Raw genomic sequence first — 142,383 nt, 5'->3', positions numbered from 1 at the left:
CAAGTCATTATTCTTGGTTTTGTTCAAATACCAGACAGCCCAGAGGAGTACATTTTTAATCAACACCTGAGATCAGGTGGGATGGATAGAGTTCTCTGCCCTAATGGTCAAATTACAGTGCAATCCATGCAAATAGGCCTTTAGTTCCTCAAGGGATAAGAAGAGAAAAGAAAGAAAGGTGACAAAAAAAAATCCAATAATAATCCCAGATATAATCCTGTTACTTTAAGGCAATTACCTATGTTAGGCATATCTTTTCTTCCAAACATCACCTTCATTCCTTCTTGTTGATTTTGAGAAATGGGTCACCACTCGTTGGGGCTCATCTGAATGGACATTTAGATGAAATCTCTCTTTCTCTGCTCTTGTAAACATTATGTAATATACTTCCTTGTATTTTTGCATGCATGTATGACGATCTTCTTAGAATAAATGACTGAATTGGAATGGCCATGTCAAAGGGTACACCACACACTTCTAGGGTTTTTACTGCAAGTTGCCAAGTGGCCTTCCATAAAGGTTTTACCAAACTACTTTCCCACTGACCATACGTGAAGTGCCAATTTCCTTACCTTCTCGCTAACATCATTTATTAACATTCTTTTTGGTGATTTATAATCAAAGACAAAATTTGCTATCTTATTGATTTAATTGCATTTGTTTGATGATAATAAGGTAATTTATTTTTCAAGTCTTAGTGTTTTTTGTGAAATGCTTGTCCATGTCCCTTGCCCTTTTTTATATTGTGGTGTTCATCTTTTGATTATTGATTTTTTAAAATTTAATTTAATTTATTTTTTATACAGCAGGTTCTTATTAGTTATCTATTTTATACATATTAGTGTATATATGTCCATCCCAATCTCCTAATTCATCCCACCACCACCACCCTGCCTCCCCGCTCTCCCCCTTGGTGTCCATACATTAGTTCTCTACATCTGTGTCTCTGTTTCTGCCTTGCAAACCAGCTCATCTGTACCATTTTTCTAGATTCCACATATATGCGTTAATATACGATATTTGTTTTTTTCTTTCTGACTTACTTCACTCTGAATGACATTCTCTCGGTCTGTCCACGTCTCTACAAATGACCCAATTTCGTTCCTTTTTATGGCTGAGTAATATTCCTGTATATTGATTTTTAAGAGTTACTTGTATGATAAGGAAATTTATTATATGTTCCAAATATTTCTCCAGTTTCTCATTTGTTACTAATTTTATTTATGGTGTATTTTTATATCCAAAAGTTTCAAGTATTTACGTGCTCAACTCTATGAATTGTTTTCTTTGTCTTTTTTGATTTGGAAGTCAATTTTACGTAAACTCCGTGTGGCAGGTTTCTATCCTGTAAGGGAGCAACTTGCTAACCTCTGTGATAGCCTTGGGGCAGGGCTTGAGTGCTAATCAGGGAAATTTTTCTTACTGTCCTGTGTACTTGGGGAGCCTTAACTCCTGCTGGCCTTTGGCTCCTCTCTGGCCATGATAACCGTTGGTATCTGCCTAGAACACAGGCAGAGGGAGGGGTGCCTGTCTCTTTACACAATGGCTGCTTCCACTCCCAACACCCCAGCAAAAATGCTGGTCTGACCATAGAACACTGGTCAAAATTAGGAAATCAACATTGACACAATACATACTATTACCAAATCTATAGGCTCAATCAGATTTTCCCCAGTTATCCCACTAATGTCCTTTTGCTGGTCCAGAATCCAATGCAGCATCCTGTGTTGCCTTTGGTTGTCGTGTCCCCTGAGTCTCCTCCAACCTGGGACAATTTCTCGGCTTTTCTTTGTCTTCCACGACCTTGACATTTTTGAAGAGTACTGGTCAGTTGTTTCATAGAAAGTCCTTCAATTTGTATCTGAAATTTTCTCATGATTGGATTGAGGTTATTTATGCATTTTCACAGGAATGCCTTTCTCAGTGCCTCATAACAGGGGTTCATGAGGTCAATGTGTCTTAGTCCTGCTGATGTTAACTTTGATTACTTGGTGGTAATCTTCCAGGTTTCTGGTAGTATCTTCCAGGTTTATGGAAGTTATTTTTCCCATTGTAATTAGTAAGTATCTTGTGAGAAGATACTTTGAGAATATACAGATATTTTGTTTCTCATTATACTTTCACCCATTGGTTTTAACATTAATTGATGATTCGTGCCTGCAACAATTATACTGCTGTGCTTATCTAATGGTGACTTGCTGTTTCAGCCATTCTTTCTACATTTATTAATTGGGCTTTGTGGTAAGGAAGAGCTGTTTCTTCTCTGCCATTTATTTGTTTAATTATTTATATCAGTATAAAGTAACAGATATTTATTTTATTCTGTGAATTATAATCTATTATTATTATTTATTTTGTTAATCAAATTGTACCAGATTTGGTCATTGGGAACTTCTTCAAATTAACACATATGTTCTTTTGATATACTCCTACCATTTTTTTTTTTTTTTTTTTTAGCATTTCTTTACTTCCTGGAACCACAAGGTATGCCAGATTCTTCTTGTCTTTTCCCCGCCCAACTCTGGAATCAACCACTTCTCCAATGAGCCCTAGTTCTTCTCATTAAAGAAAGATATTTAGAAACCATGATTTGGTCTCTAGGTAGGATCATTGCTACTGGGGTGTCATTGCTTTTAGAGAACAAAATCTAGAGAACACATAGAGAGAACATACATATCCTCACACACACACACCTACACACACATCTGTATTTATTTATATATCTATCAATCTATGAATATACTACAAATCATGAATTCATTCTGATAGCCTCTGATTCCAACACCACAGGGTTCATTCTAGTCTTGCTCTTTTTTTATTTGTAACTCCTTTCTCCAAAGTGAGAAACCTGTTCTCATTATCCAAATGTATTTACTTAATTGATCAGTCCTAACATATACATAAAATACTTTCGGAATTGCTAACCAATATCCCTTTGAAAAACTTAGTAACTAGTGCATATCATCAGTGTACAGTTCTTTTTGTATTTTGCCTATCCAATCAAAATACTGTGTTCTGAAGCTACTCAGGTTAGGTCCTTTCTTTCTTTCCTTTTTAATATTAATTAATTTATTTGACTGCGCTGGTCTTTGTTGCCGCACACGGGATCTTCGTTGCCGCGTGTGGGATCTTTAGTTGCGGCATGTGGGATCTTAGTTGAAGTATGCCCGTGGGATCTAGTTCCCTGACCAGGGATCAAACCCGGGCCCCCTGCATTGGGAGCATGGAGTCTTAACCACTGGACAACCAAGGAAGTCCCTTCGCCACAGTGTGGTTGTGCTGTTCATTTGTAGTACAGTTAGGTTATTGGTTACTGTTTGTACAACATTTCATTTTGGGTTCCTCCCACATCCTGGTTAGTGTTAACTATTTGTTTCTGGGGTTTGTGAAACCTCACCACAGTTCTCAGAGTCAGAGATATACAAAAAGGTATATTCACAGAGGTACCACTCGCTCCCTCATCCCTCCTACCCGCTTCCTACTCTCCCATTCTTTCTATCTCAGTCCCATCCACCCCTCATAGGTAACCAATACCATTAGTTTCTGATTTATTTGTCCAGTGTTTCCTTTGCGTGACTGATCCCCTGCCAGTCTTGATGGTAAATGGACAAGAGCAGCGGCCAAAGCCTTAAAAGGTCATGGAAATGAAGGTGAAGGTTACCCCAACAGGTAAGTTTCTTAGACTAGGAGACGTGCTGGCCAAGGCTGAGGGGACTCTAGAGGGGGGACTGATAAATTTGATACAATATCAAATAAAGTCCCTACTTTATTTGTATTTCCTTAGTTTTTACCCAATGTCCTTTTTCTGTTCTAGGATCCCACCCAGGATACCACATTACATTTGGTTGTCACGTCCCCTTAGGATTCTCCAGACTTCCTCTGACTTTCCTTGTTTTCGATGACCTTGACAGTTTTGAGGTGTGCTGGTCAGATAATACTTTGTAGAATGCCCTTCTATTGGAATTTGTGTGGTGTTTTTCTCATAGTTAGACTACCGTGAGTTCTTGGGAGGTCAAGTGCCATTTTCATCTCATTATAGCAACATGGCTTATGTCTAATTGATGGTGACCTTGCTCACCTGGCTGAGGTAGTGTTTGTCAGGTTTCTCCACTATAAAGTTTCTCTTTATTTTTCCCTTTCATGCTCTGCTCTTCAGAAGGAAGTCACTATGTGCAGCCTATACATAAGGAGTGAAGAATTATTCTCCCCCATCTGAGGGCAGAGCATCTACATAAATTATTTGGAATTCTTCTGCATGGGAGACTCATCTCTTCTCCAACATTTATTTATTTACCTCAACATGGACTCTTGGGTATTTCTTTTATACTCTGGGTTATAATTCAATACTACATTAGTTGTTTTCCACTCAAATTGGTATTAGGACTCTCTGGGCATTAGGGGCTCTTCCATTTGCTTCCTGTTCCCCTTTGACACACTATTTTGGACTGAATGTTTGTGTCTTACCCTTCTCCTGCCACATTCATATGTTGACCCCCTAATCCCAAATATGTTGGTATTTAGAGATGGGCATTTGGGCAGTAATTAGGGTTAGATGAGCTCATGAGGACCCTCTTATAATGGGATTAGTGCCTTTATAAGAAGAGACACTGGAAAGCATGTCTCTCTCTCTCCCAGCACCCACACAAAGATCACGTGAGCACACAGTGAGATGGTGGCCGCCTACATACCAAGAGAAGCAGCCTTGGAATAAAATCTACCTTGTTGGCACTTTGATCTTGGACTTGCCAGCCTCCAGAACCGTGAGAAAGAAAGCTCTGTTGTTTAAGCCACCCAGTCTATGATGCTTTGTTATGGCAGCCTGAGCTAAGACACATACCCTCATTGTCTTACTTTTTGAGTGTTCGTTACTTTCTGGCGTTGCAGGATGCTCCAGGTTCATCTTGTGTATTTCCTGCGTCAATCCTAGAATCAGTCATTTCTCCAAGAAGCCCGGTTGCTATTACTGGAGAATGTTATTAGAAACCTAGAACAGAGTCCTAGGTAGCAAATTCTTTTTGGATGGACAGATTATTTTGTACCTGCTATGTGCCAGGCACTATGTTAACTTCTTTTCATGTCAGTTTACTTGATCCTCATAACAATTCTATGAGGAATTTACTGTTAACCCTCTCTACAGATGGGGAACAGAGGTTTAGCTAGGTAAATGCTAGCCAGCATCACGTTGTTCTGTCTCCAAAACCCATCACACCACTATGATGGAGACTGGTATCACATACGTCACAAATAGACAAGCCAAAAAACCCTCTGTTTATCTTCAGTTTTGTGCTTCATAGGCACTGCAATAACTTGCATTACAATCAATATGTAACAGGTAATCATTGCTTATTCAGTGGGGTGACGATATAAGAATAAGACCCTCCTAGGCCCACAACATGTTACAGATTACCTCTCCTGATATGTACAGATGTCACGCCACTCTTATGAGCACAGATGCATGCAGCTCTCCTCATGTGTGCAGTCTGTACCTAGCTTCATGTGCTCACAAGGTACACATCACAGTACACACCGATCCTTGTGTGCACAGATGACATGTACTACCCTTAAATGTACAGGTGACATGTCTTAACTCACAAAATAATGAAATCCGACACGTGGAAAAGTGCTTTATAATGGACATTCAGCCTGTTTGCCACCCGTTCAAGTTTAAACTATGTCAGATTTTTCTCTTTCACGCATAGGACCTGCTTATGAAATTTGGGGATGTCCTAAGACAACTGTTTAGCATCTTAGCTGTTATGATTCTAAATAGTGCTTCCAAAGGTAAAATTGGAGGTTTAAATTTTGCCCTCAAGGATGGAGAACCATATGATACAGGAAAGGACAGATCAGACAACCAGAGCGATTAAGGCTCTGTCAGAGTGACCACGGTGTGAGCTGGTGTTTGAAGTGGATATTGGTGGATTCGTCTGCTCAGCACTCCCTTTTCCTCTGGAAAGTGCCTCTGCCATCCCATCCACAGCTGCCATGTTAGTATATCGTGACCTGGTCCTGGCCATTTGATCATTCCAGGGAAGAGCACTTGATCCAGCTGGACCAACCCCAGAGTCCTTCCCTAGGACTTTTGTAACAGGAACTTAAAAGGTGAGTGGGCCTTTCTTTAGTGACCAAAGCTGTGAACACTGAGGCTGTTAGTGGCCGTGTGAAGAAAGAATAATGCCCTAAAATCTTTGACCAAATCCTTCTTTATGCTAAGCCTACTCGGGGATGGTTTTCAGTTACTTCCTATCAAAACAGCCCTAACCAATGCAGAATGATGGCCAATCACTGTCCTGTTATCGCTAATATACCAGAAAACATATCTATTGAGACTCAAACCTGTGACAGACATTATCTCAATTCTCAAAATGCTATATAGCTATAGTCCAGATCTGTCAAAGGTGGTAAATTTGGTATATTAATTTTTCAGAAATTTTCCAAATACACATTTATGATACTTAAGTATTATCCTAAGTACTTAAGACACATTTAAGATAAATACTTAAGTATGCATAGTTAATGTCTATCGATCTGGCTTTCAAACAGTAAGAGATTTCAAATTACTAAACTTTTTCTCCACTCTGCGGAAAGAAGTGAAATGATAAGATGTGGTAACTAAGGGAATTATTCTAAAAACGCCTTTTGAGATACCCTAACGAGTCAACATCACCTTCAATATTGTGAATATTTCAGTGCCTGAATCATCAAAGCAATATTAACCACAGCACGACGTTTTTGAAGTGTATTTTAGTCTATTACAATTCTATGGATATAATTTGTTTATAATTCATGTATGAGCATCATGGTAATAACAGCTAATACTTTTGAGCTCCTACCATGTATCAGTAGGGCAGTGTTCTAGAGCCCTTTTATCAACTCCTTAATCCTCACAACAATTCTATTGGATAGACACTGTTCTCCCCATTTGCAGAAGACAGAGAGGTTAAGTAATTTGCCTGAGGTCACACACCAGTAAGAGGTGAAGCTGTGAACAGAACAGCCTGACACTAGCGTCCATACCTGTTAGGTAACTAAGTAGTTAACTGTAGTAGCTCTCGGGTAACTAGCCTATTCAATTAGCAGGAGATCCTACTTCTCAAGTCCTTTGGAGGGGATTTTAATGTACTACTTCTTTACAAATTCTTTGGATTTGCAGACTACGTATCAGGTATCAGTGAGGCAGAGATCCATGCAGGAAATTTTTCTTTGATTATAGTGACTTGCGTCCCTGTGACTTGCAAGACACAACATGGTGGATCTCCTCAAACTAGAGACAGCTCCACCAGGCTCTCTTCATTTCCTTATGGTGAGAGCAAGTCTTTCAGAGGATTCCCATCTCTCTTAGGGTAAGAATCAGAACCCTTCTCAGGCCACAAGTCCCTGTCCACCTCATCAGTCTCCTCCAGGGCACTGTGCTTCAGCCAAAGAAAAGTGTTTCTCCCATCTCAAGACCTTTAGATAAGACAGTCCCTCTAACTTGAAGGCACATCCACTTCATCTGCGCCACCTAGGCAAATCCTGCTCATTTTACAGTGTTTCCATAACCCACAGACCAGGTTTGATTCCCTTCTTATAATCTCTCGCAGCATCTTGTACTTCCTTCTTGTAATAGCTGTGAAAATGGTAATTAGAAAATTGTGCGGTTACTGAACGTCTGTCTCCCTGCCTCTAAGTGTAAGCTCCATGTGGACAGGGACTGCTTGTCTTGTTTGTTGCTGATTCCCCACAGCTTGGCACATAGTTGGCACCAAATAAATATGTGTAAACTGAGAAGACAGAATTATCAGCTACCAGCTGAAGAGGAAATAAATACTCTAGTCTCCTTGGCATTGACTAATCCGCTGAGTGTGGAAGAAGGCCTGCCCAGACAGACACAGCTTGGCAGAGTGGTTAGCAAACCAGGGGATAAATGAACATCTCTATATGGTTTTTTTTTTTCTATACAATTTTTAAAGTGATTAGGACATGGTGAGGGTAAAATTATAATTTTGTGAGCAACAAAATCGAATCCAGTTTTAATAGTGCTAAAATCTTGATCAAAGAAATTTCAACTCAGAACACTAAGGGCCAAAGTGAAAGAAACGTACTGGTTTTGATGATACTGTGTCATTCTACCAAGTCTGCTTCTGTGGTATTCAGTGTTCACGTTTAGTTGCAGCCCTCTTAATTTTTATATCTTTATTTTTTTCGCAAATGTTTTATCACCTCTTTACTGATTCCTCGAAACCGTCTTATGCGGAGAGGTGGTGCCATGGCCTGGGTGATGAAGAAACCTTTCCTCTTTCAAAGACTCCAGTTTTTAGACGATAAGAATTGCTAAAAAGGAAGCAATCAAATCTGTCTGCCTCCACCCAGCGCGCTGCTTCCCAGTTGTAATACGCTTTCAGATCCTCCTGTGAATCGTCTTAGATAAATAAGGCTGGTTTGCCATCCATTTTTTTTCAGTTCACGTCTCTCAATCTGTTCACCTGGAGGACAGCACAAGGGAATTGATCGTGTAAATTCATTTCTCCGTAACCACAGTCTGCACCAGTGACATCAACACTAATCCTACGTTGGGAAAATTTTGCACCCTTCGTCTTTCAACAAGTTTGCAGCTGCCTTCAAGAGCAGTGAGGTCCAGGACTTCTCTCCAGGCTCCCTCCGAGGGGCGCGGGCCGTCGGCACTGAAGCGACCGTCGGGCGCATTGCGTCCCGGGAGGCGAGTCTGGTGGGCCGTTCCGGGAAAATGTCCCCGGCAGCGACTCTGAGGCGGGGCTCCCCGAGGACTTGGTGAAACCAAAACAGAAATCGATGGTTCAAAACATCACCTCAGCAAATTGTGTTTTCCAAAGACAGGTGTTGCCTTCATGAGGCTACGGTTCTCCAATGCCTCCAACTTTCACAGAACCTTTCTCGCAGCGGGTCGCCTACCGCTGGGGCGCCGCCCCGCGCGACAGGCCAGGGAACCCCAGTCCATCGCTCCCGCCTCGCCCGCCCCACCGCCCAGTGGGCTACGCCTCCGCCACGTGCCCGCCTCCCGCGGCCAGGCCGCCTGCGATTGGCTGGCGGCGCTGTCCGTCGCGGAGGGAGGGCGCGTCCCCCGCAAGCCGGCGCTCCCATTGGTTATGGCGGCGGCGGTCGCGGCCGGGCGCGCGGCCGCGGCGAGGAGGGGAACCCGGTGGCGCTGGCGGCGGCTGCGGAACGGGCGGAGGCTGCCGGTTTCGTAACCGTCGCTCTGACTCGCGGGCCGCGAGGCCTGGGTCGGGCCGCGCCGTGCGGGGCCGCTGGGAGTGGAGGCCTCTTGGGGGCGGGCGGGCTGGAGGCGCAGGTAAGGAGGCTGCGGGCGGGCTGAGGGAGGAGGAGGAGGCCGCGGCGCCGCCGGCCGCTCGCGTGGGCGCGGCCCCAGCCCGAGGAGACCCGGCCCGGCCCTGGGCGGCCGGCTTGCCGGGATGGCCCCGCGCGGCCCGCGGCGCGGGCGGCGGCCCCGCGCGGCGTGTGATGCAACCTGCCGGCAACGCCCGGCGGGGCCGCTGATCTCATCCTTGGCCCCGGCCCAGCGCCGCGGCGCCACCCGCAGACCCCCGCGCTCCCCCAGCGCCCCTGCTGCCTGCCCGGGACGGGATGCGAGCCGGGCTGTGCCCCCTCCAGAACCCGGCCCTCTGTTTGTGCAACGTGCAGTGTGACCAGCCAGGCTCGTATTGGCCTCTGGGGATAAAGGGTGTTCCCAGAATAGCAGAAGGTGGACGGTATCTTTAGTGCCACCTGGGATATTTCCTGCGCCTGCAAAACTGCTCGGTGTCGGGTAATCGAGAACCCTTTTTAGAAGTTAGTCGAGTAGTCAGGGAAGGCGGTAGAGTTTTAAATATGTGACTTTACACAAATAATATTGTGCTTCCTTATGGAGCTGTACTTTGAATATCCTTCAGGTGACTGTTGAACACAGGTTGGATGAACGTGCAGCAACCACGAGTTGACTAGAACAGAGAAGGGCAAAAAAAGAAGTGCTTTGTTAGCATGCTTGGAGGGAACACAGTAAGGAAAATTGCCAGCAGAGGTGTCTAGATGGAGAGGATGGAAATGCATGTTTGAGGGGAAGGAGAGTCTGTTCTTCCAAGTAAGCTCGTGTGTTTTTATTCTTCAGAAGGTTTAATTGCTGGGCTTTCCTCTGGTCTGAAGTTTGTGCTGTCATCTGGCGTCTTAAAATGTGTCCGTTTCAGAATGGTTTTAACCTTGGTGGGTTACACAAAAATTGGTAGTTCTCTCTCCCAGTGTACACTCACTCAGTTGAATTCTTATTGGAAGAGATTGTCCTTTAATTCAGATAGGATGTGGGACGCTCAAAGAAACTTTTGAAATAAAATAGTATAAAGGTTTGCTTTACTAAGAAATACTGCATCTAAAAGCCCTTGACAGTTAAAAGTTAAAATCTGGTCAGCTGTTACTACTTGAGTAGTATTTGGGATAAGCTATTAAAGCTGAAGCACTGTTTTGGAAAAACTTAGTGTAAACAAGGCTAAATAATTACAGGATGCTAGTGAGCTGAAGAATTTTTCAGTTCGAGTCCTGCTTCTGGTGGGCACACTTGGCGGATTCAGTCATTTTAATACCTCCCTGAAAAACATAGGTGGAAGCAAAACTTAATATTTTTTCCCCCAGAATATCCTCTAAATTCTGAAGGTCACATCACTTCTGTCAGCAAGGTTGTCTGATCTTGGACAGGTGGTTTCATCCCTTGGGATTTAAACAACACCTGGTGAGTCCTAGGTAAAGATAAATAGGACCTCATGGGGCTGAGTTTGGTCTTATGGCCTGAGATTGCCTCACGTGATCACAGAAATGGTAAACGCAGGTAGCCGCAATTCCAGGTTTATTGTGTATTCTTAGGAGGGGGTGCTTCCATGGGCTCTTATACTGGTAGGTACATTGGTCTCCTGTCTTTTTGGCTTTCCAGACCTATCAGTTAAAAAAGAAAAAAGAAGAAAAGAAAAAAGAATTGAGCATGACTCCTTAATAGATGTATATTTATAAACAATGTGTGTGTATTAGTTTGTGTGTGTTGTTAATGGCACTAAAAGTAGAGTAAAAACATGACATTAAAAAAAGACAAAAGAGCATACATTTCTTTCTCATACTCCAGTGGACCACTTATGTACTCCCTGAAGGGATGTACCCTCCTTCATGGACCCCTGCTTTGGGTCATGAAACCAGCAGTGGCAAATAAATAGAAATCCTGCTCATTTGGGTGTTTGTTAACTTTGCTTACCTTCACTTCACTTGTAGTACAGAGTTGTCAGACCCTGGCAACATATGTCTAAGAACTTGAGGTTATGGGAAGTATAACTGGGCAAAGTGGAAAATAAAGGTTCTCTACTGATATGAAGCAAAGACCAGACAAGAATGATGTTCACTGTATAGGCTGGGGGCTAGAAGTAGCAAGTGTTTTAATTTTCCTGTATACCATTAAGAAAGACCAGGAACTTTAGGTGGTGAGACCATAATATCTTAGTAACAGTCTTGATTTAATTATGGTTGTTAATAAGAGATTTTAATGCTAGAGAATCTCATTTTTATGTAAGGCATTTGTAAAAATAAGTGTTTTGTCTTAGGCTTTTGAGGCTGTATTCAACAAATATTTCTTGAGCACCACCGCTAGATGCTGGGCATATGGTGATAAAGACAGAGTTCTGTCTCTAGTTTAGTCTACAGGGAGGCACACTATCGAGCTGGCATTGACCAAGAAACTGGGGGAACAAATTGGACAGAAGCACAAAGAAAAGATAATGTGCAGACAGAGGAGGCTGTGCCCCTGAGAGATGATGTCAGCCTGAGGTAATTCTGTGGCATTGGGATGGAGATGGATAGTAGAGGTGAGGTGTTTTGGGGGGGTGGGGGTGGGTAGAATTGTCAGATACCAGTGATTTGAGCAGATTTGGAATAAGGGACAAACATCTGAATATTTTGGAGTGTAGACCTTCGTTGAGGAAATTGGAGTTAAAAATTTATTTGGGGGGGCAGGGGAGGAATATCTGGTTGTACACATGTGAAGAAAATGACAAGAGGGTTAGGAAAATCCTTGAGAGGTTTATTTTCCCAAGTGAAACTTGAGAAAATTTTGATTTTGTTTTACTCATTTTAACGTTTTGAGTTGTCACTGTGTCATTGATTTGAATGAACATTACTTGAATTAAGGAATTTGAATTTAAAAAATGTTACCCACTCAGTCCACCTTTCTTAAGGTCCATGGTTGATTTGTAGCAGTGGCTGTCTTCAGGGTCATCAGAATCACTTGGAGGTCCTGTTAAAACAAGATCGCCCAGCCCTACTCCTGGAGCTCCTGATTCCTAGGTCTGGGGCAGCCCGAGAATTTGCATTTCTAACAAGGTGATGCTGCTGCTGCTGCTGCCGGTTCAGGGACCACACTTGGAGAACCACTGCTTTTCAGTTTTTCTCCTGCTTCCTGCTTGAATGATTCACAGCAAGGAAACAAGGTGCCACTCTGCTTCCTGTAGACTGAACTTTGGAATAGTATTTGTCCACATAGGAGCCAGACTTTCATTTAGGGTTGAATATCCAGGTTTGAAATAAACTTATTTTCTTTCTGTGCATTGTAGGTGCTCAATAAACGTTAGTGGAAGAAGCAAAAGCACAGATAACTGTGTAAACTAAAATATGTAACTTATAGAGGCAGCTGTTTTGCTCAGTGTAAAAAACAAGATTGATAATATGTTTGGCGTTAAGTCTTAGATCACTTAGCTCTGACCCCCTTTCCTTAGTGGATAGCTCTTCACTTTAAGAGCTACTTTATTGGCTTGTCTTCGGTTGGAGAACTTAAAAAACAAAAAACAATTGGAGTTCTTTTTATTATCTCCAAGTTTCCTTTTCTTACATTTTTACCAGTTTGATGATTACTCTTTGTTTTACAAGCCGAAGGACTCATTTTCAAAACCTTGCCTACTGTGTTCAGCCTACTACCTTGAGTCAGACTGAGGTAAAAGAGCCCTTTCCTGTTCCGGTATCTTTTTTTTTCTTTTTATTTGTGGTACGCGGGCCTCTCACTGCTGTGGCCTCTCCCGTTGCGGAGCACAGGCTCCGGACGCGCAGGCGCAGCGGCCATGGCTCACGGGCCCAGCCGCTCCGCGGCATGTGGGATCTTCCCGGACCGGGGCACAAACCCGTGTCCCCTGCGTCGGCAGGCGGACTCTCAACCACTGCGCCACCAGGGAAGCCCTCCGGTATCTTTGAGAACAAAAATGAGCATGAACATCACTAAATTTGGAGGCTGTAATAAGAGTTTTTGGTGACTGAAGTTCGTGGTATATTGTCAAAGTCAGAAGGCATTTTACCATTTTATGTCCCTCATTTGCAGATGGGGAAATCGAGGCTCACAGAGGGAAGGGGTATGTCCAGAGTGAAACAGGGCAAGTCAGAGCCAAGACAAGAACTGACTTGGTTCCTGGTTTGTACTTCTTTGGATCATTGTTATCTCTGAGTTTATTAGAGAGTAGCTTTAAAGACTAATTGACATATAAAACATAAAAAAGATAAATAAGATGAACATAATCATGATTGTTGAGACATTCCCAGGAGACGTGTTAAACAAGTTCATAAAAATTGAGTAAACACTTTTCACTTCATACCAAATAGATAAGCAAGGGTATAGATGACCTTTAACACTATAAGTGGTAAGTGTAGCTCCAATTATACTGAACTGCCACTTTTTAACTGGAAGAAAAAATAGGCAAGATGATAAATTATCAAGGGAAATGTGAAATATCCATTACTGAAGAGAGACTTGGAGTAGATATCCATCATGGTTTTGGAAGGAAGCTTTCGGTGTTTCCTTAGCACTGAAGTGAGAACAGATGACCGGCTCGCTCAGGGCTGCCTGTGTGGCTTGAAAAAACAATGGAAAGTAATGATATATGGCCTTTTTAAAAGCGAAGACTTTTAAAAAGCAGACCAGTAAATGGAGTTTATACAGAAATGCCTGGCTAAAGGTTTGGGTGAAGCTACTGGTGTTTACTAACTGAGCTCTTCTTAAGAACTGTAAGGTGTACTCGTTTGAGGCGGTTCATGATTCTGGCTGCAGGTTTGTTTCCACTGATGCAGTTTTAGCAGTTTTGTGAAAAGAGAACGGGATAGTTTTATGGTTCCTAACACTGCTTTCTCAGTTCCCAAGAGTGCTGTGACTTCTTGGTGGGCATGCTTCACACAGCTTAGTCAGTTTGCCTTGAAGTGGCCTCACGATGATAGGATAGGTCTGCTTTTGACACATCTTGAGGCAGTTGTAGCGAACTGGTTGAATTCATAGTAATCCAAATATGACTAGTTCTGAAACTGTGACTTCATTTCTACGGGCAGCACTGCCGCAATATTTCAGAATTGGCGTTTCCTCTGTGCTCCTTGAGCAGTGTCAAGTGGGTGCAGGCGCTGCAGCTGCTCTGGCTCTTGGTCCAGCCTGAGTCCCAGTGCTTGCACCTCCTTGGATGCATCATCAGGGCTTTTGTTTCTTTCCTTGTGGTTTTAGGCTGACTGTGTTTAGATGTGTTTACTAATTATGTTGAGAATTAAAAAAACACTGTGAGAAGCATGATGGGATGGGGAAGCAAATTGGGTATCTCAGAGCTCCTAAATCTGTGATCCAAGAAACTAACTTAAAAAAATCTCTGTAAACTACTTTCATTTGAAGTCATTGAAAAAAATAAAAACAAGCAAAAAACACCTTTTCAAAATATCCTGTAAAGATTCTTACGCTCCGGGAGAGAAGCCAAGTCCTTGAGCTCAGCCTCTGCATATTAGAGTGAGGACCATGCAGAGGTCTCGTGCAGTGCTTGCTGATGAGCACTGGAGACTGGGCTGGGCGCTCTGCTCCAGCCTTCTATTTTGACTTGAGCCAACAGTTGAAACTTTTCCCCTCTTTTATTGCAGGTGTCTCTCCTATCATAATTGAACTCATTGTGTTTAAACCAAACATAGCACATTTCTCTCTTGCAGATTGCCAAGTGCTGTTGGTTCATATGTGCTACCTAATTAGTGGTATTCTTTTGTTTTTCCTCCCATTTTTGATAACAAGCACAGATGGGCAGTACCCTCAGGGGTTCAGGTGGGTTGAATTTGGCCGTATGGTGCGTCTGTATTAACTTACCTCTCTAAATTACATGACTTAGACTTCTGAAACATTGGAGCAGTTGGCAGTTGTCATAGACTTTTCTCAGCATAATCAATTAATATTGGCCTGCTAGTAGGTACATACAAGTTTAATCTTATTTGATCTTGTCATTTCAAATATTTTAATGCAGTTTATTTTTTAACTAGGTACATGTGAAGACTTCTTGGCAGATCAAACCATTGATCACCTTGTCCTCATTTCTACTTGCTCTGTGCTGTCGAGGGAGCGCGCCCAAATGAGCAAGGCATCGCAGCAGAACACTACCCCGGGCGTGAATGGGATAAGTGTCATCCATACTCAGGCTCATGCCAGCGGCTTACAGCAGGTTCCTCAGCTGGGGCCCGCCGGCCCTGGGGGCGGAGGCAAAGCTGTGCCTCCAAGCAAGCAGAGCAAAAAGAGTTTGCCCATGGATCGCAACAGTGACGAGTATCGTCAGCGCAGAGAGAGGAACAACATGGCGGTGAAAAAGAGCCGGTTGAAAAGCAAGCAGAAAGCGCAGGATACGCTGCAGAGGGTGAATCAGCTCAAGGAAGAGAACGAACGGTTGGAAGCAAAAATTAAATTGCTGACTAAGGAATTAAGTGTCCTGAAAGATTTATTTCTTGAGCATGCACACAACCTCGCAGATAATGTGCAACCCAGTAGCACTGAAAATACGACAGACTCTGATAATGCAGGACAGTAGACCTCACCCCTTTCAAACGTCACAGCTTGTGGCTTGAACGTTAAAGGTGTGACTACCTACACTACTCGTATCAGCGGCTGAATCTCCATTATTCAAAGATCCATTGAAGGTTGTTTTCTAGAATCAGCACTGAAGAGTTGATTAGCTAAAAATGTTAGCCATATAATTTGAATATCTGGTTTAAAATGATAAGGATTTTTGTGGGGATAAAAAACAGTTTTAAAGGTATATGGTAAAAAAAAAAAAAAAAAATGCCCTGGAGCTTGATGTTCTTAATAAATCCTGACTTCCCAAGAAATGTTTCTTTTCTAGGTTGACAAAAGGAATGGGGAACTGGCAAGTCATGCAGAAGGGTCTTGGTTTTCATAGATACGGTTAATTGGATGAAAGAAAGTTGAATGCCATCTCTCTTTATCTATGTGTGACTTTTTTCTAAATTATGTATTAAAAATGCTTAGAGCTATAGAAACCAATCACTTTATAATTTGGAGTGATTTTATGTATAGCCTGAACCTTGATTTAGCATAATTAGTACCGTTTTCCCCGGCAAGTACAAGTTTTTGAATAGTGATGTCAGGTTAAGTGAAGAAACTCCATTGCGTTTTAAAGGCAGTATGCAGCCAACTGGCTTAAAAATATAAATAGCATTCAGGAAGCAAATAGTTTTTTAAAAGTAAAAGCAAAGCATTTGGGATACCTTTGGGTTATTGCATTGGCATTATTTTGTTAAAATTAAAAAAACAACTCAGTGGTTTAGAGAAACTTTTGTACCAAAATTTTAGTTTCTGCAGTTGCTAGTAAAGTAAGCATTTTTTTTTTTTAACATACCATTTGGACAGCCAAGTTAGTAAACAAAACATCTTAACAGTTTACGGCCACACAAGTTACTGATTAGGATTTTGAATATTAATTTTAGCAGGTAGTTTCTCCTGTGTTCAAATACACTGCAGTGGGGCTGTGGTTTTTAAAAGCAAAAATTTCTTGTGAACGATCACTTGGTATTTGATCTTAAACAACTGATTATTAGAAAAATACATCATCAACTCCATGCCATTTCCCAAAAGAATAGTCTAAGAAAACTTGAAAGTGTAAGGTTTAACCTTTAATTTATTTCACTTAAACACATCGTTTTATATTGTTTTTGCGACATTTTCTAGTTAGTGGGCTGTTCTTCCAGACTTTTGTACCACTTTTTATTCATTTGTATGCATTTATGTCCCATAAATTATTTTAGCAAGAAAATACTGATAAAACTCAGGATATTGACATTTTTGTTAAGACTAAAAAGTGGCAGTCACTGAAGATGGAAATCTCTAGGGTCTGGCTTATATAAGTGTTGGTAGTTTTGATTGTCCTTGTTGACTTTTTTTTTAAAGAACAATTCTAGCTCAAATTTGTGTTTTTCTCTTTTTTTGGTTTTTGCTTTTGGGTGACCTAGGCTGGTGACAAGAGACTGAGTCACATCAGATTAAAAAGTTACCAGGTATCTTATTTGAACATGGTCATTTTGGGCCACATTGTTGTTTCATGCTAGGACCTGGGACAGTGTAACCAGGATGTAACTCAAGTTGCACCCTTGGGTTGGTGGAAGAGTGCTGTCTGTGCCCTTCTGGGCGGAAGAAGACATCACAGTGCCCTGCAACTCAGCAAAGCCATTATTAAAGGCCAAGAGTCCCTTCTGCATGTGACAAGAGCCCTGTATTTTTCCATGAGAGTGACTGTCCCAGGATGGTTAACTCCCTGTAGATCCAGGAGACAGGATAGGGCTTCCTATTAGGGTCCAACACTGGTTTACTGTGGTTGGAGTATGGATCTGCTTGTAGGTTGATAGATGTTTGAAACAACTAACTAGGAGATACCCACAGAATCCTACTGAATCTTTAATAGCACCTCATTGGAGATGCAGTTAGGTCACTTGAATCTTTAAGCACTATAAGGGGTGCTACAGACATTTTTAATCTCTTATTTACTAAACAATATCTTTAGTCCCCGTGGACAATGGTTGTCCCCATGGAATTTATTGTTACCAATTATATGAATTGACTTAACTATCTTGGAAAAGAAGCTTTAGGGAAATCATCAGGTATGTACTCAATTATTTCAAATAAGAAAATAAGATTGTACCTTTTGGAAAAATTCAAGCTTTCCTTTTACCTATGCAAATCAAAACTAGCACCAGCAGTCATGCATAGAACAGAAATGTTAACCGTTGTCTTGACTATCTCACTGAAGTGTTTGGGAATGAAAGTTTTTAGTTTGATAGATTTAACAGTATAAAATGGAGGGAAACCAAGTATGGGGAATGGGTAAGTTTGGGAATTGTATATGACTTCTGTAACTTTTGTCCTGTAGGTTACGTATGAACCATTAGGATATGATCTGCCTTTGCTGGCAGGTCTAGTGATTTAGGAATTAGGCTTTAGTATAAATTTCTAGCTGCATGTGAGTCTTCCGGGATGGGTGTTTTCTGACAGGTCTTGGCTGCAGGTGGTGCGATCCAACAGTTCTTCCTGCTGTCTGGCCCCTTTTAGTTACTGGGATGTGAGCTCAGTTACTTTGGACATTCTTACCAAGAAGTAGTAAGATTTTAATAAAATATGACCAGGTTTTTGAAATTCAGGTCACGAGTGTGAAATTCTCAAATTTACGTAAGTAGAAGTATGCACAATTTAATGTTTGGTGTTACAACAAAGGAAATCGTAGCAGCTTTTGATGTTTCTTAATCCCCCTTAGAGGGCTTGAAGCTTTGTACCTGAACAACCCAGTTAAAACACTCGAGAGTGTTTTTGATGCCTTAGAAATAGGAAAAAATTTTTTGTTTGACAAAAGCTAGGAAGGAAGAAAGTCCGTCCTATAGCTGTTAGATCTGCCTCTCAGGAAGAAGTACCTAACTTGTTCTTTTTGTTCCTGGCTTTCCTCAGTTTGTGAGATTACTCTATTTTTTTAAATATAATTTTATTTCTTTCAGTGAATTTGAAATAAAAATAACTTTGGAATAATGACTGTATTTCATTGTGGGTTTCTTTATGTTAGATACCAAGAATGTAGTGCAAATGTTGACCAGCTCTGAGGAGCAGGCAGATGCCCTGCTGCCTTTCTGTTCCCAGCCCAGGGCTGGGGGTGAGGTGGGCGTGGGGGCAGGCAGAGGCACTGTTGTCCCAAGTCTAGACTTCCCTTAATGATAGGAACCTAGTTTGCTCTGAATTTTAGAGTGCCTTTCAGTAATATTCTCTGTCCCCTAGTCTAATGTAGAAATGTATACCAGAATAGAGGAAGCAATAACTCGCATCCTGCTTAGACAGCTGACGTCTCAGAGTGTGGTCTCCACCTACAGAGTGGTAGGAAATAAGTTCTGAGGCTTTGAGGTTGACGGAATGTCAAAGTAAAGCCTTTCCCCTAACGGTACAGTTTATAGTATGTGCGTCGTCTTCGTTTACACAATGCCATAGGGTGTCTGTCGAAATGAATTCATACATAAGAGTCCGAGAAGCTGATTTGAGTGTTTCAAGGCAAAGTGCCATAGATACTTGTCTTCTGTGATCCTTCAGTGACTTTCGTGTCTTGGGAAATAGATTTCTATTTATTGCATCTTGGTGAAAATTGTAGTACAGTAATTATTTCTGTGGGTAACACGTCCCATTTCATTTTTATGAATTAGTTGTAATTTAGAATCCAGGGAACTTTATATCGACGTGATTGTGAGGGTGCTGGCTCTTTTTCAGTAAAAGCACTTTAGGCCTACTGCTCTTTGGCTGCCTGTGAGTATCTGAAGAGTTCATATGCGTTTTACACACGTACTCAAAGGAGAGCAGCAACCCTGAATATCCTTTGACTGCAACATCCCACTCCTCCCAGAGCTGTAGACCTGAAGGTTGTGCAGGGGTGTCCAGAGAACCGGGCGCGAGGCTGTCACACATCACACTTGCCTGTAGCGCAGTTTCCCGGGTCTTGTTTCCTCTGAAGCAGCTGTTGGAGCCAGGTGCCTTTGTACATCACCACCTTTCAGTTCTGCCTCCTAAATGAATCCTGTGACGTTTGCTTCACCTCCCCTTCCCCACCTTCTGCAGAGCCATCACCCTCTTTTGCCTGGCTTCTGTCTTCCTGGACCGTTTCCAGAACCTTCATGGTTCTCCGGTGCATTCCGGGTGAGACCCAGTCTCAGTGGGATGTGGCTCTGCTCTTGCTGCCTTCGTTCCCCTCCACCCTCCTGCATCACTTTGCTTTGGCTGCAGGGCTTTTCTCAGCACTTTTTAGCCCAGGGCCGGCTGCCTTAGGACAGCTCCTTACGTCTGGAATGCTTTATCTCCTCTTGCTTTTTCACTTCCCTCCCTTCCCGTCAGCCCCCCTGGCTTTCTAGATAAGGTCAATCCTGTTACTTTCCTTCTTGGCACGTTCTAATGTTTGAGATGATCTTATTTGTGCATGTTTAAGGGGAAGCCTCTCTCAGGAGACTGGGCTCTGAGAGCAGGGGTCATGTCTTTATGCCACATTGGTACATAGCAGATGCTCATTTCTTGAATGAATACTTAGATCTTCCCTGGTTTTGGAAGCTTTTGGCACTGTATGGCTTTCTGGAAGGGTCTCTAATATATTTCTGAAGCTGTACAAATTTCTGCAGAAGCTGGAGACTTAGGAATTGGACCATTCTCTAGAACATGGGGCAGAGTAGGTGGCTACTGCGGTTCCCTGAGACCTGTACCTGCAAAGAATGCCTTTGACTCGCCTACCTGGGCCCAAGCAGCCAGTTCTGTCCCCAGTGTCCTTCTTGGACAAACAGCATTTAGTTCCTGAGATTTCTCCTTGTTCTTTCCTGTCGACATGATAATCAGAGCAAACATTTATGTGAAATGGGCAGTCTTGGTATAAAAGGTCTAAAGGGGAGGAAGGAGAAAGATGTGTGTGTTTTTTAGTTAACACAGCTAAACTAAACTGTCTACTTAGAGTTCCAACCTAACTTTATAACTTTAACTGGTTTTATCCTGGGGGTGGGGGAACCTGAAACCCTGCACGCTAGAGCATGGCTCGCAGATACAGCTGGGGGAGAGAAGGATTTGGCAAACTCAAACTCCTGACCCTCAGGCGATCATTACTCAAACTGCTTAATACCACAGATAACCTAGGGAATATATCTGCGCACCAGAAGGAAACCTTAAAAGATGGTTTGTAAATCTAAGAGGCAAGAAAAAGATAAATGGTGATTTGAAACTAATGCTGCTTTAATGTGGCCACATCACAAGCACTTTTGTGTTACTGCCATAGGAAGGAAGAAATCAATTTACTCAACTCTTCAGTGACTTGAGCAGTCTCTGGCTTGGGCTACAGAGTTTCCCCACCCTATTAAGGTTTCATCTCTGACGACCGTCCTTCTCACCTGCCCTTCACCTTGGCTCGGATGAGAGAACCCTAGAATGGTGTGCAGAATTCTCGAAGCCCGCTGCAGGGGTGGGGGCGGTTCTGTGGGACCGTGGGAGAGGTGGGCAGGCAGAGGAAGGCCAGGTGTTCTGCCACTGGCAGGGGCTGGGCCCAGGTGGCCCTGGATGGCGCCACAGCCTCAGAGTGGAGTTCGGCCAGTGGGCTTCCACTTAGGGGAGACAAGTGGACTTGGCAGACGTGGAAGGAACCAGAAAGCTCACCTTTGCCATGGTGCTGCCTTAGGCGGCAGTGTCTCTCAAACAGATGCTGGCTTTGCTAGTCTGTCCCGCATGAGAAGGAAATCACAGACAAGGAATCTGCGAATCTCATGTCGTCGATAACTGTACCTTGAGGGCTGCGTAATTCTGCCCCCCTTCGGAAATCCAGCTTTGAGGCAGTAACCGTACCAAAAAGGCTTCCTACTCTACAGCCCTCTTCACGTGGGCAGAGGCCCAGCCCCACCTATGCCAGACTCCCGGGTCTCTGCAGGGCCAGTTTCCAGGTCTAACCCTGCAGTGCTCACCTGCAAAGGGACAGATAGAGAGGGAGCCGGGCACAAAGGTCCATTATAGGAAATCTTTTATTGCAAATTCCATTCTGTGTACTGATTTTGAGAGAAAACACGAGAAAGGCATCTTTCCTGAGCAGCATACAAATGACGGCAAGATACACATTTAGTTGCTAGTGAAGAACAGGATTATTCAAAATAACGGGATAATTGAAAACTAGCATTTTAAAAGCCGCTGTCGTTCAAGCAAAGTAAGAACAGATTAAGGGTGTGATCCCACAGAAGATTAATAAAAAAGTTCCTCCCTGGGAAACAGCATATTTGGTGTGATCAAACGCCGACGCCGCATGTGATTTCTGAGCACCGCTGGGGGCCAACCGCCAGGCCGCCGTCCATGAGGTGAGCTTGCCCGTGGCTCTACTTCGGGCCAGAGAAGGGAGCAAAGGCCTTGTCACGGCCTGCCATGCATTCTTCAACCTCTTCCACTGTGCGGGGCACACAGGTCAGCAGCTCCATGCCACTGTCTGTCACCACGACGTCCTCCTCGATCCGGACCTGGTCAGAACGACAGACGCTCGTTATTTCTGAGCTGGCCTCACACGCTAAGTTTGAGGGTTGGGCCCGACGGCTCCAGGCTGACCCCCGCCCAGTGGGAAGAGCCCTTTCTGAGGAGTGGTCAGTACTGCCGGGGGCAGGGGGCTGGCCTCAAGGCCTCTGTGGGCAGCTGTTGGGAAGAAGGCACCTCCCACAGGGGCCTGCTCGTGCCACCTGCCCACCCTGGCCTTGCCCCTTGCCCGGTGGCTGGGAGCCCCTGGAGTGGGCAGGGGTTTTGTAGGAATCTGAGTTGCTTGTGTTGAGGGCTGAGGCTCCTGTTAGGTGACAGACCATGAGAAAGGACAAGCCAGGTCCCTCTCCAGTGAGGAAGTCAAGGCTGTGCCTCCTGTCCTGGAGGACAAAGAGGTGACACGCAGCAAGGAGCAAGGGAGCAAGGACGTGGGGCCCACCAGCACTCACCCCGCCAAAACCACGGAAGCGTCGCAGGACCTCGCGGTTAAAGAAGCAGGCGCGGGCCGGGTCAGCCAGGGCCTCGTCGAGGAGGTGGTCAATGAAGTAGATGCCGGGCTCCACAGTGAGCACCATGCCCGGCTCCAGGTGCCGAGCGGTGCGCAGGTGCCGCAGGCCGGGCTCGTCCATCCGGTCCACGCCCTGGGGGAGAGGACAGTGAGGGGGATCCAGGAGGGCGCAGCCCCAGCCCAGGGCCACCGCATCGGTGGGAGGAAGATGGAAACAGGTGAGCGCGCGGGGCACCCGCCCTGCCCGTGCAGGCGTCCACACGTGGGGCCCGGCTCGGGCCCCATGGGTCCCCCTGGAGCTGCAGGAGGCTCTGTGACCATGGGGGTCTCCAGCCCAGACTCAGCCTTGCTGTGTTGTCCACGGCACTCCAGATAAAACCCTCCGCTCTCTGCACGCTCCCCTAGATTTCTCACATCCCTGCCCCTGTTTCTCCTCAGAACCGTGCCCCGTGGACACCCGTGTGCACACACCCAGGTCACGCTGCCCCTGCTGGCCCATGGGGCTGGCTGGGGGTCCGGCTGCCTCAACCAGGCCCTCTCCCCACTAGAGGAACAGTAGAAGCCAAACTTGTGCAGCTTTTAAGAAGGCCTGCGGGGCCTCCCAGGCTGCGCGCTTTCTTCTAGGCAGCTCAGGTGGAAACCAGCCCCAGGAGTGCTGGACCTGGGTCCCCCCACAAGCCAAGTCCTAGGTTTTCCACGTGGCCTTCCAGGAGGAGGGACAGGTGCTGTCGGCAGGATGGGCCGTCAGTACGAGCTCTGGCTCGTGTGTGCACAAACACACGCTCACCCCGTGTGCATGGCCCGGGGGTGTGGGCCCCAAGAAGCGCACGTGGGCGGCTCCACACCATGCCCGTGTGCTGGGCCCCCACTGACCCATGGGGACCGGCTCTCAGCCCTGCATGGGGCACCACCCCCCCTCCCCTGCCAACACTCACATGGGCGTGGCCAACGGGGCCACGAGGGCAGGTGGTACCTAGGGCACTTGCAGAAATTTCCCTGCCTTCCCCAGGTCCCAGAGGCACCCATCCATCCCTTGGCCAAGGCCTGTGAGTGAGTGGGGCAGCAAGCAAGCTTTCTGGTCGGGCTCTGAGCTTGCCCTGCCGCACTCGCAGCTCTCCCCTGGAAGCCCAGCTGCTGGAGATGGAGCTGTCATTTCTGACTGTTTGGGGGCCAAGAACATCAGACTTCAATTAGTGGTTCATGTAAGGTAACCAGAAACGGGCTGGCTCAGCCTCCATCCACGGCTGGGCACAGCAGGGAAGGCTGTGAGCGTGATTCCATAAGGGCGGGGACAGCGGGGCGTGTAGAAACTGGTACGCGCAGCCGCCCTGACCTGGTGTGAGTCAGGCTGGGACGGAGGTGATGAGGGGACACTAAGGCCCTGTGACCCCTGATGGGTCATGCTCTGGGCCCAGAAGCCTGTCTGGTGTGGTACCTGACCCCAAAACACTACTATGTGCCTAGAGGAGCTAGGCAGGAAGGCAGGGGACACAGAAGGGCACAGTCTGGGATGACAGTCCCTGTGCTCAGGTGGGAGGTGCTGGTGGGGCGGGGCGGGGCCCTGTCTCCTGCCATCTGAAACCCCGTGCCTGCCCCTGGGCAGCCCCTCCTATCCCTTCCCTTCATGCTGCCCCCCAGGTGCCGTCACCTTCTCTCTACTACAAGGTTGTCAAAGCCAGGGGCCTGGCGGAGGCAGAGACTGACAAAGTCCCCCTGACCTCCTTGGTCACCGTGGGCTCCCTGCTGCCCCAGAGCTGTGCACCGAGGGTGGAGGGTCTGCTCCAACTTGTACAGACAGCCTTCCCTCCGGAAGATTTCAGGACCACGACTCAGACGGGGTGAGGGGAGCATGGAAGGGATCCCGTGGAGCATAGGAGAATGTGCATGCCCCAGCCCACTGACCATGCCCCCCCCACCCCCCTCCAGAGCGCTAGCTCTCGGGAGTCTGCCCTATGGGGTCCACCAGGAACGGCCAGATCAGGGCTGGGAGAAGGATGGAGGCCGAGCTGAGTGGGGAGAAGACCCCTAAAAGGGAAGCAGCTGAGCGCCCAGCCCCTCGGGCCCGGGGACTTCAGCCTTGTTGGGGCTCAGGGGCCCCTGCCCATGCTGGGTCCACGCTGGCTTCTGCCTGGGCTCAGGGCTCAACGGGGCCTCAACTTTACTGGGCTCCTGGCAGAAGAGACCCAGATGTGTCTATAGGCCTGAAATAAAACAAATGACTTTTATAGGAAAAGCCATATTTTTTCCACAATGTTTATCTGTCAGAAGAATAGACTCTGAGCACAAAGGACTGCTTACTGGAAAAGATGAAAACAGTTTGCTGCCAATTTTCTCTGGTGGAAAAAAAGTGCTTTGGAGACTAATGAATAACGAACCTCAGTTAACAATGTCTGGAAGGCCCAGCTCTTGGCTCCCTACGCACAATGTGATGGATAGAAATTAGGAAATTAAAACCGATTTTGTTTCTCCAAATTTAACTGTTTACACTTGAGGAAAAAATAATTGAATAATAATGCTTCTCTTGAGCAATTCCGCGCCCCCCCCCAACCCCCAAATATCGTTCTTAGAGCTTTCAAAATACCCTGCAGCTAAGAGGCCAAGCCCAGTCTTGGCTAACTGGCTAGTGGGCCCCAGGGCGTGCACTGATTGCATAACCCGCCCCCTGCACTGCGGGCACCAGGCCAGACGGCAGGGCCGGGCTCACCCACACCCACCGGCCAGGGAGGCTGCAGCCACCTGCCCCGCAAGGCTGCGGCAGGGCCTCCCAAAGCCACAAGCACCGTCTGGGTGGTCCTTTCAAGGGTCGGTCAGTGGGAGGGGGAGGGGAAAGCCTGGCCTGGAGACACCCACACAAGCCTTCCTCCCCTGCCAAGGGGGCGTCCTAGAGACGAGGAGGCCAGCAGAGCATGCTGGCCCAGGGGCCTGGGGGGCAGAGGTTGCACCAAGGAGGAAGCAGGAGTAGGACCTGTGAGGGGCGCTGGGCTCAGCTAGTCCCAGGAGGGACCAGGGCCAGCCACCAGCTGGTGGAGCCTCATCACCCCGTCTGAATGAAGCCAGAGGCATGAGGACATGACGGGTGCAGTGCCAGCCCCACCACTAAGACCCAGCTTTGCGGCTCCTGCTGCCCTGTGGGCACCCCGTGCACTGCACACTGACACTCTACCACCTTTCAGGACAGGCGCTGCCCCCAGTGCACAGCCCGGGGCTCTGTACAGAGCACGCCCATCCCACACCAGGTCCTGTGGAGGCAGCCACGGTGGGGAGGCGTTGGGCACGGAGGGCATCAGGGCAGCGACCTGGGCCAGGACCAGCCAATGGGTGAAGGGGGAGGAGGGGCCGCAGGCCTCGCCGGGACCCCATTCCTCCTCACCCCCGCCGTCTCCCAGAGCCCCAGCCCAGCCCAGGGAGGGCCAAGCCCAGCTACGGCTCACAGGCAGGCCACTCGGGCTGATGCGCCCACACTGACCTCGGGGTAGCCTCCCACGTCATGCACATCGATGCCCATGAAGTGGCCGAGCCCGTGAGGCATGAACACAGCTCCCAGGTGGGCCTGGACCATGGCGTCCACGCTGCCGGTCAGGATGCCGATGCGGGTCAGCTCCTCCAGATGGATGCGGTCGGCCAGGCGGTGCATGTCGGGCCACCAGACGCCTGTGGCTCAGAAGGAGGTTGCAATGAGCTGCGGAGTCAGGCAGCCTGGCCGGGGCTTCCCCGGGCAAGGTTTCGGGGGACACACGATGCCCTCGCACTGGCTGAGGCCATAAGGGCCTGAGGTGAGGGGCAAGAGTGACGTGTCCCAGGCAGCCCTTCATGCAGGGCTTTCCCAGCACAGCTCTGGACTTGAGACCCTTCCTTTCTCTCCACTGTGCCCTCAGGGGCAGGCTCCTGTCACCCATGGTCACCACAGGGGCCCAGCCCATGTCGTGTCTGCTCCTGGGACCAGGGGAGCCCAGTAAGGTCCTTGGCGTCAGGAGGAGAAAAGCGTTATGTCCCCAACAGCGGACGTGGGGCGGCCTCGGTGAGCCCCAGACTGAGGCTCAGGTCCAAACGTTGCCTCAGCACCTCAAGCTGGGGGTGGGGGGCATCCCTGCACACCCCCGCATGGGGCTGAATCATCCCTGGAGCCTCTGTGGGGAGCAAAGATTTCTGGGGTGAAAGTGCAGCTGGCATTACCTCATGGGCAAACTGGCAGGGGTCTGTGGCCCTGTCTGCTACAAGCGCTAGGTGACCACCTCCGTGGCAGCCCAGATGTCCAAGCCCCAGGCTGCTAATCAAACTCATCTTTGCCCCATCCTTCTGGGGCGAAGGTCACCATGCAGAGTATCCCCAGTAACCAACTTTCGAGGAGGGCAGGCTGTGCAGAGCTCAGGGCCTCAGCCCTGCCTGGCGCCCAGGGAGGCCCTTAGGGACTGGAGCCTAGGGCCCTCAGGGAGCCGCCTCAAAGAGCCTCGGCCGTCACTGGGGCATGGCCGCCTTGGCCACTGGGCTCCATGGAGTCCCCAACTTCAGCCTCACTCGAGGGCGCTGGGTGCTCAGCCCAAGCACCAGACAAGGCCTTAGGCTGGCAAACCCCCCCGCCCCATCCTACAAGGGTGGAGTTGGGGGCAGGCCACGTGTTGGCCGAGGCTAGCAGCCCCAGGACACTCAGGGCCAGGTGGACAGGGTGGGACCGGCACCCAGAGAGGCTGGCCAGTGCCGGTCCCTGCGGCCCCCTCCACGTGGGGAGTAACCCTGGCTCCCAAGGGGCCTCCCAGCCATGCCCTGATGATCACGGGAGCACCGGGACCCCACACCCTGAGAGGCCTTGTTGGACCCTGCGCTGGTGAGGGTTAGGCCACCAGGGTCTGAACCTCTGGCTGGCAGAGGATAGATGATGGCCCAAGGGGTAAAAGGAGATGAGAGCCCACCCCGGGACACATACCCTCCCCTCTCAGATGCTCTTGCTGGGCACCAGTCCCCCATGTGGGGGCCCCTTTCCTGCCAGAGACAGTGGGCCCACGGCTGGGGTCTTGGGCTGGCTGGAGGCCCAGGGCTGATCCAACATCCCGGATCCCCAGGCTCCAGGCTCTGAGCAGGTGGTGCTGCGGCCTGGCCAGTTCACAGGAGAGTGGCCAGCCCCCGGCCCAAGCTGCAGGGAGGCCAAGGGTGGAGGATGCCCAGTCTTGTCCCGAGGCTCAGCCTCCTTGGAATCCAGCTCCTGAGTCCAGCCCCGTTCTACCTGCCCGGGCCCACCACATGGGGGTGGCATCCTGGGGTCTGGAGTCTGGCTATAACCACGTCAGCGTGGGGGGCCAGGTCTGCACCACTGAGGGTGGAGCCGGCATGGGGGGCTTTTCTCTGATGGTCGGGCATCCTGAAATGGAGACCTGGGTAACCGGGTCCCACCTTGGCCGCTCACCTGCCGTGTGACCTGGCCAAGCCTTCACCTCCGTGAGCCTCAGATGCCTCCTTTGTCAAACAGGGCCACAACGCTGGCCCCAGAAAGCCGGCTGTAGAGGCTCTGGCACCTACTGGGGGACCAGCTCACTAATCCCCCCAAACTGTCATTAGCCACCTGTGGCCAGCCAGACCCTGGCTTGGACACGTGACAGTTCGCTGCGTTCCTGGGGCACAAACCAAGCCTGCCCCAGCCTCGGCCGCCGCTCTTTTCCTAAGACCGACCCACCCACCTCGACCTCCTCGGGTCAGGCCACCTGTGTTCCAGAAGCACACTGAGGTCTCTGCACGTCAGACCCTTTCCAGACCCGGCTGGCCTGTGACTCCTCATGCTCAAGGTCTCAGCGGAAACGTCAGCCCCTCCTGGGGTGACACCCTCCACCCCACCCCCGCCGTCGTTCTCTCTCTGCTGTCCTGGCTACTCCTCTCCTCTCCGTGCACCCTGTTCCTGTCCGGCAGGTGTGCTTCCTTGCTTCTAGGGTCTCTCCACCAGAAGGGTGGCTGCCTCCCCCGGGCACACCAGAGCCTGGCGGAGCGGGTGGCGGTTCAGGGCCGAGCGTGTAGCACACTCTTTTCTAAGGTCTGCTCCCGCCTGGGGCTCTGGGCCTAAAGAGCCCCCAAACAGCCCAGCGAACTCGGCTCCTGTCACTCAGCCTGGCCCCTGGGACTGAGGAAGGGCCGATGCCCCAACCCCCAGGCAGCTCCATCTCTCTTGGGCAGGGCCTTTTCCGGTGGCCAAGAGAGAGGCCCGGGAAGCAGTCTGACTTCAAACCTGGCTAACTTCCACGGCGGGGCTGCGGTCTCGGCCCAGCCGCAGCAGAGGGTGGGAACCAGGTATAAATCAAGCTCCGTGCTGGCAGCTCGGCTCTCCTCCTGTCCTCGTGGCCCCTTGTGGGGGCCGGACGTGCAGGCCCCAGCGGTCCCCACGGCGCCTCTAGTCTTCCTTGCCTGCGTGCCCTTGGGGAAGGCCTTGCACACAGCTCTCTTGGCCGGGAGTGGGAGTTTCTGCCTGCGTGTGGTTAGGGCTGTGACAGTGATTAAACCTCCAGCAACTTGGCCCCAGCGTCTGGCCCGGATGGTGGTTACGACACCCACGGCCAGGGCAGGGGCCCCTGAAGTGTGCGGAGGTTACTGTCCTAGGGCTAGGCTGGAGGGGTGGGCACAGGCCAGAGGGCCTCCCTGCCCACCTAACGCCCCGACGCCCGGGTTCCTCAGCTTCTGCAGCCCGCAGGCACCTCTGAGCCCACACGCCCGGCCAGGGGCATCGGCAGTCCCCCAAGCCTGCTCCTACTGGGGATGCCACGCCGGGGATCACACTGCAGAGACTGGGCACCATCTGCCCTGCCCACCCTCCCACCTCCAGCAAGCACCAAGTCTCGTCCCGTCTTCCCGAAACATCTCCTGAACCCGGTGCCTCTGTGGGCCCCCACCTCTCCTGGACCCCTGCCTGGTTCCTCCCCAGTCCTCGCAATGCCTCACCCCCGCTGCATCCTGCACAAGGCCGGGACACCAGGACAGTTGGAACACGGAACAGACCATGCCAGTCCCCCCCCGCCCCGCCCCCCGCCGAGGACAGAGCGCCGAGCTCCTCGGCCCGGCTTCCCGCTCCAGCCTCACCCCTCACCCACTCCTGAGTACTGGTGCCCCCATGCCTTCCACCTGCTGTTCCCTCAGCTAGGACCACCCCCCTCCAGGGCCCTCGCCTTCCCAGTCTCACTCCCATTCCTCCTAGGGGCCTTTGTGTTGAGGCTTTCTCCAGGAAGCCCTCTCTGACTGCCACTTCCCGTGCTGCCAGAGCTAAGCACACGGGCACAGCCATGGCAGGTCGTGGCCTCTGAACCCTGAGAAGGCGGGGCCTATGCCCTGCTCCGAGGCTGGTAACCCTTTGGCCTGACCGGGAGCCCCTGCCTCCCTCGTGGCTCTCTTGCAGCCAGTGCTGTGACCTCATGGGCCCAGGATTCAGGTGTGCCCCCCACCCCGCTCCTCTGTGCACTCAGACCCCAGGGTGGCAGGGCAGCATCTGGGTTTGCGCCGCATCACCTGCCTTTTGGCTCAGAGGGACCAGAGTCCCAGTGCCCAGGCCCAACTATGTATCCAGAGCAGCCCCAAGTCACTGGCTGGTCTTCTGTGCCCACCTGGCCCCCCTCAGACCACACCTTCCCCTGCTGGGCCGGGAGCCTGCTGGGCCTGCTGCCTGGGCCGGCTCCTTGGAGCCTCGGCAGCATCCATCACAGGCTTGAGGCCTCCTGCCCAGAGCGTGACAGCCCTGGGGGCTCTAAGGCCCTGAGCCGAGCTGGGAAGGCAGCAGAGAGCCCCTTGAGCTACATCCTCACAGCCCCATCCAGACAAAGAGCTCACTTCATTTGAAGACAATGGCCCTCGGGGGATGATAGCGCGCCAGGCCCTGGTGGTGCAGGAGGGCAGGCTCAGGGCCAGGGTCCCAGGGCAGGCCCCACGGGCTGCAGGGAACCGTCTGGCAGGCCGCACTGGCGCAGGGCTGAGGGCTTCCAGTCCACCCCACCACACAGCCCTGCCTGCTGCCAGGACCTCTGGGGACCCACTCACCCTGCAGAAGGACAGGGGCAGCACGTGCCCAGGCTGCAGGCGCCTCGATGCCGAGTTAAGCGTGGCTGCCTCACGTGGTCTCCGCGTGGTCCCTCCCCGCCCTCCCTGGCGGAGAAGCCAGGGAGGGCGGGGACTCACCCACTGCCCTTCGGCCAGCAAGGGAGCCTCTCAGGCCAGAGTGGGGACACAGGGCCCTCACCAAACACAGCCCTCCCTGTCTTGGCTTCTGCCAGAGGGCGCTCACGGTCTGGATGGCGCGGTCTCCCAGCACCTCTGTCTGCCAGAGCCCTGCGTTCCGCACCATGTCTAAGGCGAGGCCTGCGGGGAGTCCTGCTGCTGCAGCCCCTGCCCCCCCCCCCCACCCAGGGAGCGAGGCAGAGCAGGCAAAGGTACCCTGACCCCGGGAGTCTGCAGAACTGCCCCGCCCTGCACCTGCGGCCAGCTCAGACACTGGCTCTGGCCCCAGGCTTCCCCAGTGCCTCCTCCCCTCATGCGGGCCGGGGCGGAGGCGGGGATGGTCCCATCGGCAAGCTCCTGGGTGTCCGCGGAGACGGGGTTGGGGGGGCGGACACGGAAGCCTTGGAGAGCTTCGACTGCACCCGGCCAGAAGCCGGCACACGGCCGCCGCATCCCCTCCCGCGGGGCAGATGAGGGTGGCGTTCTCCCAGGTGTGGCAGCTGCCTGGCCTGCCCCTGCCACCTCGTGCGGCCCCGAGTGAGCTCAGCCCTCCTTCCCTGGCTGTCTCTGAGTGGCAGTGAGGGACACTCCCCCTCTGACCCCAGGCCTGCTTTCCTCAATCCCGGGGCAGTAGGCCAGGATCTGGTATGCTCCGAGCACTGGTCCCTGCCTCTCCTCTGGGCATCTTGCTGTGACCCTGGCCGCCTTTATTTACTCTTCCCTGGAAGGCTCAGGAAGCAGTCACGCAGTCTCAGTGGGTGTTTGTCTTGGCCCAGGAGCCAAACCCACAAACCAGGGGCATTTCCGCTAGGATAGGGCACAGGGCTGACCTGGCCACGGCCTCTGAGCTGCCCGTGGGGAGGCGACCTGCCCCGACGTGAGAGCAGCTCTGTGGGCAGGACCCCCATCCCGCCCGGCCTGTACCGCATGTGGCCCCTGGGGAACTGTGTGTCACAACCCTGAAGCACGGGGTGTGGGCTGGGGGAGCTCTGCAGGGGCTCTGCTTCAACCCCGCGACAAGGGAACTTCGAAGCCCCACTGTGCACCGGGGGAGGCCTGCCTCCGTCTGCAGGGACCAGCTCAGCTGAGCCCAGCCTGGCCGGGCTTGAAGCCTTATAACTAACTGCCCCTGAAGTGACATGGCCAGGAAGCCCCACGGGACCTCGGTGCCAGGACCACGCACCAGGCCCTTTTAGTGCAATGTGTGGCCCCGGGTACCTGCCTGTGGGCCCGGCCACCTTCTGGGCAGAGTTGGCATTGCTTGGTTGGCCGACTGAGCTGGCCGGGACACCAGCTAGGGAGGCGCCACCCAGGTCCTGCCCAGGCCGCAGCAGGTTTTCCTGTGGGTGGGTGGGGTCAGCCAGGCCTTGGCCGCCACCTGTCTCAGCACAGGGACGGGGCTAAGCAGTGCTAGGGACATGAAGCCCGGAGCTCCAAGGTGAGCGAAGAGCCCCAGGGGAGACACTGTTCCTCCAAATCCCTACCTGCCCGACATCCCGCCAACCTTCCCCCACCACCACCGCCATAGGCCTTGGCCTCACTCTGCCCGCCCCGTTGTCTCCAGCGTGGGGTGCGGCAGCAGCCCTCCATCCTGCCGTACCGCGGCCCGGCGCCAGGCTCGGGTCCACGCAGGCCCACGCCACGCTCCCAGAGGGGCCCGCCATGGGGCGTGGGTGCACAGGGGTCACGGGGCTCACCCAGAGGAGCGTCCACCTCGGGGGCCAGGCACCTCCACCCACTCTCACTGGCCCAAACCTCTTGCTACATCTGGAACGCTTATCACTTAAACGACCCATGTTCAAAGCTGAGCAGAACCGTCTATTCCTTCTCTCCCTGGGGTAAAGCGAGGGTGTCAAGGGAGGAGGAGGAGGAGATGTCCCTCGCTCGGGGTGACTGCCCCACACAGGCCGGGTTTTACAGGTCACAGGTCACAGGTTACACATTCTGAGATTTAAAGGTCAAAAAGTGTAAAAAGGCTCCTGGTGAACACTCTCCCTTCTCCCCACGCCCCACCCTGTCTGTCTGGTTCCCTTCCTGCACCTCTTCTGTGGATTTCCACGCACATGTGGATCCACGTTCTCGCCGTCCTGTTTTTCACAAAAGGGGGTCCCCTGGCCACCCCCTCCTGCACTTTTGTGTCTTCATGCAACGGTTTGTCCTGGAGGTGTCCGTACTAATTCCTACCTAGAGGGAGCTGCTTTCTTTTTTTTTATTCGTGGTTTTTTGTTTTTTTTTTTTTTTTTGCGGTACGCGGGCCTCGCACTGTTGTGGCCTCTCCTGTAGCGGAGCATAGGCTCCGGACGCGCAGGCTCAGCGGCCACGGCTCACGGGCCCAGCCACTCCGCGGCATGTGGGATCCTCCCGGACCGGGGCACGAACCTGTGTCCCCTGCATCGGCAGGTGGACTCTCAACCACTTGTGCCACCAGGGAAGCCCGCTGCTGCTTTTTAAACACAGTTATAGCACAAGATGCTGTTTTCTTTCCCAGCCGCCAAACCAGGCAAGTCTCGTCGACACTGTCGCCCGGCAGGAGCTTAGCTTTGAGGTTTCCTTCCTTGTCTCCTTTCTGGGGTGTATGTGAGTTCCTCATCCTTGGACTCATCTGGTCACCAAGCTCTGTTCCCTCTGGACACAGGGTGCGGGCCCATCACCCCTCCAGGGCTCCCTGGCCTCTGGTGGGCCCCAGTGCTGGATGGGGGCATCCACAAAGCCCTGCTGACAATTTGCCTCCCCTGAAGGGGGCAGCTGCAGAGGACCCCTCACGATCAGCACCTGGCCCGCAATAACTGGCCACGGGGCCGCGGAGGCCAAGAACCGAGCCATCAGATTCTGGGCCCGAAAGGGGCCACACACTGGGGCCTTACAGTCTGGGGGCTCAGGATCTTTTCTTCTTTTTCTCTTTGTAAAAAAAACAGCTCCACGGAGGGATACAAATCTGACCGCCACAGTGCCCGATTTCAGCACGAACTCAGAGCCCAGCCCTCAAGCCCTGTCACGCCAGGTGCTCAGATGGCCCCGCAACCTCCTCTCACCATTCCCCCAATACCGGAGAGACATTCAGCTCCCGCCAACCCAGCCGCAGCCGGCAGCCGCGAACGAGGGTGCTCCACGTGCAACCAGAGGCCGGTGTCCAAGCTGCCAAGCCCTCTCTGGAACAGACTCTGCTTTGGGACAGGGCAGAGGACATGCTGACATCCCAGTGGCCAGTGTGGAAAGGAAGATGTGCAGGTGGAGGTCGGATGGGATGTGGGGTGACCTTGGGATGAGCTCCCCGATCCCCAGCTCTGTCCCTGCTTGGTGGTCAGACCCCTTTCCCAGGAAGGATGCTGGGGACCCGCCAGCATCTGGAGCCTTGCTGGCTGAGCATGAGAGGGGGCGACAGATTCAGGTCGCAGAGTGCGGGACCTGCTTCTCCGAGGTGCCCTGCCACCTGGCCATCTGCATCCCCACGCCAGGTGGTCCTCCCTGCAGGCCCCGCCCCTGCCCTCACCTGGCTTCATGGTGCTCATGACGGCCCGGCAGCTCCGCAGCACCGCCTCATAGATGGCCTTCTGGTCCAGGGTGAATTTGCCGTTGGCGGGAAAGGAGCACGTGATGTCCGAAGCGAAGCAGTAATACTCACCGCCCATGTCGAAAACGCTGCAGGAGGAGTGGGGCATGAGGCCAGGGGGACACTCAGGGGCACCCGTCCCCTCCAACCACGCTCCCCTCCCGCCCGGCGCCCAAGGCCGCTGAGCCTGAGCCTTCTTGCAAGGTGGCCGGTGCAGGCAGCAGCTTGGGGCCCTCCGACCCTGCTGTCTCCTCATGGTACACGAGCGGCCAAGGAACCACGGGGCGTCCCAGGAGACCTCCGACTCCAGAGCAGGAAGGCTGGGGGCACTGGGGCTGCCCACACGCCTCCCCTCACAGCCTCTGCTGGCCAGGCCTCTGGATGCCCCGCTGTGGGGAGGGGGAGGGGCGGAGATGTCCCCAGGCCCCCGCCTGCCACCTGGCCTCCACAAGGGCATTCTGACAGACCCTCCCAGGGCCACCCGGCACCCAGCATGGGGCACAGCTGCAGGCCACGAGGCAATGCTCATGGGAGCTGGACGGGTCCTTGGGACAGGTGCACCCGCCTGACAGAAGACGTGGGCTGAGCCGCAGTGCCTGCTTCTTGCAGGCCCCAGCGTCCTAGTGAAAACCCAGCTGACAGCTCTGCTCCAGCTCTGGGGTCCCCTTGGCCAGAGAAGCGTGGCCCTCTCCCCACTGGGGTGGGACAGTGTGCTCTCCCAGGGCCCGGCTGGCCGAGTCCCCGACTCGGGGGCCATCTGGCCCCCAGCATCTCCAGGTGACAGAGTGGAGACCAGGAGGCACAGAAGGTGGGAGTAGAGAGGGGGAGGAAAGAAGAAGCCGGAGCTGGGAGCACGAGCCAGCAGAGGCAGGACGGTGCTGGGACAGGCAGGCAGGCTGCTGAGTCAGGAGGACGGGCCAGCTGAGCCTGCCCTCTGGACACCCCGTGACAGGGCCCCGGGGCAGCAGGGATGGGAGGGAGAGGAGGGAGCCTCGCTCCCACACCCTCGCTGCCTGACCACGCGCTCACACCCTTTACTGGTCAAGGACGGGTAAGAATCCTGCCCTACGCATCCTCCACGGTGAGATAAGACAAAATGAGTGAGGGGCTGCTGGGTCCAAGCCTGGCTCCCACTGGGTCACCCACGCTGAGGGGAGTGGGGTGCCCAGACTGAGCGGCCTCCACATCCTGTCCCACCCCAGCAGGCTGCTCGACTGCAGGCACAGAGCAGGGACCCACCAGCCCCCTGACCCCATCACGGGGTCAGGGCCAAGTCAGGATGCTGACAGTGACAGAACCGACAGAGGGACATCAGTCCAGTCTCAGGCCTGGACCCCTGCGGTGTCTTCAGGACCAGGTGGGGTGGAGGCGGTGAGGTCTGTCCTCTCTGTGCCTGGCTCTGCCCCTTGGGGGGCAGTCTGTAGCCGCACAAGTCCTGGCAAGTCTGAGCCCAGGGTGGGGTGGGGTGGGGCAGAGCCACGCCTTCCGTGACAAGGGCTTCTCACCCAAACCCAAATTCTAATGGTAAACACGATGGCTCAACCAACATTCCAGAAGCTGCCTGTGTGCCTGTCTCTGGGGACCCCTACCCCCAGCAACTGGCCCTACAAGTGGAGCAAGGAGTTGGGCCACGCGGCCTGACAGCAGCACCGGGGACACCACAGAAACAGACTTCTAAAGGAAAAACACGAATGCTCGGGATCCGCAGACGCCCTGCTGGAATCCAAAGTCCCCAGTCGGGCACTTTTTAATCTCCTGTCTTTTTCTGATTGCAAAACACCATAAACAGTGTCAATAGTGCAAAAAGCATCAGATAACAACTCAGGTGATTCTCAGAGGGCGGGGGAAGAGCCCCACTGGCATGGCAGGGGAGACTTCGCGTTGGGTCAAAGTCACAGACGCTGGGGGACCCTGCCTGGGGCAGGCCAACGGAAGGGGGACTTGGGCCTCACTTGAGGGGACCCGCCTAGGCCCGGTGTGGGAACCGAGGACCAAATGTCGAGAAGCCCTGAGCAGACATGCCCAGGCATCTGCTCTCCAGGATGCTCCAGATGCACCAGGGTGTTAGGGCTGACGGCTGTCTGCAGCCTTACTCCTGCCCGGGGCACATCCCCGCTCCCCTCCCAGCTGGCCAGGAGGGTGGGGCGTATCTTAGCCCTAAACTGCAGGGAAACTGAGGCTCTGAACACTGGTCCAGCAAAGTCCCAAGTCGATGGTTAGCAGTTCAGAGCCCAGGGATGGGCTCTCCTGTCCTGGCTCTGGCCCTCAGCCTTCAGGGCCTCAGTTTTCCCACTTTTAAAACGCGGACGCCACCACTGCTGCATGTTCACGTCCGCCCGGGCCAGCATGCGGACAGGCCTGGGGAGTGGAACCGCATGGGGCCACGGCCTAGCTTCACCCGGGGAGCAGAGCATTCTCATTTGGGCTCCTCAGACGCAACAAAGGAAAATCGTCTGTGGTTTGTTGATTCAGAAGGCCCAGGAACGGCCTGAGCAGACAGGACAGAGCCAGGGGCGTGGGGACATGGATTCCTGGGGGCCACCACATCAGAGGGCAACCTGTAGCAGCGCCCCCAGCAGAAATTTCTATCGGACTGTGCAGATCTCAAACAAAAACAGAAATTAAACTATTTAAAAAGCCAGGAAGCCCACAGGAGCAGGCCAAACACTGGAGTCACCCAGAGCAGTGAAAACAGGACTCTTCCCCAGGACAGACGAGACTCCTGACCAAGTTCTCAGAAACAAAAATGTGGGAAGGTGGGTGCTTGGAGTTCCACAGCCAGTCTGGCTTTATTGTTCAGGTTCTAGAAAACTTCAGCTGTGTTTTTTGTTTTAAAATCATCCACTTTCTGGAGAAGGAAGTGTACACCCAGCTGGCCAGCTCCATCCTGCCCAGCGACGCTCAGGCACGGGGCTGACGCCTATTTTTGTGCTCTCAGTTCCCTATCTTTTTTCGTTTTTTTTTTTTTTTTTTTTTAAATCCCCCTCAGAGTTCCTACATGTATAAGTTATTCAGATTTTAAGCCATTCTGGAATCCAGGGATGAAAGCCATCGCCGTTTATAAATCATCTCCTCTGTGTCCACTCCATCCGTCCTCTGAATGCACGCTGACGATGGAGAATTCGCTCATACTTTGGCTCAACCGAGAACGCCGGATCTGTCCTCCCCGGCTGCCTGGGGACACCCACCGGGGACCTTACCATCTCTGGCCGAGTGAACGCGTGTGATAATCTAAGCCATCTGGGGAGATATTACACATCTCCGAGCAATATGCTGGCGTCTCAATCCTCACATGTGTTCATCTGGTTCTATTTCTGGCTCAGATGAGAGGTTCTGTCTTCCGCTGGCTCCTCCTGGGCAGCTTCAGGCCCGGGCTACCTGCCACCATTGGCCCACCCAGGCCCTCCTCAGTCCCCCTGGCTCCACCGCAGGCAGAAGGCCTACGAGACGGTTCGGCCAGTAATGTGAGGCCTGGGGAGGGTTTGGGGGAAATGCTGCAGTGTTTATACGAGGGCCGCTGTGTACACAGGCTGCAGCTTCATTTTAAGCCCCAGGGCCGTTGCCTCGCTCTCAGCTACCTCTCACCCCAGATAAGGCGTTGTGCGTGCACGCGTGTGTGTATGCACTAACTCAATGACCTATTCGTCACAGTCGCAGCATTTCAGACCCCAACTTGCAACCGCCCCAGTCTGCGTTCCAGGCCAGGCTGGGGGATTTCTGAGCTGCGGGAAACTCCTGCTTCCCTCCAGACCTCAGCATGAGACAGAGAGGGAGGCGTACTGGTCACTTTCCCGTTCATGTGCCGCAGGCCAGACAAGACCCAAGGGCCACCCACTGGCTCCCAGCCAGACCTCTGGTGCAATGCCGAGCCCCAGGTGTGGCCCGCGGGGCAAAGGCCACCACTCGGAGCCCTGGAGGCTCCCTCCGTACCACAGGCTGACTCACCAAGCTGCTCTCTCCCCAGAGAGACTGCCTTCTGGGCATCCCTGTTCCCCAACCCAGTCACGGGACAGCTGTTCCTGTGGGGCCCGGGCAGACAGGGAAGTCACCTAGGCAACCAGCTCCAGGACCCCCAGAGCCAGCAATCCCCAGCACACACGGTGACAAGAGCAGGCACGTGCTGTGGGCCTCCTGTGTCCGGATGGAACTGTTGTTACCTTTCTACAGATGACATGGGGAAAAGCAGAGCACCCGTGTGGGCTGCCTCCCCAGGAAGGACATTACTCGGTACCGGTCTGACCTATGTCTGGGACACAGCGGGCGCCCACCCGGGGCTGGCTGCTGCCACAGCACAGCGGGGCGAGGGCTGGGCGTCAGGGCAGTGGCCTCCGCGGGGGAGGCAGTGAGTCGGTGTCACGCGCACAGCACATGCTTCGTTCCACTTTTCGGTAAGTAGCGTCCCATGGTGTCTGCGAGCACCCGGGCTGTCTGGACTGGTGCTGTCACGCTGTGAGTCGTGACGTCAACTGTGTGGGATGCAGGGAAGGAGCAGAGACAGACAACACAGAACGGACAGAAACCCCGTGGTGAGGGTGCCTGGCTACCATCTAGGCATGTCTGTCCCCCTGGTCCCGGGTTATAACGTAAAGGCTGCTTCAACCTGGACGGCAGGTTGAAGGCCACGGCCACTGGTCTGGACAGATGGTTGACCAGGGCCTGGGCCCTCCTGAGAGTGTTCTCTTGCCCCCAGGAGTGGGGCATGTCCTTAAGACCATCCAGTCCTCAGGAGGGGGCTGCCTGGTGACAGCTGCGTTGTCCTCTGAGGAGACAGCCAGGCGGGTGCGGGCGGGGTGGGGGTGCGTCTGGGCTGGACCTGGCATCAGGAAGCTGGGCCTAGAGGTGACACTCATTCCCTAAAGCTGACCGAGGCCTCAGGCACCTCAGGCACCAGGACAACGGGGGCTTGGGGACACCTCAATGTGGCCTCTCTGCCAGCTGGGGAGGAGCCCTAGGCATGACTCGCCCCTCCGTGGGCAGCAGCACACAGATGCCGGAAAGACATCAGACCAAGTGGCCCCCAGGAGTGGGCAGGATCGTCCCATCCCTGCCTGAGATGCCAAGGGGGCTGCCGGGAGCCTGGGTGAGCAGTGGGCACCCCGCAGCCCGCAGGGGTCGGGGTGGGATGTCGATGATGGAGACACAGGCTGTCGTCCCGGGCGCCATGTGACGGAGGGGGTGAGGCGGGGCCACGCTTCCCAAGCAGTTTAAACTAACATCTAGTCCACACCAAACCTGTGGGACAAACAGGGAACTAACTCGAGACAAGGGCAGGGAGAACCCGGCCGGTAGTGGTGCCAGTGGCAGGAGGAGGGTGGCCAGGAAGGGAGAGAGCTGCCCCAGCCGTGCCCCCTCGTGAGCCTGGCTCCTCCTCTGTGGCAGGAAAGGACGGGGCAGCCCGGGCAGCCCTGCAGACAGGGTCTGACACCACCTCAACTCGGGGGGCAGCAGCACGCACCGCCCTCAGGCCAGCGACACTTCGGGTGTCTTCCGGGGCCTCGCTGGGAGGAAATGAGTAGCCCTTATTTCTCTGGGCTTCGGTCCAGGAGTGCTGTGTCAGCCCTCCGCCAGTCAGCAGGGCAAAGCCGGGGCTTCAGGCTGACCATCATCGGGGCAAGGAGACAGAAGGGGCCCTCGTCCCACTACAGGGACGGAGAGGAAATGACACAGGCTGGCTGCTGAGGGACGCGCTGGGACAGGCGTCTGTCTCCCCCACTGACCGAGCTGGCCGCCCCCCTCCCACGCCCCAGGACACAGAGACCACAGCCAGCAGAGATGAGCCCGGCAAGCACGTCCTGAGGCAACGCTGCCCTCTTCTGGCCAGTGCTGGGAGGTCCGGCTCGCCACCCACCAGCCACCTGCTGTCTGCCGCTGGACAACCCAGGCCGGGGCATCCTTCGACTGGGGCAGCTAGAAGGTTCTGATAGGGGCCACAGGGCACGCTACCCCAGGGACCACTCCTCCGCCACCTGATCAGATGGTGGGAGAGGGAGGAGGTGGCAGGTGAGGAGCGGTGTCCCAGCTGTTTTCCAAATCAGACCCCACTGGACGCAGACCCTGGACCCTCCCTACCTCTGCCCCCTGGGGTATGCCTGCTGGGCCCAGAGGAGGCGGGGAGTCTAGTGCAAGAGTGCATCCAACTCTGGGTGCACTACTTCCTTGGGGACTTAAACGTGGACAGTGGCGCTCCCTGGTGGCCCACGGGCAGGGCACCAGCCCTTGGCGCTTCTACCCACCTTTGGAGACTGGTTTCCAAAGCCCAGGCTGGTTCTGGGAGGAGAGGGCAGTGCGTGAGGACTCAAGAGGACCGTCACCCCAGCCACTCCTGTGCTCACAGGGTCAGGACTGACTTGGTGGTGAGGGGTTCTCCCGGGGCTCCCACCCAGGAAGGGCCCTCGATGACGTTCGACACCGTCCCGTGTGAGCTCGGCAAGAGCATTAATTAGAAGCGCGCCGCACTCTCGTTACCCTGTTTTAGAAGGTCTGCTTGCTTTTGCCTTAAAATGACAGCAGCAGCTAACGGCTTCTCTAGGACAGCAACTCGGTGAAAGGGCTCATGGTGAACCCCGAGGGCCACAGCAGGAAAGGGCTCTCAGAGGCAACAGCAAAGCCCCGAGAGGCCCCACAAGAGGCCTCGTGCCTCTGAACCAGCCAAGAGGGAGGAACGTGGGGACCTGAGGCCACGTCAAAGTCCAGTTCCCCACCCCGGGATCCATGCAGAGCAAGCGGGGCAGCATCCAGCCGAGGTAAATGGCGGGGGCTGGCGTGGTGCGAGGAGTGGTCCCCCAAATCCTCTTCTCAGCTCTCGGGTGACGCGTCTGATGTGGAGTAAGAACCAGCGCGTCTAACTTACGGGGCCCCGATTTCCCGGCCCAGCTCCCGGGAGGCGCCTGGTTTCAGAAGGACAGAGGAGTAGACGGTGGCCCTGGCCGGCTACATGCTCCACCTGGCATGCGCCTCGAGGACAGTTTGGGGGCTGAAAACACAGAGCAGGCAACCACGTGACCAGAGAGCTGTCTGAATACACTGGGCCCGGCACACGCTCTGCTGGTGGCTCTCGCCTCCAGTCCCCGTCCTGGAACCAGCTGCTGGAAGGCGGGCCTCAGGGGCACAGGTGCGCTGCCGGCTCTGGGGATGTCGCCGTGTTGCAGCTCTCTCCTGCCAGGAGCCACCTGTGCCGGGCTCCACACTCAACGTTTTGCCCTCATTATCCCAGTCCTCAGAGCTGGGTGCTGTCTCTCCCCTAACGATGGATGGAGAAACTGAGGCTCAGAGGGGTGGCCATTCAGCTAGGGAGGGGGAGGGCAGGGACTTGAACTGGGGACCTTCTGTGTTCATCATCACACGTCTGGGACCAGAGGGAGAGGGATGGGAAGGGCTGGCTGCCCCCTCGGCGTCTGCTCCTCACTTTCTCCAGCAGAGTCTGACTGTCCTGGACCAGCTCCGGCCCCCAAACAGCCCCACTCCTAAATGTTAAACTACCTCTGGGGCATTTTCACCCGACATCAAGGAACTGAGACCCAGAGCGTACCACCCGACGGGCACCTGGAAAACAGTCATGGCTCTGGGCGACGCTCAGCTTCAGGAAAAATTCTGCACCATGCTTATATTTTGGTTTTGTACCTTATGATGAAGTGCTGTGAATTTTATGTTGGGATAACAGAGTGCTCTATTATTTACCAAACACAGTAGGCGCTTGGCAGATCAATTTCAATAAAACAATGGATTATAAATGCCGCCAGCAGACTGGCAGTAGCAGTAATCAACAAAACATGTTGTTCTAAATGCTGCATAATAAATTGGCCATAATAAACTCATAATTATTCTACTGGCTACATTTCAGAGTTAGCACTAGAAAAATAAAATCACCAGCTTGGGCTTGGCATTAACATCCGTGGGATTCCCTGGATCACTCCTGTCTCTAAAGCTGCAACCAAGAGACACGGGTGCCACACACTGCCCAGGAGGGTCGAGTCCACAGCGTCTGGACGTGTGGAGGAGGCCTGCTGCATGGCACCCCTGGTCAGCCAGGCCTCACCGCACCAAGGGCCCCCGGAGCCAGCCTCTCATGGGGGGAGGACTGTCATAGGACACATAAAGAGAAGAGAGGAGAAGCAGTCCTCTCCTCTGGGCCGTGCCAAACTCACAGAGAAGAAAGACTCAGAGCCACATGGCCCTGCTGCAGAACCCTCCGACAGAGACAGCTGGGGCCTGCTGGTGTGGCTCAGGTCTGCCTCTGCCTGGGGACTGGGTTTCCACATCCTGGCCCAGCCAGAAGGAGCCGCAGAGTCAAAAGCGTTAGGAAAGGTTCTAGGAAGCGTGAGTCCCTGAAGACACCAGGCGATCTTCCTTTGGGGCCACCAAAGGGAAGGACCCACCCCCACTTTCCTTAGTCTCCAGCTGAGTCAAGCCGGAGGCAGCCGACCCCATCCCCAAATCCTCTGGCTCTGCACCTGGACGCTCCTGTGTCTCAGTGACCTTGCCTGCATGTTGCGGGGGCGGGGGGAGTGAGGGGAGGGGGAGACACCCACTTCATGGGATCAAGGTGAGCAAATCTACATAAAGAGCTGTCCCTGGCACCAGGCACAGGGGAGAACCCTGTCAAAGTTGCTGCAAGCCCTTGGCCCCTATGCCAGGAAGGGCATTAGACACTCTGGGGGTGGGAGGGGGGGTTGCAGCGAGCGGCAGTGGTCTCTGTGCACATTGGGTGTCCCCCTCTGCGTGCTCCCGTCCTTGTCCTGCTGACCCAGGCCCCTGAGAGAGCGTGTGTCCACCCAGCACTTGTGGTCCCAACGTGTCCCTGTTGCCGCCCAGTGCAGTGCCAAGTGCTGTGTGCTATCTCCACGTGCCAAGTGCTGTGTGCTATCTCCACCGACAGCAAGTAAACTGAGGCTCAGAGTGGGAATTAAGAGGCTTTGTTTCCTCCCAGAAGGCTGAGCTGGGCTCCTGCCAACAGGGGCCAGGGCCAGAACATCCATCCAGCTCCTGACCCTGGGTGAGTGGACACCGCAGCCAGTGGGTGCCTGGTGCACCCTGCAGCAGGGGCACCCTGAGCTTGGGCGGGTTTCTGAAAGCACTGGGCAGTGACAGCTCAGAAGCAGGCATCCCTTGGCTCACATCCCCCGGTGGCTGTGGGCCAGGGAACCCCGTGTGCAGCCTTCCCCACTCCCTGCGTGAGGCTGGTTCCTGGCCAGTGTTGCAGGCAGGACCGGAATGCCAGCTCGGGGATGGAGCCTAGCAGGGCACACGTGCGACCCGAGAGGGGGCACGGCACTGGCGGGAAGCAGTGCGATGGAGCCTGGCTCAGGTGCCTCAGCAACAGGAGGGAAAGGCACCAAAGGACCAGGTGGGACAGTGCGCACCCCTCCTGCCCTCATCTGCGGGTCGGTGACCACAGCAAGATGTCTGCAGGCCAAGACAGGTGGTCCTGTGGGGCTGGTGGCCTCTGGACGGCTCTCGGGAGCCCTTGGCAGCCTGGACTGGCTCTGCCCGACATCTGGGCGGTGGAGAGAACAGGCGGGCAGTGCGAGTGCCCGTGAGCGGAGGACAGGACCGGTCCAGGTCAGTGAGGCGCCCACAGGCCCCTGCCAAGGCCAGAGCGCCTACCCAAGAGAGGGGCGCGTACGCCCAGCATGAGCCCTACACACTGGGGTCTGGGAGCAGGGTCTGTGACTCCGCCTGCTGGGCACAGTCCATCGGAGGGCTGGAGACTGTGGGTCCCGCCCACGTCTGCTTAGTCACGGCTCCATGCGGAGCAGGGAGCACATCACACTAGGCTCGGCAAAGCCCTGCCAACAGCCTTGAGGGCCAAGCACCGCCTCTGACCTCCGCTCGTGCCGAGGAGTCTTCAGGCAGGAGCTGGCAGGTTCAGAGGGCGGGGGACTCCCTAGGGGTCTTCTCCGCTCCGAACTGAGACGCCCACCCTCCCAGCACCAAGCCAGAGAAGTGAGCGTGGTGGGTGCCGGGAGACGGCACAGGCCCTCCTCTGAGGTGGTGCCTCACCCGCACAACACAGGGCCCCCGCTCCCCTCTCTCGGGGCCTCCTTGGTCCTGGAGAGGAGGCCACGTGTAGGCCAAAGCCTTGGCAGAGAGGTCTGGACCCAGAGCAACGGGGGGACCTCACCGTGGTCAGCATTCTCAGGGTGGGACCAAGAGGCCGTGGTCAGCCACCTTTGGGGTTGAGGCCCACCGCAGCCGCGCTGTTCACACGCAGAACCAGGGCAGCTTGGGGGCTGGCGCCACTCACCACATGTCTCCGTCCTGGATGGTCTTGTCGTTGGGGGCCCCGGCGTGTCCGTAGTGCAGCACGGCCGAGTTCTCACCACTGCAGAGTACCAGGGGGAGGTCAACAGCCCATCCTCCTCCAGCAGGCCCCGGGCGCTAGCACCCCAACTCCCTGCCCCAAGGGCAGTACTGTCCACCTTGCAGCAGGGGCCCAGGGCCGCTGGACCAGGTCCACAGCCTGAGGTGGGGGTGAGGGGCAAGGTGGCCCTGGCCTACTGCAGTCACACAGCTCTTGGCGGTGGCACTGGCAGCGCTCCCTTGGCTGAGGCTGTTCGGGTAGGTGGCCTTGGCGCTGGGGATTGGGCCTGATGTGGGAGCGAGGGCCTGCGGGCCCAGGTAAGGGACTCCAAAGAAGCCCTTATTTCCTGGTGACTAGCGGAGAGGGGAGGCCCAGTGGGAAGGGCCGGGCTGTGTCAGGGGGCTGCCATGGAGGTCTGCCAGGCCAGGGCCACAGACGGTGAGCCAGTGGCACCTCGCTCCTCTGCTTGAGAACACTTCCCTAATGAGCGATGCCTTTAAGAAAAAAAAAACTTTTAAGTCTGTCGAAAGGGAAAAAGAAACCCACTGGGTGTAATATTTATGGTCCTGTTTGGGAGTCTTAGGAATCATAAAAGTAGAAATAATGATTTTTCTCTCTATCCGCAAGAGAAGAACATTTCCAAGGACTGAGATTTTCACACGTGTTATTCACGTGCTGAGGACGTGCACAGCAGCAGAGCTGCCGGCTCCACCCCGGCTGGACAGGGGCCAGACCCTCTGACCCAAGGGGAGAGCACAAGGAGACTAGATGGGGTGAGCCCGGGGGACGAGGGGGCCGCCCACACCCAGGACGTGCCCCTCAAAGCCACACAGCAGTGCAAACTCACGGCCATGAGCTGCCCCTATACTCGTGGCCATTTCTACCCTGTGCCTCCAAAGCACACCGGCCAAGTGCGGGTGACACACAGGATGTACACAGAGCCCCCGCCCCCAGCCACAACGTGCCACACACAAACACGCCTACAGTGACACCCTGCACGACAGAGCCCCAGACCCACCCACGGCTCTGCTGTTCCCCACACGGCCACACACACGCAAAACCACAGCCTCCGGCACTGATCCAGCTCCTTCTGCACCGCCGGCACACAGAAGCTGGCATAGCCTGAGGTCACGGCCCGGTCCCCCATGCTGGGAGCGTGCCTGTGTGGAGGGGGCGAGGAAGGCCAGCCCCACGAGAAGCAGCCAGCTGGAGACGGGAAGGGAGGGCACGGCAGCGGGCAGGCCGGCTCCCCTCCTCACCCGGCACTGCCCAGGACGGGCAGAAGCAACCTCTGCTCCCAGAGCCTTAGGAGGGGAGAGCGACTTCTAAGGCTTAGGTGGGCACTGCCTCGGGCATAGGAGCAACAGGTGCGTTTAAGCTGGGAGGACGGCGGGGTCCCCTCGCCTTCCCTAACCTCCTCCCGTGATCATTCCCATGCGGCCCAGGAGGCGCGCTTACCTGCCACAGATGCAGGTGTAGGAGCTGTGGCGCATGCCGCCCCGGGAGAAGCAGTAGTGCTCGAAGAGGCTGCGGGGGAAGGAAGACATGTCAGAGTAGAGTCACCGGAGCACGCACGCCCCCCGCCCCCGTGCAAATCTTCAGCCCAGGCCCTGCTCAGCTGCGCCTGCAGGAAGGCCTGAACTCCCCAGCGTGGATCTGTGGCTGGTAGCCTGTAGTCCACAGGCCACCAAAGCACAGAGGTCAGCGCGGAGGGGGGACAAGGCTGGAAGAGCTCGCCACTTCCAGTGCCACGGCACTGTCCAGCCTTTCAGGCCCATCAGGAAGACAGCCCTGGTCCTGCAGGGAGATGGGCTAGGGCAGGGACCACCTGCCTCTGCAGGGCGGGAGGGGGCGTCTCCCTGTGACTCCCCTTCTCCAGTGGCCACATCCTCCCACACGAGGAGGGGCTGGATGCACAGCCAGGGAGGGACGAGAGCTCTCCCAGCCCCAGTGCTGGACTCACCCAGGCCCTGAGCCTGGGCCCAGGGAGGGGCGCAGGGAAAGGAGAGCAGGAGCCACTGGGCTCTGGCCTAGAGGACAGGGTTGAGGGGCAGGTCCGTGTGCAGGTAGAGAAAGGCAGGGTCTGGGGGCAGGCCCAGCTTTTCCCTACTTGTGCCAAGTAGCAAACCGGCTGGCCCCCTGGACGAGCTCCCACCTGGAGCAGGGGAGGCCAGGAGAAGGTCTACAGGGAAAGACGAGACCTCAGACCAGGTCGCCGGTAGCCCACCCTTAGGCTGAGCCCAGACAGAGACAGAGCCAGGGGTGGCCTCCAGGAGCTCAGAGGTCAGCAGAGCCTGGCAAGCCCCGGGGTGTGACAGAGGTCAGAGGATGAGCCACTGCCACATCAACACCATACGAGCAGTGCTGAACCCTCGAGAGACCACACTGCCAACAGCTCTGGAGATGCCAGGACCCTGCCCCTCCCCCCACCATACACTGCAGGACCTGGGGGATGGGAGGTCATCTGGGCGTGGGACTCGGCGCTCCAAGGCCCCGGCCTCTGCAGAACCCAGCCGGGGAGGGGGGCAACGGTGGGGGCCTGCCCTCACCCCCTCCCTGAGGCCTGGGCAAGAGCTCGGGCGCAGCCTTCCGGATGGCCTTGGTTGAGAAGCAGGTCCAGGTGGACCCCACCCTACCCACTGACCGCCAGGGCAGGGAAGGCCGACCACAGGGCTGTGCTCAGAACAGCAAGGCTGCCCGTGGGCACACGAAGTGGCAATCCTGCCCCGCGTGTTCCAGGCCTGTTTTAGAGCACGTCTGTGCGGAGGAGTCTAACCTTCCAGGCACTATAAACACAAATTATGCATAATTGTTATGATTCGGTATTAAGGAGCTGTCATGCACGAACAGTTCCGCTATATTCAATCAGCTTTCAGACTTGCTTTACAAATCCCACAGAGTAACTGGGTATCTGCAAGTGAAATATTTCCTCATCACAGAGGATTTCAGGAACCGCCCGGGGAGGTGAGGAAAGCCACGTACGGCATCAGCTGCCCCCGTATTCATGGCGGGAGCGCTCAGGCGGCTGCCCCCAACTTCAGCCTCAGTCTCTCCGAGGCCACAGGACGGCCAGGCCAAGTCAGGGCCCTGAGGCGGCTCCACACCGCCCACCCAGACAATGGGGCCTCAGACACTGGGACTCCACACAGCAGCCCACGGTGAGTGGGGGATGCCGACGGGCCACGGAGCCACAGGGCTCCCTGAGCCTTGGGGGGATGATGCCCTGCCCAGACAGAAGCAGGGCTCTGGGGGGAGCCGCCACTCTCCAGGTGACGGGGACAGCAGGGGACAGGCAGAGGGGTGGTGAATGAACAAATCAGAAGGTTCAGCCTGGGGAAACGGGGTGGCATCGGTTCCCCCACCTGCAGCCAGTCTCAGAAGCAGGTGTTTCCCTAACCCGTAATCTACGCAGTAGAAACAGCCTTCATCGCATGCCTTGGCTTCTAAGGGAAAAGCCTTTGAAAGGCATGACTCACAGAAGCACCAGACTAAGGAACGGCCCACCCCGTTTTCACCTGCAAACTGCAGCGTGGATTTCCTCTGTCAGCCACATGATGCCACACCCACAAGGAAGAGCTGGAAAGAGGAGGGGAAACGCCACACGCTGGAAAGTCACTCTCCCTTAAAAGGGTTTAAGTCCTTCAAGCTGGACTTCAGCATCTGATTTTGTTTCAAAGGAACCTGTCTGACATGATACAAGAACAAACTGATGCTCTAGTGGCATAACACGTGGACTCGACGGGCTGCGTTTTTTGCTCACACGCCTCAAGGGTCCCTCTCCCTGGGACCTCAGCCTTGGGCCGTGGACACGTAAAGGCGCCCAAGTTCTGGGGCAAGTGTAGTGGCCCAGGACCCTGGGTCTGACATATTTCTGATTCTCAAGGCATGGGGAGTTAAGGATGCTCCAAACTGGGGCCACAGGCTCGACGTGAGGCTCCCGCACAGCCCGGTCAGAGCTCGGCAAGAACAGGCCTGGAGGACAGACAGCAGCAGCAGAGGCGCCCCATTCCCACTGGATGGCTCACAGACCAGGCAGCAACGGGAGGACACTTCATAAAGACCCACTAGACCTTTACGGAGAATATGGCAAACTGAACCAGGTGAGGGTCCAGCTGACGCATAACCTGAGGGGCTGACTACTGATGACACACGTCTATGGCCGAATTCGGCTGCGAGCTGCCAATCAGCCCCTTGGGAGCCACAATGAGATGAAGGTAGAGTGTGCAGCTAAAAGCCTTCCCACCCCCAACACTCAGAGGTGCTGATTAAAAATCTTAAGCAGAGCCACATCCACAGGACAAAAGCGAAGTGTGGCCAGAAGAGACGAGGAAGCTGCTGGTCTTGCTAACCTGGAGGCCTTGGCATCCGTTGCCGTGTGGGGACGGTGAGAAGGCCCCGGACAAACCAGAGGTAGGGGGCCAGAACTGAATGCCCTCCCCAACATAAAGCTGGGGGCTGGGCAGGGATGCACAGCCTTGGAGAAGATTCACCAGCACCGCAGGAGGCAATCAGGAAGCTTCCCGGGCTCCGGGAAAAACATAATGAACGTTCCCTCAGAATTCGCAGCACAGGTCTGTCCTCCACGGGGTTCAGGTTCAAGTGTGAACGACCTGTATGGTTTGGAAACGCCGAAGCCAGGAAACTAACAAAAAACTTGGTCCCTGACTGGTGATACCTGGAGCCAAACTGAGCGGCCACACTCTCAACCCAGGCAGGAGAGCCGCGATCTGCCACAATCCCTGCATGTGCACACACACGTACGGACACACGTGCACATACGTCTACACACACGTGCAGGTACATATACACATATATATACACACACCCCCACACGCTGGAGATGAACTCGCAGTGTGAGAATAGTCCCCAAGCGCTGTCAGACACAGCAAGCAGCAGGCTAGACCCTCCCAGGACTTCCGATAGAAGAACCATCAGATAGACACTATAAACACATACTAGATAATTAACACCTAAAAGTACAGTATGAAAACACAGCAGGCAGATTTTACAGAGTCACGACAGAACTGCTAGAAATGACTGGTCTATCCGTAAGAGGGCAGCAGTCAGAAGGACAGGCAGCAGTGCCCGCAGCCCCCGAGACCAGCCCCGCCTGCCCTTTCAGACAGTCGGACTCTCACGTGCAGTGCGAGGGTCAGGTGGGCCTAACCACCCCAGCTTCTTCCTGCTCACCTGGACGGAGGGTGGGTGGGGGGCACTCCGACCAGGCACATGGCCCACAGCCTCCCCAGGCAGCAGGAGGGGCTTCCTGACGAGCAGAGGGAAGGGCAGGGTCTGCCCAAAGCCCTGCTACCCGCCTCGCGGTGGTCCCTGAAGCTCCCCGACATGGCCATCCCTCTAACACTCTTGCCTATAAATTTTTCCCAAGCAAGACACAGGTAGAAAATGCTTTGTATCCAGGCATAAATGAGAGCCTTTAAGTAACCTGGGAGAGTCTGTGCTGTGAATAACGACGTCGATGGGGTTCCTGTAGCGACAGTGTGGCAGGCCCATCCGTCGGTGCCTGGAGAGGGGTTAACAGGGCAGGGACAGCAGATTCCAAGGCCCAGGTCTCCAGGGACAGTACTGCTGGGACTCCCCAGGTGCCCGCAAATCCAGCCCATGGAGCCTTCCTGGCCGCATGGCTTAGCTTCTGCCCTCTGAGGTGTATCATCTGATAAGGAGATAGCCACAGCCCTGCACAAAATGCATTAGCTGCCCAAGATTATGGCAGAAGGGCTGCCCCAGGCAGCAAGGGTCGCCCAACTCTCAGGGGGAGCATGAGTGCCAGCAGACGGGGCCAGCCAGGGAGGTCAGGGGCTGTGGGTGGCATCAGGCACCTCATGCCCTCCCAGGTTGGGCCTCGATGCATGTCCGGTTCCCAGGAGGCCGAGCCAGGAACAGGAGCGTGCAAGAGAAGATGGGCATGGTGGTGGAGGCCACCTGGATGAGCAGAGGGTCTAGGAGGGCAGGCGGTTAGGACACAGGGTTACGAAGGCGGGCAGGGCCAGAGCATGAGGGCCTTCTTGCGGGAGGGAGGTACCGGGACTCGGTGGTAGACCGGGGGGGCTGCCCTGTCCCCCTCCTTCCCCAGGCCCCCTGGTGAAGAAAGACGCAGAGCACTTCAGGGAGCCACCACGGAGAGGCTCCGAGCATGTTTTAAAAGAGTAAGTAGCATTCACACGGAATGACATCAAGAAGGGACGGATTTAAAGCCTTGGATAAACCCAGAAATGCATTATTAATAAAACCGGTGCTCAGAGAACAGCTTCGTGGCCCAGCCTGCACCGATGCAGCACCGCCAGGGACAAAGGACCACCTGCAACCCTGGCCGGATGGGGCATGCTGCCGCCTTCTCACCCAGGACCTCCCACAGGCCTGGCCAGCGAGAAAGACCCAACAGCTACCTGCATCGTTTGGCGTTTAGGACGATCCTTCAGGGGAGCAGAGGGTTTCCCACTTTACTGATGAGGAAACTGCAGGTCAGTGTGGTGATGTGCTGTGGTCAGGAAAGCCCTCAAAAGAGTCCCTTTGAGCCTGGGGTCCACGTAGGGTTTCTGACCCCAATGCCTCTAAACCTCGCATCTGTCAGCGGTGGGGGCACTTGGCGGGGCAAGGCTCTCTGTTCCCCAGACACCAGTGGCTGGCGATGCTGTGCTATGCCTTCCAGGGCCCTGGACTCTAGTCTGTGCATGGGGCCCAGACTGAGCGGGAACGCGTCTGCCAGGACAAATGGCCCACCGATCCCAGGGGCGGTGCACCAGGCCAGCCTGTGGAAAGCAGGAGCTGGTGCTCCAGGAGGGGCCGCTGGGGTGCAGAGATCCTGGAAGGGGAAAGCTCGCCTGCCAGAGGCAAGGGCAGCGTAAAGACGGCGGTGGTCAGGGCATGAGGAGAGGCAGTGCCAGGGAGAAGCCACTCTCTCTCCGCGAGAGCGGCCTTATCAAGGTATGAGATAATTAGCATTTTAATTGGATACTTGGGAATTCTGAATTGCCTATCTTGTATGAGGCATAACTGAGGACATAACATGACATTCAATTAACAAATATTCCCCTTTATTCTTGACGTGCTCGATTAGGTGGAGTTCCTGAGTTCCTCGGTATCAATTCTGGGATAAAGCACTACATCCTTTCAGCTGGCAAAGCCCTGGCCGCATCAGACTGCTAATGAACTTCAGCCGTGTGTGTGTGTGTGTGTGTGTGTGTGTGTGTGTGTGTGTGTGTGTGTGTGTATGGAAGAGATTTTAGAAATTTTCTACACAGAGGAAAAAAAATTAAAATCATCCATAATCTTATCTCCTAGAAACAATCTCTACCAAATATTTTGTTGAACATCCTTCCAGACAATATTTTTAGTGCATAAAAACAGATTTTTAAAATAATAATTAACTAAACTTTTAAAAAGTCACCTCTTGACTGAAGTCTGACATACATACAGAAAAGGACCAGAATCATAAGGGCTCGGCACAATGGCCTGTCACAAAGTGAGCATCTCTGTGCCCAGAGGCCCCTCCCTGTCAGTCTTCCTGCCCACGGGGAGCCTGACTTCCAAGACCACAGGTTAGATTTGCCTGTTTTTGAACTTGATGTAAATGGAATAAAAAACCAAGACCTCTTTGAGTCTGGCTTCTCCCACTGCTCCACATCACGCTGGTGAGCCACCCCCCACGGTGGGTCACTGTCATTTGTTCCTTCTCAGCGCTGGCAGTGTTCCGCCGGGTGAGTGTGTCCCAGTCTTCTGGTGGTGAGCGTGCCTGCTGTTTCCGCATTGTAGCTATCATGAATAGTGCTGCCGAAGACCTTGTGCAGTCTTCAAGGGCATGTGCACACACATCCCCCACCGAGCACATAGCCAGGAGTGGAAATGCTATGTGTCGCTGGATTCTGTGTAGGTTCAGCTTTAGCAGATAAAGCGAATCTTTCCAGGTAACTGGATCTATGTATTCACTGGCCTCTTCCACTTCATACCTGTGCGTGGGGCCCAATTGAGCTGAAGAGGTTCTGCAAGGACCAATGGCCCCACCCAGCCTGGGATGAGGGCCGGAACGTGCCAGGGAAGCTTCCTTCTAAAGCAAGAACATTGTTCCCTGTCAACAGATACGTGTTTCCACCATGCCCAGAATCTGACACTTCTCCCCACTGCCTGCCCCTGGTGCAGGCCACCATCTTCTCTTAAAGATGGTGACAGTGGGGCTTCCCTGGTGGCGCAGTGGTTGAGAGTCCGCCTGCCGATGCAGGGGACACGGGTTCGTGTCCCGGTCTGGGAAGATCCCACATGCCGCAGAGCTGCTGGGCCCGTGAGCCATGGCCGCTAAGCCTGCGCGTCCGGAGCCTGTGCTCCGCAACGGGAGAGGCCACAACAGTGAGAGGCCTGCGTATCGCAAAAAAAAAAAAAAAAAAAATGGTGACGGTGCCTGGTCGATGGTGACAGTGGTGGAGCTGGCTCCCCTGCTTCAGTCCTCATCTCCCTACAGAGTGTGCTCCTTTAAAAATGTGCGTAGGCCCCCAGGACTCCTCTGTTCAAACCCTGCCTTCCCATGAGCAGACTGCCTCCCTCTTGTTCCCCCATCTTCTCTCACTTCCCAATCTGCCTCCTTGCTACTCATGGGACCACCAGCCAAGTTCCCACCTCAGGGCTACCATATGAGCCCTGTTCTCTCTGCCTGGAACGTCTGTCCCACAGGTCCACAGCTTGCTCTCTCTCCTTCAGGCTTCTCCTTCATGTTTCCTACTCAAGGACACCTGTCCTGAGCCCCCTGGGTAAAGAATACTCCTTCACCAATATACGACCTATTATCCATCCCCCCATCCATCCATCCATCCTTCCATCCATCCATCCATCCTTCCTTCCATCCCCCCATCCATCCATCCATCCTCTCTCACTTCCCATTAGGCTGGGTTTTGTCTATTCTGTTCACCGCAGAATCCCCAGGGCCTGGAATAGTGCCTGGCACACAGGAAGTTTTCAGTACATCTGTGAAGTGACGGAATAAGTAAATGGTTGCACGAGCAGGACCACAGCCTATAATTTACCTAACCGATTTCACGCTGTTAGATATCTAGGTTGCTTCCACCTCCATGTTATGATGGACACCCGTGGCCATATGCCTTTTCACTATCTTCGGGCTGAATTCCTAGAAGGAGAATTCCTGAGCAGCTGCAGTTTTGAGCCTCAGGGCGTGTTCTGCCAAAAGGACCCCAGAAAGCTCATGAGGATTTTCAGGGTCCTGAGACGCGTACCATGGGGCCTGTTTGCCACTGGACTGCGAATCTGGTAGGCAAAACAAAAAGGATTTCGTTGTCTCCTTAACTGGCAAGTTTGGACATGTTTATATGTTTAGTTCCTCATATTTCTTCCTTTCTGAATGGCCTGCTTCTATTTTAGAAAACTGAATGTTCATCTTTTCCTCACTGATCTTTAAGGGATTTATCTATGAAAGATACTAGCTAATGGTTCTGACCGTCACCTACGTGGCAAGCGGCCGGCCTGTTCTGACCCTCTCCAGCTCCTTCTTTGTCCGGAAAAAGAACGGGGTGCCTGGGGCAGGAGCTGCAGACACAGGCAGGGCATTACTGGTGCCCAGGATGGTAACGACACACAGGAGGATGAAACCTGGATCCCACAGCACGTGGCTCAAGTGGGAAATTCTGGATCTGTAGATCCAGACCTCTTTGGGGCTGGCACTCTCCAGCAAGTGAGAGGCCCCAGCTTTGGAAGGCCCTGGAAGAACCATGTAAACACAGGGACAATTTGCCAACTGTTCTCTGGCTTCCTCAGAGACCGACACCTGCTCTCATCTGACCCCATCTAACTAGTTCCTGCCGATGTCAACAAGAACACCTTTCTCGGCCCCAAACCCAAACTCCCCCTTTAAAAATGCACCAGGTCGCCCTAGGCATCAGCCAGGGAGGACCAAACTGCAGGAGCAGGAAGGGGTGGAGGGAGATAATCCTGGTTCACCACGATCTAGAGCCTACTTTCCCTCCAAGGGATGCCAGCACCCCCTCCTCCCCTCCCCGGGAAGGTGCAGGGCAGGGAAGCCCATACACAGGGAGTCTTCTTGGGGAGCAGAGGGAAGGGATTTTCTTTGAGCTAGTGTTTCCCAAAGCATGACATGGGTCGATGAGATGACATTATGGGATGGGGTACACTGATAAACGTGTGTGATGCATTAGGTATTTATTTTAAAGTCACCCTCCTGCAAATTATACTGGGTTTCACTCGTGACAGGAACACAAAGCTTTCTTTTAAAATATATCTCAAGAAAAAAGTAAAGAAACTATTAAGCAAATAATACAAAGATTTGGCAGAAGTTCTCTGAAGAAAAGCCTGTTTTCAGTTCTGGGTGAGAGGACAGTCCAGAAGCTCCCCGTGCCCAGACGTCCCCCAAACCTGCCGGTCTTTGGAAAACAGCTGGTGTGAGGACTCCAAGAGAACCTAGGCTCTTTCCAGTGCCCCCACCTGCTCCTGTCCCCAGCTCAGCAGCCTTGGACACCAGGCTAGTGTGGGCCCCGGGGACAAAGGACAAATGGGCCCTCTGTCCTTAGCACCGGGGATGCCGAGGGGTCTCAGGGAACAAAGCCACCCCCAGCAAACCTAGCTGCCGAGGGCCTCGGACAAGCAGATGCCAAGCTCTTAACCACGATGCTCTATTCCCCTACCAAGTGCAGGCGAGTGAGAGCTTCCCTTCAGCCCAGAATCCTGGCTGGAGTCTCGCTTGGCAATGTTTCTACCTTCCTTTATTTAATAGCTCCTCATAAGGCCGGGGCACTGACAGAGCCTGGTCAGGGCAATGACTGTCTGTCTGGGGCTCTGGGATCTCGAGACCACTGAGTACAGCACCGCGGGTGCCTGGCAGCTGCCCTACTCCACCCTGGGGTATCCTTGGGGGTACCACCTGCTACAACATTCCCTCCTCCATGAGTTCCCCTCCCATCCCCAGTGGAAGAAACAAAACCTGGAATCTTCCACCTAATAACAGGTGCTTCCTAAATGCTAATCCTGCAGGAGACAAGGGCCCCGGATTCCACCCAGTGCAGGCAGGACAGGATGACTAACCCTTATTCCTGAATTTCTCTGGGCTTTCCTTTCCGAATCCCTCTAGGGTGTTGTGTTTTGTTTCTACAGAGCCCAGTGCTACTTTATTTCCAAACATCGAATTCCTTTCTCAGCCTTATAATCTTAAAATATTTCACAAAAGTGTCATATCAGATAGAACTTTCTTTGGAAAGCACCATTTTATATCACTGCCTTTCTAACGTGGCAGTCCCAAGCACTGGTTCCCTCTCCCCAGGCCAGCTCCGGCTCTGGGCAGTCCCCCGTGGCCCTCATCTTCCAAGGGGCTGAGCCGCAGCTGGGCCCCGGCTTACTCTGGTTCTTCTTCTGATCTCGTGTCCACATCCTCCCTCCCAGCTGCCCTCGGCTCAAGGCTCTGAGGGGAGAGGAGAAGCAGGGGGGAGCCCAAGCCAGGCCCACCTGCACACAAACCCCTCTAGGTGTGTTAATTAAGCACAGGGCACCGAAGACAGGGAACCGCTCATCCGGGCGGTAAGTGTGCAGCAGCAGGCCGGGGTCACCCCGAGGCTGGAGGGACCCAGGGAGCTGCGTCCCTGCAGCCCAGGATTGCAGGCCACCTGCAGGAAGCGAGAACCATGGGTGCTTCACCAGGCAGCCGCTACCCCAGGTTCCTGCGACATGATGTCTCTTCTTTGAGAAGGCTCTCCCAAGGCCCCAGGAGCCACAAAGCCCAGGTCGAAGTCAAAAACAGCGGTGGATGGAGGCCCAGACACTGTCTGACAAGGCCTGGGGGCCCTTGGTGGAAACGGCCCTTCCCACCCCGCGCGTGGCTGTGCTTTTTGGCAGCATATCGGCTGTTTGGTGTGAGCTGCCGAAGACCCCTCTTCTAATGAGCTTTCCCATCCTCACTCATGACTCCAAATGTTGTCTTAGTCACAGTCGGCTGAAGAAACGACAGAGGACTCTACGTATCACTTTGAAAGTCGTCATCCACTAAAGACGATAAATGGGGCTTGCACTCATGCTGCCCCTGGAGAAAGATCAGCCCTGAAAAGAGGAGGTGCTGCCGGTGCTGACACTCTGCAAGCACGGAGCAGGGGCGTAGAGGGAGGCTTGGCCTGGCCGGTGGCGTCTCCAGCATGGCGGGGGCCGCGTCGGTGCTCCCGCGGGAACCTAGCAGTGGGGCCTCAGCCGAGGTTCAGCGCGGCGAGGACACGGTTGGAGAATGATGCCACCTTCCATCGCCACAGCGCTCCCCACTGCCCCCAAGCTGCTGCAGGATGTCCACTCTGGGTCCAAGGGGACGGGAGAGGTGATTTAAGAATTCACTCCCATGCTCTGAACCTTTCTCCAACTGACACCCCAGAGTTGCAGGGCAGGCTCCTAAAAGTACGCCTCTAACCCCCATGAATTAAATATTTTGGTAACTTAAACCTACTTATCAACATCTAATTAATAAGGTCTAAGTCCTCTGATGACAGGGTGATTAAATTGTTTTTGAAATAATCCATTTTTAATTAAAACGCTACCCTCTTTTGGTTTCTGGATAGATTCAAAAGAAAGCCTTAACAGATGTCTTGTTTTAAAATGCACATTATATAAAGCCAATAATTAGAAGAATTCATGCTTTTAATTATATTTTAATAATTCTTTGCCTGTTGATGTGAAGTTAAACCATCTTTCTTCATGGTACTAACGCTGCTAACCAAAGCCAGCAGACAAGTGGCAGGAATTCTTCTGGGTGTGAAATCCCATTTCAGGGAGCAAAGGTACTTGCAGGAACTCCTCGTCCTCGTCCTGGCAGATGGCAATCTAATTACAGCGAACTGCCTGGTCCGGAAGTGCTCGCCCGGCTCCCGGCCTGTGACAGCTACACTCCAAGGCGGACACACCAGTTACGTGATGAGGGCCTGGGTTTCCCCTTCTGCTGTGTAGCCACCAGGCAGAAAAGTCCCTTGACTTCTCCACTCCCCTCCCTGTACACCCTGCAAAGCATCTCACCAGTGACCTGCAGGAACAACCGAATCACCTGCCAAAATTCAGAAAGCTACAAAACACAGTGAGGACTTAGAGGATGAGGAAGAGGGGGCCACCCCAAGAGGTGTGCTTTCCCACCTGCCACGCTGACCACTGCAGGGGGCACGGCACCCTCATACTGGTCAGTGTGCCCTGAGCTCTCCCTCCCAGGCTCCACCTCCAGCACCACCCACTGCCAGCACCCTGTCAGGTCCCCTCTCCCCAGGACCACTGCGGTCCCTCCTCATGGCTCCCACCAGGCCACCTGGCTACACTGCTAGCCTTACGCAGGTCCCCTTAGGGCCCACTCGGTAGCCTCCCCCTCCTCTCCCCATCGAAAGTTCTTCATAGGCGAGGCCCCTTCCTCCCCACTTCCTCCCCACCCTCTCTCTCTCTCTCTCTCTCTCTCTCTCACACACACACACACACACACACACACACACGTGCACGCCCTCTCATGGCTGTTAGCCTTGCACATGGCTGTGCCACAGTGCCTGCCTTTTCCCCCTCCAGTCTCAGATGGAACTCCTAGAAGCAGGCCCAAGTCACCCTGTACCCAAGGCTGGGCACAGTGAGGAGCGCACGGTCAGTCCTCAGTAAACATCTGGGGAAAGGGTAACAGGAGGCAGGGATGGTTGGCCTGCACATGCCTAATGACCAAAACAGAATGCACGTGTGCGCACGCGCGCACACACACACACACACACACACACACACACAGCCTTACGCCCTGCCTGTCTAGGCGGAGCCCCAGGTGGAGACCTGGCCATGTGCTCACCACTCCACTTCCTCCTTCTGGGCACATTTTTCAGGCTCCCTGCAGTTAGGCTGGGACCAGGGACTGACTCTCACCAATGGGAGTACAAGGGGAAGGGACGTGTGCTGCTTCTCAGCAAGACTTTTAAGTGGATGTACATTCTCTGTGCTTTCTCTCTCCCCTCTCAAAGGGGGCAGCGTTGGGCAATGAAGCAGCCCCTCCCCATGTTTGGAGGAGAGACATGGGGCCACTCAGACTGTAACATGAGCCAGAAATAAACTGTCCCTGGGCTGAGCCACTGAGATCTGGGGTTTTGTTGTTACGGCAGCAAAGGCGATCCTATGCTGACTAACACACATAGGAGATTAGAATATGGTAAAGGTGAAATTATCAGTCAGTGGGGCAAAGACATTATTCCAAAGACAGGGGATCGACTACTCATTTCAAGAGGGCAAAAGTCCTTGCTCGCTCACCACTTTAAATGCACTTTAGAGAAAGAGTTAACAACTTAAAAATGAAATCACATGGATACGTGGATATGCTATACTATACATACCAGCATCAAAATATTTTGTAACCGTACAGAAGATATTTTTTAAAAGAAAATCATAAAAGTAGAAGAAAACATACGCAAATAATTGAATTGTACTGAGGTGCTAGAAACGGTCTATGTAACTATGCAAAAGGCATAAACTATACAAGAAAGGCTCAATTTGACTATTATATTTTACAATTCCTGTATTTCAAATTGGGAAAAATATTTTGACCAACAGAACTGTAACATGAAGAGCCCTATTATAAAGTGTTCTTGTAGATCAGTAAGTCAGCCTACACATGTCAAGAGCAAATTGTGCCAAAGACAGGCAAGCCACGAAGGCAAATGCCCAGGAAACACCTGTAAGAGAAGTTTAACCTTGCCAGTAGACAAAGAAGTACAAATAAAGGTGGGATATTACTTTTCCCTTATCAGACTGGTAAAGATGATTAATAATAAAAACCGTACTAATTAACTTTACTGTTTGAGTGGGCCCACAGGCACTATGGATGTATATGTATATGTATGTGTGTGTGTGTGTTTGTCCGGCTCAGTAGCTGAGAACTCGGTTTCTGGAGAGAGGCCACCTGGCTCCTCTAAGACCCATCTGTCCACCATGGGATCTTGGGCAGTCCCTTAAAGCCTTCCTGGCTCTGTGTGCTATAAAGCAAAGATGCCATCCCCACCTCACGAGATTAAATGAGAAAATCCGCAGGAAGCCCGTAGTATGTGCTCACTAGACATTGACACTGACACCATGCCACCTGTGTGGGAGAACAACTTCTAGAAGGCAGTTAGGCTTTGTGTATCAAACTCCCCCCCAGAAATTCCATTAGCAGGAATCTACCCCAAAGAGATTATCAGTTAAACACCCAAGAGGTGGATAGATAAGGCTGATCAGCACAGGGCTGTTCACGCTGTAAAGTCAGAAACCACCCGGCCGCCCCGGCAGAGGGCTGGATAAGTGGATTATGGTGCAGCCCCGCAGCCCCGCAGGTGCAGCGGGTCCTGGTTCACTGACGGAAGACATTTCCGCTTCACAGAGGAGGAGGGACAACTCCGCCTAGTGTGATCCCAGCAGACCCGAGTCTGTCTGTCTGTGCCCCCAGAGAGATCCAGAACGCGGCTGCTAAAGCAACAAGGATTAGTGAACCTCTGCATCACACAACATTTTTCATATCTTGTCCATAATGCTCTGTGCTGACTGAACTTCCTGCTGGCTCACATAATATCTTTTTATCCGAGAAAGCTGTTTTCATTTTGAAAATATTTTTTGGAAGAAATGAAAGCTACTTGTTAAAGACCAGCTCCCCTGCAGCCAGCCTTGCCCCATTGGCTCCACCAGGCCTCTTTCCCACGTGGACAGAACCCACACGGCCACGATCCGGGACAATGCTGCGATGCTGCCACGAGGGGTCGCTAGTGCACACCGCCCGCCACCCACACTGAGAACCTCGAGGAGTCTTCAGCCTGGCTTGAGGGATCACAGTTCAGAAACAAATGCTGTAGGAAGGCCCTCTGGTATGGAGTGTGAAGAGTCCAAGCCACAAGAATGTCTGCTCAGCCCTGCTTCAAAAGCCTACTTATCTGTCTTCTCTGGAATGGGATTCTGTCTGCGAGAGGAGGCATCCCTCCTGCAGCCTAAGTTGGGGACGTCAGAGACTGGCTGGAAAACAGCCTCACCTGCTTCCTCTGGCTGCCCACACCGCACACACTGCCCTCCGTGGACCACCACCCCCCCACACCTCGGGAAACTCACAGGGCTTGGCCTCCCGCTGAGTGGAGGGAGCCAGAGACAGGCTGGGGCCGTACATGCAGCTCTGAAGGGCCAAATTAAGAAGCGAATTTGCCCCTGGTCCTGCTACTGGGAAGCCCCAGCTCTCCAATCTCCCCTGGGAGCAGGAGGACGCTTCTCTGCCCAGGGCTCTGAGCTGCTCCGTGGAAGCGAGCCTGCTACTATAAAGAGATTCAGCATGCACAGGGAAAACCTCACCCAGGACATTAGAAAGCATGACATTCGCCAGATGCCCCTGGAAAGAGCACGCAGATTCAGTAAACAGCTCAGATATGGATGGATTTACATTCACAGCTTCTAAATCCCCAGTGCAGTGCACTGCTGCACGGCAAAGGGGGTAAGTTGGGGCTCCCTGCACGTGTAACCCGGAGACAGTGGCCCTGATGTTGCCTGAATCAAATGCACACACGTCTCCCGGGAGCCTCTGGTCCCCCTCTGCTGTACCGCCTGCAGCTATGGCTGGGAACATGGCATCAGACCCTCCCGCCCACCTGCCCCCCGCAGCAGGGTGTTCTGGAGGAAGATAACTTCCTACCCGCATCCTCCCCCACCCCAGTTCTGGGACAAATGGTGGTCCCCGGGGCCCCAGGAGCTACACGACACTTGTATGCAGCTCCCAACCAATTCCACCCCACGGGAATCCGGCTCTCTCTCCTGGTCTTCCTTGCCTCAGGCACAGGACAAGGATCATGAGGCCACAAAGTACCAGCTTCCTCAGAAACTCTGACAACCAGGGAAGAGATTTCTTTATGAAATTTTTGTGGTCTGGTCGCTAGTTCCTGCCTCTTCCAGCATGAGCAGGTGTTTTACCCTTAAATACAGAGCCGAGCGCTCCCCTCCCTGCTGGGCATTCCCACCCCGCACACACACAGGGCACAGAGAGACCCTTCAGACGGTCTTAGAATAATGATGCCCACTTGGTACCTCCAGCGGACTTAACTAATTTATAAGGCAATTTTAATAATAACTATATATTAATTTTACATTCCCTTTTTACCTATTTCAGTGACTATGAACTGTTAGGAATTAGGTAATATATTACAACAGGCTTCTGGGGACTTTTTATTAACTAATGCCCCATATCTTAAAACCTTCCTGTCAAATGAGAAACATTAAAAAATGCTGTCCCTTTTATAATTGCTTCTAATAGACTCAATATTCAGGTCCTGGCCTTACCAGACAGCCCGGGCGGTACTTCCCCAAATTACACTTAACTTTTCATTTTCTTTCTGTCACTGGCCAATGGACTAATTCTGAAAACACACAAACGGTCATCTTACCGTGTCAGCCTGTAGCTCCTGAGATGCCTATAAATTTGGAAGGTACAAGGCCCACACAGTACAGAGACATGCGGCAGCCTTTCTGCCCAGACTGTCACTGCAACAGCGCTGCTTTTGTAGAGTTGTTTGTTTTGTTTTGGGGGTTGGGGGGTAAACCTATTTATTGAAATATAACATGCATAAAGTAAAACGCACACATCGTAGGTGTCCAGATTGATGAGATTTCACAAATGTACCCTTTAGATCAAGACGCAGAACATTTCTAGTCCCCTGGCAGGTGCCACCGCTGCCCCCTCTCTCTGCCCTCATCTGCTCCTCCATCACCAGAGTTTTGCGTGTTGGGGAACTTCATGGAATGGAACAATTCTCCTTTCTCTCAACACTGACCCCACGGGAGCCGCCTGACCTTGGTCTCGTGTGCAGAGACCTGTGGTTCTCACTGCTCAACGGTACTCATCACGTGAACACACCGCAGTCCACCTCCACGGGCGGGCTTTGGGTCCCCGCGGCTCTAGAGAACCCCCAGCCCGCATACACAGTGCTCTCACGTGTGGCTCTTGGCGTGCCTGCTGTATGCCAAGTGGAACTGTTGGTCGCCAGATACGGGATGCTCAGCTTTGGTGGACGCTGCCAGTCGTCCTCCAGTGTCTCTGGTTTTCACATTTGTTACTTTTTCCCTGGCGGAGAAGAAACTTTCAAGCCCATCGCTTTATGACCTAGAGGCTTGAACCCGAGAGTGAGGCCTCAGAGCGCCTCGCCAGACCTGGGTCCTGCCTCTCTCGGTCATCTCGGGCAAAGCCGGCGGAAACCGCCTTCTCCTAAAGCCAGACCTACCCCGTGGGATGACGGCACATCTAGCCTTCCCCCCGGCCCCAAAGGGGGGGTCACATGCTCCTGAGAAATGGAGCTGCAGATGGACTCTGACGAGTAGAGACCTCTGCAGAAATGGAAACTTGATTGGGGATGAGGCAGAGGGAGTGAAAAACACAAACCCTTTCAAGTAGGGGAGAAAGGTACCAGCTGGGGGCATCCAGAAGTGGCTGGGAAAGGTCATGCCCTTTTTTTTTTTGTTTTTGTTTCTTTTTGTGGTACACGGGCCTCTCACTGCTGTGGCCTCTCCCGTTGCGGAGCACAGGCTCCGGACGCGCACGCTCAGCGGCCATGGCTCACGGGCCCAGCCGCTCCGCGGCACGTGGGATCTTCCCGGACCGGGGCACGAACCCGCGTCCCCTGCATCGGCAGGCGGACTCTCAACCACTGCGCCACCAGGGAAGCCCAGTCATGCCCTTTGAGTGGCCGCTCGGCCTCAGGAACGGGCTCGGGAAGCAGCAGGAGGAAGCTCAGCAAGCGGCTTGCGAGGTCCAGCCCTTCCTGCTTTGAGTGCAGACTGAGACAGGGCAGTCAGGGGCCGTGCAGACACCGGACAGGCAAACACTTGAGGATAACTGGAGAGAGGGAGCAGAGAGAGACATCAGCCTCCCCAGGGAAGATGCCCAGGGTGCAGGCCCGCTGCAGCATGAGGGACAGGGACTATGAGCACACAGGCCACAACTGATGATAAGAGACGAGGAGGGACAGAGGAGTGGCACACAGCCCCCAGCGCTGGGCGCGGCCAAGTGTGGGCAGTTGAGGTGACAGCTTCATATCCACCCTGCGCTTCCAGGGAGAGGAGAGAAAAAGCCCAGCCTCCCAGGGCTGCTGGAAAGCCACCAAGCTGGGGCTCCTTTGTTTTCATTTCCAAATTCGAAGGCCCTGGGCTGGCGTCAGCCAGCATCTGATCCCGACTCAAAGCCACAGCGGATCCCTGGTGAGCCCAACACAGAGACTCAGCTGTGCCAGCCTCGGGGAGCTTGGAAAATTAAGGCCCCAGAAGCCAGTTTTAGAAGTTTATGAATAATAAATGCAATTAATGTGATAGAAAACAGAATCTGGAAGCCGAGGGGAGGCCTCGGGATGGGTGACTCAGCAAGTGGCCTCCCTGGTCACTTCCGGCTGCCCAGCCCCTCAGAATGGACAGGTGGTCAGGAGGTGGGGGGTGCCAGGCCCATCCCTCACCTGGCCACAGCCCAGAACAATGAACAATTGGGGCCTGGGTCTGGCTGGGAGACAAAGGCCCCCAGAACCCTCCCCCTGGTTCAGCCCCAGGCCGGGTCCGCCCCGGTGCTGGGGTCCTGGCCCCAGAGCGTGCCTCTCTGGCCTTGACCACACTTTTGACTAGATGTTGTCACATAAGTGCTGATCCTATGGCCCTCCGCCCTCACTCACATCAGCATCCTGGGGGTCCGGATCGCCAAGGGCTGCCTCGGGCCCCTCACACCACATTCCCACGGGTCCCCTGCCTGGTCTTGTGCTAGTCCAAGGCCCGTCTGCAGGCCGGTGTGCCCCCCCGAGCTCTCGGCAGGTCCTCTGCCTTCCCAGTGCCTGGCACTGAATATCCCTCAACGAACGTCACTGGAAGGTAGGGCAGGTGTGGAGGAAGAAAGAGGCTGGCCTCCAGGAAGCAGTGAGGAGGAAGAAAGGTGGGCTCCAGTTGGGGGAGGCGAGGAAAACCTGAAGTCAAACTGGCCCAGAGCACCCCCCTCAACTTCTCGGCTCCCAGCTTGGTTTCAGGGTTGCTTCTGGAGAGAGGAGCGGGAGAGGGGAGGAGGGAAGGGGCGGGAGGGCCCAGATGGGCAGCCTTCCCAGTGGGCCCCCAGAGCCCCACCTGGAGGCTAGAGTGAGCCTTCTCCAGCATCTCCCGCTGGCGAGGACAGGCTGCTCCTGCCTGACCAAGACCAGTGCAATCCAGAGCTCCAGTGCCCCCCAGGCTGAGGAGGCACCTGCCCCTGGCATGGGCCATGAGACTAGTGCCCACCGGGGAGGCCTCGGGGGCTGCCCCAGATGAGGTCACCAGAGAGACTCTGTCCACTAGCCTGGTAGGGGACTCAGGGGCCCATCGGTGACGATGGGTGAGGAATTGCCAGGAAGCTTCTTTCACTTACTATAAATTGCACCTTTATGGGAAAATCAATGATATTGCCTCCTCGATCTTCCACACTTGTTGCTGGTCTAAAGTAATTACTCCACAGGGTGATAGGCCAAAACCGGTGATTCCCGAGAGCCCGCCTGCCTCACGCCTGCATCCCAGGAGGGCCCGGGATGGGAAGCTGCCGGGAGAGATTCATCACACCCAGCTCCCCAGCTTGTCCATCAGGCCCCTGGGCAATACCATTCGCACACCTACTATGCGCCAGCCATGACATACTGTGACCATAACAGGATGAGTGAGGCAGACCCAGGCCCTCGTCCACGGAGAGACAGACATTACCTGATTAAATGTGACAGTGGGAAGTTGGACAAAGCAGAAGCCATGTGAGGGAGAGCACAGCCAAAGTGACGGGACTCACAGGAAGACTTCCTGAAGGAGGGGGTCTGCAGCAGAGGGCAGAGCAAGTGGGAAATTCAGAGGCGGAGAGAAGCAGGGCATGCGAGAGGAGCAGCAAGGCCCGAGGAAGCAGCCAGAGCTCCGGGGTCTCTGACCCTCAGAACGCCTGCGTCGCCCGTTCCTGGCACTCTGAACGTTAACTTCTTGAAACGGTCTACTTTTTCCTCTTTCAAGGTTCTTTTAAATGATAGCTTGTTTAACTACCAACATCAATTGGCCAGCCATTCCATGAACAAATGGTTCTCTGCTTATCTCTGCGTTCAATCACTTTTATTTGCCCCCAAGTATTCGGCAGGAACCGGTTACATCAATAAAGAAACGTCAATTTTTAACTGCCACATGAGATGCAAAAGCTTCAGATGGATTTTCCATCAGCAAACAGGGTGCCTGGAGGACTATCATTAACAGCCATTAGAGACACACAGGCAGGCCCGGGAGACAGGGCTCTAGATTTAGACGGGATTAAGGAGATGCTGTAGACGCCGGACCTCTCGGCATCATAAATAATGCTGAAATTTTAGACCGTGGTTGAACTCTCTGTTGTCACAATCGTTTAGGCCACGGTGTGTCTGATGTTGTATAGCAAAATGACAAACATCTTTCTCAGCTGCTAAGTGCATAGAGCCACAGGAATAAATCCAACCAAATGGCCCAGTACAGGTAAGGAGACGTGACCTGACGGGGGTGGGGGGCGGGGGCGGGGGGGCGGCTGGTATCAGAAGCAACTCAGACAGTGATTTCCAGAGGTGTGTGGGCCGTGTGGAGAGGGGCCTGTTTTCTAGCTGACTCTCACCACTTCCTGTCGTGTCACCTCACTGTTGGAAGAGGTGGGGTTCCCAACCCTCAATAACATGTGGGGTCTGATTCCCAGCTCTCCCCAACAACCACCACGTCGCAGCAGAGCCAGTGACACGGGCAGAAAAAAAATAACGCAGGAAGGATGATGGAGTGAAGCGTCTAACTGTGAAATACAAGGAGAGAAGTGCATTAAAGCCATGGGTGATCCTCCCGGACAGCTGGAAATCGCCCTCCACGTCCCACTGGCTGGCCCACTGCCCAAAGGCAAGCCCCCAAGGATGTCATCAACCAGCAAGACTTTCTGCAACGTCCAGAAACCGGGGAGGGCGCTCAGAGGGCAGCCTCTGGGCTTCTGGCTGGGTACAGGGTGAACAGACTCATGTGCCCCTGGGCCTGGAAAATAACTGTCCCGGGGCAGGGACGCCACATCTCAACACCCATGCCGTGCCCGTTCTGCAGGAGAAACGATGCCCATCTTATGATCCTGCCCCAGCTTGGAGCCCCAACCAACACGCTGGGCCGCTCCCTCTCTTGGGCCCGACCCGCCTGATTTTGTGGTTGCCAGAAAATGAAGACTGCAGGGCATCGAGAGAAGAGGCAGGTCAAAGGGTTCCACTGGCCCTTTAGCCCTATTCCTTGCAAAACCAAGACCCTTGCTGGAGCCCGTGACACCCCCAGCCTTGCCAGATGGCGAGCTCTTCCACTGTCCAGCCGGCCAGGCCAAACCAGAGTGGCCCCTGGGTGATGGAGGTGGGTACGGCAGGGTCCTGCTCGCATCAATAGCCGGCCCTGGCGGGGCAGCTGTCCTGAAGGAAAACATTCTTCCTGCACTGGTCGCTCTCCCCGGAGCAGAACTGTGGAGCCAAACCAATGACGCGTCTGGGACTGAGGTGTGCTTCTATAAGAACACAGGAAACAAGGAGAATGCTCTCTAACAAAGAGGGACCTGTGCTCCAGGACAGCCCAGTGACACACTTCTCCTCCCTGGCAGTGCACAAGTGGCTGCTCTCGGAGGGGACCTGAAGTGGAGGTTTGAGGGGCTGCTCCATGCTCCAGACAAGTCATGGCCTGGGTAGGGAAAATCGTGACCTGGCCAGGGCTCTCATAACCTGCCATGTCTCACAGGCACCCACAGGCCCCAGAGGGTACCGGCAGCGCCCAGGTCCTACACCTCATGGCCCCGCCTCCCCTCGGCTGGGCACCTAAGACAAGGGGTCCCAGCTGTTGGTGGCCATGACTTTTTTTTTTTTTTTTAAACAGCCTTTGCAAATGCTAGAAGCTACTGCTTATCTTTTGTTTTGGTTTGGTTTTTTATTATTATTATTTATTTATTTTTGGCTGCCTTGGGTCTTTGTTGCTGTGCGTGGGCTTTCTCTTAGTTGTGGCAAGCAGGGGCTACTCTTTGTTGTGGTGCGTGGGCTTCTCATTGCAGTGGCTTCTCTTACTGTGGAGCACGGGCTCTAGGCGCACGGGTTTCAGTAGTTGTGGCACGCGGGCTCAGTGGTTGTGTCTCGCGGGCTCTAGAGTGCAGGCTCAGTAGTTGTGGTGCATGGGCTTAGTTGCTCTGCGGCATGTGGGATCTTCCCGGACCAGGGATCGAACCCGTGTCCCCTGCATTGGCAGGCGGATTCTTAACCACTGCGCCACCACAGGGAAGTCCTGGCCATGACTTCTGCCAGGACTGGGGAGCACCACTAGACCCTCCAAATCCTCTCCTGGAGGGGCCAAACCTTAGACAAAGGCGGGTCGGCACAAAAGCTTTCTCCCCTGTGCACAGGGGCAGTGGGGAGGGGGACCGGGCACAGGGCAGGCTGGCATGCCCGTCGAGCCTCCCCAAGAAGCAGGGTCTCTGAAGGTGACCCGGCAGGGCCTCTGGGGCCCAGGCAGTTGGCTTTAGCTCCCTGGGGGCTCACCAAAAAGAAGATTCCCAAGTGAGAGGGCTTGGCCAAGAGATGACCACTACAGCTGGCTCGTCAGGGGTCTGCGGGTCACGCAGCCCAGCAGCATCCTCGTGAAGGGCGGCTGGCGCCCCCACCTGTCAGCATCCGTGACTAAATCAGACCACAGCCTCTCAGGTGCTGCCACCCTCAGGCCTTGATTAATGCCTTTCATACATTCCTTGGAGCAAACGCCAAACCTTACAAGAAGACGGTTCCAAGAAATGTTCTGAATGATTGTATGCTGGCTTTTCCTCAAGCATAGCAATGGTTCATTTATAAAAATTCTACACGACGTCCAGTGGGACCTGTCACAAGAGGGGTGACCCTGGCTGGAGATGAACCTTTCCCCTCTGCTGCCTCAATCTCCCCAGGCACAGGTGGTCCGGACTCTTCTAGCCAGTCTCCCCCCGACCCCAATCATTTAATAGCAAGTCCATCCTTCCAGGTACTCACGTCGAAAATCCTGCAGTCACCCTTGATCTGACAACAAATCCTGCTGGCTCTACATTCCAAATCAGACAGGACCAGATTCCACGATAACCTCTGAGCCTTCAGGTTCACCTGGTCCAGCATAAAATACACCCAGAACCTGTCTGCTTCTCCCCTCAAACGTTCTGACCCCAGACTGGGGCCCTGTCACCTCTCACCAGTGCAGGGGCCTCCTTGTGGGGACTGCTGCTGCCTGCCGCCCTTGCCCCACTGCTGTCTCTGCTCAGCACAGCTGCCAAAGGCTACTCTCCATTATCAGTTCCTCCGCTGCCCGACCTGTCGCCCCTCGGCCCTCACCCCCCGGCCCTCTCGTCTCTGCCCCTCGGGCCTCTGCACTGCTCCTCTCCTCTGCCACCCCTGGGCTCGGCCCCCAGCCCCCCTGGGTCGTACCCAACCTCTCTGCGAGGCTGCGATGCCACCCAACTCACAATCGCAGATCACTCCTAGGACTCCCTCTATCACTTTTCACGGTTTTCCGTTTTCTATAGTATTTGTCACCATCGAATATTCTGTACATTTTACTTATTTTGTTTCTCTTCCCTCTAGAGCTTCGCAGATAGGTTTCCCTCTGTTCTGTCTCTCTGCTCCTAGAACAGTGCTTGGCACCTGTAGTTCCCCCAATAAATGTTTGTAATCCAACCAACTGGCACAGGCAAGCCGGGAATGAGCCAGTACTTGCTGGCCAGCGGGCAGGACGGGCCCAGGGGTGGCCTGTTGGCCAAGGACAGGCGGTGTGTGGGGGGCATCTGTCAGCCGGCTCGGCCAAGACCAGCGGGAGGGTCCAGAGGGCTTCCGCTCCCCCCCCCCCCCACCGGCGAGCCCTCTGAATGGTCAAATCAGAATGCTCTGCGACGGAAAACGCTAAACGTAGTTCTGAGCCAGTTTTCACCGCAAGGACTATATCTGGAAATGACTTTGGAAAATCCTGGCCTTGAAGGGACAGTGAAGCTGGTTTCTGTAGGCTCCGCCAAGCCCAGCGAGGTCAGCTCTGGCTGTCCCAGGCCTGCGGAGGTGACCTGGACAGCCTGCCGTATGAACATCCTCCTGGCGAGGCCGGCCTTTCTCTGGCCTCAAGACCACCTGTGAACGACTGCGCCTCATTGCGACACCAACACGCCTCTTATCTGCCAGCGCAGGGGCGCAGACCCAATTCCTCGATAAGCACTGGGCTGTCAGGTTCGCCAGGGCCAGCGACCACATCCACAGGAAGCGAGGCTGCCGGGAAGAGGGCATGGCTGTGGGTGGGGTGGGGTGGGGTGGGGTGGGGTGGGGGTGTGATGTGATCTTGCTCTGACATGCACGACTTTGGCCCCAGCTGGCCTGGAGACTTCCTGGCCCCTGAATCCTCCAAGGGTTGAGTGAGGAGCCTGCGGAGTCCTCCTCTTCCTCAGGAACATTTACTGAGCACCTGCTACGTAGCAGGCCGCCATAGGCCCTGAGGCAGGGCCTGTTCTCTCTGCCCTGTCTGCAGTCCAGAACCGTCCATCCCTGCTGGTGACCTCTGCCTGCTGGTGACCTCTGCCCCCTCCCGCATGTCTACCCTGCTCCATGGTCTCTGAAGGGCCACAGAGAATGTTTCTAGAGGCTGGAGCAACCTCTGAAGGCCACACCCTAGCCTCTAGACAATGGCCCCTGGGCTTCCTGGTTGAGACTGACCTTGACCCAGGATGTGGGGTGGGGGGGAGGGGGGTTTGAACGCCCTGCCATTTCTTAGGCACTTCAGGACGCCATTTCTTCCACTTTAGGAGGCAGAACCCCTTCCTTCCTGGTTGGCCAGATTCCCCCCCACCCCGATTCCGTCATCATAATTCATAAAGTGATAGGTCTTTATCATTTTAAATTTGCAGAGGTAATTTAAAAAATCAGAGCTCCCATAAAAGACACCTGGGCCTTTCTGGCACCCTGCACTGTACAATGATCGCTGCCAGGATGAAAGAAGCAGGCCCCCATCCATTGGCCAGAGGTCGCCATGGCCGAACGGCGAAGGTCAAGTGCTCAATGGATTGGCCTCTTGTCAATGGTATGGCCTTGGACAAGTTACTCAGCCTCTTTGTTCCTCACTTTCCTTGCCTATAAAAGAGTCAATTGTGCCTACGTGCAGAAGGTTGCTGTGAGGGTGAAATGCATCGTACCCTTATTTGATGGCAGAAGGGGGAAAAGCCCAGGCCTCTGGAAACAGCTGAGGGGCTGCCGCCTGGCCAATGCCCATGGCCTCCCTCTCCCAGAGCTAGCTCCAGGGTAAAGGGCCTCCTTCACTGCTGGATCCCCAGGGCTCAGAACAGTGTCTGGCACATAGTTTGTGCTTAATAAATGCTTGCAGAACAAAAGAATGGGCTGAAAGAGGAACGAACAGCTGAGGGAACTCACCCCGGCCTCAGGGGTTTTGTGTCTTACACGCTGGACCAAGAACTTCTGATCCCCAAAGCCCCTTTGCCCCTCCCTGAGAACCACCACCTTCCTGTCCGCACAGGTCACTGACAGATCATTTCGAAGACCCCAGACCCACTGCCCCAGTTCCTCCTCACTCCTCCACCTGGTCGTCAGCCCCACGAATGGCTCTGTCCCTCTAGAGATCTGTCTGGCCCACTCCACCTCCTGCCCGTGGTCTAAAGGGACCTGCAAGGGCCTGTGTACTTTCAGGCAGGCAGAGTGAGGGGGCGTGCTTAATGGGTGTGCACACCCCTCCACACAAACACAGCACACACGAATACATTACACACAACACACACACACACACACACCCCACACACACTTAAGGCAGGGACATGAAATACAGCCAGGCCCTGAATGAAAGTGCAGAGCCAGGTCCCTAGGGAGCTCTCTCCCATCCAAACGCACGGATGTCATAAAAGCACAGCCCTGAGGCAGAGCCTCTGTTTCAGGGCGGAACTACAGTGGCTGGGAGGTAGGAGGCGAGAGAAAAAGAAGCAAGCAGTCTGGAAGCGCGGCACCCGGAGCTGCCTGGACCGGACTTGCCTGTAAGCGGACAGGCGAGGGGCGTCGGGGAAGCGTGACTCGGCCTGCACTGCCTGGCTCGGCACCACGAGGCCGCAAGTCTGAAGCCTTGGACTCCCACCATTCCTTCTCTTCCCTCACCCCCACGTGCCATCCCTCAGCAAGCCCTCAGCTCCAGCTGCAGCCTCAAACATCCTCCAACCCATCCTTTCCTCTCACGGCCCTGCCACCTCCTCACTGCCCGCCTGTGGCCGCCTCTGTCCACTTGTCACCTAAAGCCACAGCCTCAGCAGGTTAAGTCACGCCAATCACAGACATCTCCAAGGGGTGCCTCACTGAGACCTGGCCTGCCACCCGCTCCTCTCTTACCCACCGGGCCCTGGTCCCTGTGCCCCTTGCCAGGTGGGTCAGTGCCGGGCTGGCTCCTCAGCCCCTCTCAGCCTCGGTGCGAGGGTCGCGCTGGGCCGTCACTCCCTGTTCTTTCCTGGACTCCAACTTATCACCACATGTATTGATAACTCTCCTCCTTGTCTATCTTCCCCTCTGGAATGTCAGCGGTGAACTCCCATGGGCTGAGTTGTGTGCCCCCCAAATTCCTATGTTGAAGCCCTAACCCCAGTGCCTTAGAATGTGACGGTATGGAGACAGGGCCTTTAAAGGGGTGATTAAATTAAACTGAAGCCATTATGGGCACCTTCATCCAATCTGACTGACATCCTTATAGGAGGAGGAGATTAGGACACAGACACACCAGGAATGTGCACCCACCGAGGAAAGACCATGTGAGGATACAGCGAGAGGGTGGCCATCTGCAAGCCAAGAAGAGAGGCCTCAGGAGAAACCAAACCTGCCCCCACCTTGATTTTGGTCTCTTCCAGCTTCAACACTGTAAGACTATAAACTTCTATCGCTGAAGCCCCCAGTCTGTGATATTTTGTTATGGCAGCCCTAGCAAACTAATACACAGACACCTTCAGGCCAGAAGGATGAGAGGTCTCCAGACGCTCTCAGGGAGGCTGTGATCACAAACCACCAGAGCCTGAATCGCCCATGACCTAAAAGCTGAACCAGAGTCCCACCAGGGTCAAAGCCAAGACCTCAGAGGCCAGAGAGAGGACATGAGGAGCCACTCCCCCAGGCTAGCTCCAGCCATAGCTTTGTTGCCTGCCACGAGGGGCCTGTGTCTTCATGGCCGAAGAGAGATGCAGAGCCCCACACCCAGCCCGCCCCTGGCTGAAGTTCTGGCGCCCACCCCCACTCCCACCCCAAGGAAGGGCTGCCAGTCTGAACCATCCAGGCTGCAGCCTCTCGGAGATTCATCTCTTTCCTCTTCAAAGCATTATAGATTGATTGCCGAGTCTTGCCGTAAATCAAAAGAAAGTCACTACTCATTACCTACTTAGAATTCTCTGAGTTCTTCCTGGGAAGCCATTTCTCAGCTGTTTGATCTCTGAGCCACCAGCACCGTCTGCAAGCACGCCACCCATCACGGCAGCCACCAGGCACTTTTTTCTTCCAGGCTCCTTTCTCAGCACCTAGACGAATTTTTACCTTTCTCCAGTTTCAAGAAGAGCTGCCAAGATAAATGATTCAAAGACTCCAGCTCATGCCGAAAATATATGGACTGCGTAGAGCCTATTCTGAGTAACCCCACGTTGGGGAGAAAGGCACCGACCACACTCATTGGACGGGCTGTGCTGGCAGCCGGACCCCAGACTCACGCAGGCACCTGCACGCTCCTTCCTGTGCCTTTTCACCTGCGGGACAGTGACTTGTCCGGCTGCAGCCAGCACCAGCTGCCCATGCCTCAGTCAAGCCCTTCCTACCCCTCAGCAGAATGTCACCTAGGGCCCCAGGGACACACGCCAACTGGCTGTGGCTAGTGGGACCAACACGGTACCCCATTTGCAAACGAGGTGCCCCAGGAGGACCCTCTTTCCCCAGTTCTGCAGCTGGTACCTCTCTCCCAAGGAATCCCTACCCCACAAAAGGGCTACTCACCACCCAAGGGGGCAGGGCCCAGCCAATGCCAGCCTCCCCAACCCAGGGTGCCCATCTCCAGAGCCACCAGCCCAGTTCCAGGTCGAGCAGTCAAACCCCACTTCTCTTGCTGGGATGAGCAGCAAGATAAAGTGAAACAGCAAAAACAGGGGCTTCCCTGGTGGTCCAGTAGTAAAGAATCCACCTTCCAATGCAGGGGACACGGGTTCGATCCCTGGTCGGGGAACTAAGATCCCACATGCTGCAGGGCAACTAAGCCCACACGCCACAACTACGGAGCCCACATGCACGCACCACAACTAGAGAGAAGCCCACGGGCCACAATGAAAATCCCGTGTGTTGCAACTAGACCTGACGCAGCCAAAAATTTTAAAAATAAATAAATGTTAAAAAAAAAAAAAAACCCCAAAACACAGCAAAAACAAGCCCAGCCAGGCCCTGACCCTAACAGCCACCAGGCATCCACTGTGCGAGGGGCTAGACAGGCATAGCTCTCCATCAACAAGCCCCAGTCACCCCAGGCTGGAGGGATGGCTATAGAGCATCTGGCCCTTGCCAGGACACCCAGGAGAGCCGCCAGGCAGGCCACAGTGCCACTCCTCAAGGTCAGGATATGAGAACAGCCCCACCTCAGGCCCAGACACAGAAGGTAGGGGACCGCACTCACAAGCGAGGGGACCCAAAATGCTGTCACAAGTGCAGGCCACCTGGCTGGCGGGGGTGTGGCACATTCATGGAGGATGGCCCCGGGGGAAGGCACAGCTGCATGATGCTGGAGCAGAAGGGGATAAGGAGACGTGGCTGCCACAGAACTGGGTTTTCTAACGGAACAGTGGAATTAACATAAACGCAGCCGGCTGGGTCTGTGAGCAGCAGTAACCACACCAGGTTCCCGCAGGTGCTGGCCGGGAGATGCCAGCCTTTGTGGCCAGGGTTGCACCCATGGGCAGGGGCCGTCGTCTTATTCTGCTCAGAGAAGAACGGAACAGGAAGGGACTTGGGTCATGGCAGTACTGGGGCCTGAAGGAACCCAGGACACTCCACAGTGACGACATGCTAGCCCAGACCCCTGGCCCGAGGCCTGTCACCAACACCGGACATGGCCCCCAGCCAGGCAGAAGCAGCCTGGTTCCTGGACATCCTTGTCTCTTCTGAGCCTCAAGCACAGTGTGCGGAGAGTCCCGGGTCCACGGGAGCTGCAGGAGCCCATCTCCTGACCGTCCACCTGACCCTGCACCCTTCCTCACCCTGTTCTGGGGCCGCTGTGGGAGGAGGAGGCCGCAGCCAGGACCGTGGCAGCCCCTTTGACAACCGTAGAAGCTCAAAGGCCCACACGGCCCACCCTCCATGCCAGAGTCCCAGTGCAGGGCACAGAGGCCGGCCTGGCCTGGGGGGGGCTCGTGTGGGACACAACTGTGGCTTCAGAGCAGCCCCTGTTGTTGAAACGTCTAAGTGGGAAACCCTCTCTGTGGTTCCACCATCAATAACCTCCGGGTTTTAAAAGCATACGTGCCTGCTAGCAGATACGGGAATGGGCTTTCAGAGTTCCTGGACTAAACCCTTCGTGACATCTACAGAATTCAGAGCTAGGAGGGAAAAACTCCCAGCCCAGAATAATTGCTCCCACAGGGAGCATCTTTCTGCACCAGAATGTAATAGGTCTGGATGAGAATTTTCTAAAAACCAGCAGCAAACCTTGCAGCAAAATCTCAACTGTCTGCTTGTTCTGGGGCCAAACCGAAATAACGGCTCCTACAGGATAATTCCTCACCAGACGCTCCCGCGGCCCAGAGCAGTGCTTTCTGACCATCGGACCCAGACAGGGCAGACTGCCCTCCGAGATGGGCCCCTGGCCCACACACCACATCCTCACCCGTTCCTATCTGCCATGGGGCTCCTCCTGTACGGAAAAGCAGAAAAGCCACTCCAGGGTCGGGGTGAGGGCCAGTACCAGCTCAGAGGCCTAGGGGCACCTGGCAGGTAACCTGTAAAGGAGTGAAGCTGACCAGAGATTTACACACAAAATATGAGAAAGAGTCCTTTTATTTTCCCCACAGCACTCCCATGTTTCTTGAAATACATGACCCTTTTGACTAGTTTTCCTCTTTCCTTCTTTTGATAGAGACGCTGGTATGAGAAATCTTTCTCAACTACGAAAGAACCAATCTCATGAGAGCCATGAGAAAAGGTGGTGGAAAGGGTCCGCCTCAGTCCTGGGGGAGGCATCAGGGAGGGGTGGGGCCTCCAGCATGTGCCCCGAAGGCTACTCGGCTGCTGCTCTATGGGAGTTTCAGCCCAAGGATATTATCAATTTCAGTATCTAGGGAAACCCAGAGAAGTCTCCTGATTTTTAACTGTTGACTTAGAACAACCCAAAACAAGCCAAAAATTTCCACTGTGTGGGTCAAACTAACACTGCTTATGCCCTGGGTCTAGCCCAAAGGCTACCCACCAGTTTACAACCTCTGGACTTTGTCTTGCTAGAAAATTCCTCCTGGGGAGTAAGAAGTAGGGACACCAGAGATTGCACTCCTCGCAAGACCCTAACCTGACAGAGGCTTCTGGAAAGCCACAGGCTCTGCAGCCCATTCTCACCAGGGCCCCCGGGGGAAGGCAGGCCAGCTAATGGGCTGTGGCCAAAGCCAGCTCCAGCAGCAGCCAGGGAGCCAGTGCAGGGGAGATGTCTCCCACTGCCAGAGAGCGAGGCCTGCTGTCCCCCGGTGTGGCTCACGCCCTCCTCCTTCTGAGCTCCTTTGGGTGGCTCAACTTGACAGTGAATCCACAGGCAACCCAAACCCTCCTCTCCTTTTCTTCTGGGCCTGAGCCATTTCAGCGGCACCCTGCATCTTGGGGTCAATCAGACAGCTCTCGTTCAATGTGCAGAAGGAGCCAGAGCATGTCTCCCTTCAGGAAACCGGAGGCAACTTAAGAGTCTCTGGCCCACGTTTTTATGGGCTCCACAGGGTCAGCACATCTGAAGGGCAAGAGCCAGCAGTCATGGATGGAGAAGGGGCCACGATGGAAGGGGCTCTCTAAGACCACAGACGCGGTGGCCAAGTTATAAATGAGCGTAATAAGGGAGGAGCAGAGCTTCTGGAAGGGGGTCACAGGAAGTGAATGAGAAGACAAGCTTGCGAACTTTCCACCGACGCAGAAGTGGGGATTATGAGAGAAAAGAGGAGAGCCCCGAGGCAGGGACAACCCCAGGCCTGTCTACACAGCTGCTGGCACCCAATGGGTCACCATGTTAGCTCCTGTAGCCGAGAAGGAAGTCACAGAGAGACCAGGCAGTGAAATCTGTCCAGGGTGATGCGATATATAATTACAGGTCTCAGAAAACATGACCCAAGGGGATAAATGCCTGTCCCTGGGGAGTGACCAGCGGGACAAGAGACAGGAAATACAGAGCGTGTGACATTCTCACTTGAGTGTGCACGCGGCCACTGCCTCTGGCCTGTCCTGGCTGGTGGCCCAGCTGTTCCTGACTCCACAGAGCTGTTGCTGGCATCACCGGAGCTGTCACCTGGATCACAGTCAACAGGCTGTGTCCTCCTCCACCTCGTCTGCTCTGTGTCTAGGTGTGACTGCTTCTCTGCTCTACCTTTCACTGGCTTAGGTCAGAATACACCTGATCTGAGTCTTGCCACTTGAGTTGTGCTGCCCTCCGCACCCACCTGCGCTGCCTGGCTGAAGAGCTGTCGGCTAACACGAGGCCCAACTCATGCCACTTTTCAAGGAGCCACCTCCAGGGCCTCCCACCCAGCTGGTGAGGCTAGTGGGATCCAAGACTCCCAAAGCATGGCTGAAGCACAGAACCGAGAGAGATACTCGGGAAATACTACTGTGCTCAAGTCCTAAAAACATCAGGCAAGAAAATTAGAAGTTCCCTACAAAAGAGAAAGAATATGATTGGCTTAAGATCTCCAGCAACAATGGAGGGAACGTTTTCATAGAACAGAGATCAAATACCCAGTAAAGCCCTCCTTCACATAGGAGTCAACACAAGGACTCTCCAATGTGCAGAGTCAAATTAAATGCTTTAGAGGAAAGGGAAAACGCAGTACAAAATAGGGGTTCACACTGGATTCAGTAAGACAGTGACATCTAAATAGCTGTTATTAAAATGATTAACTTCTTAACACCAACTTTCCAACGACAAAAAAAAATTTTCTTTCAAAGCCAGAACAAAAACCAGACAGCACCAAAGGAGACTCTGGATGAAAAACCATACATGCTGGTCATCACCACAGACGCGAATGGCCCTCCTGACACTGGGAGGGGCTCAATTTGGAACAAGTAAACTGCAACCAATGAACAAAATTCAAAATAAAGGAGTAAGCAAAGATACACCAGGAAAATGCAACAAAAGTAAACATTTAATAGCAAAACCAGTATCAGTTAAAGTCAGATTCAAGATAAAAAGGATTAATTAGGTCAAAATGGTTCTTAAAAGCTGTAAAAAGGTAAAATGTCACAATAAAGTCTTAATCATCAACCTTTATACGTCAAACAACTTGGGATGGAAATGAATAAAACAAAAGCTACTAAGAATCACGCAGAGGAATTCATCAAACCACCTCTCTTAATCCTAAATATACAAAAATAAGGAAGGAGGCAGAGGACTGGAATAAGGTAAGAAATCTGATTTCATGTACGCCAAAGTACACTCTACTTTTGTTTATTAAAAAATAAACATTTTCCAGTATTCCATAAAAGATTGACAAAGAATATGTCTAAATAGGCCACAAAGAAAAATCTCAAAATTTACATAGACTATAATCTCTCACTATAAAGGTGATAAAACCAGAAACTAATAATAAAAAGTTAACAAACCACACATCTACCTAGAAATGAAAAGAAATGCTCTTAGTTCGTTTCTTGGGTTAAAAAACAAATCAATCAAAACCTCTTAGGATATGGTCAAAGCAGCATTAAAAAAGATATTAGCTAAAATTCACTTATTACTGAAGAGGAAAAAATAAAAAACTAAGATTCAACTAAACAAGTTAAAAGATGGATATTCAAAACAAGGTCAGGAAGGGGGGAGAAAGAAATCAATAATAAAACTGGGAATCCATGAGTTAGACAAGCAGAACCAATAAATACATTTAATAACTGATTTTATGAAAATACCAATAAAACTGGTATAATTCTGGCAATGCTAATCAACAGAAAAAGAACACAAATACATAATATTAGGAATGAGAAAGGAAGTACAACTACAGTTATAGAGAATTTCTTAGCGCGGTGGGGAGCCGCGCCGTGTGGCTTGCAGGACCTTCGTTCCCTGACCACAGGTCAAACCTGGGCCCGGGGAAGTGAAAGCACCAAGTCCTAACCACTGGACCGCCAGGGAATTCCCTAGAGCACATATTTTTAAAAATTAAGAGAGTAAAATTGATAACTCGGTTCTAAGAAGTTTAAAATTCTTGATGAAAACAAAAATTTTCCAGGAAAAACTTGAAAAGGTATCAAAGAAATTCTCCCCAAAGTAACAGTAGGTTCTGACAGCTTCAAAAGACTTCTTTATACCTTCAAGGAACAGACAGCCCCTATGCTTTCTAAATTGTTCCAAAAAATGGAAAAACGTGAGAGCTTCCCAGATCATGATCTCAAAAACTCTCATCTTAAAATATGACTAAGAAGTTAAAAAAAAAAGTCTACCTCAATCCCCTATTTTGAACCTATATACAATGCCAGTAAAATAACATCAAAATAATCATTACGTCCTATACACTAATGATGAAAAATCTGAAAGAGAAATTAAGGAAACACTCCCGTTTACCACTGCAACAAAAAGAATAAAATACCTAGGAATAAACCTACCTAAGGAGACAAAACACCTGTATGCAGAAATCTATAAGACACTGATGAAAGAAATTAAAGATGATGCAAAGAGATGGAGAGACATACTATGTTCTTGGATTGGAAGAATCAACATTGTGAAAATGACTATACTACCCAAAGCAATCTACAGATTCAATGCAATCCCTATCAAACTACCAATGGCATTTTTCACAGAACTAGAACAAAAAATTTCACAATTTGTATGGAAACACAAAAGACCCCGAATAGCCAAAGCAATCTTGAGAATGAAAAACGGAGCTGGAGGGCTTCCCTGGTGGTGCAGTGGTTGAGAGTCCGCCTGCCAATGCAGGGGACACGGGTTCGTGTCCCGGTCCGGGAGGATCCCACATGCAGCGGAGCGGCTGGGCCCGTGAGCCGTGGCCACTGAGCCTGCGCATTCGGAGCCTGTGCTCCGCAGCGGGAGAGGCCACAACAGTGAGAGGCCCGCGTACCACAAAAAAAAAAAAACAAAAAAAAAACAGAGCTGGAGGAATCAGGCTCCCAGACTTCAGACTATGCTACAAAGCTACAGTAATCAAGACAGTATGGTACTGGCACAAAAACAGAAAGATAGATCAATGGTACAGGATAGAAAGCCCAGAGATAAACCCATGCACATATGGTCACCTTATTTTTGATAAAGGAGGCAAGAATATACAATGGAGAAAAGACAGCCTCTTCAATAAGTAATGCTGGGAAAACTGGACAGCTACATGTAAAAGAATGAAATTAGAACACTTCCTAACACCATACACAAAAATAAACTCAAAATGGATTAAAGACTTAAATGTAAGGCCAGACACTATAAAACTCTTAGAGGAAAACATAGGGAGAACACTCTATGACATAAATCAAAGCAAGATCCTTTTTAACCCACTTCCTAGAAAAATGGAAATAAAAACAAAAATAAACAAATGGGACCTAATGAAACTTAAAAGCTTTTGCACAGCAAAGGAAACCATAAACAAGACGAAAAGACAACCTTCAGAATGGGAGAAAATATTTGCAAGTGAAGCAACTGACAAAGAATTAATCTCCAAAATTTACATGTAGCTCAATATCAAAAAAACAAACAACCCAATCCAAAACCAGGCAGAAGACCTAAATAGACATTTCTCCAAAGAAGATATACAGATTGCCAACACACACATGAAAGGATGCTCAACATCACAATCATTAGAGAAATGCACATCAAAACTACAATGAGGTATCACCTCACACCGGTCAGAATGGCCATCATCAAAAAATCTACAAACAATAAATGCTGGAGAGGGTGTAGAGAAAAGGGAACCCTTTTTCACTGTTGGTGGGAATGTAAATTGATACAGCCACTATAGAGAACTGTATGGAGGTTCCTTAAAAACTAAAAATAGAACTACCATATGACCCAGCAATCCCACTACTGGGTACATACCCTGAGAAAACCATAATTCAAAAAGAGTCATGTACCACAATGTTCATGGACATTGTTGCTTCCGGGACATGGAAGCAACCTAAGTGTCCATCGACAGATGAATGGATAAAGAAGATGTGGCACGTATATACAATGGAATATTACTCAGCTGTAAAAAGAAATGAAATTGAGTTATTTGTAGTGAGGTGGATGGACCTAGAGACTGTCATACAGAGTGAAGTAAGTCAGAAAGAGAAAAACAAATACCGTATGCTAACACACATATATATATGGAATCTAAAAAAAAAAAATGTTTCTGAAGAACCTAGGGGCAGGACAGGAATAAAGACACAGATGTAGAGAATGGACCTGAGGACACAGGGAGGGGGAAGGGTAAGTTGGGACGAAGTGAGAGAGTGGCATGGACATATACGCACTATCAAATGTAAAATAGATAGCTCATGGAAAGCAGCCGCATAGCACAGGGAGATCAGCTCAGTGCTTTGTGACCACCTAGAGGGGTGGGATAGGGAGGGTGGGAGGGAGGGAGACGCAAGAGGGAGGAGATATGGGGATATATGTATATGTATAGCTGATTCACTTTGTTATAAAGTAGAAACTAACACACCATTGTAAAGCAAGTATACTCCAATAAAGATGTTAAATAAATAAATACATAAAATAATCATTATGATGCTTACTAGATATACTGTTCTACATACTATACATATATTAATTCACCAAATCCTCCGACTATCGTACGAAGTGCTATTATTATCCTTTCTTCCAGATGAGGAAACTGAGGCACAGTAAGTGGCGCAACTGGGACCCAAACCCAGGACACCAGTCTCTAGAGACCGTGCCCTAACCTCTAAAGTGGACTGCCTCCCCATTTCGATCCTGCAGCTTATTAAAGTAGTAATCCACCACAACAAAGTAGGGTGTGCCGGGGATGCCCGGCTGGCTCTGCACCAGGAAGTCTAGTCATAAAATTAATCTAAGGAACACCCAGTGCCCAATCTCGGTATCTGATACCATGATCCAACAAAAGGAACGAGAGCTCCTCCGAGAAATGGCTGATTCAAGGGCTGGAGCAAGGGATATACAAGATGAGCCTGGAGCAGCCTGCAGTGCCAGAAACTAAGGAAGTGTTCAAAAAGCAAAATTATGCAGTGTGTCAGAGGGACACAGGAGCCTGTGTGAAAGAGTCCCCAGTGGCCAAGCTGGAACAATTTAAGCAACAAAATAATGTATTGATAATATTGGTGTATAACCCAAAGTATAAAATACATATCTATGAGTCCATACAGATATAAATAAATAAACGATTGAATAAATAAACAGGAGACAAGAGACAAATCTTCCGTATAGAAGAATTACAAATAGTGTATGTAGATAATTCCCCACTCAAGGAGATAGAGTATAACTCCCCACTCCTTAAGTGTGGGCTGTGTATTCTGCCTTCTGAAAAATACAGTATGGAAAGGGGGAAAACAAGTATGTTTACAGTGGAGAAACTTGACAAATACCAGCTCAGTTAGGTGATCAAGGTCAACATCAATGATAAGTCAGTTCACTAACCTGTACCCTTGAAACAATGAGATATCCAAGTGGCACTTTACCTCTGGGGTCCTCCTCCCAATGACACATATCTCCAATCTAACCATGACAAAAACATCAGAAAAACTAAAACCGAGGGACGGTCTACAAAATACCTGACCTGTACCCCTCAAAACTGTTAAGGTCACTGAAAACAAGGAAAGTCAGAGAACTGGCCACAGCCCAGGGCAGCCGAAATGTAATGTGGGATCCTGGGTGGGATCCTGGAACAGAAAAAGGTTATTAGGTAAAAGCTATGGAAAGTGGAATAAGTATGGACTTTTGATAATAATAACATATCAACACGGTTCATGGACTTCCCTGGTGGTGCAGTGGTTGGGAGTCCGCCTGCCAATGCAGGGATCATGGGTTCGATCCCTGGTCCGGGAAGATCCCACATGCCTCAGAGCAACTAAGCCCATGTGCCGCAACTACTGAAGCCCACGCACCCTAGAGCCAGCGCACCGCAACTACTAGGCCTGTGTGCTGCAACTACTGAAGCCCACACACCTAGAGCCTGTGCTCTGCAACAAGAGAAGCCACCGCAATGAGAAGCCCGCGCACCGCAACGAAGAGTAGCCCCTACTCATCGCAACTAGAGAAAGCCCGCACACAGCAACAAAGACCCAACACAGACACAAAAAAACAAAACAAAAACAAAAAAACACTGTTCATGAGTGGTGACAATGTATCACAATCACATTAACAACAGGGAAGAAAGAGAACTGTCTGTAATATTCCTGTAACTCTTCTGTGATCTGAACCTGTTCTAAAGTCAAAAGTTTATTAATTGCTTAAAACACGGACACACAAGGCTGATAAAATTCAACATCCTTTCCTGATAAAATCTCCTAGTAAGCCAGGAAGAAGACACTACTTCCTTAAACTTACGATAAATATTTATCGAAGATCAACAGCACCACTTTCAATGGTGAAACACTAGAGACAAATCCATGAAGATGCCTGCTGGCACCACTATTACCTAATGGGTTCTCCAGGGGCAATTCCCCCCGGCATCTGAAAAGAAAAGGTCTATTTCTGTTGGCTTTGCCCCCCAAAAGCTCTAATTAGGGCTGCATCAACCAGAGTGCACATTTGCAGGAAGTCCTTCCCTCTGGTTCTTTGCCCAGCTTTCTGGCTGGATATCACGCTAGTTTATGTCCTAAATGTGCCCATTTCTCAGTTACTTTTTTTTTTTTCTTTTTTTTTCTGTACACGGGCCTCTCACTGTTGTGGCCTCTCCCGTTGCGGAGGACAGGCTCCGGACGCACAGGCTCAGCAGCCATGGCTCACGGGCCCAGCCGCTCCGCGGCATGCGGGATCCTCCCGGACCAGGGCACAATCCCGAGTCCCCTGCATCGGCAGGCGGACTCTCAACCACTGCGCCACCAGGGAAGCCCCTCAGTTACTTTTTAAGCAAAATGAGCTATCCGGGCTTTAAGCCACAGATCCCCACGACCCCTAAGACCCAGCTACATTCCCAGACACCGGGCTCTGCAGAACTTCTTGGTTCTCCTCTCTGATGTCAGGTCTGCAGACAGAGCAGGCTGGGTGGGCACATAGGACCTGCCCTGCCTGGTATCGGGGGGCCCAGGATGAGGTAAAGCCTGCTCAAAACCCCAGGAATTCTCCACCCAAGACGGCCCTGACTCTTCTGTCAGAAAGGGCTCAGCTCAAATACACCGAGGTGCGGCGGGGTGCAGGACTCATGGGCTGCCTTCCTGAGGGGTGCACCAAACAGATGGGGGTTTCCTGACTCTTTCGTGGTGGGCCGTGTGTGGCTCATTGGCAACCGCTGAGGAAATGCTGGCAGGAAAGCCGCACCAGCCACGCAACGCGAGGCAAAGAGCCGGCTGGGCCACACCCAGACCTGGGGGTCTCAGCAGGCCAGGCCGCAGCCTAATCCCTCAAAGTGGCCGGTGAGAGTGAGTGACATGCCTGCTGTGGAGGGTGCGGGGCACTCACTGCCCAGACGGTGACCAGGACCATGGAGGAGGGCCCATCACAGCTGTTCTTACCCAGGGGCTCTGGTCTCAGTGGTTGCCTGGACCCAGACCTGCCGCAAAGGCCCCAGGCAAAATCTAGCACCTTCCTGAGGTAGATAACTGAGGGCAGTCTCCCTGAGGCCCAAGCTTGCCTAGGTTGAAACCAGATTACGTTGGACTACTCCAGGGAACATCTCCAGGACCTCCAGGAAAGCGGGAAGTAATAAGGGCCTCTTGGTGCTGTGCATCACCAATGACACCTGGATCCCAGCATGACCCATGGGGGTGCTCAGAGATACACAGGGCCATGTCTGACCACCACACCCAGCAGGCCAGGCAGAGAGAGACCCAGAGTGAGAGGAGGGCCACGCAGGCCCAGGCGTCTAAGAGACGGCCCCGCAGGGGTTACAGTGTACCAGGAGGGATGGGCAGAGAAAGAAGAGGATGCTAACCTGAGAGCAGGAGATGCAGCTCCTGCAGATCTGACAGAGAAGCTGGTCCAGCCGAGAAGCGGGTGGGGTGGCAATGCAAAGGGTGAGGGGTGGGCTCAGGGGTAGCTGTGCTGCGGAGGCCTGGGTGGGAGAGACAGAAAAGGTCGGACACACCCACCTACGCTCGCTGCAGACACAATCACCACGGCTTAGTAGGGGTGCAGGGTTTCCTGTAAACTCTCCCACCTTCCAATTACCCTCACTACAGTTAAATCTTCTAATCCTCAGGAAAAACAAAAAAACAGGCTTTTTTAACAAGAACACAGCAAGGATTTTTGCAGCCTGCTCCCTGGGTGGATAATCTGAAAAATCAACCACCGATCAAGCCACTGAACCAGCACCATGTGGCTCGGATGGAATCTGTGTGTGAGTGTGTGGTATGTGCATGTGATGTGGGACATGTGGTGTGTGTGGTATGTGGTGGGAGTGGTGGGAGTGTGTGTGTGTGTGGTTTGGAGTGTATGTGTGTGGTGTGTGTGTGTGTGTGTGGTATGGGTGGTGGGGAGTGTGTGTGTGGTGTGTGGTGGGGTGTGTGTGTGTGTGTGTGTGAGTGTGTGGTATGGGTGGTGGGGAGTGTGTGTGTGTGTGTGTGGTATGAGTGGTGGGGAGTGTGTGTGTGGTGTGTGGTGGGGTGTGTGTGTGTGTGTGTGTGTGAGTGTGTGGTATGGGTGGTGGGGAGTGTGTGTGTGTGTGTGTGTGTGGTATGGGTGGTGGGGAGTGTGTGTGTGGTGTGTGGTGGGGTGTGTGTGTGTGTGTGTGTGTGTGTGGTATGTGGTGTGAGTAGTGGGGGCTTGTCTGTAGGGGGGAGACCCCCACCCTGCAGCCCTGGGGAGAAGACCCTCAGGCCTGGCCCTGTCTCCCCGCCCCCAATCCGGGCCCAGTGGCCACACTGAACACACGGATTCCTGACTCGCTCCTTCCGGCCAAAGGGGAGAAAAAAGCAAGGCGACTCTGAGCACGGAGTAGCCCAGCCGTGCAGTTCAGCATTAACAAATGACTGAAAGAAGTGAGAGAGTGGCATGGACATATACACACTACCAAACGTAAGGTAGATAGCTAGTGGGAAGCAGCCACATAGCACAGGGAGATCAGCTTGGTGCTTTGTGACCACCTAGAGGGGTGGGATAGGGAGGGTAGGAGGGAGGGAGACGCGAGAGGGAAGAGATAGGGGAACATATGTTTATGTATAACTGATTCAATTTGTTATAAAGCAGAAACTAACACACCATGTAAAGCAATTATACTCCAATAAAGATGTTAAAAAAAAAAAAACAAAGAAAACAGGAGACTCTTATTGTGGGCTGATGCCTGTGATGGAGCACAGGGAAACCCAGGCCTTGACAGGGGTCTCCAGATGCGGTCCGGTTGTCTGCCAAGAAGGACACCAGCCGAGGGAGGAGGACAACGCCGTGTTGTCCCCTAGTATACCTCACAGACCCCTCTGCCTGTTAAATGACTCCCACACTCCCCACAGGAGCTGCCGGGAAAGGGCCCGAAATGCCCCGTTCACAGCTTGGAGAGAAAGAGAGCGTCGTTTCAGTTAAGGTCCCAGACCGTCAAAAACATCACGTTATTAATCTCCTTGTGGCAAATGTGAACTGGGACCTGCTTACACAGCCAATTGAGCATGCTCTAAATTAGTGTTTGCCGGTAATTGATTCAGCTGCCAGCCCCATGCCAGCCGGCTGTTAGCCGGTGACGCCACTAACATTAAGTAACATGAGGAGGTAAAATGCATCGCCTGGTTGGGCCTGCAGTCAGATGCCATTAGCACCCGATTTACCCAAACATTAACGTCTTATTGGTTTAACACAATTTACCACACCTCAGTTGCAGAAACTGATTTTCATTTTCCCTGGAACCCTGCTCACAGGCACAGCACAGAGGAGGAGTCTTAATAAATACCACCAGCTGGCTTCCTTGTTTCTAACATGCCTTCCAGACTTTATGACAAACCTTTGATGATAAAACAAAAAGATGAGGCTTAGAACTGGGTCTCCTGGCCAGCGGCCCTTGTCTGAGTCTGAGCGCCGTTGTGCCGGTGGTATGCCCGCCTCCCAGAAAATCAGCCCCAATCTCCCCCCCACCCCCACCCCCAGGAGTCCCTGCCCTTCCTGCCCTGTGTCCCTCCGTGGGGCTGGAGCTGGCCATGCTCTCAGCAGAACGTCCGGAAGGTTCTAGGGATGCTCTTCTAAGCCAGGGGTCGGTGGCCTGCCCAGGAGTCGCTGCCCTGGACCTTCCTGGGCATCGGTCCAGCCTGTGTTAAGGAGGCCACACCTCCTGGGGAGCCCCCACCTGCTTTAGACATGATCTCATACTCCTAACTTGGTTAAGAGAAGAATGCTGACGTTCACAGCGGGAGAGAAGACAGGAAAAAGTAGCTCAGGACATTTTCTTCTCTCTCCTGCCCTTCCATCTAACCCGCCCACACGTATTTCCTGATACCGACTATGGGGCAGACACTGCAGATTAACGAGATGGGGCCTCCGAGAGAAAGTTCCCAGGCTCCAAGGACACAGGCCACAAAACAGCATCCTAGGCTACCTGGGCAGTGACATGCCTGCGGGGACAGAGAAAGTGACGTCGGCCCCCTCACCACTACAGACGCCCCCGGGCTCAGGCTGGCACTGGCAGTGGGTGGTGCCCTCCTCAAATCTGGCCAGGGACACCTCAATGTGCCGGGAGGACCATCTTCCCACTGTCTCCAGGGGGTGACACCATCTGCCTCCCAGGGTCACCCCTCCTACCTGCCCTTCGGGAACAGACTCTGTCTCTTGTCCTCATCATCCCCGCCTCAGCTTTTAAACCCCTCCCCCCCACACACTCCACCCCAGGAACCCCCTGCTCTCGGGTCTCAGGGGCCCAGAGGCCAGACGGCCCCCTGCCGGGCTGAGGGTACGAGGGTAGCCGCTGCTTCCCCCCGTACCCGCTACGGCCAGCCGCAGGGTGGGCATGACGCATAGTAGGTGCACAACAGGGCACACACCTGGCACGCTGAGCTGGATTAATGCCACTCAGCACCCTCAGGGCGGCTGCTTCTGGCCCAGAGCCTCAGGATCATTTCTCCGAGGGCCGCCCCTGGTCCACAGAGGAGGCAGCAGTGGGGCCAACCTGGGACGCAGGGTGGAGCGGAAGGCTGAGCAATTTGCAGACAAAAGTAAGATCTCCCCGGAGCTCAGCTCAACAAGAGGGTCTCCTCCAAACAACAGCCAACCGCAACGTGTAGACCCTGAATCCCAACTCATACAAACCAGTTCTAAAAAGATAGTTTTAGACAACATAAACTAGACATTTATAACATTAAGGATTACTGTTAACTTACTTAGATGTGATAAGGACACAGCGGTTACATGAAAAGGAAAACAATACCGTCATCCACTGAGACACCCACTGATGTATTTACAGGTAAAATGACACAATGTCTGGGGTTTGGTTTTAAATACTCCAGGAAAACAAAACGAAACAGAAAACCCTGATGGGGACTTCGACGTTCATTATACTCTTTGACGTGCGGGTGGGGGGTATTTGAAATTCGTCATTAAAAGAAAAAAAAAGACCTCTATTACCTTGGGTTGGGAAGTAGGGAGCTGGGGGAGGTATGCTGAGTGACCAGCCCCTGGCCCAGAACTCACACCCAGGTTGATCTGGCTCTGGGACACCGAGGACGGCTCAGGCCCCTGCTAGGAGCCACCTTCAGAGCTGGACTCCCCGCAGTTTCGGGCACAATGCAGCAGTCAGCGTGGCTCCACACTGGAGCAAGCGAGTCCTGCTCCAATTTCTCAGTCGTTTTATTTGAAGCATCAGCTGTGGGTCACTATGGGCCAATTCAGCTGGGAACAGGTTTCTGGGCCAGTGCCAATCTGAGGGACCCACTGCCCAGCCCACCTCCCTGGCAGCCCCGCAGAACTCCTCCTGTCCCAGGTTGGGGGTGGGGGCAAGGACCCGGGAATCCCAGCGCACGGAGGCAAGAGCTAGAGGGCTCTGCCCCTTCCCCCGTCCTCCTTGAGCTGAGCTGGGTCCTTGATGACTCATTTGTTCCATGCCCCCTCCTGGGAAGGCACAGCAGCGGGGCCTCTGAGGCCACGTTAACCTCTTACCTCCCAGGGTAAGGGGAAAGAAATATAGAGGCTCCCTGGTTCAGGGCTCCTTTAAGGGTTATTAGACTTTGAGAAAAGCCGCCTACCCGCAAGCCACGTGATGGTGATTGTAAATGCCCAAGGTGCCCGCTGCCGACTCTGTCTGTACCTCGCCCTCACTCTGCACTGCTAAGGTGTGGAGGCAGAGCGGGCCCTGAGGGTACCTGGGGCAGACATGGGCCCTGCAAGGTGGGGAAGGGGCAGCGGCACCAAGCTCTGACAAGGCCAGGCAGGAAAGGGCAGCCCAGGGTGGAGGGTACAAGGTAAAACGCTTTTTCGTACTCACAACACGTCCGATAGCAAATATGTAGGTTTTCCACACTAAGCAATTGTCCACTTCTCTGTGGACACCTTCTGACACTAACTAACTGCCACAGTCAGTGCGGACCCCACAGGCTAAGGGCTCAGTCCCACGAAACTGCCCCCTCTTCAGGCACCAACCACAAGCCCAGGCCTCCTTTACCTCTGACCCATCGGCCTTAAATCAGGGGTTCCCACAAAACCTAGCCTTGGGTTTCATAATTCACTAGAACGGCTCGCAGAACTCAGGAGAGTGCTTTACTTACTGTTATCACTTTATTAGGAAGAATACAACTCAGGAGGAGCCAAATGGAAGAGAGGCAGAGGGCAAGATGTGGGGGAGGGGCGTGGAGCTGCCAAACCCTCTCCAGGGATGCCAGACTCCCAGCACCTCCACGTGTTCACCAACCTAGGCGCTTTCCAAACCCTTTGGTTTAGGGCTTATGCAAGTGCCATTAACTCCTTAGATACAGGATTGATTAAATCACTGGTCAGAACTCAATCTCCATCTCTAGTCCCTCTCTTCTCCCAGGAGGTCGGGGCCTCCGAGAGGCCCTCATTAGCATAAACTCAAGTGCGGTGGAAAGGGGCTTACTATAAAGAACAACAGATGCTCCTCTCTATCAGGGAATTTCAAAGGTTTTACAAGCTCCGTGCCAGGAACTGGGGGCAGAGACCAAATACGCATTTCCTATTATGTCACAGGGGGAGAACCGGCAGCTTCGGTGTCTTCTCCCCACAGGGGCTCCCACGCGGTGCAGTCACTGGTGACAGTCGGGAATGGGGGCTTCCTGCCCCGGGAGGTGGCCGGGAGGGGAGCCACTGGGGCAGTTTGGGTCTGACCCCAGGGCTTCTTCACGCTGTGGGCAACAGCACGCTAACTGACCCCTGGGTCCTGGAGCGGGGCTGAAGAGCTGGCCAGGCCACACCCAGCACAGCAGGGCAGCCGTGGGAAGGCCCCGGGTGGCAACAGGCTCCCTGCAGCCTAACTGGAGCTGCAGGATGATGGAGCTCTCCAGAATGCTTTATGAGCCACTTAACCAAACCGCAACCCGGTCGTCCGAGCACAGCAGACATAACGGCAGTGTTTACACATAAAAATGGCAACGCTGTTTTACTAGCGGCTTTCAGGGTCTCAATGGCAGCTACTTGGTAGCTTCCTGCAAGTTGCAGCAACAAAGTCCACGAGTGGAATGATGGGGCACTAAACCAGCCTGAAGAGTAATCAAAGACCATTACCGTCCAGCACTCTGCCAAGAGCCAGGGAGGTGGCCACGGTCGGAAGAAAAATCCTCTTTGCCCACGACGCCGAAGCCCTCCTCCTAATCCCCGCTCAACCTGTGTGCCAGGCTGCCGCACCTCATCCGTTACTTGCTCGGCGAACGTAAATTACTGTTTTTTACATTTTAAGCTTTACCCAGAGAAACACAGCAGCTTACCTTTCCATCTCATATTCTTTCATTCCCACTTTTACAGCCTTCATTACCTGGAGGATGGATATTAAGCAAAGACATTTGTATTAAGGAGATAAGTAACACCACCTTATAAATAATGTATAGCATTTTTTCAAAAGAATCTCTTTTTAAAAAAAAAAAAAAGAATGATACGTGCACACAGTGGTGTAGAAATGTGACAAATTAGAACTGTTTTAAAGCTCCAAAGTCATACAGTTTATTTAAACCACTCCGGAGCACTTCCGTTCAGAAGTCGATAAACACCTTGGGAGGCAAGTGAAGATTTAGCCAAGACGTGTTTGGTGAATACTTAATGCTCAGAAGCCTATGCCAACTATCCCAAGAGGTTTCCTTCCTTATAAAACACAGAGAAAATGAACTCGGAGAAGAGACTGTGCTGCCCCCAATGACCCCCATCTGTCTCCTGACGCAACACTGCCATGTCAGTAAGCAGGTACTGGGCTATCCCAGTGGCCTGGACCCATTTCAAAACATAAACTTCCTTATTTGCTTCTGCTCCTCAGGTAAAGTGGGAAGGTTTGGGAAAGAACCAGGTGAGGGTGTTTTCAAAAACTGGGTGATAGTAATAAACGTGCTTGAATCTTGGTTAAGGACCACAGATTCTTTCAAAGGAACTGGGACTGCCAGAATGCGAGGAGGGAAAGCTCTACTGTCCTGGAAGTCGGGACTTCTTGCTGGGAAGTTCCCTGAGGGTGGGTACCTTAAGGTGAGGACAGGTCCTCCCTGCCCTGTCCCCACTGGGGAACAGTAAACAACCAGCACTGTATCTTGGGTCTGCAGTGACACTTCCTGCCTGCTGGGGACCAGGGCCCCGCCAAGACCGTCCACCGCCGTCTTGCCCCACACAGAGCAATGCTGCTTCCCCAGCCCACCCAGAACGGCAGGTCCAGTGAGCCAGTGCCCAGCTTACCTCCTGGTGGGCCTCGCTGGAAATTTTATTGGTGTAGCGCAAAACCTCCAGCTCCATGTCTGTCTTGAAGACCCGGCTGCAGAAAGGAGAAAAATGAAGCAGCAAGTCAGCGACTTCCAGCAGGAGCTGGCAGACACCTCCAGGGAAACCTCCACACCCTGCACAGCCTGGGAAGGAGCCCAGGGCTGCAGATGGGCTGCCTGGGCATAGGATGGGGGCAGGACGGGCCACCAAGCCCCAGGAGTGATGAGCTACACTAAGCATGGCCCATCCCAACCCAACGCCAGCCTCAGGAGTGCAGGCTGTTTCCAGCTACAAGATCGGGAAGCCGCTGTGGGTGGCAGAAACCCAGATTCTGTAGCTGGACACACGGTGCCTCACTGAGACTCAGTTTCCTCATCCATTAAATGGGGATACAATCTACATGGCAAGGCTGTTGGACCTCAATCTTAAGTGTGCTGACTCCCAGGGCTCTGCCCAGATGGCTGAAGAGTTCTCCCATTTCCCCCCACCACACCCACCTGCCCAGGCAGCCTTGGAAAACCATGTGACTCAGGCCCCCTGCGTGAGATAGGGTCAAGCTGGGAATGGGGACGGGGCAGTGCAACCAACAGACCCTGCCGTCCTTTCAAGGCTCAGCTGTACCTCCTGCCAGCTGGACTCCAGCGGGGTACTGGGGTCCTCACAATAAGCTCATGTTAATTTGCCCAAAAATGGCTAGGTTTCTGGTCCTTGCAATCAGTCTCAACCCCAAGTAAGCCTCCCGTAGAGAAGCTAAATAAATATTCTTTTTCTACTTCTACCCATCTCAAATAAGCACCTCCAGCTCACGGCATTTAAGTGGCAGTGGACCCAGTCCTTAAGCGCATGGAGTCCTCAGTGCATCCCTCATGGCTGACGCTGCTCCCTTTATGAAGGTGACCTGCCTTCACCAAAGCCCCCTCAAGACCGGCAAAGCGGAGTGTCACGATGGCAGATTAGCGCCTGCCCCTCCGTCCACAGTGCCTCCGTCGTCCAGCCACTGTCCACCTCTGAGGCCTGACGGTCCTGAGCCAGCCTCAGCCGAGGCGTCTGAGGATGGCAGGGAAGGCGCTCCCACCTGCGCCAGAGGCAGCTACCGACCTGTGCTGTCTCCACGATGCCCACGTAGCACAGCCAGCCATTCGTCGCTGGGAGGGGAGGAAGGCATCGTACAGCACAGGGACACCTTCCAGGGGATGTAGGAAAGACAAACCCCCAACCCACTGAGCCCTTCTCCAGATGAACATGCCTTCTTTTTTCAGGGGCAGGCCCTGAAGCCTAAGTTTGCTCTTTACCATCATAAAGGTGCTCTGGCTCCACCTCGGGGCGCTGGGAGCAGTTCTACCCGGGGGAACAGAAAGCTGGTTCCCGCGCCCCGGAGGGTGTGGTCCAGATCCACTCACAGATAACCTAGCGGCCCCTGATGCTTCCTTCCTGCCCTGCTCGGCACCAGCCCAAGGATCTGTGAGCTGGGGGCGGGTCTCTCTAGTCTCCGACGCAGTGGCGGTGACAACCAGAGTGACAACACAGGTGGGAGCCAGGCCCAGGCACAACTGCCTCTGGCCCCCAGCCTCTCTCTTCAGCCTAGAGCCCTGCTCCAGCCCTCTAGCCACCACTCCGGCCAACACTTTAGACTCCCTAGGACTTGTGCCCTTCGATCCACACAGGCTCGGCCGAACGCCCGCAAGGGATGAACCAAAGCCCAGGCCTGTGTGCGCAGGACACGAGGGCTGAGGGGGAAAGCACTCAGCTGGGCGGACGGCACAGCAAGTGGCCACCTGCCTCCACACACCCCAGCTCTGCCAGGAGTCACAGGGGGAGCGTGCAGGCTCCTCTCAACTTCCTCCACCCCGGGGCCCTCCCAGGGCTCCTTGTCACATGAACGAACTCATCCCCTACTTCCTGGAGAACACAGAAGCCAGCAGGTGGGTGTACTCTCACCTCTTCTCCAAACTCTCAAGCCTTCCCCACCCCCATCCTCCCCTCTCTCCCCGCCTACAAGGGAAGGGGTGCCCTCTTGTCAGTGAGGCTCAGCCCCCCAACACACACACATGGGCTCAGATCCCAGCCCCCAAGCGCCTCTGTGCACCTGCCGCTCTTACTGGAAGCTCCATGACCACTCACCTCCCCGTCCAGCCAAGCTTTCCCCCCACCACCCAGCCACGTTTCCAGAAAGGACACCCTGACAGTCCTTGCCTCCGGAGAGGAGGGAGAGCAGCTTTTACGAACCTCCTCCCCATCTTCTCACTAACCCTCTCCCCTCCCTTCTTCTCCCTTCAGCCCCTGCCACTCTGCCAGCACTGCCTCACCAACAACCCCCAGGGTGCCAAACCCAGAGGCATTCCGTGACCTCCCGCGACGCCTGCCTCTGTTGGCACATGCTTGGCTGCTTCCCCTCCTCCAGCTCTGACAGGCCCTCCCCTCCCTGCCCCCCAGCCTTGCCGCTGCACCTGCCCCCAAAGCCCCAGCTCCAGCACAGGCCTCTCAGCTGTGTTGCACCTGCAGGAGCCACCCCCCCCCCCAGGCACCTCCAGCTCAGCAGGACAGAGACTCCCACCCTTCTGCAGGCTCCCATCTCCAGCCACACCTCCCCACCTCCCACTGCTTAATGCAGACACCTGGGCACCTCCCTCTCATCCGTCCATCACTCCCACATCCAACCGACGACCAAGGGCGGCAATTCCACCTCCACAACCTCTCATGCCTCCCCTTTCTCTCTCTCCGTCCAGACCCCACTCTCTCCAGCCCTCTCCTGGCTCTTCTGGCCTCCAGCCCTATCTGCTCCCCAACCACAGCTGTGGATCTTCGGGCAATGCAAATCAGACCAGGCTTTCCCTGGCTTCAAACCTTTAGTAGCCTCTAGATGTCGTCCAGATGAAGTTAAAACTCTATCCAGAGACCAGGAGGCTCTCTAGGCCACACCCTGCCTGTCTCCACCACGTACCCCCTCACCCCCGACAGAGACGCCTCTGCCTGGAACCGGCTCCTGCACATTCACCCTCTAGCCCCTTTCTCAGAAAGCGGGGAGGGGCTCCCTCCAGCCCCCTACCAGGCTAAATCCCTCCCTCTATTCCCTGGGCAGTCTATGTGAATCCTCAGTAAGCTATCACGCTTGTAATTTCCTTTTCATTTAAGTCTCCCCCTAAAAGCCCACAGCCCTGGGGGGCAGCGTCCCAGGGCTAGAACAATGCCTGGCCCAGAGCAGACACACCGTAACTACGGGTTAGGAACAGTACCTGGGCATTGCAGCAAAGCTGGAAAACACCTTACTTCCAACCAGGAGACAGAATGGTTCATCTCGAAAAGAAAAGGCGGCCTCCTCCACCCGCCCTCCCTGGGCTGTTCACCAGGTCATCGTGGGATGTCGCACAGCCTGGCAGGCCCCGGTCAGGACAGGACGTGGGGAACAGCCTCCCCAGGCCTCAACAGTCCAAACTCCCACCACCACTGCCTCACCCCCAGCCACAAAGGCAGGAAGAGGCAGCCCCAGCCTCAGAAGCCCACTCCACAGGCTCTCCACTCGCCTCCTCCCTGCCCCTTAGGCACCCTCAGTCTTGAAAAGAGCCGGGAAAAAGACTCCATCAGCCCAAGGAGAGAGGATTCTCGGAACCCAGACCATGCTCCCTGCCTATCAGAGATGATAAAGCATGTTGAGCCACCGAGGCCCAGAGTCCTGCTTTCTTTCCTAATTTCACTTTGGGGAAGATGACAAACTAGGCCTCTAGCTGGTTGCCTCAGGACTTATTTTTTTTAGTCATGTTAAAAAAAAAAGAAGAAAAAATCAAACTGAACCAGGGCAAAGGCAGTTCTCCAGCGAAGCCGGCCTGGCTGAGCACTGGCCTGGCCCAGTTGAATCCAAGCCTTAAGGGCCCTGAAAGTAAAGGCTGCTGTGTGCCGGCTCACCCAACCGTCCACAGGGCACTCTGGGGCTGAAGTCTCGCCCCGGTGCCAGGCGTTCCCGCCTGGCCCCGTTATCTCCACAACACAAGCACCAGAAACTGTTTTTAAGATCACGGCGGGAAACAGTAGGGCTTCCCGGCATTCTGCACAGTTTCCCCTCATCTGCAGGGGGAATCCGCCGCCCCGGCTCTGAGGAGACCATTTCCTTTACTCCCCAGCACAAAAAGGCAAGGCAGGGGGGTTCTGCTGCGGTGCAGCCTCTGTAGGCCCAGTCGCCTTGGAGCGAGGGATTCTGAGTGTCACGCTCAGCCCCCGCCTTGTCCAGCCCAAGGACGTGAGGGGTGGTGGTTAGAAATACCATCTGCAAGGCTTCTATCCCCAGGGGAGGACGAAGGTCACCTCCTCCAGGAAGCATCAGAGGACCAAGGCTCAGGACAGGACAGCACTGATGCCACTGAAGACATCTGCGCAGGATTCCCCAGGTGGTGCAGTGGTTAAGAAGCCACCTGTCAACGCAGGGGACACGGGTTTGAGCCCTCGTCTGGGAAGCAGCTAAGCCCACGAGCCACAACTACTGGGCCCACGTGCCACAATTACTGAAGCCTGCCCGCCTAGAGCCCATGCTCTGCAACAAGAGAAGCAACCACAATGAGAAGCCCCTGCACCGCAACGAAGAGTAGCCTCTGCTCGCCACAACTAGAGAAAGCCCGTGCGCAGCAACAAAGACCCAAAACAGCCAAAAATAAAAATTAATTAATTAATTTAAAAAAAAAAGACATCTGGGCAGAAGGCAACTCAGGCTCTTCCGGCAGCAAGAGGAGGTGCCCGACGTGTGCAGGAGATGAAGGCACTGAGGCAGGGTCCCCAGCTCGTGGCCAGGCCTGTGAGCATCACCACATCAAGGGGGCTGCTCAGGGAGAAAGGCAGCATCACGGGCAGCGGGGCGGGGGTGAAGGCACAGAGTCCCCTGCTACTGGCCTGAAATGACAAAGACTGGACCAAGCTGAGATTCATGTGTGCAATCTTTTTCTTCCTTAAATATTCACAGGTCACAAAACTGCCTCTGGGCATTAAATGAAGGATTAAGGCATCAATTAAGTGAGGTCTGAATGCTCCACTGATTAAAGGAGTAGCAAGACAGGATGAAGTATTTCCAGAATCAGTCTCTAAGCATCAAAGTGCCACAGTGTTGCACAAAACCCATTTGAAGGGACAGGAATTCCATCTCTCCCGGAGATGAATGTGCAGGGGCTTCTGCGGGAGAGGAGTGCGGGAATTCCATACCGCATGACCCCCATGGCCATTCCTTCCCTACCCTGCGAGCCAGGGATTCAAAGGGTAAAATCCCAGCACAACAGGAGGGACAGAAAGGAAAGAGCTGGTTGGAATTACATATCCTCAGGAAGCTCAATCCATAAGTCCTCTCAGAGAAACCAGGGCCAGGAAGAAAACGGTGGTTCAGCCCGTGGTAAGCTGAGTGTGCCTGAGACCTGACCGGGGCCAGGCAGTCGTGAGCCACGTGCAGGGAGAGCTGGGACCAGGGCCTGACTGTTCCCACATCCTGGGTCCAGCCTCCCGGTGCACAGTAAGCCAGGTTCTCCCCACTACTCTCAGGTCCCCACTTTCCACTTGGCTTTCTCGTTGACTTAGGGTTAAATGCCTATTCACCGGGAGACAAAGACTACGCACCAAGCATCAGTCATCATCTAGGTACCTTTTCTAATTTGGGACACATTACCCAGGATGCAGGATCCTGGTGCGTGTCTGCCCCAAATCCACCCCTCACAGGCTGTTCATGGTCCTAGGTGGGGGCAGGGGCACCCCTCACCGTCTCCCGTGCACAGAAAGGCAGGGGCACAGAAATAGACAGCTTGCCTCGCTGCCTGATGAACACACGCAGGCCACCTCCGCTCCGTGTAATTCACAGCTCTAACACTGGCACGACACCGACTCAAGTTAACACGGCCTCACTTAAAACCCGAGAAGGCGCGTGGCAATGGCTGACATGCTTGCTTTTCTGTGATGCTTCCAGAGGTGCTTAACTGAAATCCACAGTGCCGAGCTATTAGCCAGCACAGAAGTACCTCCTTTTATTTCCTACCCCACCTCTCATCTGCTGAACGGGAATGCAGAGCCACAGACTAAATTATGGAGGTGAGAGATGCCGGCTCTTGTCAAGTTTCAACTTTTGACCTCCACGTGCAAACTGCAAGACCTAGCACAAGAAAAGAAATGATCAGCTATGATCTCATGTTTGTGGGGGAGAAGAGTATGATTATAGAGGAATTTACAGAAAATCAAAAAGGTACTGCTTGAGAGAATGGAAAACAATAAAGCCGTCACCGAAAGGAAATGAATGACACCCAAACACAAATGAGAAGTGAAGCTTCCCCTGTGCTGGGAGAGGCTGCCTGTTGCCTCCTAATCAGACAGGCTCTGGGAAGGATCCCAAATCCCCAGCTCAGCCGCTACCTGGGAGCTGGGGTACATGTGGGTGGCAGGGTGCCGCGCTGGGGGAGGCTTAGCTGCCCGTCCCCAGGCCCTCCACCCCACCACACCCTGGCCTCCACAAGATCTTTTCTGTGGGTTCTGAGCAGGTCGGATGGCCAAGAATGAACCGAGAGAGAGGCTGACACGCAGGCAGCACCCCCCACTCCTCAGGGTACTCCTCAGAGCCACATGGGGCAGCATCAGAGCCTGGAACCATTGGCCTGGGCTCAGCTCCTGGCTTTTTCTTGGTCAAATCACTTTCCTGTGCCTCAGTGTGCTCACCTGTAGCATGGGGATAATCAGAGTCCTACCTTATAACATAAATAAAATACCTCTTTAAATAAGGTGACGTGTGTCAAGTGCTCAGCATAGCACCTTGCATAAAGGAAGTCCCAAAAGGTGACAGCATGATTACTAGGATGTGTTGCCACTTGACTTTTGCTCTCACCCAATCCTTGAGCCATCCACCAAGGGAGACCACGTCCACTCTGCAGGTGTGGAAGCTGAGGCTTGGTGTTATACACTGAACACTGTGTTGCCCCCAAATTCACAGGTTGATACCTATCCCCAGCGTGATAGTATTTGGAGGCAGGATCTTTGGGGGGTGCTTAGGTCATGAGGGTGGAACCCTCATGAATGGGATTGGTACCCTTATAAAAGAGACCCTAGAGAATTCCCTCACCCCTTCTGCCATCTGAGGACACAGAAAGAAGACGGCCGTCTATGAACCAGAAAGTGGGTCCTCACCTTGGCCTTGGACCTCCCAGCCTCCAGAACTGTGAGAAATGAATTTCTGCTGCTCATAAGCCACCCGCTCTATGGTAACTGTTAGGCAGCATGAATCTTCACGTCCGTGCTGTGAGTTAGGCATTACTACATCCCCATTTTATAGATGAAGAAGCTGAGGCTCAGAGAAGTTAAGTGACTTCCTGAGGTGGGTGGGCTGGGGTGAGAATTTGGATATGCCCAACTGGATAGTTTTTCCATTACCCCAGGTAACTTCTCTCCACGGGCCGAGAGGGGGGCGTTGGAAAAAGCATCCAGGACAGGGGCCCAAAGATACATCAATGAGCCATAATTTAATATCATGGAAACCCAGTCTCTCCTGTAAATGAGGGGCCTGCCCGCCATTCCACCCAGAATCCTTCCTTCAGTTACCAGAGGAGGGTGATGACGGTGACTCACATGGCTCCCACCGAGAATGACTGCAGTTACTACAGAGGCCAGAACACATGCTGCTAAAACATACCCCTGAGGCAGTAAGGACAATGTGACATTTCTAAAATAGTTCTACTGCCATCAAATGCCAAATAAGTCCTTTCTGCTGCTGGCTTTAATAAAACTGGCAAGTATCTTATTAACGCAGAATCTACCTCAGAGCCTTGGAAATGTCACCAGAATTAAAGCATGCTCGTTCCAAAGTGACGAACTAATGACTTGTCACTCAGGAGATGCTGGGGTGCACAACCCAGCCCTGGTCTCCAAAGCACTCAGAATGTAAGCGGCCACAAGGGATGCCACATCTGGGACATAGGTGGACGCGGTCCCTGAGTATCCAGGGTTTATTCTTCTGCCAACTGGGGGCTACGGAAGGGCCAGGCATTTGTTACTTCATCAAAACAAGAAGGGGTGGCTGTGAACTGGAAGGACACAAGGCCCCATGCTCACAGTGTGCGGCCAGGATGGGCACTGGGCCAGGGCTGCCGACAGAGCTGCTGGCCCGCCCACCCTCCAGCTCTCGCAAGGGTCAGTATCGATGCCTGTCGACAGCCCTCAGATCTTCGCCTCTGGCCCAGCCTCTCTCCCGCCGGCACCTGCCTCAAACTCAACACACCACAGCAGTCCCTCACCTGCCAAAGAACCTGCCCCATCTTGGTGACATACCACCCAGCTGTTCAGGACAAAACCCCAGAGTCACATTCAACTCCACCCTTCACTCAGGCGTCAAGGCCGGTTCCTCCCAGGAGCGTTCCCCTTGACTGCCCCTTCCTCTCAACTCCGTCACCTACCCCTCCATGGCCACCTGGACCCTGCAGCAGCCTGCTCCCACTCCTGCCCCACAGCTTTAAGAAACGCTAACCTGGGCTTCCCTGGTGGCTCAGTGGTTAAGAATCTGCCTGCCAATGCAGGCGACATGGGTTCAAGCCCTGGCCCTGGAAGATCCCACATGCCGCGGAGCAACTAAGCCCACGCGCCACAACTACTGAACCCACATGCCACAACTAGTGAAGCCCATGCGCCTAGAGCCCATGCTCCACAAGAGAAGCCACAACAATGAGAAGCCCGCGCACCACAACGAAGAGTAGCCCCCGCTTTCCGCAACTAGAGAAAGCCCGCGCGCAGCAACGAAGACCCAACAAAGCCAAACATTTTTAAAAAACAAAAAACAACAATGATCCTACCATTCTCTTGCCTAAATCCTTGAAGGTTTACCCCTGGTTCCCATTTCTCTCAAGACAAAGTCCAGGCAGACACCACGGCCCACCCGGCCCCTGCCCGTCTCTCTAACCAACCTCAGGGGCCACTTCCGCAGTGTGTGGCTCTAGTCTGGCCACACAAAGCCACCAACCTTTCTTGTCTCCAGCCTTTGAACAAGTGGCCCCTTGGCCTGGATCACACTCTCCTTCTCCCCACTCTGCGCTTCCCCCAAACTCAACGGCTGACTCATCCTCGTCCTCAGGCCACAGTGTTCCCAAGTGCTTCAAGACAGGTGAGCAAGGTCTCCCAACTAGACAGGGAACCTGACGCATGGCCTTAGGATCAGATGTGAGGAGTCCACACGCCTCCCAGTCAGGGGATGACACAACGAAAGCCCTGCCTCTCCTCTCTCCTACATTCAGAATAAGTGCAGCCATACAACAAATAAAACACGTTTTAGTGCTATAAAAGAGCAACTCGAGGACTTCCCTGGTGGTGCAGTGGTTAAGAATCCGCCTGCCAATGCAGGGAACACGGGTTCGAGCCCTGGTCCGGGAAGATCCCACATGCTGCAGAGCAACTAAGCCCGTGCAACACAACTACTGAGCCTGCGTTCTAGAGCCCGCGAGCCACAACTACTGAGCCCACGTGCCACAACTACTGAAGCCCACGCACCTAGAGCCTGTGCTCTGCAATAAGAGAAGCCACCACAATGAGGAGCCCGCACACCGCAATGAAGAGTAGCCCACACTCGCCACAACTAGACAAGCCCGTGCGCAGCAACGAAGACCCAACGCAGACAAAAATAAATCAATAAAATAAATAAATTTTATAAATAAATAAGTTAAAAAAAACCCAAACAACTCGATGGCTTAGGAAGAAAACTGGCAGCACATCAGTGGAGGGTCTCTTCAAGGGCCCACAGAGGCGATGCCCAAATGGAGGCACCTCGCCCTGCTGTGAACCAGCAGAAAACACACTGCAGGTAGGGCTATCAGTACCAGCAGAAAAAGAGAGCAGGCAACATAAGACACGTAAAAAGGATGCCAACTAGTCAAGACATATGCGTGACATGAGGAAAACATGTTTACCTTTCTGGTAATAGGATCACATATGATGTTTATTTTTATCCTTTTTCACTATCTACTTTAACTGAGCTATATACGTTTGGCTCATTTATGGTAAGATTTCTTTTAAAAACTCCTAAAGAAAAAGAGAAATTTAATTGACATTCGAGTGACGTGTGCCCTTTTGCAAAAACAGACCAACTGACAAACAAAAAATACAAAACAGAAGAGGCTGAGAGAAGAGTTCTAGGGACCAGTTTGTCTGAGGGGCTCTCTGAGATGGAGTGGGCGGGAACAGCAGGGTCTCTCACCTTCCTGGGCTGAGCTCAACAAACAGCCACAAGCCATACTCACCATTCCACAATCTCCGGATGAAGAATGGTGTTGTTGACATTGAACCTACAGAAAGAAAACAAGTCAAGTCCATTAGTTCAATGGTCTATCATCTCCCAGCAAGAAATACTTCATTCAAGACACACCAAGAGAAAGCCTGACCAAGAGAACTTTAACTTCATGACTCCCTGGACAACAGAAGGCCTGCTGCTGCTCACGTCCTGCAGCAGACTTGGCAGTCCAGGCCATGTCCTCCGAGGGTAGTCAGTTGGAGAACAAGCTGCTTGGCTGCAAAACGTCATCCTCCACCCTCGCTAGGCAGACAGCATAGCCTCTTCCATCAAGTGTACCAACATATACATAATAGGAGTCCCAGAAGAAAAGGAGAGAGCTAATGGAGCAGAAGAATATTTGAAAATATAATGGCCAGAAACTTTGCCGATTTAATGAAAAACATCAATGTAAACATCCATAAAGCTCAATGAACTCCAAGTGGGATAAACTCAAAAGAGATCCACACCCAGACACATAATCAAACTGTCAAAAGAAAACCTTAAAAGCAGTAAGAGAAAATCAATTCATCACATGCAAAGGATCTTCAGTAAGATTAATGGCTGATTTCTCATCAGAAACTACAGAGGCCAGAAGGCAGAATACGGGATGACATATTCCAATTGCTAAAGGAAAAACTTCTGTCAACAAAGATTCCATATCCAGCAAAGCTATGCTTCATAAATGAAAGAGAAATTAAAACAGTACCAGATAAACAAAAACTGAGAGAATTCACCACTAGAAGACCTAGCTTATAAGAAATACTAAAAGGAATCTTTCAGACTATAGTGAAAGGAGTTTCTAGAGAGTAACTAGGATCCATATAAGGAGAAAAAGGGCACTGGTAAAGGTAATTACATAGGCAAGTACGGAAACAGTGTAAATGTACTCTTCGTTTGTAAGCCCTATCTGATTTAAAAGATAACTGCATAAAGCAATAATTATAATTATAAACCTGTGTAGGTCACTGCGAAATGTATAAAGATGCAATCTGTATGCAATAACAGCACAAAGGAAGGGAGCATAATTTTTGTGTACTATTGAAATCAACTGATATTAATGCGAACTAGATTATTACAAGTTTAAGAAGTCATTTGTAATTCTCTGGGTAACCACTAAGAAAACTAAAATATACAGAAAATGAAATAAAAAAGGAATCAAAACTGTATACTGCAAAAAAGTCAATTTAACACAAAAGAAGGGAATAATGGAGAAATTGAGGAACAAAAACAATATATGACACAGAAAACTAATAACAAAATGGCAGAAAAAAGGTCTTCCTTATCAGTAATTACGTTAGATGTAAATGGATTAAATTTTCCAATTAAAAGACAAGGATTGGGCTTCCCTGGTGGCGCAGTGGTTGAGAGTCCGCCTGCCTATGCAGGGTACATGGGTTCATGCCCCGGTCCGGGAAGATCCCACGTGCCACGGAGTGGCTGGGCCCATGAGCCATGGCCGCTGAGCCTTCGCGTCCGGAGCCTGTGCTCTGCAACGGGAGAGACCACAACAGTGAAAGGCCCGCGTACCGCAAAAAAAAAAAAAAAAAAAGACAAGGATTGGCAGAATAGATGGATAAAAAAAGATTCAACCATATGCTCTAAAGAGACACTTTAGGGCTTCCCTGGTGGCGCAGTGGTTGAGAGTCCACCTGCCGATGCAGGGGACACGGGTTCGTGCCCTGGTCCAGGAAGATCCCACGAGCCGCGCAGTGGCTGGGCCTGTGAGCCATGGCCGCTGGGCCTGCGCATCCGGAGCCTGTGCTCCGCAACGGGAGAGGCCACAGCAGTGAGAGGCCTGCGTACCGCAAAAAAAAAAAGAGAGACACTTTAGACTCAAAGACACAAGATGAAAGTGAAAGGATGGGAAAAGATATATTATGCAAACAGAAACCAATATATCCATAGACTGGAATATTTCTCAGCCATAAAAATGACCAAAGTACTGATTCATGCTACAACATGGATGAATTCTGAAAACACAGTTAGTGAATGAAGCCACATATAAAAGGCCACATACTGCATGACTCCATTTATATCAAATGCTAAAGTAGGCAAATCCATAGACAGAAAATAGATTAGTGGTGGCCAAGGGAATGACTGCTAATGGGTACAGGGTTTCTTCTTGGGTGATGAAAATATTCTAAAATTGATTGTGATGATGACTGCACAAACCTATAGACATACAAAAAGGCATTTTAGTTGTACAGTTTAAGTGGGTCAGTTGTATAAGGTATGTGAATTATATTCTGACAAAGCTGTTTTTAAAAACTTACTGAATTATACACATAATGAATTTTATTGTATATAAATTTTATTCTAATAAAATTGATTTATAAAAATTGACAGAAATGAGAAACAGATAAATCGACAAGCATAGTTTCAGATTTTCACATACCTCTTCTGATGACAGAACAAGCAAACAGAGAAATCAGTAAAGTTGCAGAAGATACAAACAATACAATTAACCGACTTAATTTCATTGACATATACAGAACACTACAGCCAACAACTGCAGACTACGTGCTAAGTATACATGAAACACTTATCATGAAACAATATCATATGTTGGAAGTTTCAACAAATTTCAAAGGGTTGAAATACAGAGAATATTCATTGATTACAGTAGAATTAAACTAGAAATCAGTAACAGAAAAATATAAAATCCAAAATTGTTTGGGAACTAAGCAATAAACTTCTAAATACCTACAGTTCAAAGAAGAGAAAATAATAAAATCAGAAAATAAAACCATGAAATATCGTAACTGGTGAAATGCCGCTAAAGCAGGGCTTAGAGGAAAATTTATAGCTCTAAATGTAGGCAGTAGAAAAGAACATTGAAAATCAATGATCTAAACTTCCATCCCGGGACTTCCCTGGTGGCGCAGTGGTTAAGAATCCGCCTGCCAATGCAGGGAACACGGGTTCGACCCCTGGTCCAGGAAGAGCCCACATGCCACAGAGCTACTGGGCCCACGTGCCGCAACTACCGAAGCCTGCATGACGCAACTACTGAGCCTGCATGCTGCAACTACTGAAGCCCATGCACCTAGAGCCCGTGTTCCGCAACAAGAGAAGTCACTGCAATGAGAAGCCCATGCACCACAAGGAAGAGCGGGCCCCCGCTTGGCGCAAGTAGAGAAAGCCCATGTGCAGCAACGAAGACCCAACGCAGCCAAATAAATAAATAAATAAAAATAAACTTCCATCCCAGAAATATCTTTCTTCTTTCTCAGTGAACTAGAGAAAGAACAAATAAAACCTAAAGAGATTAGAAAATTTTTAAAGCAAAAGATCAATGAAATAAAAAGCAAACATACAATAGAGACAAATCTACAAAGCCAAAAGTTCTTTGATAAGATGAACATAACTGAAAAGGGAACCCAGGAGACAAAAGGATCAGGTTGGGGCACATCCCTGACACTTCTGTCATGCGTGACTCAGAGCTCAAGCTATCAGTGAGACAGCTAGGTAAGCGCAATGTGGCCCAGCACAACGTATGGGCCTCAGCAGAGAAGCCTTGGGAAGCCTTCAATCCTCAGGATTCTGAGCCCTGCTCTATCTCAAGCCAGGATATCACACAGGGCATACAGGATTGTGACCCACCAGGAATCCTCCATGGCCTCACTGATGGGTGTTTGAAAACACCTATCTAATGCTGTCGTTGTGCAGCTGGTACCCCCACTTCTGGCTGAAGGAGGGACAAGGACGAGGAGAGGGAAGGAGGTATTAGCAGGCTGAAAGGATTCCAGGTCTTCAAAGCTTTCGGGATCCCTAACTATAAAAATAAGACTGCTAAATTCAAAGTCTACCAAAGTGTTGTAGAATCAAGCCCTACTTGTGAAATATCAAAGAGATCACAGAGAGCCAACCTGGCTCAGGGTGAAGGACAGAGCAGGAGATGACATAAATAAAGACGGCAATACAGACCGTCTCCCATTCTGCCAAATATCACTTTGACGCTAGGAAAAGCGATGGCCTATCTCCTCAAAAGCCAAACACGCCAGTAGAATCTCACGTTACAAAACATACGTACGTATACACACATGCACACACACACACAAACAGCAAGGTGACCAGGCACAAAGACAAAGATGCAAACACACAGACACACACAGAGACAGGCATACGCTTAGAAAAGAGGCGCAGGCAGACACACACAGATGTATATTCGTGGACACAGGCAAATACACGCACACACACACACAAAGGCATAAACATGGACTAACACCCAAATATACACACAAACAGAAACACACAGACTCACACAAATGCACACTCAGATACAAAAACATTCAGACAGAGAAACACCCTCAGACACACACATAAGAGTCCAAAAGACATTCATGGCAATGTCAGGGGTTTAACTCAGGTAATGAAATTTGAACATTCCTTGCTTTTGCCTCTGTGCTAGTTAGAGCTCTCTATACCGAGCGTGTAATAATTGTGTAAAAACAACAACAAAGCCCACCAGAGCCCATGAAGGTGGGGAACGTCCTGGAAGCTGAGGGTACCTCCCTGGTGGGCTCTAGCTGTGGGCTGGGTGATAGACAGTGAGTTGTGTGAGCCCAGCCAGCCCTGCTCCAGCCCCCGGGCTCCTCCCTGCAGTTTCTAACTGGAAGATGGAGAACAGGTCCCAGAAGGCCCCCACTCCACCCACACTGGGGGCTGGGGCGGGAGACTCGGAGATTCCATGAGCCATAATCAGAACCTCAATCCAAACTGTTAACTTGATACATAAGTTAACAGTAACCAGAAAGCCACTGGTCCCCACACCACAGACTGGCATTTTATTGTAACTGTCGAGTTTTAATAATGTCCCTCTGCTTCTTGGGTTTGAAAATTCACATCCCTGAACATTAATATTCCTGCATTAATAACCCCCAAATTCAGCAATTTCATACTTAACTGCTTATTTAAATGGAATTAATTTGTAACCAATCATCGTCAAATATGCAAGGCAATTTAAGTAAATGCCACAAGATAAGAAATGTGCTTATCCTGAATAACCAGCTAATGTAAAACAGCGACCATATTTCTCCGTCAGACAACGGCGTGAAACAGAGCGCTCTCTACTCGCTGCCCCCACCCAGGGCTCTTGGGCAGTCTGCCTGCCTTGGACGGAACTGTCTCAGGCCGAGAAGGCGGCCCATAGGCCACCTGGCCCCCCACAGATAATCTCTTTCCCTTCATAGCCAGGGTCTGTCCGTCTGTCTGTCTGAGGAAAACCTGCTCTCAAGTCTACCTCTCCTCTGATGCTAACGAAGACGAATCATGTCTGCCTCTGCTCCCAGGCTGCAGGACCCAGCTGCTCCAGGCAGCTGTGGTATGTGCCGCCCCCAGGAAGAAGGTGTCTTTCCTGTGGAGCTACCCTCTCCACAGACCAGCCCCGGCCCCGCCCTCACCAGCACCTGGCGACGAGCACCTGACCCTGTCCTCTGGCCGGAGCCCACTACAGGGCCTGCTCCTTCCACCCCTTCCCTGGGAGCTGTCCGGGCGCCAATCCCGCCGTACAGGGAGCTGTGGCCGGGGCTGGAGTCAAACTCAGCACGAGGCCTACAGACTGTCCCCACCTGCTCCCTTCACCCCAGCATAATCACACCCTGGTTCCCCAGGGAGGACGAGGCCACACCCCTTGGTGAGCCCAGGGGCCCCTGGCCATGGGGAGATCCCAGTGCATGTCTACCGCCCCACCCCGCCTCTGCCTCCCTGCTCCCAGTCCCCTGCGACCCCACCACTGTGACACCTGGCACACCCCCTGCCGTGGGCAGCAGGCGGCCTGGCCCTGATCTGGGAAGGCCAAGGGAGGTCTGAGGGCTCCCAGGACCAAACCCACAGTCCCACCGAGGTGACAGGCCCAAGGCAGCCGACTCTGAGGAGCCACGTCTGGAGAGGTCACAGCTGGGTGGACAGGTGAGGCCACTGTTCCATCACAAGCTCCCTCCTGCCCCCAGGCCAAGGGATAAAGGTGGCCTGGGGTGGCCCATCAGGACAAACAGAGAGGCCAAAACCTGAACTTCTGCCACACCAGGTCAGTGAAGGATCCAAGATGGGAGGTGTTGCAGAGAAGTTCAAAAGGGTCAAAAACAAAAATTCCAGGAATAAGGCACTTCATTAGGGCAGTGAGAAGTGACCGAGGATAGAAGCAGTTGCGTGAGTATTAGAAAGTAGGACGACAGCAAGATTCATCTTGCATAGGAAACAGGCTATTATTATCCCTGCAAACAGCTGGAGGTGCTCATGGCTGGCAGGTGAATGCGGTCACTGAGCCGCAGCGGCTCTGGAGGACAAGGGCCTCTCCAGCCTGGCGCAGGGTCCGAAAGGTGGCAGAGCTGGGGTGGCTGGGAGACAGGGGGCTGAGCTGCACCCAGACCCCAGGAATACAGACACGACTTTCTAAAGGGAAGGCGCTGGCAGGGGGCCCGAGGTCAGTGGCCACAGTGCGCTGCAGGGTGGTGATGGGGGGGCGGTACCCAAATGGAGCAACCCCTAAGGGCAGAGCTACACAAAGGGTGCCACAGTGGGATGTAAGGCCCAGAGCAAGGTGTGAGGGGACAGGAGGGGAGGCAGTACCACAGGGGGGCCGGGGGACCCCAAGGCAGGGAGGGCTCTCACCTGCGATACTTCAGCCAAGTCAGAAAACTCAGCCTGCCACATGGGTGTGGAAACGAATCCCCCCAGCATGGGGGCAGGCGCTCAGCCCAGCAGTGAGGGGCCTGGGGAGCAGCTCACAGCCAGCCCCCGTCTGGACTGGACCATGGGTTGGAGAGGGCCAGCCTGGGAGAGTGTGCAAAGTTAAGGCTCTCCAAAAACACTCCCAAGGTGGGGTGGGGTGTTGGCCAAGCACAGGCTCCTCTGGGCTCTTGGCAGGGGCCACGGGGACTCAGGGAGCAGCAGGGCACAGAGGCTGGGGTCTGCTCAGTGGAGGGAGAGGTCAGTTCACAGGGGCCCTCCTCCCAGGGGAGTGGGGACAAGGCCTCAACTTCCACCGCTCACAGAGAGTGACGATGCCCCTGGAGTCCCCCACCGCTCCCCCAGAAAACCTGGGCCCCGGGAGCTTGCGAAGGCATTCTCTGCAGCAGAGACCTCGGCTGGGAGGTGGGGCAAGAAGGACCCCACAGCTCACTGACGTCCAGGAATCTTGTCACCGGACATCCTGAAGTCTGCTGGCCCACTACACAGCTGGGGAAACTGACGCTCGAGGGGCACTGGGGCGTGATGGGGGCTTGCTCGTGGGCAACTGTTTATTAAGCACCAGCTCCACGCCAGGTTCCGGACAAGCGGGATCTCATTTTATCCCACAGCAAGCCCGAGCAGCACCAGGCTTCCCGTGGGAGAGCTGAGGCTCAGAGGCAAGTTCTGCTAAGGTCACAGAACCGGTCGGTGTGGCAGCAACCAGGGCTCCCTCCTTCTAGCTCAGGGCTTCCCCACAAGGCAGTGAGACCCAAGTTGAGACTGAACAGGCCAGCCCACGGGACCAGAGTGCAGGCAGGTGAGCAGGGCACAGGAGCCGCCCCGCACCGGGCAGTGCTGGGGGACGAGGGGAGGCTCGGATCAGGACAGGCAGCAGGAAGCTGTGCCCCGTACCACTCCCCTCAAGGGCCTGGAGAAAGACAGCGGCTCCACGGCCAGCATCTCAACAAGCTGGGCTAATCACTGCTGGTGTGGGAGGCGAGGCCGCTCTGGGGAGCTCCCAAGAGGATGCGGAGATGCGTGCGACGAAAAGAAGCAAACCTGATGCCCCACCACTCTTATCACTGGGGGAAGTGACACATATTTATGAGCTCATAATCTCTCCTAATCACATCACACATCACACGTACGCACAAATTCCCGTGGCTCAGGCTCATACATAATTACAAGGCACTTCCTCGGTCCACCAAAGGACAGAGGATGCCGTGGCGCAGAGTACAGGTTGGGGGCGGGGAGGGGCTGGGGCCGGAGAAACAGGAGACCAGGCGAGCTGTCCACACTCAGCAGCCCCAAGGAGCAGGTGCCTCCCCTCAAGGGTTCATCTGCTGCAGCCTCGGGTCCTACAGACCGCTCCCCGCAGGGCCAGGCAGCGGCCAGCCCGGGGACACAGGCATGGCTGGCAGGCGGCACTCTCCAGGGGCCAGGGCATGAGGGTGGCAAGGCGGGAGAGGTGCTGGCTCCCTGTGCCCAACACCTGCCCTCCTGCCTGGGGAGGCCTAGAAGGGGGAACAGAGCTGGGGGGCTCGGCCTGGGGCTACGCTGGGGAGCGAGGGCAAGTAAGGGGGCAGCCATCTGGGACTGGGGCAGCAGGGGACAAGGGGAAGCTATAAGCCTGGCTGGGGGAGGTCAGGGGCTAGGAGTGAGGGGAGGGGGGCTGATAAAAACGAAGACCACGGAGCTCAGAGCAGGTCCCTGGAAGGAAAACAGCCGCCCCATGTGTGTGCACGGTTGCCAAGGCTTCCCTAAGCACGTGGCGGGCCTGTGCTTTCACAGTAGAGCTTGACAGGGAAGTGGCATCGATCCTTAAAGTCAAGGTTGGAGTGAATTTAGGCAAATTATTTTTCTAAGCATGTCCTCGAATCACCCAATCTAACCCCTTTTTAGCATCCTCCTGTTTGTGTGTTTTGTGTCTAGTGTGTAGACTGGGCCAGCCTGCTGGTGCAGGTGTGAGCTGACGGAGGATGAAAGGAGATGGTTCCCAGGGCCCCAGGACTCACTTGCTGATGCCCTCGAAGGAGGCCTCCCTGCAGGTGCTGCCGCTGTCGGTGTTGACGCCGCGCTGGGGAGAGAGCGAGAGGGAACGTGAGGGCGCAGACCCGCCACACGGGGCGACGACGGCGAGCACCCGCCTCAGCCCAGCCAACCCATCCCTTCCCGCCTTTCAGGTAACTCCAGGCCGGGCCCCAGCACAAGGGCAGCCCTCCTTTCTCTGCTGCAGCTTGAAAAGGAGAGAAAGCAAGGCCTCCTCCGTCCAAGCACCTTGCTGACCCCAGCTCAGGCTGCCTGGGCACAGGTGGAGGCTGGGAGAGAAGACCTCGGACCGGGACCACCTCCAACCACAAATCCCCCCGCTGCCCCAAGGCTGGCTGGTCTCCCTGTGCACGTGTGTGCACACACGCTCCCCATAGACAGTGTCCTGAAAAGCACTATCAAATCCGGCCCTTCCAGAGACGCGGGTGTGACCCGACTCAGGCAGGAGGGGCCTTTCTCCGTGACACCGAGACTCTGTGTTACATTCCTCTCCTTTCCCTAATTGTAAGGAGACTCCAACTGGAACTTAGACAGGAGCGGAGACAAAACAAAAGATTCAGAGGAAAACGTGCCATCACCAGAGAGGCCAGGCCTTTTAAATCGCCTTTTAATTCTTCCTCAAGACCTACAGGTCGATGTCTAACTGTATCCCCCCCAAATAAAACACACTGAACCCTCCGTGACCACAATCATAACGTTTCTTCTCAGCCATCAAAACAGCAGGGTGGAAAAAAGAGATCACGTGTAGTGCTAACAAAAATAACTGAGAAAAACTATTTCAGTAAAAATCAATTAACAAAGGAGAGAAGGGTCACTTTGGGAGGGTAGAAGGGCTGCATACTCTTCATATGTGAAGCTCCCCAAGGTTGAAGTATAAGAAAGCAGACTTCTTCTCGGAGCCATTTCACAGCCTCAGCACCCCCTCCCCGCGCTGCGAGGGCGCACCATGCACCCCTGCTTGCCCCACGCTGCAGCAGGCCCTCCGTCATTTAGTGCCCCGAGTCCAAAATCTGATGCCACACAGCTCAGCAGCCTCAGGGGCAGATGCAAAGGGTGTGTTCACCGACACACTCTACACTGCACATTATTTGAAGTGCACGTTTTGATACGTTCTCTATCAACAACGGAGGAGAGACAGTGTGGAAGCAAATTGATATTCTACGTCCACAAACCCCAAGAGCTCAACCTGACACAAATACATCCTCTAGTCAGGTTTTAACCCTCGGAGTATGCGTGGCGTCTTGTCCACAGTGGCCTCGGGACAGGACACAGCCCAGGTCGACTGGAGAATGGAGGACGTGGTCCTGGACACGTTTAGCAATTCAGACTGAGCTGTCACTATTTATCAGCAATGACCCTTGTTTTCGATCCTCCCCACGGCCCTGACCTCTGCAGGGGCAAGCGGCTCCCTAAAGCCCCTCCCCGTACTCAAACGCTGCCTGGTCCCTGAACACCGGCCACTTACCAAAGTGAGGAGGACAGAGGGGCTCCGTGATGTCAGAACGCTGGCAATCTGAAAGGTCAGAAAGAAAAATCCACTTTAGTGCCACCACGTGAAGCCTGATGGCGAGGACGTACCAGCGTTATTAAATACTGACAGCTCATCCTTAAAGCAGAAGTTTACAGAGAATAAGGGATTTCTGAAAGCCACACAGCTATCAGGTAACAGAGAGGGACTCAAACCTAAACCCGGCTTCCCCACGTGCTGCCCTGGCTCCGAGCCCCACACAGATCCCAGCTCCTAAGAGCCAGACCCACTTGCCCTCCAAGGCTAGCACCTCTGTTCATCTGCCTGGTCCCTCATGAAAGACCCACTGAGGCAATCTCTTCGGCACTGGTGCCCAGGGTAGACACCCTCCTCCCTGCCCCCTTCATCCCCCTGACCACATCGACTTGCCACCCCCAACCCCACATCCTCACTTTCCATCCCTCCACGGCCCACTCAGGGCCCTGCACGCTGCCTGCTTCCCACCCGGCCCCCTGAACGAGCTTGCCACGCAAGCTCACCTCCCCATGCCTCTGCCTGGGCTCACCTCTGCCTGGGACGCCTTCTCCCCATCGTAGCCGCTTCCTCAATTTGAGCTCAGGACTGAGGTCTCTGGTCCCCCGGTGGGTTGGTCCACTCCCTCCTCTACTGCCCCCCGGGCCGGTCACACTGCCTCAGCCATGACATCCTCACCCCAAGGGGGCGGGCCACCCCGGTGGGACCACCTTCTTCCTCTCCTGGCCCTACCCCTCAGTCTGCTCTGCATCTTGGCCACTGCAGCTCCTGCTGTACTGAGTCCCCTCCCCACGCTCCCACCCTGAACTCTCACACCCTGACACAGGGCGACAGTGAGGATTTGTTGTTTGTTGTTTCAACAGCTTTACTGAGCCATCACCGACATACTCTACACTGCACATTATTTGAAGTGCACGTTTTCATAAGTTCTGACATATATATATATATATATATATATATATATATATATATATATATGCTTTTTAATACTGAGAGGCTCCCAGAGAAAACCTGGAAGATACCGAAAACTATAAAAAGATAAAATACACCTACAAAACCATCCCCTGAGACTTTTTATCTCTGCACATAAAAACAGAGATCTGTAATGACATTTGGATCATATGAAGTTACATGCTTCGCTTATTTCCTGTCATTAAATAGTCTTCAAACACGCCATTGTTACCAGTCACTACCGCGGGGGATGGTAAACGTCCAGGGAACACCCGATTACACAGCCTGTGCCACTCACTGAAGACTCATGTCATGTAACCACCCAGGAAGCTGGTGCTGCAAATGTCCAGATTTCACCAGTGAGAAGGCTTATGGGTTAATCTGCCCATAGTTAAGAGAGAGCACAGTGGTGGCTGTGCCATATTCTCTTAACAGATCTGGCATAGTTAGTTTATTCATTTCTCTACTGGGCACTTACATTATTTCTAATGATTAACTTTACAAAGTATGCCCTGATGGGCATCCTGATATAAAGTCTTTACTTCCTTAAAAAAAAAAAAAAACTCACCCAGTGAAACTGCTGGGTGACAAGCCCCGTATTTTGTCAAGGTTTTGATGCTCACGGCCAGATGACTCACGCTCCCACCCGCAAGCCCAACGCTCCATCTCCCTGGACCCTCCTCGTTTGCTCAGAAACTGCTCTGAGAATGACTGAAGCCCAGCCTCTGAGCTGCACACACAAGGGCGTGGTGAGTCGCTAGCACGCCCTAGGCCCTCTGCGAGAAGGAGGGGGCGGCTCATTAGAAGGAACCAGAGCCGCACTTGGCCCTGGGTGTGTTGTTACGGCGACTGAAGGGTCTATATTCATCAACACAGAGCGGTCTGTCAACTGCGGCAGCACGACCAGAGCACGAGTAGGCACTCGGGGACTGTATGTGCTATTGTCCTTGGGAGAGGGGAGCAGGATAACAAACGTGTGGGCTGCTGGTTTTTCTCTCGGCTGTGACTCAGGACGTGCTGCTTGGGGATAACGGAGGAGAAAGCAGCCCTCTCAATGCCACCCGATGTGCACACGGATGGATGAGGCCTGACGCAGCAGGCTGGGCGTCTGCTGGTCCTGGCAGGGCAGCATCTTTTATTGATCGTGAACACTTGAGTGGGCCGTGGTTACCTCTGCGGCTGCAAAACCTCCCCCAGCCAGGCCGCTGCACCCGCCCTTCCCCGTGGAGACCAGTCAGTGCTACCCTCTTGTCAGCACACCCTGATTCCCTGCCTCCGAAATTAAGGCGACGGACGTGAGGCAGCTATGCGTCACAGGTGGGAACTACAGCTCCGCACACAGGACGACATGGCTCTGTCCACACGGGGCCTCATTTCCGTGGACCAGTGGTCACTGGGGACCCACCAGCTCTCATGAACCAGCGCTGTTAAACGCCTTGCCTTGCTTCAAGCCGCAGCACCAGTTTCCCAGGTAGCCTGGCCTCTCCGGCAGGTCGCAGTGACGGCACACGCAGAACTCTCCAGAGCCCTATGGACCAGGATCCTCCCCTGGGGACAGTCAGAGGCTTCCCGTGGAGGCCTCACGCACCCTCGTGCCCAAAGCTCCCACCAGGCCTGCTGGCCACTCTTCAAGGGTGACGATCCAGAAAAAGGGGCTGGACAATCTTTGACCAGTGCTGTCAAGAAAGGCTGCACTGCTCCGGGAGCTGGGCTTCACTGTGCAAAAAGCAAAGCTTTTAAAACTGAACCTTTTTCACGGCAGTCTGAAACAGGGCTGAACGCCGGTGGCCGGCAATGCATTTAAAATGTTCAATTTGGGGGTAATTCCTTGGCAGTCCAGTGGTTGGGACTCCACACTCTCACTGCCAAGGGTCTGGGTTCAATCCCTAGTTGGGGAACTAGGATCCCACAAGCCACGTGGTGCGGCCAAAATAAATAGCTAAATAAAAATTTAAAAATTCAATTCGTTTCTCAAATTTAAATGTTGGGAAAGACCACGAACAACATGGATTTGCAGCTACTCATGAACAACTGGTGCATCTAGTAACCTGGGGCGAGCAGTCCCACACAGCATTCAGAGGGCCCGCCGCAGACCCCACCACTCCCTGACGCCTCTACCCACCGAGGCAGAGAGGCAGGCAGCATCCATCACTGTGCTGCCACCAAGGTCTCTTACATGCGAGCCAGTGACCCTGGCAACATCTGCCTGGTGCCATAAAGGAGAGCGCAAAACGTGCCCTCCGCCTGGCCAACTCCCGTCCCCATGAACACCAGCCACTGCACTGCACCTTGATGGCAATGCCTAGTAGCCCGTCTCAAGGTTCTCCTGAGCTCCCCCCTCTCAGGGGAGCCACCATTCACTCTACCTTCTCAATAAACTCAGGATCACCTACAGGAGGAGGGAAACTAGATAGCCAGGGTTGCTACATCAGACACCTGTACTGTACATGTGGTATCGAGTGACGGGCCGCGGCCTGGGGTGGGGGCTTCTTGCCCTCTTTCACAGGAGACAAGTGTCAGCTGCTTCTCGTCTGTGATTTGTAGCCAAGGCTGCCCAAGGTTGTTAGATCAAGCTGAGCACCACAGAACTGGTCCAGGGAACCCTTCCCCAACATAAAGGGCTTCCTGTCGCTTTCCATGATGGAGTAGCCCCAGGCACCCTCGAGTGCCTCCCAGCCCAGGTGTCTGTACTTGAGTCGGGCTCCATTTCAAGCCACAGAAAACCAAAGGCACTTGGGGGCCTGGTCACCTCTGGAGGCGTGTCCTGCAGCATCCGCTCACTTCTGACAGGGCAAAGGCGGAGGTGGAGGGCGAGCCCCCGGGGTCCAAAGTTGGTGGGGTCAAATCCCAACCCTGGTACTCCATGGCCATGCGGCCGTGCATGAGGCCCTTCACTGCTTGGAGCCTTGGATTCCTCTTAACGGGGTGAGACTGTGGCCCACCACGAGACAGGGCAGAGGGAGGAGGGGGTCCGTGTGAGCTGCCGAGGTTGCTGGAGCCCGCAGGTGCCATCCTGGAGTGAAGCACCTGTCCCACGGTCCACAGGAGCCCTCGTTTCCAATAAGATCCATAGCAGTAATCGTCACAACAAGGCCGATTAACGATGACAGTGATAATGGCGTGGCCCTGCAGAAAGCACCGTGCTCTCACCTACACTGAAGCCTTCACTTCAGATTCTGCTTCATAAATACAGACTCAGATGAGCTGGTCTGTTGGGCTGTAATTCTACACTATCATGACAGGTTTTCCTGGCCTGACACTCAAGGCCTCCTCTGTTTTACCTCATTTGGAGGCCGGCTCTCCTGCCCAGAAAGCACTGCGTAAATGGAGCTGAGTTCACGGCCACCGCCCCCCTCCCCGCCCACCCCGGTCATAAAAGCAAAAACACCAGACTGTGGCTGGGAGGCTGCGGCAGAGAGACGCTCTGACTCGATGCGCTGGGCCTCAGGGCCCATCCCAGGCTGCCCCCTCCAGGTTTCACACCGAGGAGACCCAGAAGGTCAAGGTCCCAAAGAGCAATAATGTTAAGATAGAGTTTACAAAGGTAGGAGGGATACACCCGCCAAAGGAGAGGGTCAGGACAAAATCACAACTAAGGATGGGCATCCCTCTCTCTCTAGCGCTTCAAAAATACAAGGTACAGTAAGTCCCCTGCATATGAACCTTCCAGTTGCAAACTTTCAAAGATGCGTAAGTACATTCCATCAACATCAGGCGTGAGTGAAACTGCAGCTTGCCCTGCATCTCCTATTGCTGATCTTTCAGCTCTACCAATTCCCACCTCCTCTCCCTCCTCCAGTCAGTAACTCCTCCTGCCTTTTCACTCAATGCCAGCCCAGCTCTTAGTGTATGACGACCTCTGTCTGGGGAAATGTGGCACGGAGGGGCTCCGTGCAGCCGATCCTGCCAGGCCAGCGCTGCACCTCGGGCAGCGGGCACTCACCTCGGGGTGTTGCTGTTCTACCCAGCACCGATCTGCACAGAGGACGGGGGTTGTGACAGCACCCAGGGACAAGCAGAGGCCTCCTGTGCGCCTGGCAGCAGTACTGGGGGGACTTGGTCCCCCAAGGAGACGAGGGGGGCACATGGCTGTGCTCTCACTTTTGCCACGGCCTGGCCCTAACAGCAGTGGAAGTCAGGGGCAGCCCCTTTTTTTTTTTTTTGCGGTATGCGGGCCTCTCACTGTTGTGGCCTCTCCCGTTGCGGAGCACAGGCTCGGGACGCGCAGGCTCAGCGGCCATGGCTCACAGGGCCAGCCGCTCCACGGCATGTGGGATCTTCCCGGACCGGGGCACAAACCCGTGTCCCCTGCATCGGCAGGCGGACCCTCAACCACTGCGCCACCAGGGAAGCCCAGGGGCAGCCCCTTTTGACTGCCTGGATTGGGGGACAGATTCATAGCCCCAGGAGGACAGTCACATACCCACCCAGGCCACATGCCACTGGGCAACCATGCTGGCAAGAGGATTAAAGCCAGGGGTCCTCCAAGCCCACTCCATCCCACAGGCCTCTCGCTGTCTGGGGCTCTTCTGACAGCGGCACCTACAGCTGGTGAGGGCCTGTGGGAAGGGCCTCCCAACACGCAAAGGCCCAGCCAAGCCTGATCAGACCTTCACAGAGACATCCTTCCTCCGAGCAGCTCAGCGGCCACATCCAAGGTATAAGACACCGGCGACCAAGTCGGGCACTGCCCCAGCAAAGCAGGGGCCTCCCAGGGAGGTCTGAGATGCATGTTTCTTGCCTGCTCTCTCCAAACAAGGGCACTGCTGAGGGGGCCGGTGGCTAGACCGTGCTGTCCCGCGATGTCCAGCCAGGCTGTTGCAATGGGAGGAGTCGGCCACTACTGACCTCGTCTGTGTACTGGATGTCGTCCACGGCGTACTTCTCCTTGAAGTGCTCCTTGGAGTGGATCCTCAAAAAGAAGCACAGGAAACGCCAGGGTCAGGGTTTGGCTGCAGCTGGGTCCAGGCTGCCTTCTGAGCTCAGGCCAAGAAGCCCCGGGCCCATCCCTGCCCCAGCCGGCACCTGGCACCGAGCCGGTCTGCCCAACACAGGCTTGGAGGGCAAAGGACACTGGGCCAGAGTGACTGCTGAACCCCACCTGCATCCCTCCACCTCCCCCAGCCAACCTCTGCTCCTCCTTCGAGCTCGTGACCCTGGCCGCCTGGGGCAAGCAGCTGAGGACAAACCTCCCTCTACTACCAATGAGAGCCCACCCACACCGGGCAGCCAGCCAGCCCACCCATGCTTTGGGACATGAAATTAGCTGCCTCCCAGGCCCCCACAGAGCCTCTTTTAAAGAAAAGTTTAAAAGTTAACATTTTAAAGAAGCCAGTAACAGTATTACTCACTGTGATGAGAAACATTCAAGCTTACTCATCGTCCCTGAAAAATCGGCCAGTGAGAAGACAAAGACGCAGGGCGGAGGAGGCTGGGTAGCCCTTGCCCGCCTCACAAAGGGCTCCTGGTCACGGCTGCGCTGAGCAGGGCTGGTGGGTCCAGCAAGCACCATCCCCACCCCCCAGCCTCTTGGTAGGCAGATGAGTCAATGTCACTGCTGGTGACAGAGCTCACATCAGGAGCTCTAGCCGCCTGGGGGAAGGATGTCCAAGATGCACGCGCACACACACACACACACACACACACACACACACACACACCCCGTCCCACGCCTGGGCACCGCATCAGCATGGGGGATTCACTCCCATCCTGCCTGTGATTGCATGATATTCTAGTCACCAAGTGTCAGATCTGAAAGAAGCCTCAGAGGAAGTAGCAGATGGTTTTCAGATTGTGCTTCCTGGGCTCTCAAGGGTGAGCAGACGACAGGCAGGTGGAGGTGCCAAGGACGGTGTACCTGGGGAGGCCCGTACGGGACAGGGAGGGAGAGCACTTTGGGACTCGGAAATGACCACCTCGAAAAGCAAGCTCCACGTGGCTCTGAAACACCACTGATCAACCAGCATCGCTACCCAGGAAACAGATTCCCACTCCTTCTCTGAGCCCTGCACCGTTTTCCTCTCCACCCCAACAAGCATCCCAGACCGGACTGTGGCCAGGAAACACAGAGCACAATGAAGGGACAGATGGGTGGCCTTGGGGATCAGCAGCAGGAAGCTCACAGCCGTAGGCAGCGAGCCAGGCCAGGGGGACAGTGGTCCACTAAGATCGGCAGCCTGGTGCCCCAGAACCCTTTTTGCTTTACCGCCCTTTTGGCTTCTCTGAAGCGGGCACTGGGTATCAAGCTCCCATCGGTAATTAAATTTGCACGATCCAATTGCATTAGCTGCTGTGATTGAGACGGGACTCAAAGTTGAAGGGCCAAAGGCTGTGCCTCCATTAGCACTGCCTGTAGCAGCTACGTGGGGCAGGAACTGATGACAAGCACCTTGCCTGGATGCTGGAGGCCCCGGTTCCAGGGCTTACTGCAAAGAGCTCGCTGACCCTTTGCTACCAAGCACTGACACCCTCAGCACAGCTGACCCTGCAGCCATTCACAAAAGCACGTGCCAGAAAGGCAAGAGGCAGGGCCACAGGTGTCATCACCACATTCACGCTGATTGCCCCGGCTCCAGTCCCTGCTCAGGACAGATGCCCAGAATTCTCAGCAGGTCCCCAGTCACTTCATCCCCTCCAGCTGTGACAGGCATCAAAAGCAAACCCCCAAAACATTCAGGAAGAGCCAAGGACGTGCTTTCGAGGCCAGCCTCAATGATCCCTACAGAGGGGCGTCTCGGCCATTAGCCTGGACACTGACCTTTCACCTCACCTCCCGTCGGGGACACTAACTCTCCCAAGCTGTCTTGCCAAAGGACACCTCAGGAAACGTGCTCCTGCCTGCCCTACCTGGGAGTCTTGGCAGTCAGCACTCAGCAGAGACCTAGGAGGCTTCAGACCTGGGAACATCTCCGTGTATTCAGCCTGAGGTCAACGTCATAACAAGGTGGAACCAGGGGAGGTGGGAGGACGAGGGGGAAAAGGAGAGGAGAACACGAGGCAGCTGTGATCTGTGGGCGGCCCCAGGGCTGTGCGCTTGCCTGTCCACCCCTCACCTACCAGCCACGTGCCACTTCACCTGCCACGGGAGCCAAGGAGTGGCAAGGGCCAGCCAGCCCATGGGAGAGCCGGCTGAAGCCATCCCAACGTCCAGGAGCAAGTAAGCCCAGGGGCCAGCTTCACCAAATGCCCTTTGCCCACCTCGAGGCACACTGGGCCTCAAGGGCCCCAGATCGCCCAACTAGCCACAGGCCTGGCTCTCAGCAAGAATAACCATTTGACAGATACAACCCGAAAAGCTGGGAGCATCTTTTCTGGCACTTTGCGTGTCATTTTTTCTTCTAAAGGGCAGAGATAATTAAGTTTGAATAGTACTTATTTTTCCTGTTTGGGGGCCAATTATAGTAAAAATCATTTAAATGTCACCCTAAGAGGTAAGGGTGCCATGCCACCACGTCAAGCCAGCCACCAGAGGGGCAGGCAGGAGAAGGAGTGGCATGTCCCTGTGAGCCCTACAGAGCTGGCTGGAGGGGTCACTGGGCAGCTATATGCCACCTGAGTGCCGGGCTGGCAGCAGCCTCACAGAAGGCTGCATGGAGCCCTGACTGCAGTTTAGGGTCCAGCAGGGCAGCTCATGCCAGACCCCGTCGTGTGGGAGATCCAAGTAGAAGCAACTGGATGGGACAGGATGGGTCAGTAGGGAAGCCGACCCCACCCCAGAAACTCTTCCCTTCAAAAGGAAGGGGCAGCTCTGGCAGGAGAGAGGAGGGAGGGTGCCACTCAAAAGGGTTTGCGTCTTCAAGAAGGAGCCAGTGTCTGGGAACCCGGCCCACGCAGGCCTCTTTCACAGGCAGCTGGGCCCAGCATGCGACAGGGGAGGCCTTTCCCAGAACTCAGGGTCAGGGCAGGCGCAGCGAGTGCCCACACCCCGTGCGGGCCCTCCTGTGAGAAGGAGACTTCTCAGTTAATGCCCACGGTGCAGACACGGTGGAGCCCTCTAGGAACTGAAATTTCCAAGCGCAGGTCTAGCTGGCAAGCTGACCACCCGCATGGGGTTAATGAACAAGTAACAGGGCCAAATCACAGCCATCATCATCCATCTCCAGCGGCCGGAGCCTGCCTGCAGCCACGTACAACGCAACGGCCTCTCCTCCAGCTCACCGCCCGGCACCCCGCACTTGCCCCAGAAGGAAGTCGGCAACCATGTCAGGCCTCTATTAGCTTGTTAGAGAAAAGCAGGGCTCTCCAAAGCTATGCAGGCGCCTGAACCTGGGTGGCGAGGCAGCACTTCCCAAAGAGGCCGGTGCGGAGAGCAGAGGTGATGGAGAGGAGGCCCGTGGGCAGCAGAGCCCGGGGGGAGGGGCCAAACGCCTCGCCAGGCCTCGGGCTGACCGGGGTCAAGCTCTCCGCAAACCGCCTGGGGTCAGAGCCAAAGGAATTCCCTTGGCCCTCCTCAGGAAGGCCTGCACCCCTCATCAGTGCCCGGGGCACCTTCCCTAAAGACGGGGGAGCCGGGGCCAGGCCGTCAGGCTGGCTGAGGCAGCCTTCGTCCTGTGACCCAGCTGTGTGTATGGAGTGGGGGCAGTGAGTGTGAAAATGCACACCCCAAACACCCCACAGACACACCACCCCACAACCCTACACCACACACACACACACACACACACACACACACACACACTCCCACACTCCACCCCGCCCCACACCACCCAGCACACATACTACACCACACCATACCTCCCCAACAAACATACCCACACACATCACACATGCACACACACTGCAGACACATTCACACACACCACAGCACACATCAGTTCCCATCCCAGAAAGTGCAGTGCTCGGGGCCTCAGCTCTCGGGAGAGCCCCCTCCTCCCTACAAACCCCAGGCCAGCCACACTGTCTCACGTTCCAAGCCCGAGGCCTCAGCCAGGGATGGGAGGAGAAAACCGCCAAGGCTCCAAAGGTTCTAGGAGGGTCGCCCAACCTGGCCCAAAGTTGCTCACCCTCTGTCAGTGCTGAAACTGCCCAAGGAGGCAATTTCCCACCTGCTTAGAGGACCCCAGACACCCCAGCAGCCAAAACTGCCATCAGCTGAGGTCGATTCTGACGAAAATGATGGGAAACACTCTCACATCAAAAAGACACCCGGGCTTCCCTGGTGGCGCAGTGGCTGAGAGTCCGCCTGCCGATGCAGGGGACGCGAGTTCGTGCCCCGGTCTGGGGAGATCCCACATGCCGCGGAGCGGCTGGGCCCGTGAGCCATGGCCGCTGAGCCTGCGCGTCTGGAGCCTGTGCTCCGCAACGGGAGAGGCCACAACAGTTAGAGACCCGCGTACCGCAAAAAAAAAAGACACCAAACTTTTGTAAGCAAAGACCCCAGATAAAAACAAAATAGAAGCTCCCACACTCCTGTCCCCACAAAGGCCCGGGGTGAGGAACAGGCGGAGCACCGGGCTGCCCACGAGCCCCTGGCGTCTGCAGCCCTGACAACAGGACAGGCTGTTTACACGGGAAGCGGCAGATCTACAGACGGGGGTGCTGTTTCCCTGGATGACTTCGGATTGCAGTGTCTGCCAGATGGATTTTCAAAAGCCATCAGACAGAGACTCAGAAGGAAGCTGGGGAGCTGAAGGTCAAACGTTCAGTCCGGTGGGTCTGGACTGCAAAGGCCAGGTAATCCCATCAGCCTCGCCCCCGCCCTATTGGTCATGAGCGTCTGGAAACAGATACACACATCACATCTGGCTGCTCCCCACCTCCAGCCCCAGACAACCAACCCCTTCCACTGCCCTGTTCCCATCATGCCTTCTCTCCCAAAGGCTTGGGACGTGGGGACTAGGGGAGGGTCACACCAGAGCGGAGGAAGGGAAAGGCCTGCCGGGGATGGGCACGGAGGGGAGCCAGGTCGGCAAGAGACAGGGGGCAAGCTATCTGCTGCAGAGCTGGAACGCCCGTTGGGACCAGCTTGCGTGGTCTGGCCTGCCCAGCGCACACTTGGAGCCTTTCCAAGAGGGAGACCCACCCTACAGACCCATTTGTACCCTCCAAGGTCCGTACCAGACAATCAGCTGCCCTGGCAAGGCAGGGACAGACTAAACGAGAACTTTTTAACAGTGGCTCTAAAACCCAGCCGCAGTCAAAGTGCAGAACATCATTCCTGTATTATCGGACATTATGCTCTAGAACAGCCAACCGATAACAGCTGCTCCCCGACCAATCAGGTCCTGGGTTTTAGACCCCCAAGTCTGGACCTCCCTGGTGGTCCAGTGGTTAAGACTCTGCACTTCCACTGCAGGGGGCACGGGTTCGATCCCTGGTCAGGGAACTAAGATCCCACATGCCGTGCGGCTTGGCCAAAACAAAACAAAACAAAAACCCTCAAGTCAAGTGCTGTTTGGCTCCCCAGATGATGGCTGTGGGGAGGCAGGGTGAGATTTGCTCAGCTTCTCCCAATGGAGTGTGCAGTCCCCGAGGCAGGGGCCACGCCCTGGAGGATGTCCACCCTGCCCCACGGACAGGCACCCCCTGACTTAGAGTTAGCTCTGCGTAAGCAGCGGCAGCAGCCGTCAGAAGAGGGGACACACTCAGAGCCCCTCCACACCTCCTGACAGAAACTCACCACCGTCCACGCCCACGTCTCCCAGTGCTGCATCCCTGACTGCAGCACTGCTGAGCAGTGGGCATCTCAGCACGCCCTGAGGCAAGAGGCAGGGCCACAGGGAGGCTGAGAGGGCAGCCAGGCCAAAGCCATGGGTGCCGCCCAGGCACAGGGGCCACTGGCAGGACAGGCTGAGGCTATAGCTCTGTGATCACTTCAAGGTGCGGGGAGGGCTCCGGGACAATCTCCTCACGGAGACCAGATCTAAACTCTCACCAGGAAACTCCTCCAGTTACCAGGGCTTTGTGACAAATCACCCTGACACGCAGGGGAGTAAAAAAGCATGTATCACGTCCACGGATGCTCGGAACAAAGCCCTGAGAGGACTGGGGCTTGGAGTCACCCACTCTAGCGGGTGGTGCTGGCTGTCAGCGGGGCCTCTGGTCCCCCCACGTGGGTGAGTTTGGGTTCCTCACTGAGTGGCAGCGGGGCTTGAGGAGCGAGAACCAGGTGGAAGCCGTAGCACACTTAACAGTCTAGCCTCAGAAGTCACACAGTGACATGGCCACGTTCACGCATCGAGGCAGTCACCCAGGTCCTGACTGAGCGAGGGAGGAGGGAAAAGATTCCAACTCTCCATAGGGAGTGGCCACAAATATTGTGGACATTACTAGCTGCCTGTCCCCAGCACCCTCGCTGCCTCATTTCAGTGTCACAAATGTAACCACTCCACAGTGACCATCACTGTGACTACAGCCCTGGCGATGCCTCACGAGGGGCATCACCGCTGTTCCACAGATAAGGCATCGGAGGCCCGACAGTGGCCAGACCCGCTCCCCAGAGAAGCCCGCTGAGCTGTGGGAGCCCTTCCCTGGCCCTCTGCACAGAGCAATGTCCCTGCAGCAGCCGGATGCCTTATCATTCAAACCAGCCACAGACCCACCAGCCTACCTGGTACTGAGTATTTTGGGCCCACGAGGCAGCAAAGGCTGCAATGTATACATTAGCCCAGAATAAGCACTCTCCCGGCAGAAATGACACGCTGGAAGGCGGCGAGCATCTGGCAGGATCCTCTGATCACCTCAAGCATCCCCAGTCAAGTACAGCTTCTGCCTCGGTGCCTCTGAGCAGGCAGGAACGGCTCCCGGGAGGGGTGCCCAGGGCCAAGGGCCCTCAAGCTGGCAGGCACCACAGATAATGAGGGAGGCAGCCTCTCAGGCTCACCCAGGCCTCTGGCCTCACACTCCTCCCACAGCACGACCCTGTCTCCCAGGTGAGCCAGCTGAGGCAGGGCCTACATCCTGGGAGCCGCAGAGCCTAGCCCAGAGGCCGGCAGGCGGGAGGCACACGGTAACGCCCTGCACTGCACGTCAGTGACGAGCTTCAGAGAAGGGCCCCAGGCTGCCCTCCCCACCACACCCAGGGAGGGGCTGCCTCCCAATGACCCAGGCCAAAGACTCAGGCATCTTAACAAAGCTGGGAATCCGGAATTTCAAGATTAATAATTAATAGTACCTCCGTGGTCTGTGGCTCCAGCTCTGACACTCCTTCCCAGCAAAGGGTAACAGGCTCTGGCCCAGAGTAGGCTGTTAACAGGCCTGCTCACTAACCCTCCCCCTTGCTAATTCTGCCTCCTGCCCCCCGCCGCTTGACACCCACAGCCCAGGCCCTGCACCCACCCCCACCCCAGCCAGCCAGCGGTCAGCAGGCACGGTCACACGCCCCGGGGTGCTCCGTACTTTCCCATCCAGGTGGCATGGCTGGGAGGAAACCTGGGCACGAAGAGCGTCGACATCCCAGTGTCCACGTCCATCGTGCCGTAGCAGCCTGGCTCGGTGACACCGAAGGCCCAGTGAAAGAAGGACTCCTGTGGCGGGAACAAGGACCCAGGTCACTCCGTCAGCAGGACAGCAACGTGAGGTGCAAGGAGAGAGGTGGGGTATCTGACCGAGTGCTTTCCTCCCCGCACCCTGGAGGGTCAGCTCGGGCTCCCTGGCTCTGGGGGCCTGACCCCCAGCCTCACACCACCCTCCCCCTCAGCACTCTGCCCCCTACACCAGCTGCAGGCTGCCGTCCCCTCCTTCCTCCTGGCTGGCTGCTCAGACCCTGCTTCAGGCCCGTGCCCCAGCCCCACCTGCACCCCACCTCACCGGCCACCCGCCTCAGGTCCCAGACAGGGCAGCTTAAGACACAGGTGCCCAGGAGCACCACGGGTTCGTCTCTGCCTCTCCCGCACTCCCCTCCCTCCCCCCACCTCTCTGCTACCCCCACTGCCTGCAGGCAGGCAAGATGGCACCTTGACTTAGACGCCCAGGCCAGGCATCTGCTCAGAAACGGACTCCTGCATTTAGGGCTTCTTCCTTCCTTCTGCCACCCCCGGGCAGCTGATGACTTCAGTGTTTAGCATTAAACATGCAGCTAAAATAGCGTTGTAAAGGTATGAAGTGGAGGAGGCGCTCTTCTAAAATTAATCTTGCATAACACCAGTAAGAGAGCCAACAGCTGAATTTAGGAGATTGGTTTTTAAGCCACAGACTATGGAAACCTCAAGAAGCATCAAGACTAGTCAGAGAAAACTTATTTAGACCTGCACATCTCCAGCAACAGGGACAGCAGGCTTGCAGCTGCAAGAACGACGCGGCAGAGGGAAGCCCTGCAGGAGGAGGTGCTTTCCACAGAAAACATTGGGCCGTGGCTCCCGGCAGTGGACCTCGGCCTGTGCCCTGCGGGGTAGACGCTGTCCGGCTGCAGAGGCCACGCCTTACCACCCGCTCTCCACACTTAGCTCCCCTCTGGTTCCCCCGCCTCCTCCCTGACCCGGATGCTGGACGCCCATGTCCTCTCGGCTCTGCCTGCCCCTGGGGAGTTCGCGTCAGACCTCCACTCAGGGCAGCGCAGGGAGGAGAGGAGAGCGCTAGACTTGGGGTCGGGAGATGGGTTCTAAATAATCCCAGCTCCACCTCTAGCAAGTCATTTCCCTCTGAGCCTGTTTCTTTATCTGTAAAGTGGGGCCAGCTCAGGGCCCTCCTGGCTTTCTGGGTGAGCTCCCCTGTCCAGTGTCCTTGTTCTCGTTCCTGGGAACCGAGTGATGCCAATGATTCTCAGCCGAGGCCACCACATCCAAGCTGGCTTCCTGCAGCTGGGCCACCCGCTGCCCCACAGGGTTCCAGAACCTCGAGGAGCCCCTGGACCACTTCCCAGAGGAGGAAACCAAACCCCAGTGAGGGTCACAGGGTCGGCACCGGCCAAGCCGGGACCAATGCCCGGGCCGCCGACTCCTGCTCAGACCCTGCTCACATGCCTCCTCCCAGGACCTCTGCAGCCCCCGTCCTCCTTGCTGTGGCAGAATCTGGCCCCAGGAACTCAGCCCGCCCCATCTGCACCTCTCCCGGGCCAGGGAAGGCTGCCCAGCCCTCCCTCTGAGGTCCAATCCTGTGGATACTACCCTCGAGCCCGGAACACCCATCCCCAGCTCCACCAGTCAGAATTCATGCCGGCCTTCAGGGCTCACACCAAATACTGCCTCCTCCACGAAGCCTTGCCTGCTTGCTCTCCCAGGAGCATCGTCTCTCCAGACTCTGACCTGAGAGAGCTGAGGCTGGCTGGCGACAGCCCTGCCCCCCTACAGAGGGGGCTCCCTGGGGACCCAAGCCTCGGCCTGCTTTCAGAGAGCCTCTTCAGGGTCCCCCAGGTGGCAGAGCTGCCCAGGCCCACCAGGCCTGATGCTGGAGGAGGGCAGACAGCCCACAGTGGGCCTAGTGCACACTCAGAGATGTGGGAGGCTGCCGGCTGGGCTCACCTGGCGGAAGAGGACCCCGGTGTCTGTGCAGTAGCGCTGAGTCTCCTCCCCACCCTGCAGCACCACAACAGAGCCGGCCTGCACCGCCGGGTTCTTTCGCAGACGCTCACACAGGCGCCGCCTGTTCAGGGCAAAGAGTGCCAGCGGCACCTTCAGGGTTTCGTTCCCCAGCCAAAATGAGGGTCTGCAAAGACACAAGCACACACCGCCACGCAGGCTTCTGTTAGTACCACCAGGCGCGTCCCCCACCCAGAGGCAGGGCCCCCATTAGCACGTGGCAAGCCGGTCCAAGCTCAGCCTGCCCGTGACCCAGAAACAGCCCCTCACTGGGCCGCTGGAGGACCAGAGGGGCTTGTCAACCACACCCTCCCCTCCTGTCCCTGGGCACTGGACCACAAGTGGGGAGGAGAGGCAGCTGGGTCTGTTTGACTGGTAGACGGGTGCAGCTCACGGAAGGAAAGTCTGCAGTGGTGTGGAGACACACCCCCAACCCCCAATTCCAGCCCTCAAGGAGCTTCCCATCCATGTGAGATCTGGCCCAGACGACACTGGATCCCTGCCCATGTGTCTGCAGGCCGCCATCCTCTCTGCAAGTCACAGACCCAGCAGCCTGGCCTGTTCCTCACCTGAGCCGGGACACCCACCTGACCCCAACACATACACACGAACACACACACACGCCCAGGGCACGCAGCACCAGGCCCTAAGCCGAGCCAGGCTCGTAGGTGCCAAATGAGCAAGGAGGAAACACAAGAAGATGCACCTGGAGCGGCAACCCTTGAGGTGCTGGCCCTGAGGACGGCAGCCAGCAAGCACTGAAGGCCAGGCGGAGCCAGGCCTGGCACAGCAGGTGGGTGTCCCTCCTCACGCCCACACTGGCTTCCCTATTCACTGAGAAAACACCCCCTATCCTCCTAGCCCCCACTCTCCAGACCCCTCCTGCCTTGGGCCCCTCTAGACAGCTGCTCCCACCCGAGGCTCCCCCTCCACCTGGGCATGGCCTGCCCCACCGCTCGCCTTTCTCCCCACCCCCGCCCCCCAAGTTGCTCCAGCATCAATTTTCCCCTCTCAGAATCATTCTCAGCATCCAGACATACAGGACCCTCACCCGGCTTGAAAATAAATAAATAAAAGCACGCCCCTTGACCCCCGTGCTCGCCAGCCGTCTGCTTCTCTCTCCCTTTGCGATAAATACCCTCTGAAGAGTCACCCAGCCCATCCCCGTGTCCTGGCCGCCCGTGCCCTCCTCAATCCACGCCAGCAGACCTTGGCCCACCCCCTCCTGCACTACAGCCCCTGCCAGGCCACAATGGCCCCGTGCTCCTGAATCTGCAGGTGGCTTCCCAGTCCTCAGGGGGCCTCGGTGCCCAGGACACTGGAGGCCACGCTCTCTGCTGAAACCCGGCCCCGCACCGGCCCCTCCGGGACCCCCTCCGTCCTCAGCTCACCTCCAAGCTGGAGCCCAGACCATGTGGCTCACCCCCATCTCCCACCCGGACAACTGCAGGAACTCTTAGCTGCTCCCAGCCCCAGCCTCTGCCACAGCCTGGTCTGCACCCATCCAGAGGGACCCTTGAAAAGTGGAAATCCCAGCAGGCATTACCCTGCTCATCCCCTCCCCGCCTTCTACTGCCCTTACAACACGGTGCAGACTTACTCCCAGCCACAGGCGCTGAGGGGAGCCGCACAGGCATCCCACCCTTCCCTGACCTCCGAGAACGCTCCCACTGGGGGCCTCCACTGCTGCTGTTCCCTGTGAGGAATACTCTCTCCCAGTGCCTACCAGGCTCACATTCTTGCTTTATCCAGGCCTCTGGAGAAATGCTCCCCCTTCCCGGGAGCTTTTCCGATAACCCTATCCAAACCTATCCGCTACTCTCTTCCCGCCTCTCTAGAACCACGCATCGCTGCCGAACAGTATATATTCACTTGCTTGTTGTCTCCCCATGTAAAATGTAAGCTCTGTGAGGGCAGGGACCTTGCCTCCTTCCCGGCACCTAAAATAGTGCCACGTGAACGACTAAACAAAGGAAGGAAGTGCAGTTGTAGCGAGCGGGCCAGGGTCCAGCAAGACCAGAGCCAGGGTGCAGGAGTCAGGCAGTGGGTGTGATGTGTGTCCGAGGGAGGCCCTGCAGGCTCTCTGGCCAGCAGGCGGCAGGCATGGAGGTCCAACAGGGGAGGGACAGCCCAGAGCTGGTGCAAGGGAGAGGGCTCTGCTTGGGGCTGCAGTGAGAGTTGGGCAGTGGCACCTGCCCTCACGGCCCCGGGGCACCTTCCACACTCACCTGGCTATGGGACCCTCAGAGGAAGGTGACACCTCCTGCACATCTTGGCTCCAATGGCACTTTCTCAGGATGGCTTTCCCTGGATTCCCTCTCTAACCTTGCATCTCTCTCCCCGGCCTGTCCCCCCATTTAGCCCTGGGCCAGGCTTCCCTGACTCGTGTCTCCAAATCCACTCTCCCACTCTGTCCAGGCCTGGCCCACGAGGACCTCGTTAGCTCCAGGAGGATCTGGTGACTGGGAGGCAGAGCAAGAGGCTGGAGAGTGGGAAGAGATGGTGGAGGACAGAGAATCCATTCCCGGCTCCCTCCCCGGGGAAACCTGGAGCTACAAAGGCCACTCATTCTCCCACCGTCCAGCCTGCCCACGGCTGTGTAAGCCCACCCTGCATTACACTCTCTTTAGTCACCCCTCGGATTGAGGCTCGTCCAAGTCCCTGCTGAAAGGACGCGTTCACTCTCCAACATAAATGTGTACTGGTGCTCGCTGGTGAGGTCCGCCTCTGTCCACTTGAATGGAAACCCCATGAACAGAGATGTGGGTCTGCTCTGGTCCCCGCCGCCCCGTGCTAGCACTATGTTTAGCACACAGCAAGTACTCAATAAATACCTGCCGAGCGAACAACTGTCACAGGGTGGGGCCACCCACACAGCTGTGCGAAGCTGCCACATCAGCCCCAGAGGGGCAGGAGGCAGCACCCTCGGGCCAGCCTGGGGTCTTGCCCACCCCGCACATGCTGACAGGACCATAGCCTCCCTGCTGTCCCCCTTCCCGGGCGTGGGCCCCACTCACCCTCCTGGGCGGGTGGACACAAGAAGCTAGGGCTTCCTCTAAGCCGTGCCACTTGCCTGCCACGCTCAGCCACAAGGATGAAAGGACAGAGGTGACAGCTCACAAACATGCCAGCGCCCCAGCTGGCCGTGCTATCAGGAACTGAAACTGCAGCCACCAGCACCCGTGCGCAGAGTCCCCCAAGCTCCCTCCCATTCTTTCCCCTCACTCAGCAAAGCCCATGGAGGGGCTGGGCTCAGGGAAGAGCCTCGTCTCCACAGACTCCCAGCGGCCCAGAGTGAACAGCACCAAGGCACTGTTGCAGATGGCCTCGGCCAAAGGTGCCTAGACCCGTGCAGGCTCAACAGCACAACTGCCTGAAAATGCCCAGCCCCCCCACCTCATCCCCCCCGACCCCCCACCTCATCCCCCCCCGACCCCCCACCTCATCCCCCCCGACCCCCCCCATGCCTCACGCCCCACACACCTTCTTCCTTAAACACACCAGCTACCGGGTCCACCTGGACTGCCACCACGTCCCCACCTGGAAGGCTCTCAGAAGGGCTGGGCTTTGTCTTATCCAGAACCTTCTGAAAGACCTAAACTCCTCAGGGCACCCAGACAGGACCTTGGTGGCCCAAGGGCCAAGCAGCCCAGGTCAAGACAGGAAACTCAATACGCCCCCCTCCTGTGAGCATCACCTGCTCCTGCAAAATCTCCAACACCATCTAGTCGCCCACGGCTCAGCCGCAGCAGCGGAAGGCAGCCTGGCCAGAGCCCCCGGCACGCCGACGGCTGCAGTCATTCATTACGGCAGCGTACCCCAGAATCAAGGTTTATAGAGACGTGCCCTTTGATTTCTCACGACATAAACCAACCCCTCAGAGAGAATGTTGGGCCCAGAGCCATCGCAGGTGGCTTCTCCCTGCAAGTTCAGCAAAAGCAGCACCCATAAAACATCCCCAACTGGTTTCTGCTGGAGCTTTTGCTAACTGGCACCCGGAATCTAAAAGGCAAAAGCCAGGTCGTCCCCAAGTCCAAGTATAAATAAGGCACACTTTACTGCACGCAGCCAAGGGCACAGGCAACGCCTGGGTAAGACCGCAGGGGTTGGCAGACAAAGGCTCCAGGGTATCAAAGAGACACACAGAACAAGCTCCAGCCCCCATGGGCCAGCCCACCCCCTGCCAACAGCCAGAGCCCAGGAAACGGCCAGTGACCAGCCCCCGCGGGAGGTGTGATACCACTGCTCCGAAACTCTCTCCTGTCCCCCAAATCAGTACTGAGCCGGCCCCTCCTTTGACCTCAATGGCCACCTGCACGGTTCTCACCCAAGGGATTCATGCACAGTGTTCAGGGGGTCCACCTACTTGGATGGGAAAAAAAATTATATCTTTAGTTTTTCTAACCTCACCTTTAACATTTTCTTCAATTATTAATGTAAGCAACAAACCACACCAGTATCGGCAGTGTGTGAATCTGTCACCAACAGAAATCAGAGGTATTTTCATGTCACCTTACTGATGTCACGGTACCTCAAAATGCCACTCTTACTCATCACTACTTCAGCACTAAGGTGGTTCTTAGACCTGCTGCTTTTATTATTTTTTATTTTTTTTATTTTTTTTTTATTATTTAATGTATAAAGAAGCATATACTACTATACCACGAATTTATTTCTTAACATCTTTATAACTGTATTTCCATATAATTGGTTTTCCCTGTAATCCTCTGTATTTTATTTCATCACGCTGAGTCTTGCATAGGTCTCACGGATGCCCGTGGGGTCCACAGCACAGACAAGGACAAGATCCCTGCACTAGGATGTGACACCACTTCTGGATGGGGCCATGCTGCTAAGCTTCCGGCAAGAGAGGCCAGTCAAGGACCGCCTGCTTCCTTGGCCACAGCCTCCAGCTCAGGCCAGGCACCGAGCCCACCGAGCCCTCCGGCTGCCTGTCAGCAGGGCCAGACCGCTCACCCTGGCTGGAGGGGCCTCAAGGCAGCTGGTCAGCATCTCCCACCCTGCCTACCTTTCTCCTGAGGAGGGTCGGGGGGCTAAGCACACACAGGGACCTGTGTGGAGTCAGACCAGGCCTGGGGAAGGGCATGGGAAGGCAAAGGGGCACTCAGTGGCCAGCCTGCCTCCCACAGACCCACCCCTCCCCCCAGCCCCCAAGGTCAACCCAATGCGTCTTCTCCAAGAGCACCAGGTTCATATCAGGGTGGGGACGGGCTCTGATCCAGAACCTGGCTCCTCCAGATACTTGCCCTCCAGAAATGCTGACTCCAGCGTGAACTATGACCCCACAGGCACACACCCAGGGCAGCTCACCTGCTGCTTATCACTGGGCAAAAGCCCTCTGGGCAGCAGCTCCCTGAGAGTCACTCAGTTAAAGAATTAAAGATACTCCTTCAGAGATATGGGGATATATGTTTATGTAGAGCTGATTCACTTTGTTATACAGCAGAAACTAACACACCATTGTAAAGCAGTTATACTCCAATAAAGGTGTTTTAAAAAAAAAAAAAGATACTCCTCCACCCTATTCAGGGTTCTGTTCCCACTCCCGCCCACAGCTCCTTTCGTCAATCACTGAGGGCTCCGCGCAAAGCAGGATGGCATGTTGGACTAGTGTAAAGTAAATCCTCCTCTTATTCATTAGGCACCGTGTCACCTAGCACCAATCACTGGGCGGCCACAGGGCCCTGGAGACACAAACTGAACTGGTCCCTGGGCTCCAAGGATGCCGGAGAGACATGAAGGGGAGCAACCTCTCACCCAACCGTGATGGGCAGGAGTGCAGATGTAGAAGAGCATCCTCCTGCCAGTGGGAAAAACTGGGATTCTCTGGAATATTGAGCAGGAAGCCTTGACTGGAGGTCAGGAGGGAGGGGGGGGTCAGGAAAGGTTCCTCAGAGGAGGAACCATCTGAGCTGAGTCTGCAAGTATGTGAACAATATGTCAGAGGATGAGGACTCTCCAGGGCCAGCCGGTGAGTGGGCAAAGGGAGCTGGAGAAAGGAAAAAGCCATGTGGGGGAGCCGATGCAGCAGGTCTGGCAACAGCAGAGAAGTCTCATCTCTGTCCATGGGAAGCTCGAGGCATGACTCAAGCAGAAGGCAGGGCTCCCTCCCACCAAGTGATATTGGATTAGGGGAGGGGGTGGAGACGACCTCACAGCAGACTCTCTGGGGGCTGTGGGACCCTCTGTCTCAAACTTGAAGTCCCTGCCCAGGCTGGCAGGACAGAGCAGGATCAGCCCTTAAACACCCCCCAGAAGAGCTTCTCAAGTTTCTAGTTGAATCTGAGATACTAGCTTAGGGCTTCCACTACTCCCCACATCACGTGGAGCACACTCCAAGCACCCAGGTCTCCCTGGGCCCAGGATCTGGAAGGACTCTACAGGCAACCAAATGCAACTTCTGGGGAGCCTGTGGCTGTGACTTGATGGTATGGTGCCTCATTATGCCTGACACTCTGATCTGTCCTGTGTACGCAGCTGGGCACCGAGCTTTGCTGGAAACACACTTGAAGCCTCTTCCACTTAAAGAATCTGCTGGGCTCTAAGTGTTCAGCAGGGTAACCCATACCAGCCTGGGATGGCTCTTGCCAAGCAGATCCTGCCAATCTCTGGAAGCTACCTGCACCTGTCAGGTCTCCCTTCTGATTACACACCTCTCCAAGGCCTCTGTCACTCAGTTTTCCTGCTCCATGACCCAGAGAATCAGTTTTGCTATAAGGGCCCTCCTTCCAGGATTCAGCCAGCTCTAGACTCACGCCCATCCAATCACCAGCCTGGCTCCCTGTCTCTTCGGGAGAGCAGCAGACCTCAAGCCAGCATGGAGCCCTGAATCCAAATGCAGCCCCTGGAACTCCCTGTGACCACCTGGTGGCCCAGATATAGGGGTAACTGACCCACATCTGGGCACTGGCCTACACCTACTGCTCACTCTGCTCTTTAAGACAGGGTCACAGGGCTTCCCTGGTGGCGCAGTAGTTGAGAGTCCGCCTGCCGATGCAGGGGACACGGGTTCGTGCCCCGGTCCGGGAAGACCCCACATGCCGCGGAGCGGCTAGGCCCGTGAGCCATGGCCGCTGAGCCTGCGTGTCCGGAGCCTGTGCTCCGCAACGGGAGAGGCCACAACAGTGAGAGGCCCGCGCACCGCAAAAAAAAACCAAAAAACAAGACAGGGTCACAGGCTGGGTTCAAGGATCTGGCCCTAGATTCCTTGACACTCATCTGGGACTTTGCAAGCATAGCTCTCTGCCTCAGGGGTGCTCAAGGACTAGCACAAATGTCATCCAGGGAGTGAAGCCTACCCACACTCTCCTCTGAGCTCAGAATCCATGCCCGTCAATGGCACACACCAAGACTAGAGGCATGACATCTACCCCAGTGGCCCATGAACACGTAAGGGTAGGCCCAGTACTCTTCCTGGAATACAGGAGGTGCCTATTAAGTGTTTGACTTGCATGTCCTAAGCTCTCCCAACCTTGGAGTTCGGGGCCAGCTGAGGGGGCCATTTTCTGTTGCCACTCTCCCTACCTTCCAAAAAGAGAGATGCATTTAGTCCACCAGTTCCCCCATTCTGATCTCATTTCCAGCCTGGCATCTGGGGCACTGCCCTCTCTCTACCACTCCCCTTCCCAGCCCCCAGCATCTCCAGGCCCAAATGCCGCCCCCATAATTGGCCCTTGCCCTGAATTCATATATAGCCCAGAGGACAGTCGTCTCAAAAGCAGATCTGAGCAGATTAAAAACCCTTGGAAGTTTCCAGTCCCTTAGGACAAAGTCTGGAAAAGCCAGCTGGGACACTGCCCTCCAGCACAGGGACACGCTCCACTGTCCCCCGTCCCCAGAACACTCTGAACTCTCAACCTTTGTTCAGATGTTCCTTCATCAGGGACACTCCCCAACGCTTCAGTGAGCCCACCTGTCCACATTTCCTGCCACTAGGACCATTCACCATTCTTTCATTCAGCAGAATTTATGAAGCATCTACTGTGTGCAAGACATGTACTAACAAGGTCCAGGCGCAAACCAGACAAAGGCCCTGACCTCACACTTTAAATGGAGAGAAGACAAGAAACGAGTTGTTTCTTTTTTGTTGTTATGTACTATATAATTTACCAGGTGGTGATAAGAGTAGGACAGGTGCTTAGGGAAGTCTTCTCTGAGGAAGTTCCATCTGATCCTGAAGGAAAAGGAGAAGTGCCCCGCTAGGGAGGGGATTCCACGCCCATCTCAAACGCCGCCTCCTCCCGAGGGCCCCCAGGTCCCGAGGGCCCCCAGGTCCCCAGCGCCCTGGCAACGCAGTCTTCCCATCTGAGGGTCGTGACCGTGAATGTGCGCGTGGACCCCACCTCGGCCGCACAGTGGTGACTCCACACCTGAACGCCACTGCGGCCCCGAGGGAAGTGGGCAGTGGCCAGGGAGCTGACTCGGACGCGCAGCCAGACGCCCCGCGCTGGACGCCCAACCCGCGCGAAGAAGCGCGCTGCCCGCGGCCACACTGCACGCCCGGCGGGGACGCGGCCCTGCAACGGGGCTCTCAGCCACTGTCCAGCCGGGAGGCCCAAGCCCCCGCTCCGCGCCGCCATGCAAGGGCCGGGGACAGCAGCAGCACTCACCCGGTGGCCGCCGCCATGCTTGCCCGGCTCCAGCGTCACGTGAAGTGAGGCGTCAGCTGAGCCCCACCAGGTCCCACTTCGCGGGGCGGGGCCTGGGCGGGGCCTGGAGCCATTGCCCCGCCTCCTCTAGTGAAAAGGCTCCGCAGGACCCAGAGGGGCGGAGCCCTGAAGGAGGAGAAGATTCTATCTACTCCCCGGCCCCCGGCTGCAGATTAGGGGCGGGGCTCGGGTGGAGGCAGAGGCCTTTCCAGAATAGGAGGGAACTTCCCCACGCAGTGGATACCTTGATTCTGCCCCTGACCTGGCGTCCCAGCCTGCCCAGGGGAAGGACACCTTGGGAGAGGGAGCCCCTGACCCAGTCTAGGGACGGGGCAGAGGTGACAGCTGTTGCTTAAGAAGGGAAATGGCTGGAGCAAAGGCCGGGGCAATTGGAATAAACTAAAAGTTCAGTGTCCAGGAGCGGGGTGTGGGAGTGAGAGGTGCAGCCTCAGAGGTAAGCAAGGGTTAGATCTTGCACAGCCTTGAATATGGGGCTGGGGAGTTAGGTCTGTTGGACCCTTTCCAAGCTCCCTCAACTGCAGGATGGAGAAGGACCTGGGGACAGGGAGGCCAGTGAGGAGGGCTGGGGAGAAGTGGGCACAGGGAGGGCACAGTTCAGGAGAACTGTGGGCATCCCCCTCTGCCCTGCTGGGTACTCTTGTTGGGAGCAGTGTCCTCCAGAAGTCTGGGGAGTGGGACAGGAAGGGTGGTGGTAAGTAGATGTTCCAGGGGAGCTCCCTGTGTTGCCGGTGCCTTAGAATAATAGTAATACTAACAGGTACGGGGCACTCAGTGTGCCCCAGTGCTTTACAAATGTCAGTTCACTGAATCCTCACAATAGCCCTGTGAGGTAGGCTCTGTCCTTAATGCCATTTTACGGATGAGGAAACTGAGGCCCAGAGAGGTAGATAACTCACCTGAGTTCACACAGGGGCTGACCTCATGCAGTAGTGACTTGGTAGTGACTCACACTGGCTCAGTAAAGGAAGGGGCCCCAGGGCTGGTGGGAGAGGTTACCCCTTGCGTCCCAGCCCCCACGAGGGTTATGCAGATGTGTGTGGACAGGATGTGAGGCCCAGCACGTGCCCATGGGCTTCTTTACCCCACCCCCAGCTATGTCACAGCTGGAAGTAGCTTCTCTTTGAAGACCTTGGGTTTGGGAGTGCCTCTTGTTTCTTTGTCAGAACAAGGATGTGGGTCACCATGGCTGAGCTAGGGAGGCCCCAGGGACTCGGAGATGGAGAAGCAGCTGTTGTTTGTTCCCACAAAGCTGGGAAGAGAGCAGGCCCCTTAAATAGGGGGAGGAATCAAACCAGAGCATAAGCAGGGTAGGTGACACAGCGTGCCTGCTTCAAGTCCTAGCACCATCCCTGGTTTACTCATCTGACAGGTGGGGGCTAATGGTATCGCCTCACGGGGCTGCTGTAGGGTTTCATGAGCAGACATCCAGGCACCTTTAGCCTGTGGCACAGCTAAAACAGCCAAAGCCATGAGGAGGAAGGTGGCGCCTCCAGACAGCCCTTCCCACCTCCCTGACCAAGATAAGACCAAGGAGAGTTGATGGAAGAGGGAAACTCCATCCTTCCTCCCCCTTCCCACTTCCTCCAGGCAGGACCCCAGAGATGACCTGTCCACCCTCTTGCCAGTTTCCAGGGAGGAGAGCAGAGTTATAAGCCCCACACCCCACTGCCCAGCCCACTGCCCTGAGAACTTGGACCCGCCCCCCACTTCCCATTAAGCAGTTTCCCACCTTCAGCTAAAGAGACTGGACACTTTTTAAAAATAATGAAGGGTGAGCAGAATGAGCTTCTCATGCTCTTTTTTTTTTTTTTTTTTTGCGGTACACGGGCCTCTCACTGTTGTGGCCTCTCCCGTTGCGGAGCACAGGCTCCGGACACGCAGGCTCAGCGGCCATGGCTCATGGGCCCAGCCGCTCCGTGGCATGTGGGATCTTCCCGGACCGGAGCACGAACCCACGTCCCCTGCATCGGCAGGCGGACTCTCAACCACTGCGCCACCAGGGAAGCCCCTCATGCTCTTTTGTGGAAGCAAACCCTGCCCCGGAGCTAATCACAGCCCCTCCACCATTTATTTTGATAAAAAATATGTGAAAATTAAGCCAACTGCCAGCTCTGCGTGTTTATTAATATGAAAAAGAAGTAATTATCCTAAACAGCCACAAGATAACAGGGGGAGGGCACCTACCAGCTGAGTGGAGCTCCCTTGTTCGTGGGCAGCGCTGGGGGGTGGGAGCGGCCTGCCCCTGATTCCTGCCCACCCTGGTCTGTCTGGATGGAGGGCTTGCCCTGCCAATGAGCCTGGCACAGAGGGCTGCCCTGCTACTGCTCACGCCTCCCCATCAGAGGCTCTGGCAGGGCTGTCCCCACCCGCCCCCCGCCCCTGATCAGGGCTCTGGCAGGGGCTCCAGGAGAAGCAGCCTTGGGAGTGGGTGAAGATTACTCATGCAGGGCCGACCCTGAATGCTGCAGGAAGCCAGGAGGCAATTGGGAAAAGATTGATTTTAGAGAGTTGGAGCCAGAGAGTATAAATCAGCAAGGGAGAGCTCCAGCCAGCACACTCAGGCCTCACGCAGCATCCCCTCTGAGGTCATAGACTGTTGGTTGAAACAGTCTCCCCTCATCGTGACCTACAAGTGGCTGAGAAGCGTTTGCACTCAGCCAGCCCAGTGGCCAGGGCATCACGACTCTCAGGAAGTGCCCTGCCCCAGCCAGAGACCACAGAGAAACTTGGTCCCAGGAAGGCCTCTCCTTGGAGCTCCCGTGGCTCCCTTTGTCCCTGTGACACTGCCAGGTTTCCCTGCTCTGCCCACACCACTCGACCGGGCACAAAGCTATGGCAGCTCGATGGACCCTGCTGATGGCTGGCTGCCTGGAGACGGTTGGCCCAGAGGTGGCGACCAGCCAGACTCTGACTTGGGGCCTCGCAGGGGCGTCCCTGCAAGAGCAGGACACGGGCCCCTTCCATCTTCTGCTACATCCGAGGATGCTGGTCTGCCGGAAGGCTCTGTGTGACCACACTGGATGCCAGCTCTGCCCTTACTACCAAGCTGTCTCACGTGCCAGTCTGGGAGGGGATGGGACCCAGACCCTGCGCTGGAGGTCTGGGCCGAAGAGGAAGAGGGGCCCTCAGCATTGGCCCCAAGGAGCCCACCATCTGGGAGGGCCGAGAGCAGGGCTGTGTGACGAGTTGGGGGTTCCTGAGAGATTCTGAGCAGGAGAGCAGTGGGGTCCGAGCCCATATCCGGTGCAGGAGGTGCTGGCAAGAGGCTCTGTGCTAACTGCATGGGGGCACCAGCCTCGGTGGTGAAGCCCACACAGGGCGGCATGTGGGGTTTTTATGACTATTTGCTTTTGCTGACGATAGAAGACCGGGCTCAGGAAACTAGTACCGAAGAGACTGAACAGAAGGAAGAGAAGGGTGCAGGCATGTGCCGGTGGGAGAGGGGAGATGGGGGAGGCATAGTCTAACCCAAGCTCTTCCCTAGTAGGGAAGGAAGGAGCGTGATAGAAATGAAATGCCCAGGAGATCACCTGTCCATCACGGATCTGGTGGATCCCAGCCCTCAGCCTTTGTAACATCAGCAGTAGCGGCAGCCATAGCTCTCTGACTCCTGGGGCCAGCCTGGCCTGCTCCTTCCTCCAGACCATGCCACAGCCATCACCACCATCCCTCAGCACCCCCAGAGGAGCCCCACACCACGTCACACCCCTCCTGCCCTTCCTGGCCCCGCCCAGGCCTCCTGGGTATCCATCTTCCTGCAGGAAAGAGGCAGGCAGCAGCCAGGGGTGGGGGTGGGGGGTGCCTTCCCTAGGAAGCCCCATCACTGCCTCAAATGAAGTGGTCCCTGCTGAACACTTTGCCAAGGTCTATGAGGCAGTTCAAGATGAGAAATGGAACGGTGCCTTCGGAAAGGCAAATCATTCCAACAGCACCTTAAAAACATCGAAGGAAACTAGCTCTTTGTGTGTGTGTGTGTCTGTGTGCGTGTGTGTGTGTGAAAATGGGAGTATATTGTTTTTCACTGTTTGGAAGACTGTTTTCTCATCTTGAAGTCACAAGCTGTTTTCTTCCAGAGAGACTTATAAATACATCCAATTATCGACGTTCAATATAGGAAATAAAGTTCTGAAATGGTTTTCTTGTGCGCACGCGGAGTGGGCTGGCCAGGTTGCACAGGTGATAATTACTTTTATTTCTTCCGAGTCGTACCAGTGCCGAGTGGCTTGTCTCTCCACCTTTTATTGCTTTCACTTTTATTGCATTTCCCATGTTGTGTGGGGCTATTCATTGGTGTAACTTTATTACCACCTTCCAAGATCTTGATAAAATGAATGAAATTCAAAAGTATGAGTGTTGGGTTCTGTGGCTTGTGTTCTGTGGCTTGTGTCCTGGAGAGAAATCTCCCCGGGGGATGGGCTCTCCCTCTGCCCCGCTCCAAGTTATTGAATGTCTCTGATGTTCCTGTTGACATTCACAACTGCCCCTCTCGTGGGTTTCCGTCAGCGTGTCATTTTAAGGGGGATGCCTTCTGCCCTTCATGAAATCACCCACAGACTATGTCCCCAGCAGCCACCTAACCTGTCTGTGCCACCAGCAAGACTGGGGTCACCTGCGACTCCTCATTCTCCTGACCTCACATCTGTCCGCTTTTCCTCCTCAGTGCCTTGTGTCCCCCCACCCCCAGCCATGTCCCCCCCCCTTCCTTCCTGAAGCCCCTTCCCACTTCCCCATGTCAACGCCAAGCCTCCGGGGCTGCCTGCCTGCAGTCTCTTCCCATTTTAAGCCCCATGCTCATCAGCGTTCTTTGTAACAAAGAGCCCCTGAGTCTGGTCATCCTCAAGTAGAGGATGTGTCAGGAGGGTGTTAGGAGGCACATCTGAAGGAGAGGCAGACTCAGAAAACAGAAGGGAACAAGGCAGGCTGGTAGCTAAGTGCACAGCCAGGCCACACCACACACTGCTACCCTTAATTGTTGCCACTACCCCTACTCTTGGACATCACCTTGGACTGACACAGCATCCAGCATCCTGGCTTCACTTCCTGCATGGCCAAGGCCCTTGGCGGGCAGTGTAGCCACTGACAGAGCCCAAGCCTCACGCCCATGCTCTGCCCATCTTGTCCCGTTGGCCTTCTGCAGAGGGGAAGGAAGGGTTGGGAGCCCGGCATCTCACTAAATCCAATTCTCCTAACAGGTGGGGTTAAGGTGCTGGGAGATATACACAAATCCCTGTGACACACAATATTGTGGGTACCAATTTGGGGTGCCAGCAACTCCCCCCAAATAAAACCTTGAAAAGGTCAACTTGGACAAACTAGTCCTGAGTATTGCAATCAAAAGTTCTAGAAGGCAGCGATCTTCATTTCAGCACAAGTGTGAGTTTCTTGTTTCACGGTTTTTCTTTTCAGTTTACATGAGAGGATACATCATCTTCATTTCTTTAGCTCTAAAGGTCTTACCTAGCCCTGCCTCCATATCATTGCCTAATAAATATCCCCAAGCACGAACAGCCTGTTAGAAATCGTGTGGTGGAGAAAGAAAAGAAGTGCATGGACTTCAGAATCAGAAGCCTGGGTCCCCTGACTTCTCTGGTCCTCACTTTTGCCGTTTGGAGACAACAGGGTGTTTTGCTTCCCCTAAGAGGCAGCTCTAAGGGGCAGAGGAGACCTTGAACACCAGGGCTCTTGGGGAACAGTTTAACACTATACAAATATAGCAGTGGTCACTTTCCTTATTATGATACTTATTATCCGAGAGCATGTACACGGAGGTTAGGAATGTGGATGCAGGAACC

At 54.0% G+C, this 142,383-nt stretch overlaps 2 protein-coding genes and 1 pseudogene across 3 annotated transcripts; 1 reads left to right on the top strand and 2 right to left on the bottom strand.

Annotated features, from left to right (window-relative positions):
- Positions 1-9,139: 9,139 nt before the first annotated feature.
- CEBPG (CCAAT enhancer binding protein gamma) lies at positions 9,140-18,840 on the top strand. The gene is made up of 2 exons (XM_022585816.3): positions 9,140-9,307; positions 15,295-18,840. The coding sequence occupies exon 2, from the start codon at positions 15,384-15,386 to the stop codon at positions 15,831-15,833; it is 450 nt and encodes a 149-aa protein (XP_022441524.1). The 5' UTR covers positions 9,140-9,307; positions 15,295-15,383; the 3' UTR covers positions 15,834-18,840.
- A 2,967-nt stretch (positions 18,841-21,807) lies between these two features.
- Positions 21,808-136,581, bottom strand: PEPD (peptidase D). 2 transcript variants are annotated; one of them, XM_022585815.2, is made up of 15 exons: positions 136,532-136,581; positions 127,845-128,028; positions 125,785-125,912; positions 118,297-118,360; positions 112,462-112,509; positions 110,963-111,024; positions 102,244-102,288; positions 91,994-92,069; positions 91,048-91,094; positions 46,313-46,381; positions 44,798-44,875; positions 34,495-34,643; positions 26,293-26,477; positions 22,768-22,959; positions 21,808-22,308 (listed from the first exon to the last, which is right to left on the bottom strand). In XM_022585815.2, the coding sequence occupies exons 1-15, from the start codon at positions 136,546-136,548 to the stop codon at positions 22,171-22,173; spliced, it is 1,482 nt and encodes a 493-aa protein (XP_022441523.2). In that variant the 5' UTR covers positions 136,549-136,581; the 3' UTR covers positions 21,808-22,170. The 2 variants fall into 2 exon arrangements, with proteins under 2 accessions (XP_022441523.2, XP_089759070.1); XM_089902944.1 differs by lacking the exons at positions 125,785-125,912; positions 127,845-128,028; positions 136,532-136,581 and adding an exon at positions 124,997-125,083.
- On the bottom strand, positions 81,646-88,126 carry LOC149744620 (uncharacterized; annotated as a pseudogene).
- Positions 136,582-142,383: the final 5,802 nt, after the last annotated feature.

Source organism: Delphinapterus leucas, chromosome 20 (assembly GCF_059928025.1).
Source record: "Delphinapterus leucas isolate spDelLeu-1000000601 "Yukka" chromosome 20, BTC_Dleu_Yukka2, whole genome shotgun sequence".
In the NCBI taxonomy this organism is placed as follows: Eukaryota; Metazoa; Chordata; class Mammalia; order Artiodactyla; family Monodontidae; genus Delphinapterus; species Delphinapterus leucas.
The sequence above is the reverse complement of the archived record's forward strand: the minus strand, read 5'-3'. Positions and strand labels throughout refer to the sequence as shown.

Coding starts and splice junctions, on each gene's coding strand:
- CEBPG (XM_022585816.3), top strand. CDS start 15,384: ATGAGCAAGGCATCGCAGCAGAACACTACCCCGGGCGTGAATGGGATA.
- PEPD (XM_022585815.2), bottom strand. Junction 46,382..91,047: donor AAAGAATATGAGATGGAAAG/GTAAGCTGCTGT, acceptor CTTCCCCCGCAG/CCTCTTCGAGCACTACTGCT. Junction 22,960..26,292: donor ACGTGGGAGGCTACCCCGAG/GTCAGTGTGGGC, acceptor CCTCTCCCCCAG/GGCGTGGACCGGATGGACGA.